Source organism: Rhamphochromis longiceps, linkage group LG10, assembly GCF_057381845.1.
Source record: "Rhamphochromis longiceps isolate RC_006_pf linkage group LG10, R_longiceps_female_GT1.1, whole genome shotgun sequence".
NCBI classification, from domain to species: Eukaryota; Metazoa; Chordata; class Actinopteri; order Cichliformes; family Cichlidae; genus Rhamphochromis; species Rhamphochromis longiceps.
The window spans coordinates 19671184-19815362 of NC_140566.1; the positions used below are offsets into that span (position 1 = coordinate 19671184).

At 39.7% G+C, this 144179-nt stretch overlaps 2 protein-coding genes and 1 long non-coding RNA gene across 9 annotated transcripts; 1 reads left to right on the top strand and 2 right to left on the bottom strand.

Annotated features, from left to right (window-relative positions):
- Positions 1-739: 739 nt before the first annotated feature.
- fryb (furry homolog b (Drosophila)) lies at positions 740-54202 on the bottom strand. 7 transcript variants are annotated; one of them, XM_085420800.1, is made up of 66 exons: positions 54065-54202; positions 34161-34354; positions 33018-33071; positions 32753-32892; positions 32277-32367; positions 32039-32118; positions 31829-31909; positions 30251-30419; positions 29842-29934; positions 29517-29615; positions 28100-28201; positions 27549-27652; positions 27188-27296; positions 26258-26344; positions 25594-25765; positions 25381-25513; positions 25177-25284; positions 24656-24782; positions 24245-24358; positions 23869-24033; positions 23521-23607; positions 23156-23415; positions 22843-23032; positions 22254-22378; positions 21541-21598; positions 20560-20651; positions 20222-20394; positions 19893-20053; positions 19692-19802; positions 19392-19546; positions 19125-19224; positions 18870-19041; positions 18404-18660; positions 18175-18321; positions 17892-18060; positions 17665-17755; positions 17363-17436; positions 16354-16504; positions 15830-15933; positions 15038-15129; positions 14814-14907; positions 14393-14612; positions 14095-14246; positions 13794-13981; positions 13599-13693; positions 13247-13445; positions 12942-13163; positions 12395-12593; positions 12190-12287; positions 11772-11942; positions 11338-11478; positions 11058-11243; positions 10722-10886; positions 10388-10462; positions 10021-10191; positions 9180-9374; positions 8936-9073; positions 8634-8848; positions 7996-8200; positions 7676-7825; positions 7442-7540; positions 7244-7327; positions 6860-6877; positions 6559-6669; positions 2729-2964; positions 740-1099 (listed from the first exon to the last, which is right to left on the bottom strand). In XM_085420800.1, exons 2-66 carry the CDS (start codon positions 34278-34280, stop codon positions 841-843), a joined length of 9003 nt encoding a protein of 3000 aa, XP_085276926.1. In that variant the 5' UTR covers positions 34281-34354; positions 54065-54202; the 3' UTR covers positions 740-840. The 7 variants fall into 7 exon arrangements, with proteins under 7 accessions (XP_085276926.1, XP_085276924.1, XP_085276922.1 ...); XM_085420798.1 differs by lacking the exon at positions 54065-54202 and adding an exon at positions 45621-46694 and having other exon boundaries at positions 14095-14216; XM_085420796.1 differs by lacking the exon at positions 54065-54202 and adding an exon at positions 45621-46694.
- Positions 54203-56899: 2697 nt separating this feature from the next.
- On the bottom strand, positions 56900-101979 carry rxfp2a (relaxin family peptide receptor 2a). The gene is made up of 20 exons (XM_085419620.1): positions 101925-101979; positions 90002-90145; positions 84569-84652; positions 83964-84069; positions 83073-83144; positions 82523-82594; positions 81988-82059; positions 81387-81458; positions 73844-73918; positions 73412-73483; positions 70593-70664; positions 70177-70251; positions 67752-67823; positions 67380-67451; positions 67039-67268; positions 62365-62510; positions 61695-61790; positions 60801-60969; positions 60125-60343; positions 56900-57769 (listed from the first exon to the last, which is right to left on the bottom strand). The coding sequence occupies exons 1-20, from the start codon at positions 101977-101979 to the stop codon at positions 57636-57638; spliced, it is 2109 nt and encodes a 702-aa protein (XP_085275746.1). The 3' UTR covers positions 56900-57635.
- A 5253-nt stretch (positions 101980-107232) lies between these two features.
- On the top strand, positions 107233-110973 carry LOC146660746 (uncharacterized). Its single transcript, XR_014913458.1, has 3 exons — positions 107233-107308; positions 108667-108728; positions 108942-110973. It is a non-coding gene; the product is annotated as an uncharacterized LOC146660746 (long non-coding RNA).
- The last annotated feature ends 33206 nt before the right edge of the window (positions 110974-144179 follow it).

A 144179-nucleotide genomic window follows, 5' to 3' on the forward strand; every position in this document is an offset into this window, starting at 1 on the left:
CTACTGTCAGTAAGGGCAGGGCAGCTTGTCCCACCTTCCCCAGGTAGCGAGTCAAAGGCGTAGCAGCACCGCCGAAGGAGCAACAACAACCCCAAGCTGCAGCCTCTCCTGGGCCGGTGGGACAGGGAGGGGGTGGTGGGGGAGGGGGAAGAGATGAACTCGATGAAGGGCTGTGAGTTAAGACCGTGTCACGGCCCGGGTGCAGAAACGAGGACGGGCTTGAGTGTTTGTACGGAGAGCATGGGAAATGGGGAAGATGAGAGCCCCGGGAAGAAATGGGCGATGGGTTCGTGTAAGAGTGTGTGAGCAAGGTGGGCGCTGAGGCCACAGTTGGGAGAGAGCTGGATGTGAGAGATGATATCGGGTGTTTGCTGCAGTGGAAATGTGATTGCGGTAAACTGCATGATGGATGTACTCTGATAGGATAATAAAGGCTTGCGTTCTCATCTAGATAACGTCTCTTTGGCTCTTGTGTGAGCGGCAGTGTAAAATGTGATTGGCCTGGCGTGTTGGAGCTATGAGCAGAGAACAGGTCGGGGGGTTTGGGAAAATTAAGTAAAGAGGTCTCAGAGTTTGCAGTGGATGAGGATGAAGAGTGGAATGAAAGGTTTAATTCAGGTTCTAGTGCTGGGCAGGGTGGTAAGTGGGTATCTGCCTGGAGCTGTGAATCTGGGGCAGCAGACACATAGGAGGCGGCAGGGGCCAGGTATGTGGGTGCTGGGCCCCCTCTGTAAGAGCAGGCTGAGAGGATTGCAGAGGTTGTCTTGGAAGGGTCAATGGCTGCAGTGATGGAGGGAGTAAAGGTGGAGAAGGAGGGGGTGGGGGGCTCCTGAAGTCCTGTCAGAGACTGGTCGCGGAGGCACTTGAATCGGGGAGGTAAGTTGTGACGACCCGGTAACCCTGGGCGTGGCGGATCATGTCGCAGATTTCCCCGTTGAGCTCCAGCAGCTTGGAGCAGATCAGACTGAGGTCCTGCCGGGAGCCGACCAGGGCGATTGTGCCCGTCTGGCCCAACGTTTGGTGACGGAAGTAGACGTTGAGCAGCGTCTGAACCTCACTCTCTGAGCTTCCGCCAAACACTCCGTTGGGCCACTGCCTCCTGAAATGGACACAAAAAGTATTATAATTATTACAGGTAGATATAAAGAGACATACTTTCTATATTCAATATTCAATGTAGCTTGATTCATTGGATCAAGCTACAAAGTATAAATACACAATTAATATATTCAACTTGATAAAATGTGTCCATAAGTACAGGAATGCCACTAGACCCACATCTATACCTTGCCAAATAACACCATATAGAATAAACTACGCAAGTAATTTTTCAGTTCGAACTCTTGCCTAAATATTCTGTAATTTATACAGATGCTATTGTTAAACATATCAGGTCTATCAATTTTGCCTCAGGTTTGGATATTCTCATCTTAACAGCTGCTTTTATATAGCGGTCATTCACCACTCCGGTATATCCCCATAAATAAGAAAATCCCGTATAATCAAATATTTGTTTTAACTTCCCTAACCGTAACTTCAAAACACCTTTATCATATTGATTCTTTGGAAAAATAGACATTAAAAGTACAATTTATTCCTATTTCCATTCGATAATCTAAACCTAAAACCAATCATCCTACATTTAACTTTATCTTTATCAACTTAAATCTCCCCACTTCTTGATCTCAATAAGTCAAATGATAGGGTGAGGCAAGGTCTAAAAATGGTTTCACCCGAAGCTTACGCTGATAATGGACCACACCCTTTTTTTCACACCTTGGATCATGTGATGAGCCACATGAGCAATAGTGGGTCAACGACCCTCTTACGGGGCAATCCCCTCTAGGGCTTAAAATCTGGAAGTCTTCATCATTTGGTCTTAGAACTGAAGAAGCTTCTTGGATGAGAGGTGAAACATCTTCAAGACATTTAAAGAAGTTCAGTTGCTTTTCATTCCAAGCTCCTTAGAACAGGGGTGTCAAACTCAAATACACAGTGGGCCAAAATTCAAAACTGGAACAAAGTCGCGGGCTAACATTAATATTTACTGAAAAAAAAATCTTCCTCCAGATTTAAGAATGAATCTCTTCTTATGGACTCAAACAAGTTTTGCTGGAAAACTGAATATGGAACAAGCAAAGCTTAATACTAAACAATATATATATTAGCTGTATAATACCAGTAGGCCAGGTCTAATAATAATTTGGTATGGCTTCGCAGGCCAAATGTAATTAGGCTGTGGGCCAAATTTGGCCCGCGGGCCAGAGTTTGACACCTATGCCTTAGATCCTCCTCTACTTGTATTACAGGATTTCCAAATTTAAAGCCACAGAACTGTCCTACTTTACCTCATGCAAACATTACAATTTTACTTTCATTAGGATTTACACTTTCCTGTCTACACAACATCTTTCTACTCCATCTAAAGCCATCTGAAGCTCTGATTCTGTCAATACTACAATATCATCTGCGTACAGAAGCACAAGAGAGATAGATAGACCTCAACATCTCCCAAGCTTAAGTTTCTCAGCCAGGAATGACAGCCCTTTATAATGTCTACTTATTATATACTTCAAAATCATTTGTAAAGATTGGAGAAAGTGATGGGGACACAGTGTGTTCACATGGTCATTTTTTGGATCATTTGTTCTTTTACGTTGAGACAAAATAATAAAATCATTAAATCCCAGGATACACTCATGTATGCTGATGGCCTCGTGCTGCTCACCTGCATTCCTGGATGTAGCGCACGGCTTTGGTGAACTCATGGTTCCTAAGGCACTCCAGTATGGCCTGCACCGCTGCCTCTGAGGTGGGGAAGCTGGGCACAACCATGGCTGCCACCTGGGTGGCGTGTGAGTGAGTGTGGGCCAAGTGTTTGTGTTCCAAGTCGCTGGCTACGGCTGCCTCTGCTGCCTGCAGGCTGCTCTTCAGATCAGTAAGCTCTCGAGACATGTTCAGCAGCTAAGAGGTGGAGGGACAACAGATGGTGGTGGGTGAGTGTGTATGTGAAATTTATGTCTATATTAAAAGATTAAATGCTCAAGATCAAGTCTGCAGTGTAGCAGGGTTTTTCTAAGGGTCAACATCATTTTAATTTAACTAGTAAACCATACATATACTTATAAAAGCATATGTCTATTTAATAGGGGTGCAATGATACTCGTATCGATATTGAACCGTTCGATACAGTGCTTTCGGTTCGGTACGCATATGTATGAACAGTACAAAATTTGTAATTTATTTTATCAACTTTCCTTCTGACGATGCTGTCTGTGTTGAGCGCTCAGTGAATCTGCGTTCGACTACTTCGCCTAGGCTGCACTGTCGAGCGCAGATCCACTGAGAGTTCAACACAGACAGCATCTCAGAAGGAAGAGCGCAGGGCAAGCTAGCGAGACAGAAGCTCTCCTTGCAACATGGCAAATTGAACCTCCCCCACCCTCATTCAGATCTGGCGTTTGGAATTATTTTGGTTTTCATGTGACGTATGACCCTGAAGGTAAGTGCGTCATGGACTAAAGTAAAACAGTATGTTGGATGTGCCACGCAATGCTCAATTACATGGGTGGGAACTAGTGTGTTAGCGCAGTTAGCTCGTTAACGTGTTGGCCGTCTAGCCCCATGCATGCGGCGATCAGGGGTAGCTCGTTAACGGAGATTTGCCGTGTTGTGGCGTTAACGCTAACAGCACTAGTGGGAACACAACGAATATGACTGCACATTTACGCCAACGTCATCCTAGTGCAAAGACAAAAACAACAAGCATGCATGCTACAAACTTTACCCGAGTCATTTAGACAGCCGTTAGCACATGATTCTCCTTATGGGGACCTGATATGTTTAATATTGTGGCGAGCTCAGACAAGGTGGAGACGGAGGTGTCGTTTGGTCTTACTTCCCGTGAGCTAGCCAGGGAGCACAGCCGTTTATTGACATCTGCAGAAGAACACTGCCGCTAGCTAACTGCTCAGCGCGGCAACCGCACAGCAACAACACACAGAGCGCCCTCTGACCCCGGAAGGACACACCGTCGCAGCGAGAAGGCGTCACCCGTCACTATGGCAACATAAACAAAACATAACTGTATAAACAGACCCCCGAACAGCCCTGACCCGCTACATAGCCCCCACCTAAGGGGTCAGTCGTCCCCGACGACCCCATTACCCCACACAAAGTCCTGCAAATGTCCAGGTGCCTTCTTTTGGCGCACCGGCCGGTCACGACCGGTGGGGGAAAAGTCACTCGGGTCAGAACATGGGGTGCCACCATCATCCCACTTCTGACAGCAATGTGGCGAGCTCAGACAAGGAGGAGACGGAGGTGTCGTTGGGTCTTGCTTCCCGTGAGCTAGCCAGGGAGCATAGCCGTTTATTGACATCTGCAGAAGAACACTGCCGCTAGCTAACGGCTCAGCGCGGCTACCGCACAGCAACAACAACACACAGGGCGCCCTCTGACCCCGGAAGGACACACCGTCGCAGCGAGAGGGCGTCACCCGTCACTATGGCAACATAAACAAAACATAACTGTACAAACAGAACCCCGAACAGCCCTGACCCGCTACAATATGCTGCTGAGAATATAACCCAGAAGAAGCGTATAGTATAGCTTTTATTTTGGAAAGAGACATTTCTCTGTAATAAACTCTCTTTTCCAAAGATGAGTGATTCCTCAATCAGATACAGGGCTTGCAAAATCGCTAGCCCGACGTCCCGGGGCTAGCGATCTTTTCCAGTCGGGCTACCAAAATCTATCTCTGCCCTGCCCCTCGGGCTATTGTAGGAAGGAAAAATATATGTCAATGCTTTTGCATTCTTTCGGAAATGTAGCTGGGTAATTATGTCATTGGCATCGGTGAGCCACTGTCAATATGTGACATTGAAATCGCGTTTGAATTTGCGCTTGTGTTTTGCTTTCACTTTGCAAATGTCCAGGTGCCTTCTTTTGGCGCACCGGCCGGTCACGACCGGCGGGGGAAAAGTCACTCGGGTCAGAACATGGGGTGCCACCATCATCCCACTTCTGACAACAATGTGGCGAGCTCAGACAAGGGGGAGACGGAGGTGTCGTTTGGTCTTGCTTCCCGTGAGCTAGCCAGGGAGCACAGCCGTTTATTGACATCTGCAGAAGAACACTGCCGCTAGCTAACTGCTCAGCGTGGCAACCGCACAGCAACAACAACACACAGGGCGCCCTCTGACCCCGGAAGGACACACCGTTGCAGCGAGAGGGCGTCACCCGTCACTATGGCAACATAAACAAAACATAACTGTACAAACAGAACCATGAACAGCCCTGACCCGCTACAATATGCTGCTGAGAATATAGCCCAGAAGAAGCGGATAGTATAGCTTTTATTTTGGAAAGAGCCATTTCTCTGTAATAAACTCTCTTTTCCAAAGATGAGTGATTCCTCAATCAGATACAGGGCTCGCAAAATCGCTAGCCCGACGTCCCGGGGCTAGCGATTTTTCCAGTCGGGCTACCAAAATCTATCTCTGCCCTGCCCCTCGGGCTATTGTAGGAAGGAAAAATATATGTCAATGCTTTTGCATTCTTTCGGAAATGTAGCTGGGCTGTAGCTGGAAATGTAGCTGGCCATTTGCTTCAAAAAGCAAATGGCCTAGATCTTGGTTCCACTTGTCTCTTACCCGTGACTTCAGTGGAAATTTCAAATTCAGGATCTGACACAGACTGATTCATGTCCTACACAGTTCTTACAAGTTCATAGAAATTTCTGTTCAATTAGAACCAAGTATTTGAGTTGATGATTGTAATTTTTATACAATGTTGTAATTTGTTTTTCAACAATTTTTTGATTAATGTTTTGTTTCCTTTACAATATTATACATTAAAGTATAATATTGTAAAGGAAACAAAACAGGAAACAAAACATCAATCAAAAAATTGCTCTCTTTTTTATTCGGGCTACTTACATTTATTTTGGGTTACCAAAAACTGAAGAGTCCCTGCCCGAAGGGCTACCAGGGATTTTGAAATTTTGAGAACCCTGAGATATATTTATTTTTTTAATTACTTTTGTTTCAGCAACATTAAATTTAAAAACTGTACTTTTGAGTTAAAATATATATTTATAATTTTAATAAATGACAAATTAAAAAGGCATGAACATTTTTTTTGTATCGAAAAAATATCGAACCGTGACACCAAAGTATCGAACTGAACCGAACCGTGAATTTTGTGTATCGTTGCACCCCTACTATTTAAATAAAAATAATGTGGCTCTATATATCATAGACATTTTTCTTAGAATGTTCCTTATCATACAGCTGGATGATACAAGGAAAGACCAAGTCACAAGGGGAAATTGCCCTAGTTGATATCAATCACACTGACCTAGAAAACCTCAAATTTGATGGACATTTAATGTTTAACTAATACATTTAGAACAACAACAGTCATGCAGATCTTGGTATTTAATGTGTTTGATTGTGAATTACTTGGACTCTGAATCCTCTCACATAGACATAAGGGAACCAGCATGTTCCTCTGTTAGCCTGCAAGTCACACTTAATGAAGAATGATTTGACTCACCTCAGGCACAGAGCTTATTGCATGAACTTGACCAATGAGCGAGCAGTAGGACTGGAACAGAAGGAGGAGCTGAAAGTGAAGCTTGTAAAGCCTCTGACAAAGCTCCAGTTGCTGGAAGACACAAGTGACAAAAAAAAGCTAAGATTTATCAGAAGCAGAGATCACAAACAATCACAATCACAAATTGTTGTAAGCACATGCAAAGGAATACAAACACGTGACAACAAAACTGACTGATTCAGTTGTGCAAAGTTAATTAAGCAGTTTAAGAGGAATCTAGAGTGAAGTGAAGAGAACTTACTGCAAGAGACTCCATTTGCTAGACAGCGAGAGAGCATGTTAGGGCATCAAGAGTGAAGTGAGAGGAAGACAAAGTATCAATCAAACACATGCACAGCAAGTTAAAAATCCTGACTGTTTACAGCCAGGCTGCCAAGAATTAATCAACACTGTAGAGAAAAAACAGCAACTTTAAACTTAACGACTCCGGCACGGAAAAGAAATTTCAGGAGGATATAACGATATAGAGACAGAGCCAGCGTGCAAAGAGGGCAAACATTTCAATCCACAGAGAAAGAAAGCCATTAATACAACACAAAGATTAAGCTACATAGACTGAATCAATTTGCCAGTAAAAATCTGTGCTTTCATTGGTACAGTAAATAATAAATAAAGTTGTTTGTACCTTCTCCTCTGAATCTCCAGGTTGGCAGGTAACCACACTGTCACCAGGACATCTGGGAAATGTGTCCTTACAGTTCCTGAGCCACTGAAAGACAATAAACGGAAAACTTCATTGGAAAGAGGAGTGGACAGAAGAAAAGGTGGTAAATATTTTATCTGGCACACATTTGAAGGAGGAAATAAGTAAACGTGCACTTACCAATACAGCAGCCTCCTCTTTGGTGTTGTAAGTATCCAGGTACTCTTGCAGCTCCAGTGCACTGAACTTCATCTTTTCGAGGAGGCCGTAGGACATGATCTATACAGACCAACAAGAAGAAAGGAGCAGTAAAAATGAGCTCAGTATTAGATTTGTCTTTGGGGTTTTTAGACTCCCATAGACTGAAGCAGCTACAATACTGTGATCAGCAAGAAGCCTGCCAACTGTACTCACCGTGTCAGCATCAATGTAAATGGTAGGACAATCTGAGCATGTGGTGAGCATCTGTGAGGACCTGAGAAACTTTGATCCAATGCCTCTTAATCCCTCGCCAAGATAAGTGGCAACATCTTTTGTTAAGGTGCAGAATTTTCCCTGGATGTTCTGGAAAAAGACACTGTACTGTAATTCATGCTAATGGAAGAGATATAATATATTATTATACATAATATGAGTGATAGCTTGAAAAAAATGGGTGTACAAAAAACAAGAAATACAAACATAAAAAACAAAACAAAAAAAACCCCCTAAAGGTAATCCTTCATGTGATGTACCTTAAAGAGTGATGAGAAGACCTGAAATGTGTAGACAGCACATGACCCATCTGAGTCTGTTACAAGCTGGTTGATGTGGCAGCGCCATGCCTCCTCGGCATCGTCACACACCGTGGGTTGGAACGCTGCCAAGATGGCGGAAAAAAATGGAGAGGGGGGAGGAGGAAACCCAAGGTCCTCCAAATCATCAACATCATCACGCAAGCTTTAACAACAGAGATGAGAAAGAAGTGAGTCTGTGCTGTTTGCACCCAGTACGATAAGTATTTGAAAAATGTATCTAACAGGGTTTAATAATATCTCAAAAATGTTAAAAATAGGACAAAATAGGCAAAACATCCATGAATAATGTCCCATTAGGTTTTTTCTGGCTTAGTAGTTACGCTTTGGGAGTCATTTTCTGTTGCACTATTAAACAAAATCTACATTTTCTGCCATTTTTGGTCATTATCAGAGTTTCTATTGTTGATCAAACGCAACAAAACTGGTGATTTTCCTTTGGCTTGAGCGAAAACTTCTTTCCGTGTGCCACCAAAAGTTTTTACGGTAGGAAAAACCCTGACAGAGACTCTGGCAACAATCCAGCAGTGTATTCAGCATGCAGGGATTAATATTTAAATCCTGTCTTTCAAACTTACCTGGGCAGACAGTTTGGGTCTAGAAAATCCAGTGGAGGCTGGCAATAGTCTGGGTTAAGACCACGGTCCAGATTTGGCAGCTGATTTTGAGGTTGCCCCGGCAAATCCAGAGTGAAGCTCTCTCCACAGTCGGAGCCGGGGGGGAGCTCGTTGACACTCAGCGACAGTTCATCATCCTGGGCCTGAGTGTCCTCGTCCTCACCACACACCCTCACCTGAGAAAACAAAAGCATTACATTTTTGATGTTTCAAAATGTATCTAGGCAAACAACACATCCACGTCCAAGTCTATTATTTCTCACATGTAGACCAATGTGATCGTCATGGAGAGCTCCCTGGCTCGGGGTGGTGGCGTTGAGGGACTGGGGGTCAGCAGATGTGTCGTATGAAGTAGACAGAGAATCGGTGTGATTGGTTTCCTCTGATGGAGACGGGTTGGTCTGGAACAGGGAGGCAAATCATGAATGTTGACTCAGGAAAAATAATAAGCCTTTTAAGGCTTCAGAGGATTTTTAATGTGTTGATTCAGCAGCTAAGGCTACACACAAGCTGAGAATGGGAGAGGCTCTGGCTAGTTGAAGACTCCTCTTCCTCTGATGACTCGTCTGAATCGTGAGGGTCTTCGTGACCCAGACTGGGGGTACTGCCTGAGTGCTGGCTCTCCTCCAGCAGGTCGCGCAGCTCTGTGCTGTCCAGAGATCGCCGGCGCACACCCCAGTTAAAGTTATCGACAGTCTCACCCTAGATTTAAAAAAACACAACAACAACAAACACACACATACATGTTGGAAGACATGGACACAATGAACGGTAGAAGTAAAATCCCTGCGATGAAGGGAACATTTTTACTTTAATCTCTCAAAACACAAAATAATTGCTTTAGTTACAAGAACAAGATGCAAGATGGACTGTTATTCATGGCATGAATATATGATTATATGTTGGAAAGGTTGTTTTCAGCCTGTAAAATTATCTTTTATAATAACTATAACATATTTATCTCTATTTAAAAAATAGCAGTGCTGTCATAAATGTCGTTCTGCAATCAAGCCGTGAGAGCAAAATGAAGCACAAAGAGGATTTTGTTTTTACGTTCCAGATCAAAACAAAAGAGGCAGGAACACCAAAGAGCTGATGAAGGCTAATGTTAAGTACTCAATGTGAGGGACTTACCTGGAGCTCCTAGGCAGCGAGGGGAAGAAAGAGAGAGACAGAGTTAGAGAGAAAGAGATGAGGTGGGAGGACAGAGAAATACTTTTCAAATATGTTGAAGAAAGACAGGTGGATAAGTTGAAAGACACAGTAAAGGTAAAATGAAAGAAAGGACCACTGTGTCAGCATAAATCAAATGAACACAGGTGAAATACAGTATTATTGTGACTCTCACCTCTCCATCCTCCAGCTCCACATCCAGGAAGTCAAAGTCTCTGAAAACCCTAAACTGCTGCTCACTGGCGGTGTCATCTAATGTGTCCTCTCTGGTACCACCGTCCTCAGATGACACGCCGCTCTCCCGCACCTCCATCATGTCCAAGTCACCACAGGATGAGAAGATCACCTGACAAGAAGACAGAAACAGGTTTTTAGACTTGTCAGAGGCAATTAGTGAAGCCATCTTAATAACAGAAACATCCCCAGAAAACTTTAGAGGTTTTACTCCCTCTACAAAATAGAAACAAAAAAAACAGAAATACAAGCTTGAATTTTGTTGACTGTGTACATAAAGAACAAGTACAACAAGGAAGTTAGCTTACAGATGGGTTCTTGGTAAGTCCAACTTCTTGTCCACATAGAGACAAAACGCTCACCAGCTTCTCTCTGGTTCTTTTCTGCATGTAGAAGAAAAACTCATCAGTAAAGTGATGGATTTTCTTCTCGCTTCACATGCCTCATGCTTTGATGATCAAGGGATAATTTCTAAGCATGTTATAAACAGAAAGTTTTAAATCTGTTTTTCTTGGGCTATTTGAGGTCAGTATGCTAAAGAAGAATGACTTGATCAACACATTTTAATATAATATTCTTTTACAAGTCTTACAAAACCAAGCAGCACTGATGTGAAACCTTAGTTTTGGGCATTGATGCTACCTGAGATAACTGTGGTCGCCTCCAGCTGACAGGCACCAGAATGGTGTTGGAATTGGATCCAGAAGAAGTGGAGGAAGTACTGCGGGTCACAGCCATGGCTCTGGCTTTCCCCTCTCTACCCCCTGATCCTTGGAGCTCATCAAAACGGCGCCCGATCACCGGTGTCTGGGAAGATAACAAACAGAAAGACATGCAAATTTTTTGATGATTTGCATATTGCATGTGTTGAGGAAATCCTTTTCTATTTATGACCTAGCAAAACATGGGGGTGTACTGTAACTGCAAGTCAATGATGGGCATTTACAAAAAGAAGCTCAGTAGCAGCAGCTTTCTTACCTCAGAGATGTCAAATGTGAAATCCAGAGTTTTCCCAGGGAGAGCTTTAGCAGAGCCGTCCCACACTCTGCTGACCTCTAGGTTGGAAAGATCACCCTGTGTGTGGCCGTACACTGGATGAACAAGGCTGGCAGAGCGTGATACCACCAGCTTCAAGATGTTTAAGGCATCCTTCCAGTGTACTGTCTATAAAGTCACATGTCAAAGACAGAGTAAGAGAAACAGCAGTGCATGCAGTGCATTTCTCTAAAATGAAGACCGAGTACTGTCCGACACTCACCTGGACAAACTTCTCAATGGTCTTCAGGACATCAGCGTTGAACTGTTTGACCTGCACAGCAGTCAGGTCCATGTGGCTAAGCAGACAGTAGATGATTTGGAGGAGAGACTGTTGCATACTGGGAAGTCCCTTATCCAGCAGCTTGGAGAGAGAAAGTCACATTCAGTAAGCACGCAGACATAAACCCAATCTTGCTTAAGGGCAAAGTCAATATGTGTATAACCAACTTGTATAACTTGTATAACTTGACTGTAAATTATTGGATTGTCCTTTAACAACTGGCTGAACGGTGAACAGGACAGGCTTCCAACAAATAATCAGCACAAACCACTCACTCAACATTCTTGCACCAGCTTCCATAGAAACATCCAATAAATGTAAAATCCTAAAAATAGAGAAAGATAAGACATATTTTCATATATAGAAGCACTTACCTCAGCCATATAGGTGACCATGTTGAGCGTTATGTCAGAGAAAGCCTCGTGAAGGTAGCGGCAAACCACGCTGACCCAGGAGAAAGGGTCCCTCGTGTAGGAACGTGTCTTATAGAGCGTCATCACATGTGCCAGATGGGACAGCTTTGTGTTCTTTTCCACCAAACATACCTGAGAAAGTAAACAAAAAAGCAGACAGACACGTTATGTGAGAAATATTGCCTTTTTTGATCTTTTAGTTGTTCTTCTGTGTTTTGAAATGTCAGGTTTTTCCAATCCACTCTGGCTTTTTATCTTTCTCCAAATATACATCTTTACTGTTTGTCTAACAAACCTAAAAAAAAGTCAAAGGAAGTAAAGCAAAAGCAAACTAAAGCCTAGACTCAGCCCACTTGAAGAATCCATAGTATTGCAGTACCTGTGCAATCCTCTCAGCACTTTCCTTACAGAACTGATTTGGGTGGCTAAAGTGCTGGACCAGGTGAGGAAGCAGACACAGCACATTCAGAGGAAAGCCTACACAGGGAGAAGAGTTTGAACTTCAGATACAGCCAGTATAAATAAAAATAAACACGTTGCCGTACGACTACTAAACGATACAATATAAAATCCTCAGTACCTACCTATAGACTGTGAGCTGTCGACAACAGGCACGCGGGAGACTGGCGTGAGCTGGCAGAATAGCTGTAAGGTCAGGTCAGATGTAGCCTGGGAGGTAAATCCCTTCAACAAAAGCTGTTGAATCCCAGAGAACCCGCTCCACCTCAGCTGAGCCTGCAGCTTCTCCAGGCGCTCACGGTTCTCTGCTCTGTCTAAGGGCACCTGGGAAATGAGAGATTTTGGCTTAAGTGAAGCTGAAAGTTGCTTGTGGTACTTATTGTCTTCCACCTGCAAACTGAATATCTGAGATGCTAAAACAATGAATGAATCAATAGCCAGTTGCTAGGTCTGTGGTGGCCTTGAATTAATAGGTTCCAAAGCTTTCTTTCATTTTAAAATAGAAGCAGTGTGAGCGTCTTAGGATGACGTAGTCTTCATGGCATTAAGGGAAAACACAGGTTACAGGGAATGTTTGCTTTCTTCTGCTTAATCTTGGCTTTAAGTTAACTGTTGTTTTTACAGATACATACATTGTCCTCTGTAATCAGCAATTTTTTTTATCTCATCTACCTTTGACAGCAGCTTGTGAACGAGGCGAAGTGACATCTGGTATTCAAACTCGAAGTCTGACTCCATGAGCGACACCGCCACCCAGAAGACTGTGGCCAGTATCGACGAAGGATGAGACACGTGCGCGGGATCCGACAGAACGCTGGGATCAATGCGATTTGTCGATGATGTGCAGGAGCCTGAACTTCTTCCTGTTCGTGCAAGGCCGTGACTGTTGCAAGCCTGTAGACCGAAAGCGAGTACAAAATTAGCATTAAGGATTTAGCATTAAGGTGTCAGATTACACAGCAATTTTCCTTTCTTGCCTGTATGCGATCCAGAGTTGCACTGCGAGGGGGATCACTCGACTGGTTGCAACACTCGCCGAACTTCTTGGGGACAGAATAGGAGCGCTGGTGGCGCTGCGATGACAGGCCGACAAATCCTGGGCCAGGGAAGTTCAGCTGACCTGTGCTCTTTCTGTTCATCAGTTTGTCACTTGTCACAAAGTCTGGAGAGGATGTCCTACAAATCAAACACAATGAAAGCAAAATGTTGAATCTGTTGGAGTATCAAGTAGCTCTGAAACACCAGAAGGAGGCTGTTTAAATCTGTACATATGTTGTAATCTTCAAATTATTATTACTTCCAAAGATTTAACATTCAAAGCAGACTAACCTGGTAAGAGCTGCCATAAGGTCACTGTTTTTCAGACACTCTGCTAGATTCACCACTACTGACTCCAGAGTTAACAGCACCTCCATCACATAGCCCTGAAACAGGTACAGGTATGAACATCAGCAATAATGTGAATCTTCACCAAATGCATCAGGTTGAAAGCACTACATCTCTATTATATGTCTCTTCTCTCACCTGCACCTCGTCTCCATGTTCTCCCACCACCTCAACGAGGCGTGAGACCAGATCAGAGACAGCATGGTTGTTGATCGGCTGTTTGAGAGCTCTAAAGATCTGGAAAGATCTGCCGGCATAGTGACGCGAGGAGCTGCACAGAGCCGTCTGTAAGGCCACGTCACTAAGCTGCTGCTCCAGGTGGAAGTCTGTGAAGATGGACATATTTCACCCCTTGTGCAGGTCTAAAATGAGTCGATTATTGCTCCATTTGTGAAGATTGGGTGAGGTCTGCTGTAGCTGTTATTCAGTGGTTTCTCACCTGACTTGGACTCCTTGAAGACAGAGACAACGTGGCGCAGGAAGTTGCTGAGCTGCTCTGTGCTTTTGGAGTTGGGGTTCTTTGGTGTGATGTCCTCATGCACCCACAGTGGCCCAAATGATCTGTGCAATAACAACACAGTACTCCAAGCACTGTATACCCACCACCAGTAGCACCACATAAACGTTACACGAGCAGCTCACACAGTGTGGACTACAGTGAAATTTAAGCGCACGTCACACCCACACGCAGTGTCCACCTCGAGAACAGCACAAAAGATGACCAGAGTTGTGTTTACCTGGTGGAGAGAAACTCAATGAGTTTGTTCGTCTTCTCATCCGTCTCATTGGGCGCATCTTCAAGATCCTCCAGGTCATCGGGTGTTACAAGGGGCAGATTTCCAACACTGCCGGCTGTGCTGCCACCACCCAGGCTAGCAGAGGATGAGTTGGAGGTGGAGCTGAGACCAGAGTCCACCACGGGAGATGCCTGCCACTCCCGCAAAAAGTCTGGTGCGTCTATAGGAATATTATGACATGCTATAGAGAAGTATACTGCTACAGTAATATAATTTCTGGAGTCTTTAATCTGATTTTTGTGTACTACACTGTTTAGTTTCTTAGTTTTCCAATGAAAAGTGGTCCATCAGGTCATATCTTTCTAGTAAATGTCAGAGGACTGTTAAATGCTTGTATACACACTCAATATTTTCTACTTACGTGACTGCTGGTACTCTGTGTGGTAGCTGGACTTGATTGTGAGGGTCTTGTTGTCGCTGATCTCTCTCGTCAGCATCAGTACTGAGGCTATTACCTGGACCCCCAAAAAGAAGTGTTGCTCAGTGAATATGTAAAGCTTTGCAGAACTCAGTAAAGTAAGTTTCAGTCCTACTTCATGTAATAAACTGGCCGAATAATAACAAACATTAAAATGGAAATCTGACCTGAAAGTTGTTGTTGCAGGAGAGCGCAATGAGGAGGTGAAGAAGGAGACGTTTGCTGTGTTCATAGACCTCTGACCTGTAGTGGTCCAGACCTAGAAAACGAAGTACACACCGAGTAAGACAACAACAGCTTTTGTAGTATTACAAAGGCTTGTTGTGCCTCAATTTGTGCAACAGTGAATGAAAAAAGCTAAAAAAAATAAAAATAAAAATCAAATCAAATCAAACATGGATTCCTGGATAACTTCATGCAAAAAGACCAGATGATGCTGAATCTCATGAACTTGAAAGTTAGTATGTAGAATATGCTGAGCGCATAATAATACAGCTGGCATCTGGGTGGGGGTAGGTATGTGTCTACATGCTAGATTGAAAGTGTTTCATTGTGATACTTGAGAACGGCCTGTCCACTTCCACGTCTCTGTGTGATGGCGATAAAACACATCGTCACGCTATGAGCTCAGTGGACGTCACAGAAAATACCTTCAACATCTCAAGGCTATTTTTGTGTGTTTGTTTCGGTGGCAAACACCCTGACACCCGCGCTTTTTGATTTTATCTTGTTTTGGTTCAAGTTCTTTTCGATCTACCACGTGTTTCATTTGCTTTATCAGCGTGAGACTGAGGAATTTTTTATATAACCCATCAAGCACTTCCACATTCTCCAAAATGCATGTAGTACATTCTATGCAGGCGATTTTGGCTTATTTTTCTTCTTACCCCATTTTCCCCAAAATTAATCCATACAGGGTTTAACCGATTCAAGCGTGACATGAGTTCAGTTATGCTTACCTAAGAAGAGGGCATGTAGTAGTAGGGGCAGGTGTAAAGCCCAGTCTTCTCTCACACTGTGGTCTACTACCATCTCGGTCATAAAGATCACTGCAATGTTACACCTGAGGAACACACAAATTTTATGTGAGTACGATAAAATCTTGGCATGTTTGATGGAAACATTTGATGTTTGATGTTTCCTGTAATCTGTGCTAGTGCATGAACTGTACATGGATCATAGATTTCAAAGCTCTCTACAACAGTCTTCATTTTATTTATTTAGAGTATTGATCTCTGAAGTGTCAGGACAGGCAGAGAAGATTAAGTGGGAAAGCTCTTTTAATATGAACTATTTTCCTAGTAGACCCTGAGCAAGCTGGCTTGGCTTCATTCTGTGCTTGAGTTTATCCAAAAATCTGAAAGTAGGCGTAACATGTCTCTGAAACGCTGTCTGGCCCTGCTGATTGTAACATCACTCTTCTAGCTAAGATCCTGTTTTTTCAGAAGTTTACTAAAGGTCATCTGTGTTTGTTCGTGTGCACCTGTGCAGTGGTCCTCTAGGTGTGATAGTTTCTGGAAGGTAGTCAACCAGAGGTGCCCAGCAGCCTCCATTAACAGGCATGGGTAACGGCTGAGGACGGTTGGTCTCGAGAATACTCAGCAGCCATCCAGCGTAAGGTGGAAGTGGGTCATCTATGAGCACAGAAAGATTTGGTTAGTAAAATCTGAAACATATATCCCACCAAAGCAATAATTCTGAATTAAAAGTAGTGCACAATTAACCATTTCACTTAAAAAGCATAAGGACTGATCCTTTGAGAATCCTCAAAGCACAGGCCGAGGAGGGGGAGTGGCAGCAATCTTCCACTCCAGCTTATTAGTTACCACAGACCTGGAGTTTTAAATCAATTGAAAGCTTAACTTTTTGCCTTGTCCACCATAACTGGAAAACTCAATAAAAAGTGGTATTTGTTTTATTGTAGGGACCTTTACCTTTCCTTAATACTGTAGTTGTGATTCAATTTTGTTGCGACTTCATTTTATTGTGTTTGAAAAATACTACCAACTGTAGCGCATACGAGGTTGTCATTTTTACACTTTGTTTTTTGCATGAATGAAACAAAGAGTAAGCTTGAAAGATGGCGTTTGGAGTCAGTGTTCGGTCTGTAGCTGTGTAGTAGATGGTTGATGAATTGGCCTGTGTGACTGGGGCCTTAGCTAGCTGTTTAAATTATAGGAATCATCTAACCTACTTTGACAAGAATGTCAATGGCTGCTATTACAAGGTGCATGACAACACATTTAAAACATTTGCTTTTAGTCTCTGTATCTGGCCAGAAAAAAAAAAATGTGGGCTGAGAAGTTATAGCACAAGAACTGTCAGTAACAATTACCATTAAAGTCTACAGTTAAAATGGTGAAGATTTATCACTGAAAAGTCTACATCCTCAGAGTCTCTCCAAATAACAGCTGTAAGCTGTGAAAACCCCTGGGCTCTGTGTGTGTCAAAGATTGTACTTTATTCCTCATGAGAACCAAGTCAGGGCTTACTTTTTTCATCCTCATAGGAGCCTCCGGAGCTGTTGCTGTAACGAGACTCCAGTCTGTTGTGAGCCCTCGCCCGGCTGTGAAAAATCCACCACATTTAAAGTCAAACTCAGCATTTCCAGATTTGATTGACAATATCCTCATGGTATTATCATCGCTACATACAGTAACTGATACGATGCTGACATTTTTTAGCTATCTTTATGACAGCCTCTTGAGAGACTGTCTCACCCAAATAAAACACTGTATCACCATGACAACCCATGCTGCAGCTATAAGTATATAAGGTATAAAAAATGACTTACCGTTCTTCACTCTCTCTGACCATCTTGGTCTCATCTGTCTCTGGCAGGTTTTCCTGACCAGCCACTACGGTGTTACTACTGGAGGTGGTGCCTACACATTTAACAGAAACACAGCAGAGTCATCCATCTGTCACATGAAAAAAGCTGTCAAGTTCAAACCAGGGGTAAGTGTTGAGATGAAAATCTAATTTGACTCCACAGACTGTGACAGGAACACATCCCCTCACCTGTCTGGGATGTGGAGGCTTTGTTGCTGGCAGCAAAGCGATAAAATGGAGGATTATCACAGTGCAAAACCACAGGGTTGACAGGGTCGGTCTGCTGCAGCTCAAACAGGAGCTCCTCCATAGTCTGGATGGTGTTATTGCGACACATGTAAATCACCACCTTCTTAATCTACAACAGATGAGCAAGCATTAGTTAGAAATTCTGGGTTATTTGCATTACTTCTGCATATTTGTTATGATATCTTTGTGAGGATTACTGCATTTAACTAAAAAATGCTCTTACATAAGGCAGTAATGTGGTGTCACTGCTAACACCACACAGGCTGATGAGGAACTGCAGGGTGACTCGCAAGTTGTTGCTCCACCTCTCGTTCGACACTAGAGCGTTCCAGGCATTCTCAATCTCTGGTCCGGGAACCTCATCTCCATACTGTAAAGAGAAAAAAATCTAATTAGAAAGCTAGAGGTGCGTTTGGGAGTTTTCACAAGTAAGAATTAACTCGGCTTCCCACCTTAGCAGTCATGAACATGAGGTTGTTGAGCACCAATGATGTTGCCTGCAAGGAGCCCCAGCCGCTGCCTCTCAGGCTGGGGGATGCACTCAGGCCCCGAGCCTGACCTCGAGGTTCTTCCTCTGGTGTGCAGGGACTTGAAGCAGGAGGTAAGAGACCTGTGTCCACTAGCTCAATGTTACTAAGCCAGGGTAGCAGGTAGGATAGCATGATCTGTCTGCCATTAGGATGGGTGGTTGGGAAACGTTGGCTCACCTCTGCAAATACCAGGAGAATTCACTTATTCATTTTTTTTTTAACTTATGCTGCTTCCTTATTAACTTCTCTTCCACATTAAAGTGTAAGGAGATACCTTTTTCTAAAAATGCATATAGATATATTAGTTAGTTTATATTTAACTGTTCTTTTTTGTTGCATTTGTACCATTTGGAAGAATTCCACAGAAGAACAGATGAGAAGAATTTACCTGAGAAAAGAGGCAGCGTGAGCTCTGGGTACATGCTGGCAAGCTGGATGGAGAGCTGCGCAAGGCTGACACTGTACAGAGGAGGGAGGGGGCCGTGCGTCCCATACAAAATATTACCAGGCTTCTGCTCCACCATCCGCTTGGAGTATGCACACAGCTTAGATTCCAGCACCTGCAGGAAACATTTATTTTTAAATCTTTGCCAGGTTTTGGCTTTATGACTTTGTTTAATATGTGCCATGAAAGTGAGCATACCTGCATCAGCTGCATGGAGATTTCATATATTTCCCTGCTGGTGTCTGAGGCTTTGAACAGCACGAGGTTGAGCAAAGTCACAAGGTCACATGGATAATTCCTGGCATAATAAATAGAAAGAGCTATTGGTTACTGTAAGAACTCAACCAATGAGTATTAACAAGCAAGCGGGCATCGTGGTAAATAAAGTAAGCTTTATATCTACATCTGTTCCCTGATGGTAAAAACATCAGGAGTTCAGATTAGAACCAGGGTGTGATTCCCGACCTGTTACCGCACACTGTGGCGATGGCCTTGAAGCAGCCAGATGCAAGCTGGTAAGACCCGGTGAAGCAGCGGTCCACGGCCCAGTTGAACAGGTTGATCTGATCTGGATTCAGTTCTAAAAGCAGAATGACCACCTCACACCCCAGACGATGCACCTAAAGGACGACATGTTATTCTGTTGTGGTGCATGTATTAAAAACTGATTTGTAACTTCTTAGATTAAACTAAAATGCCAAAATACATGTCATAGAGAGCTAACTGTACAACAAGTTAAACCAAGAAATCCTTGAGTCCACCTACCCGTAAGTCATGACAGGCCAAGATGTTGTCAAGCCATTTGTAGAGATAACCATCAGTAGAGAGACCCACGTTGTCAAAAACTGGACCACAGCACAGAACTGCTGACATGGCCTGGGAGACAAAAGCAAAGCAATGCTTATATTTCTGTAAAATATCCTGAATTACTGCAAAAAGAAGTTTGGTGATTTGGGACCTGCTTACCTTGAGAGCACTATACTGGTAGCGAGTGATCTGGTGGTTGCGGTCACTGTACCGGTCAAGAGGCGTAAACATAACACTGAAGGGCCCGGCCCACTGGCTGAAGAGAATGAAGAGATGGTGCCTCAGAGACTGCTGAGGGAAGAGGAAGCGCCTGTGGTGGACTGCACAGACGTGAGAGAAAGAAAGAGAGACACTGAGGGTGAGAACAAGAGACAAAATGACTCCGAAAAGGCCAGTATGTTGCCTGATACTGAAAAATGGACGTGTAGTAGTCAAACTAGAAAATTACTATAAAATTAAAAGGGTAAGAAGTAAAATAATAATCTTACCAGGCACACACTGGATGAGATTGGCTACCATCCCACTGAAATGAGCTCGTATGTCTTTGAGCACGTCCAGTTCTTTCTCATTCTCAGCCTCTAGAAGCATCCGGGTTAAGTCCACGTACTCGAGGAATAAAGCACCCAAGGCCAGGGAATCACGCTCCAGAGCTCCATTAGTGCTACAGGAAAACAAGGAGGAAAATATGACCTTGGTAAACTAAACGAGACTAGAGTTACAGACAGGAGGAGATGAGAGATGAATATAGTCTAACTTTTTGTGTGCATAAGGATCAAAGCCCAGTAAACAAAACGAGATGACAGTGCATGATACATATATGTGCTACCTGTCACTGATGACTCCTGCGTTAGCCAGTAGTTCAAATATCCTCAGCAGCTGCAGCCTGAGAAGATCCCTCCTCTCTCTACGCTTCTTGTTCTGGAAGCACAGACAGGTTGTTAGTTTCCTGCCACAAAGCAGATCCAGGATGTCAAAGTCATTTTACTTCCTGGGCCACAATCCACCAACTCTGACCTTAAGTAGGTCAGACCAGTGAATCTCCCCTTTTTGTCAGTGTAAAAAACTTGAACTACACACTGAATCCCTCAGATATCTTCAGCTAAGAAAAAAGAAGTGCAGTATTTCTGTTTTTCTACAGGATAATGGAATACTGCTGTAGTAAATGGAAGAAATTAGCAATTAACTCTTTCTTTCTATTGTAGATTTTGGACAAAATTGAACTTTTCTGTCATTTAAATGTTCATCTATTACTCCTTTACTTTGGTGTAGTATATATGGCCATGGTCATTTGTCAGTAGGAAAAGCTTTAAAATGTTAAGGAAAAAAAATTACAGTGAAAGTCCAAAATCGAGATTAACCTCCTAGGACCCGGGGTCCACATATGTGGACATCACATTTTGGGTTATTTAGACCAAAATACTCAGTTTTGCTTTACAAGGGCCTGATATCCACTTACAAGGACATTATACTGTTACTGTTCTATTGAAATTTTAAATGAATATCCTTATATGTGGCTCTCATTTGTCTTAGAAACAAAAATTAGGTAAAACAAAATCTGGTAATTCTTTGTTTTTACATTCATCATGTCCCAATCAGCCCAAAGCATCAGTACAACATGCAGTACTTCTGATTATAGTGGACTGTGGACAAAACCTATATTCCATTTTCATAAACAAAACATTATTAATCTATGGAAAACATCAGCTACAACCCTGATTTTATAGTAATCTAGTTTTATACTTAATCTAGAAAATATTCTCAATTTTGCACAGTCAGTTTTCTCTCACAACCTCGGTGTGTGTTTTACCTCAGGCCTACGTTCCAGTGCTTCTTTCATCAACGGATGGAGTTCTTCGACAAGCTCCCTGTTTGAGGGAGAAAAAAAATCAATCAATCAATGACCTGATTGCCAAAATGCTAAATGAGATATCCTCCCCTGTATATAAATAGTTATTATTCATGGGAACAATGAAGATGTGTGACATAAATCTATGCAGTGCAACCCAAATGTCATGTTCCCTAAAACCACTAATCCTCAGACGCCGTAATGACGGAACAAATTTGTCTGGGCAGACCTTAATCTTTTTAATAACAATGAGAGCCTTTTCAGAAAATACTCTAGGTTAAAAATAGCTGATCTCCTTTAGAATGAAAATGCCATCCTGTCACAATGGAACCTCTGTGCTTTGAAAAAATGTGATATGTCTCTGCCCCTCCAAGAATTTCTCTTCTACATCACTGACTCATTTTCTTCTCTCAGTGTCAGGTATGCAGCTCATAAACAGACAGGTGAGAGTAGGTAAGATAAAACCCACTGAAGAATCGTGTCTTTCTCATGGAAGAGATTCAGATCAAATCTGGCATATCATCTACTTAGAACTGTATTTGTTCTGTCTATTCAGCCTTTTTCAGTTCATTCTCTGCCAAAGGCAAGAATAACATTAGCACTGAAACCAAGGCTAACATCATCAAAGCAGGATTTGTGTTTTATTACTGTTGTGTAGGTTATTATTCCAGTACCTGAAGACCAGAGCATTTGTGCATCCGAATCCCAGCACTAGGGACTCTGTGATTTCCAGACTCTCAGCTCTCATCAGTGGGACGAGCTGCTTTAAAAGCCAGGCCACAGAGGGCGTGCCTATAACCTATGAAACGTAAATAAATAAGTAAAACACACGCACACAGAGATCAATCTTTACATTTTAAAATATCACACTTTAAGTCCATTTTGCTCTTTGTTTCCAGATCCAATCATTTAAGCTTTTCATTAGTTGGAAATCAATAAATAATAAGATAAGATAGAACTTTATTAATCCCTCGGGTGGGTTCCTCTGGGAAATTCGATTTCCAAAAAGCACAGCACCGACAGAAGTTACAGAATATTATATACACACACACACACACACACACACACACACACACACACACACACACACACACACACACACACACACACACACACACACACACACACACACATATATAAATACAGAGACAAATATAAATAAAATATATGAAGGGGATAAATAGAATAAATAGGAATAAAAAAAAAATTGTGCACATTTCTAAACTCTACGTCTCTGCTATCAACTGAAGGACAAATGCGCACCTTGTTGTCGTAGGTGACGCTGCCATCAGGTGTGGTGGCAGTGATCTCAGGTGTAGACGCTCTGAGATGGCCAGGTGACATGATGCTTGGCTTAGCCACTCCGAGACAGAGGATTAGGTAATTGCGCCACAGTGAGATGTAGCTGTCGCTGGCGCCTGCCGTGCTCGTCTTCTTAGCGTTCACTGGGCTGCTGCATGAAGACAGGTGAAAATGCATTAGTTTAATCTTTCATACACAAGTTGCTATCATTGCATGTCATTTTATTTAGAGTGAAATCCTTAAAGTGTAATGTAATAAATGTGAATTCATGTACTTGGGATCAACCAGAGGCAGCAGCAGCTGTAGCCGTGTGAAAACGTAGGGCCAGGCGTATCCTAGAGCAACGGGGCAGTGCTTAGGCAGATGCTCTTGCCGCAAAAAGATGTGCAAACAGAGCACCCATGGGTCCTTCACACACTGGGCAAAAATCCAGACATGGCTGGGGCTCTTCACGTCGTACGAACTGCTCACCAGTCGAGCCGTCCACTCCACTAGCCACTGGAGGTCAACGTGGTGGCTGAGAGGCAAGGTGGACTGAGAGAGGCAACAGGAGCAAATAAGTCATTTGTAAAATCACTTATCACATCGATACACTTTTGTTACTGATCACTCTCACATTCTAAGCACAAATATACATACTGAGTCAGAAACAGCCACGTGAACAAAGCTGTCCATTACAGCAGGGCTCAGCTGGTCCATGACCTCTATCATGGGTTTGTCATCGTCCTTTAGGGAAAGACATTTATAGAATCAGCTATTTTTATAACAGCGTCACACAATGCATGTCTAATCACAGCAAGTCAGATGGCTCTCCTTCAATCCTATTTCCATACCCTTTCTCCCTCTTTAATCACAGTTTGTCACAAGATTGCTGTTGCATTTGTTACCGAACTGTTTTTGTATTTTTCTTCACTGCTTTGTTACCGTCTATAAAGTGAGACAAGCTGGTGAGCTGGTAGGAGAAGATGTGAGTTTTCTGTGCTTTACCTCAGCATGTCCCAGTGCCGTGAAGAGACAGCGTATTTCTCTTAACACGCCGACTGCCAGCTTCCTTGTGCTGATCTGACACGAACAGAGGAGCAGCAGAGCAAGGCCCTCCACCGCATGGAGTACTGAACAATGAGGGCTTCGCTCTGGCAGTCTAGGGCTGGCCTGATGGAAAGTTAGGAGGGTTAGTAAAAAGTAATTAAGCATGCATTTTCAGACCGACAAACCCAGAAGACCTCAACAACCTTTCAAGCTCAGTGGCTTCTCTAAATGTTTTTAATATAATTTTAAATACACTGAACATCATGTCTCCTAAAGGAAAGGAAATAGTTGGCTTAAGTGTGACTGTCATAATGATAAAGTACTCTATACAAACCTCAACTCCCCCTCGCATCTTCCCCTGGAGCTGCAGAGCTAACCTCCACTGTGTGAGCAGCTGGAGAAGAAGCTTGACGGATGCATCCTGCAGACACTGATGGGTGTCTTGGACCTGGAAGTATTTAGCATACGACACTCCTGTTGTGAAGTGAACCCCCTTCGGTCATAACTGGTAACAATGTTTTATGGCTAACACTTTGAAATTATGAATAAGCATATAATAAAGAGGTCCTATTGTAAGAAGCTACTATGATGGTTCTAAATGTTCACCTTTCAGTTTAAGGACCACATCACTCTGTGAGAATCTAAATTAGTTCTGGGGAAATGTTTCTAATATGTCACTATGTAGGTAGTATGATTTTAACACTTTAGAAGAGCAGCATGAAAACATCCGAAGGTTGTGCTATACCTCACGTAAAAGGAAATGTGTGTAACCAAAAAGGACGTCTTCCCTCCAGTCTGAGAAATCAAGTAACAGGCTCTGCAGGGAATTCTGGGAAATAAGACGAAGCTCATCGTCCATGTGCACTGTGAGTCTGAGGGACAGACAGACAAAAAATAAGCAAGATTTGTGTTACAAAGCTTGTATTTCACCAAAATTAAACTAAAATTGCAACTGAGTGAAAAGAAATTTGAATCAAAAAAAAGGATAAAACAATAATAAAAATATAAGGAAGCAGGAAATCTGGTTAGTTTTTGTGTATTGTTTGCACTGAATGCCTGTTGTGAAATTCCTACATGTTTCCCCTGAAAATATGCAACCACATTAAGACAAAAAAGCCTTAAAGTAACACAGAAACTAAAAAAACTAAACTGAAACCAAGAACTTGTACTGATATAGTTTGACTTATAATTTAATGTATTCTATTCTTTTAATGATTCAGTTTTTTATTGTATTTGTGAGGAACTTGAGCTAGACCTGAAACTTACCTTGATAGCAAGTCTATGAGCTCAGGCTTGGACATGCCATCAGGAAGGATACGAGGAATGGCAGCCACACATGTCCTGAACAGGTCGATTTTAGGCTTCCTTTCACCACTAAAGATGGAAAACGGAGGAGTACATTGGACACTTATTTTCGATCACGTTTGCAAAATTTCAAACGGAATGAAACTCCACTTTGCAGTTACATACGTGATCATATCCTCTGGCTCTTTGTTGAGCATCTGGACGCTTGTGAGCATCATGCAACGACCCACCTCCTTATCCAAGTGCCTCAGGATGTTGTCCAGAGCTTTTCGCACCTGGGAGTAGTACAAGGACATGCCTGTGGGGAACCAGACAGAAACAGAGACGATGAAGGGGGAGACATTCAAATTACAGCAGCCTCCAGACACCCACACAGACCTATTAGCTTGGCTTCCTCTTCAGTGAGTGTCTTGCTGAGATATGTTTTCTTCTTCTTCAGAGAGTTTCCAGAGGGCAGAGTGGCTCCTGTGTTGGGCATAGGAGGCTCTCCATCCTTCTGTTGGAGAGCATCTGCTATCACCAGGAACGCCCGCAGACCAATGTTCATACGCTGGAAGACAGATACAGCGCCAGTTTTTATGCCAGTTTTTCAAGAGCAATGGAAGATATAAAGCAGAATTCAATGTAGATCAACATTATTACATTGTTTCCCAGTAAGACACAGATCCTGCAGTGAATGTAGCTGAGCGGGATCTATTTATATAACTGTTGATATACTGTCAAAAAGCCTCACTGTGACTGTAAACATCCTTAAACTGTGCAAAGCATACTGCACTGTCAGATTACACCAATCGATAGTTTAGCACATAATGTCCAACACAGGATACGCTCACTGCCAAGTCCATCTCTCCTAACTATTATTAGGTAAAGTGAATATCCTCCGTTTCAGGCTAATTACGTTGAAGCTTCCAGCAGACCACATACTGTTCTTTACATTCCTTTGATAGAAATCAAAGTTGGAATGCTTAGATCTATAAAATGTCCCGGGGAGATCCACTGTTGATCTTTGTGCAACTGAATGCCTGTGTCCGCTCCTTTTTACCTCTGGGTTGAGACTGAAGGCTTTGGCAGGCTTCCCAACACTCAGCAGGTCAAATATGATCTCCTTCATAGCAAAATCGAGTCTCTCCTGAAGAAAGGACAAACATGCTGGAGTTACAGGATTTTAGAGGCAACATGGTGTGAGGCAGCAGGTGTATCTGCTGTCAGCAGTGGGACATTTTAATAAAAACTATTTATAAAAAAAAAAATCAAAGAAAAACAACAAACAAAACAGGACACTGAAGGTCTTATTTATACTTCTTATTTTGTCGGAGTCACAGAAACTCATGTCATGTAGCAACTGGGGTTTTACACGGTTGCTACATGACAGCAGCAAATGCAAGAGCAAAGAGTGCGCTGCACTTAAACAGCATTAGAGCAGGTTTCAAAACCCTCTGCCGCTAATTCAGACATCAGATAGAATGTAATCAATTTTGATAATGGATTCTAGTGAAATGTAAAAAAACATCTCATGTCCTACATTGTTGGTCAGCCTCTACTTTTCATTACTGTTTAGCTTTTGAGTAGTTACTGGAACCGTGTCAGCTCAGAATTTTGGATTAATCATTGCATTGGTCTGTTTTTCAGTAACAGTACAGAAAAAAACACTATGCTATGCACACAAATGTGACTTTATTTCTCTGAGCAAGAACAACACTTTATGTGGTTTGGTCACTCATGCCATTTATCAAGGTATTCATTTTTTACAGATAATGAAGGTTATAATCTTGGTTGTTTCTGTGTTTTATTTTTTTCCTCTTTGACTATATTTAACTGGTTTATGGATTTTTATGTGTGTGTGCTATTAATTTATGCAACTTATGAGCGTACCACTTTTCTTCTTGTCCCCGGACACTCTTGAAAAAGAGATTTTTAATCTTAAGAGTTTATTTTTTTCATGGTTAAATAATAATAATAATAATAATAATACCTGGGCAATAAACTGGATAATCTTGACAAAAATATTCAGAGGCATGTCTCTGGGCACGACGCTACGACTCCCTTTGGGGAAGAGAGTGGTGGTGATGGACGTCAGGCGACTGAGGGACAAAGAGATGTAAATAATCTTAGCATTGTAATTCCTGATGCATTTGACTATATTTACAAGTGTACCATGTTTAAGGGAAATTCCACTAAATAACTTAATCATACAAGTTATGGCACAATTTTAAAAAAAAGAAGAAGAAGATTATTTCTGGAAAGATAACTAATGATTGCTTAACATGATGACACCGAGCTTCCGATTACATCTTACATGCTATTTTATAGAAAAGTAACAGATGTAGCATTACCTTTGTGTAGCAGTGTTGCTTTCACACTTTATCCGGATCATGTACACCCACAGCAGGCGGTAGAGTGATTCCAGAGCCACTCGTGCCATCTTGGGGTCTTTATTCTGCATTCACACGCATGCAGACAAAAAAACAATTAGACTTAAAACAGGTAGAGTTTGTTACACATTGGTAACAGAAATGTTTTCTCTCAAAACAAACCCTAAGGGGCATTTCTTTCTGTTATTGTACAGGCACAGTATAAATTGTTGCTGTGTGCCCAACATACACTGGATTCTAAAGATTTAAAGTGTAATCATAAACTTTACGAGGCTTTATGAGCCCCGGTCAGTCAGTCTCTAAGCTGCAGTGCTTCACTTGAAGCAATAAACACTGACGGGTGATTTTAAAGCTGAAGGGCTAGCGGGTAGAGCAAATATTTTGTAGTGTTTTGTGCATGTACAGTTCACTTTTCACACATAATTTATTTTTATGAGTATACTGTTTTGGGAAACAAACAGCCCTTTCTACAGTAATTTGTGGATTTGCATCGTACAGACGAAGCAGCTGACCTTGAGGTTCGAGAGGCAGTTGTTGAGAAAAATGTGCCAGCGGCTGAGGAAGAACTGCTTCTGACTGACACACAGCAGGCAGGTCACCAGAGGATACAGGGCCTGGTGCAGGGAGGGAAGACAGATGGGAGAAAATTAAATGAGGCGCATGACAAATTTGGGAGGGATGAACCGACCTGTCAGCCAAACATTGATGTTGATAAACAGCACTTCTCTGATTTGTTACAATTTTACTCTGGATGAAAGCTCAAAGGTAGTGCGATGATGGCACATCAATTCCAATTCCATCACTCATTCTTTCTCCCCAACTACACAAGAGACAGAGACAGTCTGACTAGCTGCAAACTTTAACCCAGGTATTGAAATCCATCTTTGTCCTTTAAAAACAAAAATGTATATCAAACCATCAACAGTGTGAGTTTTCAGAAGTGACTCATATTTACGGATTTTTAACAGAAATTTCATGTCCAGCAGGCTCAGACCTGACATCTCCTCTACACAGTCATTCGTAAAGGTTATGTAAGTCAGAATGCAGATCATTCTTTAAAACAAATTCTTTGCTAATGATCAGCGCGGGTCGAGAGAGGCGTCGCGACTGGTTTTGGAACCTCTAACCTTGAGAAGCGCACCTGTCACTCCTTATCAAAGTGAGCACTCTTTATCTGATTCTCGCCCATTTCTTTCTTTCACTCAGACACCCAGAATGCAAATGAATAACAATTATGGAAAAGCACCACATTGCTATCATTCCTGTCATGTTTGTCAATTATGATCTCCCTGACATGGCAGATGACTGCTTGTTAGTGTGCATGCCTCTGTGTAATTCACTTGGAAAAAGTGAACCCCCCCCCCAAACAAGAACTTTTGTTTGGAGAGAGGTGTGTCAGGTCTTGGCTGCATATGGGTGGCTTGGAGTATGCAGAGAATCTGCAAAAATAATGCAGCACAGCGGCCTGATGGCATGTCTTGTTATCAAATGTGCCCGTCAAATAACCGCAGGACACATCCCAAAGGTGGGGCTACATCTTAGAGAATGCACCACCTCAGCGAGCGTTGTCATGCATCTAAGAAATTTCTGAGAAGTTGTGTCTATATTTTAAGGAAGTTATAGCACTGAAAATCACATACAGTTCAGTAACCTTGTAATCAAAGCCTAGCCTTAGTGCACTGTTTTAATGAGTCAGATGAACTGCTGATTTCCCTGCCTACCTCCATGCTGTAGGCAAAAACTCTCCATCTGGCGCAGCTTCAAAAAATAGCCAGTGCGCTGTACACTACACTCTTATCTCGTTCCCACGAAGAGATAAAAGCCCACATGTTGGGAGAGTTACAGTAAGTGCTTTCACCAACTGCTAGTAATGGAGAGGAAATGAAGAGAGATTACCAGTGGTGAAACCGAATACGGGGAAAAAGTTACCAGAGAGTGTTTCTTCCTAGAGGACAGGTCCAGTGTGGTGTCGTACAAACTTTCGACAAAATTTCGTAGACACGGCACGTTCACCTCATTCTTCACGGTCTGGAGGAGGAGAGATAATGCAGAAGTTATGTCGATATACATTGGATTTCATTTTTCCCCCCACCAGAACAATTTCTGTTAACCTGATCGAGACAAACGGAGCATTATATACTGATGATCCTAAGACATCAGACTTATCATATAAATGGAGAGCAGTAATTTCAATCTGGGCCTGTCCTAATGTCTACTCTTTTTTGTTCTGAGGAGTAAGATTAAATGCACTTACAGCAGCTACAGGTACGAGTATTTCCACAAAGAGTCCAGCTAATGAGTGCTTAATGTCTTTATCTTTCACTTCCAGGAAATACTGTGCACACTCCTGCAGACAGAGAGAAGGAAAGAAAGAAAGAGAGAGAAAGTGATAAAAAAAAATCTCTGTATGTGTCCATTGCTTTGTTTTGCAATGGATCATGGGAATTCTTGCAACTACGACTCACATCAGAGGCGTGAAAAACAAGGCAATTAACCCAGATTACTTTGTAGAACTTGGTTAGAAAGCCATATGATGACACTTAAGAGCTTCCAGGTACAAATATTCCAACCAAAAAAAAACAAAAAATCTACATCATTCCTTTAAGCTTTCTAAATATAGCCCACTTTGGCAAGGAAGCTATTACAGTAGTAGCTCAGTCTACCTGCATGAACTGGAAGGAAGCTTCAAAGTCTTCCACTGGGTACATTTTGATGCGGAAAAACTTGAGTCCCATGATGAGGCTGATGGTGGACTGGATGACGTACGGGCTCTGCTCTTTCTGCCTCAGCTCCTTGAGCTCGGAGATGAACTTCTTCCTCACTGCTGGGAACCTGCCGAGGAAATGGTGACCAGATATGAGCAAGTCTCGTGAGTTTTAGTAAATACCATTATATCTATGTCTAAGTGGGGGGGGGGGGTTACATTTGAAGAATAACTAAAACAAAGCATCAAGAGTCTTCTAATCTCTGTTCATTTGCATAGATTGAGCACATTTAGTCTGCCCCCCCCGCTCTTTTAAAAACACATGCACATGGGTATATGCTTTTTTGCATATGTACCAACCAGCCAGATAGATTCTACCAACAGTACAACAGTGCTCTACAAGCCTATATTTAGAAAGGCGCTGGAGGGGCAATGTGCAGGGAATATGTACGTGTGTTACTGCAGCAGTTTAGTAAGTGAAATCGTTATTAGCCTTGTTCTACGTGCAGAGAGTTTAAATAAAGCACATATAAACACTGTTATCATTAACTAAACTGAAAAGAGTATGTACTCAAATTTGTCATAGTCCTGTGTGTGCAGAATGCAGTGCAAATAAATAACAGAAAGGTGATTCAGAATGCTACTTGATTAGTGTAAGAACACAAGACAGTTTTTCTCCCTTTGCTCAATTAGATCTCATACTTGGTCGATAACTTTGTTCCATTAAGTTTGTGGATTTTTGGGGTTATTATCTTTGTGTGTGTGTGTTTGTGTGTGACAGTTTGTGAGCTGCCATGTGTAACTGTATTACATAGTAATAACTCAGTAAAATTAGATTTTTTTATTTCTTTTTTTATCCTTCATCGCACATGACATTACGTGACACAGTTGGAGGACCCTTATCATTACCCTTATGCACACAAACACACATTCAGACTTGAGGAACACAGCTATTACTACACTATGTTCTTTACTTGTGCTGAAGTCGGAGAGACGGCATTTGTAATCTCAGATTTCACTGAAAATTGGGTCAAAAAGAGGGCAGATAGCAACTGTTGCCACATATTAAATTTTTAACCCAGACAAACAGGCCCACAGCTGTAACACGACCTGGATTCTACTTCAAATTAAAGACAAAAAATACTTTTTTTTCTCTCTGTTGTATTTCTACTCTATGACCACACATCCTTAGTCAGCAGTTTTTAAAGACTGACGAGACAAGCTGGACTTTCTTTTTATTGTGAGTTCCACAACCCCACTCACTGTAGACATCTGGGAAAACAATAACACTGTGAAATATTAAGATTTCTCGTACCCACTTCAGCTGTTACATTTTGAAAACACTGGCCTCAATATCAAGCACTCGCTTTCAGTTTTCATTGAGCTTTGGCTCTGTACATGTTGGGTCTTCAGGGAGATTTATTTCTGAATAAAAAAGTACTGGCAACAGGTACAATTACATGAGAGACACAAACATTTATTGCGTGCAGCTACACAAATATGCATACAGTGTAAGCAGTAATTAATTCAACAATACCTCGACTGAGCAACGACTCCCACTACTTCAGCATAGAGGTCAGCTACTATGTGCATGTTCCCTGTGTTAGGCCCCAGATACCTAAAAATTAAACATTAACATGAATATTATCAATCAAGTGCACTAGTTAGTTTTTACGAATTTGAAAACTAAAATGCATTTAATGCATTCTATTGTATCAATATAATTTTTATAGGTCGTCTGTCTTACCCTTCCTTGTATTTGAAGTGCTTGAAGGCCAGGTTAACGACTTCTTGGATGAGTCCATCCAAAAGAGGATGGAGGGGGATCTGCAGTAAAATGTAATTTTATTACATTTACTTTGTCACTTAAACACATACGAGCTATTCTGGAAGGACAATAATAATATGCATTATTATCAGTGCTTCTCCTTTAAACATTTAAAAGACATTATGCCAAACAGATCAGACTGCAAAATGTGCCCCACCTGCTTTAAAACTTCAATAAGCACCAGTGAAAAGATGAAATCTATCGCCAGATCCCTCCGCTCCAATAAGTAGTCCTTCTGTTGCTCATCACTGAGAAAGACAGACATAAGACGATATTAGTACACTTACAATAACGGTGTCTGTTCTGTTAGGCCCAGGTGCACAGAGCTGTGAAGGTCACTTTTGACTGCGCTATGTAATGCATTAATGTTGCCGGGTCTTCAAAGTTGTCATATTTTGGTTTCTACCTCAAATTCTATGTCTATGTTATATTAATGAGTAAGCGCGACATTCACACCTATGTTTGGACAATGACTGACCATCACTCTAATCATCCTCATCTAAATTTCAGGCTGGTTTGGGAATATTTGAGCCTACATTGCTTGAAATAAATCATTTTAAAAGGAAGGTATTTCACGATCCAGTTCATGTGTTCATGTGCACAAACAGCTCCAATATTTTAATCTTCTCTCACTTTTTTGACTTGGTGTTGGCCCGGGGTCGATATTCATGGGATTCGTCCTCCAGGCCATTTTGCCTCTTGTACCAGTCGAACAGAGTCTTCAGGATGGATGGCAGGCAGTACTCAGCAAGAGAACTCATAGAGTTAATCAGCTGGACAGATGACAGGAAGAAGAGACGGAGCCAAGAGACAAAGAGAAAGGATGGCAAAAAGGTTAGTCCTGTTCAAAATATGTGACAGTGTATATAGTATGTGTCCACATGAGACACACACACACCTGGTCAAACTGTGGGTCTTCTCCTCTCTGCAGAGATTTGTTTAGTGGCTTCTCCTGCCAGATAAGAACAGACAGAGGTGGAAAACACTCATGTTAGTCTACTAGCATTAGTAAATATTTTGCTTTGAATTTCAAGGAAAAGAAATTCAGTTCAGTTTCCTGACAGAACAAAATGGTCATTGTGTCCAAAAAGAGAGTGAGTGAGACTCATAAATCACTAGGTCAGAAGGTCAAAGCTAATAGTCGCATTTATTAAATGTAACAAAAAGTGAAGAAGTTTACTTTGTCAAACAGACAAAAAGGTGAGATGAGAGGTTCAATATTCTGGCTCAGACATATTAGGGTTACTTTGTTGTTCAAAAAACTGGAAACACAGTGCGTCTCATTGTGAACCATAAACTGAAAATTATCATATAGAGACAAGCAAAAGTGTAAACATGCACAGTTCAAGTACACTAACAGGTACATGTAAGCCTGTACTATTTAGGACTGCCTGCTTTTTCAAATGATAACAGTACAGAGGAAAAAAACCTTGGGTTAAATGTGTATTTGATCACTGACTCTGGAGTGTGCGTGGGTTTCCAAGGTAAAATACAATCCACTAAACACAGCGATAAAGAGAAGGCATTCCCTGATTTACTGCTTTGTCCATTTATTGCTTGGCTGAATTTTTTTTTTTTTTTGCCTTTCCCATTTGTTTTTTTAGCCATCAGAATTGATGTCTGAACGCCAACAGAGATACCCAACGGATTTACTTTGCCAAATGGATCGTCACGGCTTTGTCGTTTTGTTCCATTTGATCGACCTTTGTTGTTATTATTTATTTTATTTTATTTTCAGTTGTTACAGACAGGACAGACATGGCTGGGGGATAGGAAAGGGAGAAATAAAGATGAAGGAACAGAAAAGGATTTCAAATTCATTTCAATTCAAAAGGATTTTCTGGATAGTTAAAAAAGGTTGGAAACTGTGGATTGCATAAAAATGTCGAGCCAATATACACTGTCATCCAAAGTTCCGATGACTAACATAATGAAATAAGAGGGCCAAAATGCGTGTTTATGATGCTGTAACACAGACAGAAGTGGACTAAGCGTCATGGAGAGAAAAAAAAAAAGAACGAATCGAAGCTCGGTCACTCACCAGTGGTTCAGCCATGATGATACGGATCTTGCGTTCAGAGAGCAAGGTGAAGTTGGCAAATAAGCTTTTTAGGACAAACTCGCCCGGCTTGCTCTCTGGGTCCACGTTGACAGGCGCCATGACGACGGGGCCCTTCCTCTCACCCAAGGGACCGCTGGCTGGTGGGATGGATGGCTTCAGCCCCACTGGAGAAGCTGATGACATATAAGACAGGCCAGTTAGTCTGAAGTACTCTGACTCTGTGGGTCACCCCTGAGTTACAGTAAATACTTCTGTGCCCCCAGCGTGCACACATTTTTTATCAGCGTTACTGCTAACTGGAGCATATTTAATGCTAAAGGTTTTTGAACTACAGATCTCATCATTTTTGGGCCTTCAGCCTGCTTTTGCTTTCTGAACCATGACAAACAGCGCTGAATATGCATTAGAAGTTCATATTTGCAATGCTCTCATGGTTGATGATTCTCACTTGTAGAGTCACGAGGAATGGGGTAGTGTAAAAATCATCTTCTTGAGCATAAATTGTATTCAAACTAATAAAAACCACATCTGTGTGTTCAAATTTCGACTGAGTTATGGCTCGGCGATGGACACCGATTCTGGCAATCCTTACACGATCCTCCCTGCTTTGCATTCACGCAGCTGAGTGCTATCTCCTGTGGTAATAAATCTCATACTTGGATAAATAAACAGAATGAAACATTTGCAGGTTTGATTCCCAGAATATGCCGGAGGAAAAAAAACGTGTAAAGTACTTCCCCAACCCCCCAAACAAAACAAAGCAATAATTACCACAACATTTCCCAGATGTGTCTAGTGTGTTTGCATTAAGAACGATGCCAGATCCTGACCTTTCATGACCATGTGACCTGACCTCACAGGAAAGGTGAGATGTAAATACTAACTCATGGACATGACAGGCCCCTTGAGTTAAACCTGAGCACTCAGGCTTTGTAAACAGGTGTTCATATGAATGCGCAAGCCTTTACGCTTACCAAGGCCCTTGATGAAGCTGATCACACTAGCCCTGCTCCATTTCGTTGGCACCTCCATGGTGCAGACAGCCTTACAAGGACACAGTGGGTGAAATGGGAAAAAAAAAAAAAAACGGTGGGATTTTACAGGCTGTGAAATACAGCAGCCATGATTAAAAACAAAAGCAATTCCTTGCAAGAGGTTAAAGTCACAGAGGACGTTTGTCTACTCCACCATTGTCAAAAATGCTACAGAAGTCCCTTTGATGTAAAGCTTTGGCACCAGGTCGGTTTAACCAAAGCTAAAAGTGTAAATCTCCATCCTTACGAAAATGAACGACAGAAAAAGCGAAACACACGAGCCTGAGGTCAAAAAGAAAACTGTCATGACAGCAGCACTACAGCTCTATCCCACATTCAGTCCAAATCAAACAGGGTGATGAGCTGCAGCCACACACTGGAGGAGCCATAGCCAGAGCAAATCCGCCCAAGTGAAGATGCCTCGATGCTTCAGAGCCAAGAGAGCTCCAGTTGAAAGTTGAAGAGGAGGTGCAGAAGTGTCTTCTTAAAATAAAAGTAGACAACCAACAACCATTTATTCTGTCATAAGGGCAATCTACGAACAGGGATCAAAAAACCTTTCCAGTGTCCTGCTCCAGGAGAGGTTTGAGTAGATTAGAGGCTGCGTAGGGCCTCGTGCTCGAGAGCTATATGAGCCTACAGGTCAGCTATCAGTTTCTACTTTTGCTTCTGCTCCGCCTCCGACCTGCCAACACTGCTCTGCACAACAATTCCTGTGACCTTGAATTCTTTGAAGCCCTTTGGAAAGAAGTATTGAAATTAAGTGCTTCTTTGAAAATGGTTAAGGGCTGTCCTTAAGTAGCCAATAGCAGTTAAGTAAAGTCTGCCCTTTGTGGAGATCTGACCAGAAGAGTTAGGCTGGAATTTCAACACTGCTCCGAGAGCGAGCCGAGGGGCGGAGGGAGGTGCTATATATAGACTGCTGGCGGTCACTCTCTTACATACCCACCACTCCCACTGACCCCTACTCATACACAATTGCAGACACATGAGCATAAAGACATAATATACAGAAACACACACACTCACACACAATAGAAGGTGGTCTCAAACTGAGATAATCTATTACAACTGCTCAGTGAAACACAGTGGTGTACAAGCTTGTGTTTGAGAGTCGAAAGTCGTGGCGGCCCAGGAAAGCTGCGGTGGAGCACTTCCTGTGATCATCTGTAGACCATTTGTATGACTCAGCAATGAAGGGAGTAATTCAGCAGAATTCTACCATGTCCAGTCAATACAAGCCTGCCTTGGTTTAATTACATTTACAATAAATTTCAAATTTTAATTGAGAAAAATGTATTTAAAAATGTGCGAGTGAGAACGAGACAAAGGACGAAAGGGACTGAAATGGCAAAGAGACGAAGAGGAAGAGGAATAAAAAGCAGAATTGACAATAACAACACTGTTTTTCCTTGAGCCACAATTCCACTGAAGGAAATTCCACTGCCGTTTTGATGCTGGATGGAGACAGCAACACATTTTAAAACCCTGACTTGGACTGTGGGCATCAAGTCTTAAAAATAATCAGCAGATTATCTGATAAAAATAGACCAAGTGGAGAGAATTTACATCTGGTGTTTACCTCCAACCATCATGTCATACTAGCAGACAAGCACCCTGGTGGGATGAGTCATGAATAACACGCATTATGAGACAGGGTGACTGCATACACATCTTGATGCATCAACAATGCAGCTGTCACACAGAAATCCTAATATGGACGTTTAAATTAAGGTTAGCATTTAATACCTTTACGTTTTTATGGGCTTGTGAAAAGACATCAGTTGTGCACATGCTTGCACAGTCTGAGGGCAGTTTAATATGGACTGTGATGAATCACTTGTAAAAGCACAGACAACAACACAAACACACACTGACTCAACTCACCAAGACCAAGAAGAGCTAAACCTGTATGCTGGTAGAGAAGGTACCTGATAGATAAAGGTATTCTGGAGTTTTTATTGTGTTATTCTTGGTCATTTTTGAACTAACCCATAGTTGTGTAGTTATGAGAGGTTTAAATTTGAATGAATATCAACAGCAGTGCAAATCTTAGCCACTGTAATCCAAAATACTGCCGTGTTGTTGTGAACATTACAGGTGAAAGAATTTAGAAATGTTTTTAAGGATGTAATTTTAAAAAAGGATTAAAACTAAAGCCGAAGTAGTTGACATTACGCGCATGAATATTTCAAAGCGATGGCAGGAGATGATGAGGTCAGCTATTTGTCTAGTGATTTCACTCCACAGCAACTTAAAAGTTAAAACACCAACCTAAGTTGGAGCTAAAAGCCTGATTCTTGGCTTTTAAGTCTTCTGATTGCTATCGATATCATGACCTTGAGCCAAACAAAACCAACATGTCTGCGTCTGGTCTACAGCTGTGACAAGTGAGGAAACACGTCTGTTTCTGCAGTGATTTCATTTTTTATTACATCACCAATAGCTCAAGGGGAACCATCGACACGGCCCATGAAATTCCTCCTTAACCACTGCACCGACGTAACCCCTGCTGTCAGTAACCTTCAAAGCACACCTGACACATGAGCTGTGTGGAATCTAGAGACTTCTCAAAGAGGCACACATAAACAAACTGAAGACTGCCACAAGAAGTGATCAGCCAGTACAGGAAAATCACTGCAGCACAACAACAACAAAGCCTTATTTTTGCATTCTCTACAAGGTAAACTACAGGCTGCACGCAGATGAGTCCAAATGGGGCGATAATACAGCGATGTGTTCTGACTACTGTAATGTCTCAGATTTGTAAAGTACAGTATGTCCCAGTTAAAACAGTCGAGAGAGATGCTGCCGGTGACGGACTGCCTCACAGCGACCTACGGTGGCTTTACCTTCTGTTTTGTAAACAGATATTTTGAGTCTTCTGGACCGCACATAATAATATCACATGTAAACAGACAGCTTTGTTTTGTTTTTATTTATTGACAAATTCTGATTGACTTTAGAATTTCTGTAAAAGGCTCAAAGTCAAATAGTGACACTTTTTTTCTGTTAAGTAATGTTATGTATAGAAAACTGCTGAGAAGCCAGATTTACCCTCATTCTCTGGAGCTCTTGCTCAACTACTTGTCTTCCATTATTACGTTACGTAATATTGCCAAATGTTGACAGTGTCGATCACATTGTGTGCCGTCCGTTTGTCCCTGAACTCCAAACGTAAACACAAATAAGCATAGTCTGCACACTGCAGGATCCATTAATGATGAGTTGAGGGCAGACTGTATCACACATTTGTTGGGCACAGCAGCAAGCAACAACAACAGTGATCTGTTAGCTGTACTCACTGCCTCCAAAGGACTTCAGCAGAGACTTGAGGCTGATGTCAAAGAAGCCCGAATCCTGCTGGCTGGTCGCCATGGCTGCAGAGGCTATGTCGCCACGGTGACAGACAGCAGAGCGGGGACAGGACGGCAGGATGAGGCGTTGCAGACGGAGCAAGTAAGAGAAAGAGGAGAGCGCTCCGACAGGAATAAGGCTCGGAGAAAGGGGGAGAAGGATGCGGGTGGGCAGCGAGCAATGCGGATGTTGCGGCTGTCTACTGCTGAGTGTGTGTGTTTGTTTGCATGTGTGCACGAGGAAGAGTGTGTGTATGCCAGAGAGAAAGAGAAATAGTGTCTCTCAGGCTTGCCTGAGCTCTGTGTTGCTATCTTGCTGGCTAACACCCCCCATCCCCTCTCTGTTTTGCTCTCTCAGGACAGTGATACACAGATGTTGGTAGACGCAAGCAGCCAATCCTCTTAGAGGGAAGACAGAGAAAGAGTGCGGGGGGGGGGGGGGGGGGGGGGGGGCAAACACACACACACACACACACACACCAGCTAGTGCTACATAGAGGGTATGTTGAAAATAGAGGGCGATAAACTGGGATGGTGAAAACTAGTGAGTGAGTGACAATGAAAAGGCAGTTTTCATACCGCTGTAGCTATAATGGAGCAGACTAACAGCACTAATGTTTCTATTGTTTTCCTGCTCTGTTTCATATTGTGCTGAGTGAGCATGCCGTCAGCCTGCACTGACCAATAAGAGCCAAGAGTAGCAGTGATAGGCAGGCTGAACCAGCAAATTGCCAGAAACAACTGGTCAGTGCAGCACCACCTCAGGTATCACACACAGATTTTAACTGGCTTCTGACTTTGTGTGGTGTGGAGCATGCTAGATTTTATATAAATATGGATGGAGATCAGCTGGGGATGAAAAAAAATCTCCTTCAGCAACTATTATGTATCCAGAAGGGGCCAGACAGCCAATATATTAATTCAGCGTTCCTACAGAACAGACTGTAAATCATTCCCAACACCAAAAGTCAATAAAAATAGTTTAGCAGCTGATTTCTGTACTTAAACCCCCCAGAACATTTATTATAGCTCTATTATGTAGAAAAAACCCCACTTTTTTTCCCCCTCAATCTTTTCACTCAAATATTAAGTTAATTTTGAAAAGGGTTTTAAAACAATATTCCCATTCTAAAATGCCATGTCACAATCTCATTGGCAAGGAATCTTAAGTCCTTTGATTATTGATTTTCCATAAATACAAGTGAAAAGCAGCAATTTTTAGTCAGTTTGTTCACAGTCTTCAAACGTTCGACCAGATACATTTGGAAATATTTGGAAACCTTTTCAGAGTAACTGTGCACAGATTCCAACATGTATCCAAGAAAATACCAACAAAGAAAAAAGGATTACGCCGCCTCTCCTTCCTGGTGTGGCCAGCCAATTTCCCCAGATGGCGCCTTATTCATTCAAAGGGCATTAGAGGAAAGAAGGAAAGGAAAGGAGAACTACAACCTACCAAACAAAATTAAACACCTTGAAGAAGAGAAGCTTCAACTCCAGGAGAAGTGAACACAAATAGAAGCACAAAATAGACACCTTGAAGAAAGACAACAACGCCAGCCTGACATAAACATTATTAATGAGGGCTGGGGAATAATGTTTGGTCAAGCACGAGAGCAGATTGCGTTCCTGATTAAAGAGAACAAGAAAAAGAGCGCCGAAGTAAAAGAGATATCTGCCCAGCTTCAAGACAGGAACGCTACTATTGAGGTGATGCAGTGGGATCTCCGAGACATGAGCCAAAAAAATCAGGAGCGCCAAGCAAAACTTGATGAAGCACTGGAAAAATTTAAAGAAATCCTCCAAGAAAAGGAGGAAGAAGACAAAAAGCAGAGAGAAATGCAGTGCAAACTCAAAGGCATGGAGGAACAATACCAAATGCTCAAGGTAAAGCTTGATGAAACAGAATTCAAAAATAAAATGCTTCTTCAGGTAGAAGAGGAACAGAAAGAACAACAGAAACAAGAAAAACTTATTCTCCAGGACGTTGAGAGGAAAAATGTACAACTGCAAGAATTTTGTAATGAAATGAAGGAAAAATCAACTGAACTGGAAGGAGAAAATGAAAAAGTGGAAAAGCTATGCTCGGAGATGCAGCGTAGTATCAGTGGAATTGCAAGAAATAATCAGAGCTCATTAATGGGATCTTGTTGAACTTCAACAACTTGAGGCGCCAGAACAGTGAAATGCAGGCGGAAAAGCAACAACAAGAGAAAATACATGACGACCTGCAGCGTACACTTAAAGAAATCCAGAGAAGAAATGAGCACTTCGAACACCTGCACAACAACGCACAAGAGAGAAATAGAGACATGCTTAAGGCAAATCTAACACAGGAGGCATCAGCTAAAGAACTGAAAGAAAAGCTTGGAGAAACACAAGCAACATTAGAAGGAGTGAAGCAAAGATGCCAGAAACTGGAGAAGCAAAATGCAGAAACAATTGATGAGTTGACGGCCCTCATCCTGGCCCTCCCGACCCTGTGTTCTCAAATGAACACAGGGTAGAGAGATGATAATAAAATGATAACAATAAACACAATTGGCTACATTTTACATGTGTCAGATCAATGTCTTCATTTAAGAATAATTCATCTTAAGTATAAAAACAAGAAATGGGCAATAGTGTGTTTTTGTGTATAGTATGCATACTTTTCTTGTTGTATCCAAATCCCAGAAGGAAGAAGAAGACAAAAAATAAACAAAAATAAAACTAAAATATATTTCTCTTTCTTTAAATGGATATTTTTAACACCATTCAATACATGTGCAAGTTACATCGGGTGCAGACATTCATGTTCCCTCCATGATTCATCATCATCTTTGTCACTAGTTTGCTTGCAGTGATTTTTTATTCATTAAATCAAGCAAAAGAGTTATTTTTTAACCTTTTTGTTACACCCTTCAGATGAATAGAGATTTTTTTTTTAATTAAATGTGTTGTTGTTGTCAGCCAGCCTAGACATTGACACTGATAATGAAGTCTGACTTATTCCTGACTTATCAGCTGGTACAACTGCTTCACACCTCTGGCAGAATTGAAATGATTCATGTGGCACATGGGAAATTAACCTGTCAATAATTTAGATGCAATGTTCATGCTTTACAAATTTGATCACGTAATTAACAGCGCGACATTTGAGTGAATGTTTTTGTGATCATTTCAGGTGCCTTGGTGCTGCTGGATATCATTTCCAGACGATAAATATTTAATGTGGCGAATGTGAGCTTGATTCTTTGTTTTTTTTGCAAACGAGGTATCTCTGCTGTCTTGAGTGTGTAGTGAGAAGATACAGAGTCATGGTGTGAAAAGTCAAATCGAAGCAAAGAGTTGGCTCCCTTTGCTTATCACAGCTTAAGAGATTTGAATCTGCTTTGCTTGATGAAGCATCCCTTACCTCAGCAGTGCAGCTGATATTTAATTTTGTCTTCCTTTAAGTAGATACACAGGCCAATACCAACACACTGTATGTCAGGACTCTGCTAGCATCTCATAATAACCTGCCACATCTCATAGCTTTAGTTCAACTTCTAACTGAGTCTTTGGTGTACCTAAGTACAAACTAAATTCTTTCTACCTTAAAAAGCCTTTGAAAATGTCTGCCTAAGCATAAAGTTGTGGCAGTGATGTTACGGTTGGCTGAAAAAGCTTGGAAGTACAAGTGGATAATTAGGGTCATTGTGCAATTCCCTGGATGAACAGCGGAAGTGCCACAGGACATGTGAGCGGCCGAGGGAGGGAGAGCAAAAAAATGAGAGTGAGAGGAAGAGTAAAGAGTGTATAGGATACAGTATTATGCAAAGCTTGGCAGCTCACAGGAGAGCTGCCAAGCATGGATGGCCTGGTTCATATTAACAGACAATTACAGTTTAATCCCACAGGAGGAGAAATATATCAAAGAAGCACTGAAAGCCTATTCCTGTCTGCAACGTCTGTTGTCCCATCACAGTGCTGGGCCTGACAGAATAAGCAAATCACAATTTTGTCTGTTAACCTGCATACAAGACAATCAAGCCCAACTGACAATCATTAGATATGAAGCAATTTTCAAAATGTTCTCCTGAAACTTTCAAAACATCCTGTGTATAACAACCACTTGACTTCTGGTGCACCAAGTGCTGTACTGATGAGATGACAGCTAAATATTTAAAAGTCTGCACTCTTATCTTTCTCATCCAGTCTTGCTCGTGAGACTGCATGAAAATGTTTGCATGTTTGCTTGTTGACCCACATTAGGTTAAACAGTTACATGTGCCGGCTGGTGGTGGTGGTGGGGCTATATATGGGAAATTTGAATTGTTATGTACTGCCGTTTGACTCTTTCTGCTCTGACTGATGTAAATGAAGCCTGCAGAGTGTTCGCCGGAGCACAGCGCAGATGCACAATAGGACAATCAATAAAATTTCAGGACTTACAACGGGGAAAGGGGGCATATTTCCCATTGGGTTACAATGACACACATATGGAGCCTATAAGAAAGAGAGAGAGAAAAAAATCATGGACATAGAGATGAACACACCCCTATGGAGCGGCTGAGATTCCTCACATTCTGAGCAGGGGCCCGGGCATGCCAGCTGTTGGAATGTGACTCCTTTACTCACACAGGCAAACACACATGAACACACACATATATACAGTGTACTTATACATGTGAAGCGTAAATTAAGATTTCATTTATACTTGGTCTACAAGTATAATGGGTCACCAATTCATTTTTATTGTATTTATACGTCTGTTTATAAGTCTAACATAATAACCTGACCTTTTGTGGTGCAATGAATGAGTGATACAATCAATAAGCATGAGGCTGCTCAGCATCAGATAATGCAAACCTGTTGTTCTGAAAATGTGGCAGTTATAAGATGGTTATAAAACAATACATTAGCGAGGAGGTGTGAGGACGTTATCCACATCAAGGTATGCTACCTTTGAGCCTCGGAAACATCGAGCCACTGCACACTTCTACAAAGCTTAGCCCAAAAGACTCCACTGCTAATGATGGTTACTAACTAGGGGGCCACTCCATCTAAACAATCAAAGTCTTCTAGACTGGAAAGATCAGAGCTGTTCATGCCAATATTTGCCATGTGTCAACTATCTAATATGACAGTGAAAATGTTTCAACCAGAAAAGTTGAGTGGCTGTCACAGGGAGGGTGGAGACAGTCTTACACTACATGAATATAACACTTCCCACTTGCTGAGTGGCACAGAATGGGTACAGAGGTGTAAATAGCTGCCCTCCACATCAGCACAAACACAGAGAGTGATGCAGAAAGAGGCGATTTCTCACTTTCAGCATGAGGAGAAAGTTTATAACAGGCACAGAGTCACAGTCATAGTTAACCATGTGATCGTCACCGTACCTCAAAACTGAATCACTTTTTAAAAAACTTTTTTAGTATCACACTAATTTGCCAACTTTTGAGATAAATCAAGAATTTATTGTTTCTCTTAAATTAAAATTAACAGTTGTGACTTTAACAATTTACAATAACAATAGAGGGAGCGAATGGTATGTCCTTTAAACAACATCTTTGAATCAAAGACACACACTTGAAATGTAATCCCAGTGAGATTACACAATTTCATCAGTCAAACAGAGACTGTTTGATACATTGTGTCTAGCACAGACAGACATCGTTTCACTGGAGCATTATCATTCACGACCTAATGATGGAGATGTTGGAGCTGTGGATGTTTAATATTACATTTCAATCAAGGAATGAACTCCTAGCATAAATGTCTATTCATCTGTGATTGTATTACTCATTTCAGCTTCATAAATCAAATTGACACAATCACAAAAACCATAGTAAACAAGTCAACATGTGTCAGACATCTGTTAATGTGATGTGTTTTTGTCATGCTAACCGAACCAGCATAACACAGCACATGAGCACACTCTCACGCATAAACACAGATTGCAAATAAATTGCTTCAAACGACCACAGAGAGGCTGTTTGAGGCTCGGGGCTCACACAGTAGTGTGTCCTTGACACAGCTGGGTCAGATAACTCTAGTGAGAACACATTTGTGTACCATCAAAGACTAACACATGTACATTATCTCAGCAGCAGAGGCTTCTATAATCTTACATTTCACCGCATTTCTTTGACATTTGCACTCTACAAGCTCATTTATTGAGAAGTCTCAATAAAGGCATGTTTGTGCAGGTGCTGCTTTGTTGCACAGACACTACCTCACACCAGAATTCCCCCTTTTCACTCTTCAACATGCACCTATGTTTCCATCTTTTTTCAAGTCCAATCAGAGACACAAAATAAGCATTCTGCTTTTCTTATCCTAAAGTGCCTTCAATTGGATCTTCCTTCAAATGCCATTCAGTATTACTTGACTTAATAAATCTAAAAACTGATACATTATTACAAAATTTAAACAATACTCTGATCCGAAGTGTACCTGTAAAGACTCCCTAAAATGTTGGAAGTGTATAGACATACAATTCACAGAGTTTAAGGTAAGCTGAGAGAGAACAAGTGGTTTGAGGAAAACAACAATCCTGAGGCCAGAAATGGCATGCCTCTTTCTGGATTCATGATCAGTGGAGTAACCTTGTGGCATTTTCTAAAGACACAGAGGGTATCAGTTTTCACAGGGTCTTCAAAACCCACAACAAATACACCTGTCGAGTCTAGTTTCCAAGTGACAACAAAGACGAGCTTTGCAGTGGTGTACATAAAGAGGCAGACGGGGTCTAAACAGGTAGCAGAAGATCTGAGTTATTTAAAATCTCAAAGCGGCTAAAAACCGCACACACCCACATTCCAGCTGGCGAGCGGAGGATCATTTTTTCAGCTGGATGTTCGACCTGTCTTTCTGCCATTTCCACCCTTAAACTTAACTCCTCAGGTCATGACAAATAAGCAATCACATTCAAACTTCCTGGGAATATTACAAAACATGTATCTCATTGCCTCCTCTCTGTGTTGACTCATCTTGTGTTCATTCACATTTGTGCTCTTCAGAAGAAGAAAACAAAAAAAAACCCAAAACACACAACATTTGTAGAGCCAGTCTCCACATACCTCTATTAATGATCCCTCTCCTCTTTCTGGACCTCAACTGGATCTTTGAAAACCTCCCTGTGAAGTCACTGGGATCAAACTTATCCACTGACAGAGAGGCAATACGGTCCAGAACGATCTCATCCTGGCCTTCACTTTGGTTCACCCCGTGATCCTGATGTTGGTTCAGACAGTGGCCATTGCAATGATCTGAAGCACTGCTTTCAGCCCCAAGGCTGGTGGTGCTTTTGACATCTTCTAGAGACATGTCTCCCCTATTTGCTCATTAGCCAGTCTCCACAGGAGCTCACCGACACCTCGTAGAATATTGTCAAAATGTGGCCCTCCTCAGAGGAAGAAAGACAACTTTACATTGTTCCACAGAAGACTCAAAAAAAAAAAAAAATCCTTGTCCCAGAGGAAGGAAAAATACTTAAAAAGGCCATTCAGTCCATTTTCACTCTTCACCTTTTTCCCCACATTTTGGTATCCAGTTTCCTTTCAGGGTTTATTCGCTTTATGTTGTGTTCATTCAATCCCGAGACAGTGAGCTCATCGCTTTGTTGTTACACAGTTCTCCTGAGAGTTCAGGTCTTCCTCTCGAGGCTTTCTCACAGTTGTTTAAGATTTTGAAAACATTTTTTTTGCAAAAAAAATCTTATTTTATTTGAAAGCAGATTTTCTGTAAAACCTTTCTTCTCTTTGCGTGCCCCACTTCAACTCTCACCTGCTCTCAGAGTGTTTCTCCTTCTGTCTTTTTCAGCCCTCTGAGGCACAGCTGTGTTTCTTCACTCTCAGGTGGTGAAAAAAGGGGAGGGAGCCAATTCCAAGAACGCAGCTTGATTGGGTGGTTTGTTAAATCTGGGTGGTTCTTTTACCCCTCCACTCCGTCGCATTTTCTTCCTCTCTTTTTCCTCTCTCCTACTCACCTTCCCTCACAGAGGCATTTTTGGCAATGAGAAAAATGATTTCTTTCTTGCGTCCTCTCTCACACACCTGCTTCCTGACTCTTGTTTCATCCTTTTTCCCCTCTCGCGTAGCAGTAGAGCATTAAAGAATGGCATCTGTTTACTGCTTTGGATAGCCGGAACACTGCGTGTTGGTGTGTCAGATACCCTGCGCTCACTGGTCGAAGCTGTTTAGCCAGTTACAGTAACCTCAATTGTTAATGGTGTAGGATTCCTGAGGACAGACACACCCATTAACAAAGCTTGGAGGGGTGGGGGGTAGGGTGTTTGGGTGGGTGAAAACACAAACAGGAAGCACAGTAGCCTAAAATTATGTTTGTAACAATCAGCTGCTGATTAGTACACACATTTCAGAGACAACTGTGGGGTGTGATTGTCATGTGGTTTTAAATCTGTCAAATAAAGTCTGGCAAATGCATATTTATGTACACTCATGAAAAAAAAGAAAACAATGACAGCTATACACGGAAGTGTTACAACATTATGATATAAGTAGGCTACTGTTACTGTTGAAGGTAAAACTTCCTTGATCTAATTCTGGAAAGGGACCAGGAATTACGCCAAATGTCAAAACGCAAATGACATCCCAGCCCCTTATCCAAAAACAAATCTCACGGGGAATACACTGCACTGTTTTAGTTTAACCCTAATTATGTGTTTCTTTAATGCTAATCCTTTAATCCTAACTCACATTACTAAAAGTCTTCCTCAATATGTAAATGGAAATTTTTAAAGTCAAAGCCTCGCAAATAATGTGCAGGGTCTTTTTTCAAACACTTACACTACATGAATTATTCAAGTAAATGTTCTTTATTAAAAAAGTGTAATCTTTCTTTACTCCTCACTCAATCTTCTCTCTGCAGGTAAGGTGGTAAACATCTCTTGGGAGCTCCATATCCTCCGGTGACTTCCTGCTGTGTATGCCATCGTCATGACATCAGCTTCACTTGGTGAATCATCCCGGGATTTTGCGCATGTAGGTGTGAAAACAAAACTTTCACGCCCTCCATGTAAAGACTGCAACACAGGTTTAATTAGGATGATTAAAACTCTCTCGTATGGGAAAACACTAAACCCACTTTACACATTAAACACTGTTTGCAGGTTCAGTGGAGTGGGAAACCACATTGTGAAAAATGCTGGATAAAGCGAGATGATGTTGTGCAGAGGGTGATGCTTTTTATACACAGGAAGTGATGTCTTTGTTGAAAATGAAAAAATATATACGTAAGGCATGTGGCTTTAGAAAGAATTGACGTTACCACAACTCTGTAGCCCTCTTCTCATCCCTGCTTCAGGCCATCTGCTTGAAGCTACACCGGCCACTGGCTGCTAACAGGAAATGAGAATTTTCCTTCCTTGAATTTTGTAATCTGTCTTTCTTGAATCTCCACAATCACCACAAACAAAGGAGACTTCAAATGCCATCAAGGTCAAAGGTCAAATAAATACATCACACAAGCTAGTGTCTGGAGACAAAACAAAGAGCAAGGAAATAGCTAACGGCTGGCAAACAGGCACAGTGAGGCTCGGTGCCAAAGTCAGTTAGAGAGGCGTGCCGTCCCCTAAGGCAGTACAACAGCCAACTATTAAAAACAGACTCATTCACTCTTCCTCACATGAACACACACAAACAGGAGACTTTTATTCTGTATTTAATCTTTAATTCTGACCAACCAATCAAAGAAACCCCACAGATAAAAGTATCTGTCTTTTCTGCATTTTCATTTTATCTGCATTAAGATATGTATTAGAAACAACCTGACCTGACTATTAGTATAATATTAGTTTTTTAGTCATAATTTCTGAGTTACTTAACAGCCTGCACACAAATCAGCCTGAATATGAATTATGAGATAAGCACCAGCTTCTGCCCGCAGTACAGACATGGTTTGGTGTTATGGGACAACCAAATAGACCCAAAGAGACACACACACAAACCACAGGGTCATAGGCTAAAATAAACAGCTGCCATTCCTTAACTGTGATTCCTCCCCTGAGTGTCCCTCTGTTTTTGTTCAGTTTTATGTAGACTGTGCAGCTTTTCAACTTTAGTTATCAGCCACAACACTGCCAACAAAGAAAGAAATGTGTCCCTGCAAGTCAGAGGTGAAAGTTGAGCTGAGAAGACAAAGCGGAGCCATCCAGTCTCACATTCAACATTCAGTCTGAAATGTAGAAACTACTTCCTCCCACACAGTCTAGGTCAAAGGAGACTGTGCCACAACCATTTTTTGTGGGATCTTTTATTTTAAAAATCAAAAATTGCAATTTTGCTGCTTTTTCCATGTGTTCACATCCCAGATTAACAAGATTCATAGAATTAATTATTAATCTGAGAATGATGGTCATTTTAAACCCAATTTTTTTCCACCTTTTTCTGCTTTGTACCTCTTAGTTTAACCTCAGCAGCCCAAAGCAACCCCTTGTATTTCTTCTCTGATCATCCCTCCACCTACTATTTAAATTGCACCATCTGGGACCTCTGTGACAGGGGACTTTTATCTCTCTTGTCAGTCAAATACGTTGTCTTGTTAACAGTTTCCAGACTCCCCCGTACACTCAGCAAGCCGGTCGAACAAGAGAAGATAAACAAGTTTACTTCTGGTCTTAAGCAACAAATCAAGACTAATTCAGTTCACAGTTAATGACACCCGCGCCTCACCACAAGCATCAGTCCAGATCACAGGGGACATTTGCTCCCGCAAGAGCGTATGACTGAGTGCATATTTTGAGTTAACACTTATAATAAAGGAGAGTGATTTTACTTTGTGGTTAAATCAAGCACCAAATACCTTTCAGCCTTACTAAATCATTATCATCATTGATGCGTGTGACAATAAAGAAAATGAAGGTTAGTAAATTGTTATTGTTTAAGTAAAAGTTACATGTAAGAATCCTACATTCAAATTTTCCTTGTGAACAGTACAAAGGAATTAACATTTAATTAAAAGTAAGGGAATCCTTCATGATGTCACTAAATGTTAGAATTGGCTGGTTGGTGTGTGATGAACAAAGCTGATTAAGTACAACACCTACTTTATACATGCATGCCTTCATAAAACTGGTTTAAACAGGCAAAGTAACTGACATGTTTATATTTACTGCATGTTTGGGCAGGGTTTAAGCTGAGAGTGACTTCTCGGAGTGAAAATGAAACTTTCACTTTTAGCGGCTGCATTTTCCGCATGCTTTCAAAACTACTTTGATTTTTGTTTTATAGTGTAAAGTATGAACACCACATTGTACACTGCGTACAAGGTTGTACGCAAAAGAATTGCATTCCATAAAGGTGTGTAATTATTTTTAGCCAGTGCTGGGGAAGAATGGAAGGCTTGATTATCAGACTAATAATTCATTTTTGTTGACTTAAACTCAAACATCAAACAGATTCAATTGATTAAAACAGCCTATACAAGTGAAAAGATGTGTCACGAGTTTAAAATTGATCACGTTTAAAAGTTTGCAATGCACCACTACAATTACTGTACTGTCTGCCACCCTATTGTGATATTTTGCCTCAGGCTCTCTGCAGGTCTTTTAAAATACCTTTTTCAATCACTTTCAGTCCGGTCCTTGTCTCTGACCATTTTCAGAGGATTGTCTTTCAATTGTTAAGCAACTTAACACTAATCTAAGAACCATTCAACCATAACATAAGACAGCCTGTCACAAAAAACAAAAAAATAAAACAAAACATAATATGACCCCATTTCTTTAGTTGAATCAATGAAAATTACCGACATGAAGGCAGATGTGAAGGAGCTATTATCTCAAAATGTCTCATATCTTACAAAAAGAAGTGGCGGTATATAAAAATGTATTAATAGCAGATGAACAGTATCTGAAAGTCATGTCTTTAAGGAATAGAAAACAAGCCAGATCCAGACAGGACCTGAGAGATGCATCTGGCCTTTCAGTTGACCCATCTACTGTTTGCTGTGGTCTCATCAGAAATGATCTCAGTGGAAGGGAAACAGGGAGAAATAGCCAAGGTATGTCAAACTGCACAAGAACTTGACTAACTAAAAATCAAAAACAGATCTTAACTACTTGGTTTGAACCAAGAGATCAGGAGAGCGGTACAACAGTCTACAGGTATCAGTAAAACATAGTGGAGTCTTCTTTTTTTAGCATGACAATGATTTCAAACACACTTCTAATGCAGTAAAGGCATACCTGGAGAGAAAAACACACAAAGCAACACTATCAGCCATGGATTCGTCTCTCTACAGAGTCCAGACCTCAACATTACTGAAGCAGTGTGGGATCTTGGCAGAGAGCAGAATAAAAGGCAGCAACATCCAAAGAAGAGCTTTGAATGTGCTTCAAGAAGCCTCAAGAACTATTCCTGAAGACTACTTAGAGATATAACAAGACAGCTTGTCAAAGAGATTTCAGGCTGTGTTGAATAATAAAGGTGGTCACACCAAATATTGACTTTCAAGTTTGTTAGAAGTGTAAAAACTCTGTTTTTGCATTATATAATGTATTTGCATTATTTTTGCATGCTTCAACAAATCACTGCACCTATTTTTCATTTTCCCGATAAAATATAAAGAAATGAGGAGTGACTCAGCACTTTTTCTCAGTATTGTAGCTGTATTGTCCACATTGGTAGTTTAACAACTGATTATCTTCCATCTTTTTTTTCTCCTGCCATTATCATGCCCAAACACCGGCTCTACAATGGTGCCCTCTTGAGCCCATTACAGAAACAAAAGCTCTGCTTACCAATAGCGTTTCTTTCTGAGGAGGTCAGGTTTGTTAGTTTGTATGTTGACAAGATTGTTTTAAACACAATTAGCTTTGCCTGCAGCGCAGAAAAGATAAAAGCAAGGACTGATGGCTTGATTTTAAAAACAAAATGAGACATCAAAACATCAATTACAAAAAAATGCATCACGGCATTACATCACACTAGCCATTGAAGTGTACGTGTAAACAGACACACACACAGCAATATGTCTTTCCATATAGAGCTGTGTTATATAACAGTATCTCTGGAGTCTCCAATGTGCGGGCTAATGCATAATCAAACAGCCTCAGAGCTCCATTAAATCTACAGGCGTGAAACAACGCTCCCTCAACAATTTCCTAAAATCTTAAAACAAACACACACACACACAAAACACACACAAGCAAATTCAATTAATTCTTTGTTAAATCAATACATCGACACGCCGCTCAAACAGGCTTAACAGGCCATGTAAGACAAAAACTATTTAGCTGCTCTCTGAATAATATTCGGAGAACAGCACACCCATAAAATGAGCACCTGGGGCAAAACAAACAGGGAGCGTGATGGTAAGGACTGTGTGATGATGTCTTCTGTGTGTGAGTCAACTGGTGTGTCTCTGGCAGAAGAACCACGTTATGTAAGGCAGTGGGAGTGAGGTGTCTAGTGGTATCTATGGGAACAAAGAGGGTGAGGAAAGACAGAGAGCTCAGCTGACTGAGGTTCACCAGTCCAGAGTGTGAGGTCGCACTTTCTGTTGTTCACACATACGCGCGTGTGTGTGTGGAGATGGCTGAGCAGTTACTTTCTGGCAGATTTACTTAAACAAATAAAGGGTGGCCATGCTCATCCACACCGTACAACCTTAATTAAGCTTCCAAAAATATATTTTGGAAACTTACAGCAGCATTATACCAGATTAGTCTCTGCCACTCATGTTAAAAGTTGTCTGGAAAAAATAAAAAAAAAAGTTGTCATGAGCTCCTTAGATCTGATCTCTGTGACCTGTGAGCGGGATTGAAGGGCCTGTCGACAAATAGACGGTAAAGCTTAAAAGAACTCAGCCATTTACACTAACGTGCCAAAAAACAGAGTCTCAAGTATCATAAAAGGGGTGAAAGAAGGCTTCTCTACAAAACTTGAGAAACCCGATAATAGAGGGCCAAAAATTTTAAAATGATACTCTCACATGGATAGTGGCTGATAGCAAACTCTTTGTTTGAATAGCCAATATTCTCTACAACTAAATGCACAGAAACAAATGCCAATTCTAATTTTAAATAATAAAGTTTCTCTCAAAATGAATTTTTAATGTGGTTTGATGATGCTAAAAGGTAATAAATGCAGGGCTTTTTGCTCCACTACAGTGGTGCTGATATATAAATCAGTCATGCTACAAAGGCAATTGAAGCCCGAGTGGGGCAGCGCATTATAAAGCACCTCCACGTATTAAACAGCAAGTACAAGAAAATTTAAATCTTAAAAAAAGTTTCAGATTCAAACAATTAAAGAAGGACTTCCTTAAATAAGCTTTGAATCTGTAAGAATAATCACTATCTGTGCAAATGCATTATGCTTATTTAAAAATGAAATCAAACTAGACTGGTGTAGAGGAAACTTATTCCAAAAACACCAGTCTGGATTTCAGGAATTGTACATCTTGAAATCCAGATTGGGAACAAACTTAAAGGGATCGAAGGAACCTCAGAGAAGCACAATACTCTGACACACATGTCAAACTGTGTGTGTGTGTGTGTGTGTGTGTGTGTGTGTGTTACTTGTAGCGTAAATCCATACCCAAAACAATAGAGTTAACTGGGTCACTCCTACTGCTGCTGCTGACTGGCTGTGCCAAAAAAGCTGGAGTGATGAAGAGGACTATGATTCATGAGAAAGAAAGGGAGTAAGCCTGAGATGTGTGAACAGTGTGAGCAGCACACTTCACCACAGCACAGCACAGTACAACACAACACAACAGAAGAGCACAAAACCCCTATTAAATATCAATCAGATTTCAAAACATTTAAAACAGTCAGCAGGGTACTGCTGCCTGCAATGATACATCCTCAAACACTGGCTTCCTCTCACAAAACATCCAAGCTGACTGCTTCTGGACATCTCAGCAATGGGATAATAACAACGGGAGACCACCCGACCTGGACTACACATTGATCCACAGCCCACAACTCTATACGTCTTCTCAATGACGAAAAACACCTCATCGGTGAGGGGTCCAAAAGGCCCAGACAGGGTATCAGACGGGCACCGGAACTGAGAGACGTGCGTGTTTTCTCTTCCAGACGTGACACACTTTTTTTTTTAATGCTCCCAGATTGTAATCACTGGCAAGTAGCACTGCTGGTATTTACATTAGCTCCCTCGCTGATAGCTAAAGTGTAGCGTAGCCATCATAAAGTGTGATTTACTATGATAGTCGCTGTTTTAGATAAACACTGTTGCTTTAGCTAACTTGCCTCACAAAGCCGCTCGGCATTGTTCGCTGTGTTGGTGGCACCGAGGCAACTAAAGAAGCGAGTTTAGGTTAAGTCACATTCTCCTTTTCTTTCTTTTAATGGCCGACCACTGTAACCGGCTAAGCCTATGGCTAACTCAGCTGCTAAAGAGCTAGTAGAAGCCCCCCGTGGTAGTTAGAGCTATCGATGTTGTATTAAGAAATTGCTCGGTTCCCTTTGTGGTTGACACAGAGCCGTTAAACAGCACCGGGCATAGCACTGGCGAATCATTTAGATTAACTGTACCTTTTCTGCGTCGACCTCGGCCACTACAGGATCATTTCCTAGCACCAGTTCTTTGTTTATGTGATTCGGTGGCTTGTTTTCATCAATCCTCCTCGTCTCTCTCCTCCAGGAGTCGTGCCGCCTCAGCTGACAGCGCTACTGCTCGGGATGTGAGTGCCCCGCCCTTAGCAACCAATCGAACGCCAAGAAGCCGGTAACTGAGGCAAGACAAGCTTCCTATTGGTTAGCAGCTGTGTCCATAAACGTGTCGCTAGGGGCGCACCTTGGACCAAGGGCAGGACACCTGCTATGAAAGGATGCTGAGAACCGCAGGTGAGACCAAATCAAGAGAAGTAAAAGCCGTGGAAAACAAGTCCAAAGACACGTTGTAGCAGGATAACAGGCACGTGTATGATACGTAGCTGCACAAACTAATATGGAGGTGAAACAGCTTCATTTTTGTATTGTGATTATCATTACCTTTTTTTTTTTTTTTTTTTTTTTACCAAGAACTCCCACTGAGAACAGCATCTCGTTTACAAAAGAAACCTGGCTAAACTAGAGACCATACAACCTAACACATCTAAAAAAAAAGAAAAAGAAAAAGCTAGAAATACAACAAAATGTGCACAATCCTACACATAATAATATGAATATAAAATATGAGTGCTATTGTTATGGCTAAAAATAGTCATAACATAGAAGATTAAAGCATTAAATGACTTCTCAAAAGAAACACCCACAAGTGTCCTTCACTACATTACTTATTATGCTTTTAAATTGAATATATAAATATTACTTCATTTTTCATTTAAATTGATTAGAAATGTTATTTTTTGTATTAAAAATTTATAATTCTTTATTAATATTTATTAATACAAAAAAATCAGCAAGGAGGACAATTTGTATTACCGATAGCAAGTACCAATTCAGTTATAAGAAGTATTTTAGATGGTGCTTTAAGGAATAGAATTTGGTGCCACTGCAGATAGAGAGAAACACTTTTGACTACAGTTAGAAACTGTTAACATGAGCCTGGATCTGTAAAAGTTATATCAGGTATAATTTGTGCTGTGAGAAGCTGTTTTTTGTTGTTTGTTTGTGTGTGTGTGTGTGTGTGTGTGTGTGTGTGTGTGTGTGTGTGTGTGTGTGTGTGTGTGTGTGTGTGTGTGTGTATGTTTAACAGCAAACTATTAAAATGTAAGGATTTGTGACCCCAGGAATAAAGGTGCTGCACTGCTTCAGCTAATAGGAATCTTGAGAAAATAAACTGAAGATAGAAGGATGTTTAAATGTAGGTCTGTTTTGTAAATTATCCCATGTCCAAAGTGACAAAGTAACCATTTAGAGAAGTGTAGCTGGTAGCTATTGGTATGTGGACAGAGAGGGATACAGAGCTAAACTGGAAGTTTAGCTAGAATGGTTTTATAGAGGAAAACAATGCCAGCACTGTTTTTTGGTAATCAAGGTTTTCAGTCATGTTCATTTTATAATAGGGAAATATTCATCTCCGTGTGTATGTAAATAAACATACATAAAGTACACCACTGCTTATTTTTGTTTGCGCTGTCTTCCTTTCAGGTTACAGAAAGCCTTAAAGAATGACCTACTACTGCTCATACAAAAAAGCCAAAAATATATGAATGTGCTTCATGTTAGTTCATGTCTTTTTATTGTTATTTAATTTAAGAAAAACCAATATAGAGCCTGACACCAACAAACACCATCAAAAAGCACACAACTCACACCGAGAGGATGCGTACCGAATTTTATACACTAAACAAACATATGCAGATCAATACAGCATAACAGGAAATAAGGGCCTTGTTAGGATTCCATTGCTTGGCATATTAATGAGAAATGTATGCAAGTATTAAACAGCCATTTTTATTTATCTGTCCAGCTTTCCTTTTCATGTCATCAGTGTCTAAACTCCTCCACGTTTAATGATTGTCACTAAGTTAAAGGAGCTTTTAAAGGTCCATTGGTGCACTGATAAAAAAAAATAAAAAAATCAATCATCAAAACATGAAAGAAATCTGGAAAAGTCCAGCTCCAAAGTCTCATGTGCAGATGTTGAGAGTGTCGCAATTCAGTCTCCTCATTTGTCAGTTTGTTAATTACATGTAATATGACATACGTGTACAAAATGCTTTCATCCAAGTTGTCAGTCAAATGAAGAGTTCAGAACAGTTCTCTTAAACAGCATGACTATGGCACAAAGGGCCAGCACCATATTGGTTCAGTTTCAACATTAGTTCAGTCAAAGCAGATACAGTACATGTAAATGGAAGAATATGACATGAAACCAAGAATTATGAGGATAGTTAAACAAGCTGATAAAAACCCAAAAAGTGATGGGCATGGAGGAATTAAAGGGCAAGACAAAAAAGAAACCAGTAGGTAAGCAGAGATTAACTGGATAGCTCTGTATATAAAATATGTTCTTCATTAATATTATGCCACTGGTATTTGTCAGTCTCTCTGTGTTTGTCCCACAGCTTCTAAATTTCATAAAAAGTTCACCATAGGGACTGTTTAGGATCTATGTGTGTATTTTACAAGAGTCATCTAAACACTTTTCTTGATAGACTTAAGGAATTTTAAGGCAGGGATGTCAAACTCATTTTACATGAGCCACATAAAGCTCATTTTCATCTTAACTGAAATGCGCTTTTCTATCGTTTTAAAGAAGTTAACTGCACAGTTAATCCCTCCTATATCTTAACAGATTAATGAAAAGTGCAATTTAAATTGGGCATCTCCTTTTACGTGATAAAGAAATGCTGCTGTAAGTAAATAAAAAGAAATCTGTCAGAATGACTTTTGGGCTTTGACAGTAAGAAATAAATGTGTAAAATTACATAAAAAGTTTTGGTAGCTCATTGCCCAGAGTGTCCTATCATTAAAAAAGTTCTGTTTTCACTGGGAGGAAGTGGGGAGCGTGGTTTTTATCAGTAGAAAAAAAGCTGTAAAACTTATGAGAGTACGGTAAAAAGTCCAAGATTTATGAGCTCCTTCAATTTCCCCAAAGCAGCCCAATGGGACTAGAGTTTTTGCCTGGCCAATTCTAGCCCCTGGGCCCTATGTTTGACACCCATTTTATGGTCTGCGCCATCCTCAGGATGGCTTGACATTAACAGTATATTTTATAAATTATGACTGGACCAGTTGTAAGATCTTGAATTTTTATATTATGTTCATTATATTTTATTAATTCAAGTGGTGAAGTGCAACAGTGGTTAGGTCTTTTGCCTCAAAGCAAAAAGGTCTGGCCTGCATGGGCTCTCTTTGGGTACTATTTGTATTTGGGTCCAAATATGTTCATGTTAGGATATTTGGTGATTCTATCCTGGATGTGGGTGTGAATGTGAACGTAAAACAATAAAAAAGGACTAGTAGCTTACAAAATGCTGTATCTTTACAAATACATCATCAGGCATAGAGAGGATCTGCGCTTATAAGTGACACCTGCTGGAGGTAAACGGGTGGCTGGTAGCACAGACCCCGTGACGTCTCCATAAAGATTGTGGACGAGGTAAGGCTTTTGCGGTCTTTCTTCAGACATAATACTCCTCCTGGCAGAAGAGTATTAGGAGTATTGCCAGTGACAGAGTAAAACTTCCACCTGCTCTCTGAAGAAGCTGGTGGTCAAGGTGTACAGGATGGGGTTCAAGGCACTGTTGATGGGAAGGATGAAGATGACAACCCAGCTGGAGATAGTGCCTAAGGAAGGAAACATTTCACAAGTGATTGAAATCTAGAGAAATATAATTGTGTTGATGCTTGTTAGCAAACTATTCAATAAAGTAACACAGTGACCTATACATACACACACACATGTATACACACACACACACACACATATATATATACATATACACACACATGTATATATATACAGTGGGGCAAAAAAGTATTTAGTCAGCCACCGATTGTGCAAGTTCCCCCACTTAAAATGATGACAGAGGTCAGTAATTTGCACCAGAGGTACACTTCAACTGTGAGAGACAGAATGTGAAAAAAAATCCATGAATCCACATGGTAGGATTTGTAAAGAATTTATTCGTAAATCAGGGTGGAAAATAAGTATTTGGTCAATAACAAAAATACAACTCAATACTTTGTAACATAACCTTTGTTGGCAATAACAGAGGTCAAACGTTTACTATAGGTCTTTACCAGGTTTGCACACACAGTAGCTGGTATTTTGGCCCATTCCTCCATGCAGATCTTCTCGAGAGCAGTGATGTTTTGGGGCTGTCGCCGAGCAACACGGACTTTCAACTCCCGCCACAGATTTTCTATGGGGTTGAGGTCTGGAGACTGGCTAGGCCACTCCAGGACTTTCAAATACTTCTTACGGAGCCACTCCTTTGTTGCCCGGGCGGTGTGTTTTGGATCATTGTCATGTTGGAAGACCCAGCCTCGTTTCATCTTCAAAGTTCTCACTGATGGAAGGAGGTTTTGGCTCAAAATCTCACGATACATGGCCCCATTCATTCTGTCCTTAACACGGATCAGTCGTCCTGTCCCCTTGGCAGAAAAACAGCCCCATAGCATGATGTTTCCACCCCCATGCTTCACAGTAGGTATGGTGTTCTTGGGATGCAACTCAGTATTCTTCGTCCTCCAAACACGACGAGTTGAGTTTATACCAAAAAGTTCCACTTTGGTTTCATCTGACCACATGACATTCTCCCAATCCTCTGCTGTATCATCCATGTGCTCTCTGGCAAACTTCAGACGGGCCTGGACATGCACTGGCTTCAGCAGCGGAACACGTCTGGCACTGCAGGATTTGATTCCCTGCCGTTGTAGTGTGTTACTGATGGTGACCTTTGTTACTTTGGTCCCAGCTCTCTGCAGGTCATTCACCAGGTCCCCCCGTGTGGTTCTGGGATCTTTGCTCACCGTTCTCATGATCATTTTGACTCCACGGGATGAGATCTTGCGTGGAGCCCCAGATCGTGGGAGATTATCAGTGGTCTTGTATGTCTTCCATTTTCTGATGATTGCTCCCACAGTTGATTTTTCCACACCAAGCTGCTTGCCTATTGTAGATTCACTCTTCCCAGTCTGGTGCAGGTCTACAATACTTTTCCTGGTGTCCTTCGAAAGCTCTTTGGTCTTGGCCATGGCGGAGTTTGGAGTCTGACTGTTTGAGGCTGTGGACAGGTGTCTTTTATACAGATGATGAGTTCAAACAGGTGCCATTCATACAGGTAACGAGTGGGGGACAGAAAAGCTTCTTACAGAAGACGTTACAGGTCTGTGAGAGCCAGAGATTTTCCATGTTTGAGGTGACCAAATACTTATTTTCCACCCTGATTTACGGATAAATTCTTTACAAATCCTACCATGTGGATTCATGGATTTTTTTTTTCACATTCTGTCTCTCACAGTTGAAGTGTACCTCTGGTGCAAATTACTGACCTCTGTCATCATTTTAAGTGGGGGAACTTGCACAATCGGTGGCTGACTAAATACTTTTTTGCCCCACTGTATATATATATATATATATCCATAGGTCCCTCATCCTATTCATGTAGCCCCTTCCGCCGGGGTTACTTGCGTAGTAGCATTCCAACAACGCCCCTTTTTTTGTCTCTTGCCCACCGATGCCTTCCTGTTCCAGTAGCCCACTTTTCGTCAGGGTACCCTGGTTCCTCAACACCTGACGCGGACCTCGTTGATCCGGGCGACGTCCGAGCCGGCATGCCTTCATATTTATCCGTCTCGCTCATGTCTGCGGTAGGCTTGCTTAATATAGGGGGTCTAGCCTTAGGACCCTTACTGGATACAGACGCCCCAGGCAGGAATCGAACTCGCAATCCTGTGTTCCAAAGGCGTGTAGTCTAACCACTACGCATTCGTAAGAAGGGACTGCTATATATATATATATATATATATATATATATATATATATATATATATATATATATATATATATATATATATATATATACACACACACACACACACATATATCTATACATACACATATATCTATACATACACATATACACACATATATCTATACATACACATATACACACATATATATGTTTCACTTCTTACCAGGGATCTCCACCTCCAGCAGCGAGAGGACTTTCACCAAAAATATAGGAATCCAGCAGAGGGCATTAGAGAACACGATGAAGAAAAACCTGTTGGCCACAGCCACATCTCTGTGCAGTCCGCTCCTCAGGTCGGTGGCATTGATGCCGGTTTTATAGATGGAGCAGAACATACTGGAGTAGGAGAATACAATCACCAGGAAAGCCACCAGGTTTAGACCTAAAGAGATACAAATGCTTTTCATGCTGGCTGGGACTATATCAAACACCGTTATGCAGTTCATACAGTATTAAATACAGTATTTAAGTGGTTTTGAACACAGGACAGTTCTGCTTCACAGATTTGTACTGCGTAGTTTTTTTTACTTTACACTTTGTATATTCTGTGATAATGAACAATTTCGCATTTCTTTGGGTGTTTAAAGTTTAAATGGAAGATTGTCTTTCTTTTCTGAAAAAGACAATTAAAAAAAAAGATTTTACTGAACTCCAATTCAATTCAATTTCATTTATACATCACCAAATCACAGCAACAGTTGCCTCAAGGTGTTTTATGTTGTAAGGTAAAGACCCTACAATAATACAAAGAATTATTCCCACTTCTGAGTGCTGTCTCTTACTTATGTAAGTAGAAAATATGGAATGAAAATTCATGAAAAACAAAATCTTCTATTCACCCAGAAAAATCCCTGTGGAATATCCTTTGGCAGTAGGTTTTTCTTGCCTGTCAGAGTGCAGGGGAAAGCAGACCCCATTACATCCGTAGTAGTTCCCAAAGACGTCCTCATTCATTAGGGGCACGGCTGCAATAATAAACCCCAGCAGCCAGATCGAGGCCAGGACCACCTTAAAGCAGGACAACATACATGCTGTCAGGATTTCACACAAAGTACTCTTCAAATTCCCCAAATAAGAAAAGTTATGACTGCCTGGGTTTCCAAACTCTAGTTGACATTTATTTAATCAGATTTCAAGCATTTGCTTCAATCAAGTTGCCTCCTGCTGACTGACGAGTCACTTCATGTTCTGCCTCTGTGTGGACAATCTGGGAGAACAAGCAGTAGGTCTTTTAATTCTTTACTGGTGGATGTGAGGTGGGTGGAGGCATATTTACAGTAAATGGCTGACTCTTAGACTTGGTTCAAAGCAGTAAAATGAATAGTAGACTGTAGTAAATCTGGAAATGGTCAATATTTTGGGGATGGTGATGTTCAGGGGTTACTTTATACTTCATACCAAACCAGTAGAACAAAGGATATCTCTCTTTTGTTCTTCACACAAACTGTTTTCCCTTACAGCTAAGATTACTAGTGGACTAAAATGAGCTAACTGCACTTTACACCTACTGAAGGCATGAAGCTCCCAGCAAACAGTTTTTGTGCTGATGTTAATGCCAGAGGAGGTTTGGAGCTCTGCAGTTACTGAGTCAGTGAGCGTTGAGGACTTTTGTGCAGTGTGTTCTTCAGCAGTTTTTCTTCAAAATAAGAGTGACGATTACTTTGTAGACAAAGACAACAGTTGGATGACATTCATCAGGCACATTGTTCCCCATTTTGAAAAGTGCAACTTACCCCTGTCTGAAATTTGCCTGGGTGCAAATTTCTAAAAGGGAAAACAATGACAAGGAACTTCTCCAGAGTCAGGTAGGTCAGGAGGAGAACAGACACCTGAGGAGAAACATGCACCGCAAATGAAAACAACATGTTTTTAACTTATAAACTGAACACTGCTTTGAATATTGGCTGCACTGTTATTAGTAGAACCTCTATTATGACAGAGGAATCAACATGCAGAGGATGGAACTTGGGTTCACATCATTTATAAAGTCAGTCTAATGATGATTTATCCTGGAAAGTGCATAAAGTTCTGAGACAGGTTGTTAAACTCCAGCTGAGGCTTGTTATGTCTCCATCTGCAACAGCTAAAAGCAATGAGTGAGAGTGAATTATAAACATGTTTTTAAAGTAAAAGAGAGCATAATATGAGTACCTTAGTCTGCAAACATGATATTTATATAATGCAGAGCCAAAACAAGCTGATACAGCCAGTGAGCGGAACAAAAGATGATTTTAATCTTGAAGCTACTTTAGCTGAAAACAGCAGGGCAAAAGTACAAGCAAAAAGCGAAGGATGTGTAAGTGCAACTCCTTGTGATGTGTCAGTTTTACAGTACAGATCAGTTTGTCTCAATCTGCATGCATATTTGCGTGTGTTGAAGTGTGATATATACATGGGCAGTACCTCTGAGGAGAGCATGGCCAGGAATCCAATGGTCCGACACTCCGCACTTTCCATCCACAGCAGGGCGTTACGGTTGTACTGACCGCGGAATTTTACATCAGATACGCCAACAAAAAACAGGTACACGCCCATGAGGCAGTCAGCACCTGGATGATAAGGATGACATCTATGAGTCTATTTACAGGCAGATGTGCCCTGTGTGATTATAAGCCCATCTGTCAGCTACATCCTTCCCAAAAACAGTATCATAATATTTTTTAAGTCACCACAACAGGCAAGATTAATGGAACCACAAGCATGGATGGATCTTGCTATATGCAGATACACTCAACAAAAATATAAACGCAACACTTTTGTTTTTGCTCCCATTCCCCATGGGATGGACGTAGAGACCTAAAATTCATTCCAGATACACAATATAACCATCCCTCCCAAACAGTGGTCACAAATCAGTCCAAATGTGTGGTAGTGGGCACATCTGCTATATTGAGATAATCCATCCCACCTCACAGGTGTGCCACATCAGGATGCTGATCTGACATCATGAGTAGTGCACAGGTGTACCTCAGACTGCCCACAACAAAAGGCCACCCTGGAATGTGCAGTTTTGTCTCACAGCAAAATGCCACAGATGCCACAAGCAATGAGGGAGCGTGCAATTGGCATGCTGACAGCAGGAATGTCAACCAGATCTGTCGCCCGTGCATTGAATGTTCATTTCTCAACCATAAGCCGTCTCCACAGGCGTTTCAGAGAATATGGCAGCACATCCAACCGGCCTCACAACCGCAGACCTCGTGTAACCACACCAGCCCAGGACCTCCACATCCAGCAGGTTCACCTCCAAGATCGTCTGAGACCAGCCACCCAGACAGCTGCTGGAACAATTGGTTTGCACAACCAAACAATTTCTGCACAAACTGTCAGAAACCGTCTCAGGGATGCTCAACTGCATGCCCGTCGTCCTCATCGGGGTCTTGACCTGACTCCAGCTCGTCGCCGTAACAGACTTGTGTGGGCAAATGCTCACATTCGATGGCGTCTGGCACGTTGGAGAGGTGTGCGCTTCACGGATGAATCATGGTTCACATTGTTCAGGGCAGATGGCAGCTGAGAAGGTCCCAGTTCTTGCATGGCCAGCATACTCACCGGACATGTCACCCATTGAGCATGTTCGGGATGTGCTTGACCGGCGTATACGACAGCGTGTACCAGTTTCCACGAATATCCAACAACCTCGCACAGCCATTGAAGTGGAGTGGACCAACATTCCACAGGCCACAATTGACAATCTGATAGACTCCATGCGACGATGTGTTGCACTGCATGAGGCAAATGGTGGTCACACCAGATACTGACCGGTTCTGGGTCCCCAGACCCCCAATAGCGCAAAAAACTGCACATTCCAGGGTGGCCTTTTGTTGTGGGCAGTCTGAGGTACACCTGTGCACTACTCATGATGTCAGATCAGCATCCTGATGTGGCACACCTGTGAGGTGGGATGGATTATCTCAATATAGCAAATGTGCCCACTACCACACATTTGGACTGATTTGTGACCACTGTTTGGGAGGGATGGTTATATTGTGTATCTGGAATGAATTTTAGGTCTCTACGTCCATCCCATGGGGAATGGGAGCAGTAACAAAGGTGTTGCGTTTATATTTTTGTTCAGTGTAGGTGGGCTGGAAAGAAATTAGGTAAGTGTTGACTAAAACTGTGTGTAAAATCTCACCACTAGATCTAGATGCACTAGATTGCAGTCAACTGTTTTCTTACCCCTCCCAATTCAAGTGCATAATCTTAGGTATGGTGGCCACTCTAGGACAAACAGCTCTGGTGTCTGTTCATCTGTAGGGAGTGTAGGCTGTCAGTCTGCTGTCAGTTTGTTTGGTGTCTATTAGGAGGCTGTAAAACTTTGTGAAAGGAGTCCGATATGAGTCGATGAGACAGTGAAGCTCACGTCTGATGACAGTGATACTGAAGTGATTGTTGTTTGAGATATGCTAAACTTTTCTGTTGGGAAATGCTGTTGTTAGCTGCTGTTAGTCATTAACATTAACATTAGTGAAACTTCCTTTATAGTGGCTCTAACGGACACCTCATGAAAAAACGCTACCCTATGGTTCAAGAATATAAACAAACTGTTTATGAGAAGGAAACTGTGATTTTTTGGATACATGATGTTAGCTTATAACCAGCTGTTGTTGTTGGTGGCTTCCACAAACCGATGCATGCTCCTTTGTATTTTTAATGGATAAAATCAGAATTTTTGAGAACAGATCAATTTGTTGGAAGATGTAATCACACACTAATCAAAGTATATTTATGAGTACCACATGAACCCTCTGTGTCCTGTGTAATTACTTATTAGAATATTAGAAATTAAACGTAAAGCATATTTTCAGTCGTTGTGGCTAGCATCTTAATTTTAAGAAGACTATGGCAATCTAAATTTATACTTACTAATAGCTGCACAATAATCTCTTCTTCACTAAGTTATTACCGCTGTAAAAACATGATTCCCTGTAACCAAAGACACCCCTGGATTAAAAATGCAATTTTAGTGAGATGTTAAATGCATTATAGCTGCTAAAGTTTCACAACTAGCTACAAATTTTGATATATTTATTGTTAAACCTCTCAACCCGAGGTTTGGGGGGTGGGGGTCTGCTCAAACAATCTCTGAGTGACTGTGAATTTCTTTAATGATCTGACAGGACCTCAACTGCATTTTAAGAGGCATTTCTCACAGATTCAAAATTGACCTCCATTTATTAATCAAGGATCTGAACTCAAGCCCACTTGCTTCTCACGTCTAATCTATTATATCAAATTTTTAATGTTCCTAGAAAGCCCGTCCTTGAGTTAGATGATTATGTTTCTTTACTTATTCATTAATGACAGAGTAAATAAACAAAAAAACAAAAACAAAAGAACAATCTGCTCCTCACATTAAAGAAGCAACTATCTGCAATCTCCAAAGAAAAGGTGCTCCATAAATAATGTACAAATAAGACAAAGTAAACAATTTAAGAAGTACAGCAGAACAAAAAACCAAAAACCTGCATGGTTTGCAGCAAACATCTTCATTTCCTTTTCCCTCCATCTCAGAGTCTTAGTGAGTTAGTCTCTTGTTTTTGTTTTCTCTAACACAATGCTGTTAGATTTCTGACATTAAATTTAAAAAAAAATTAAACATGTTTTTACTTCTGGAAACAAACCAAGTGGAAACAATTTTGCCTCCAGACAGTCTAATATAGCCACAATCCCATGGTTTGATTGGACAATCCCATATGAGCGAGCCATAGACAACAGAGTGGTGAAAGAACTCCCTCTAAAGAGGAAGCAACCTCAAGTAGAAACAGACTCAGGGAGGGAAGCTTTTTACCATGAGGGGAGACGCAAACTACAAATCCAAATCCAGAAAAAGTTGGGATCCTGTGTAAACACAAATACCAATCTCATAAACCCATAGTGACGTGCTATTCACAACAGAACACAGAAAACAAAAGTAAGTGATACTAAAAAGAAACAGCTGCAGAGACTTTTTGCAACTCATTGGGATCACTGGCAGCAAATCAGAAACATGAGTGGGTATAAAAAGAGCATCTCTGAGAGGCAGAGTTTCTAAGAAGTAAAGATGCGCAGAGGTTCACAAATCTGTAAAAAAAAAAAAAAAAACACAAATTGAAGAATTTTAGAACAGTTTTCCTCACTGCAAATTTATGAAGACTTTGGATACCTCACCAGTTACAGTACATAATATCATCAAAAGATGCATCTGGAAAAAAATATCAGTCCTGGATGCCCATAATCTGCAGGTCCTTAGACTTCACTGCAATAAAAACAGACTTGATTTTGTCATGGAAATCCCTGCATGGGCTCAGTAACACTTCCAGATTTCACTGTCTGTGAACACAGTTCATTGTGCCATCCAAGAAGGTTTAAAGCTCTATGATGCAAAGAACAAGCCATATGTGAACATGATCCAGAAATGCTACCATCTTCTCTGGGTCAAAGGTCATTTAAAGTGGATTGAGGCACAGCGGAAAACTATTCTGTGGTCAGACAAATTGAAATTTAAAATTCATTTTGGAAAACATGGATGCCTGGCTCTCTAATGGTATGAGGGTGCATTAGACCCAGGATTGCCGAGTAGCTAGAGTCCTCTGTCAGACAAGAATGGGAAAAGGCTACACTTCTAAAGGTCCAGCTGCTGGTTTCCTCAGGTCCCAGACTTTTATGGACTGATGTTAAATGAAGGCAGGATGCTATACACTGGTAAATTTTGCTATCATCGATTTCAAAATGAGCTGATAGTTTATCTGGAACTTTTTCCTTATTTCATTTCTGCATTCTGTTTTTATTTCCACTTTACAAAACATCCCAGTTTTTGCATTTTTGGAGTAGGCTTTGCAACAGTGGCATAGAAAGGCACAGGGAATGTGAAAGAGGAGAATGAAGGAGAAGTGTGTAGATTGGGAAGTCTCCAAGCAGTTTGATCCCATCCCAGTATAACAAACTTCTTCATCCTGTTTCATTGGATAGAAGCAAGGCTAAGCTGACTTATTCACTTTCCAAAAGAACAGCTTGACATTTAGATTTATTGCTGCTTTTACAAGTACTTTTATTTTGCGAGACTGTCTCACCCGGTGCTACGTTGTTACTCACAGCAGAGAACTTTGATGCAGGCAGCATGCAGGTTGTTCTCAGCACGAATCAGCGACCTCATGCCGATGACAAACAGATTACCAAAGCAGGTGATGAGGGCCATGACCCAGACAGACACCCGCAGCACCATGTTAGCCAGGAGGTCCTCAAAAGAAGAGATGCCATCTGTGTTGGGTTTACAGGACCTCACATGAGGTGCATAGGAACAGTACTGAAACTTCTTGAAATAGCTTGTAGAGAAAAGAGAAAAATTGTAAAAAACAAACAAAAACACAACCGACAAAGAAGAGATGACAAAACATGCTGGTTCTTCTGAAGTGACGGCTGTGTGTTACACATACATGTGGGAGAGGTTCTTCATGGGAAGGAACACCTTAGTCTGAATATCTGCGATCTCAATTCCCTCCAGCGCTCTGTAGGAAATAACAGATTTCACCACCGCACTAGACTACAGCAAACTCTGAAGACCAATTTCAGCATTAAGACATCAAAGTGAAGAAGCCATTAATGCATTAGAAAGATATTCTGGAGAGTCCCAGATGACTTCAAAGAAGTGTTTGAAGATTTAAACTAGTATTCATGATTGAGGTTAGAATAACATTTAGAGGAAAGTTATTAAAATTAAGCATGTAGTTGTGATGTTTGAGGCTCAGGGCAATAAAGGTCCTCACATGTATAAAAACAGGCAAACGTGTATATGTCAGAGTACTTACAGAGACTGAAGATGTGTCAGGTGGTGGAAATGGCTTGGATGAATACGGAGGAGAGGATTATGGGAGATATTTCTGAAACAAGAAACAGATGATAAACACAACAAAGCCTGTCAACATGAAATATAACAAATGGCCAAATGACAGTACATTCCTGACATCCTTGATTGTTTAAAACAAGTAAAAAAAACAGGTCTGTGTCCAATTACACCTGACATTAGATACAGAATGCTTTCTGCACTTTTCCCCCTGCTCAGATTACATAGTTTAGAGTAGATTTAAAGTCTTCTTTAGAGGGCCTGAATAACTACAAGCCAGAAATGTTGCAATGAGCAATGGCAGGATAGATCTGTGCAATAGCATATTTTGATACTTTGACATAATAAATTTTTTCCTGCTTTGTAAGTCACTTCACGATGGACAGCTTTTGAAGTGACAGCAGTGATCTGTGAGATCAGCCTGCACTTCCAAGAAAAAAAAAAAAGGCAAGCGTAGGGATTTCAGCGAGTTTGACGAGGGCCAAACTGTAATGGGTTGACGACTGGGTCAGAGCAGCTTTTTTGAGGTGTGCCCAGTCTGTAGTGGTCACTATCTATCCCAAGTGGTTCAACGAAAGAACAGTGGTGAACCAGCAGCAGGGTCATTGATGCACGTGGGAATCGAAGGCTGGCTTGTGTGGTCCGATCCAACATATGAGCTGTTGTACTGCAAACTGATGAAAACATGTCAGAATATACTGTGCATCACAGTTTGTTGTGTATTGTGCTGCATTTTCACAGATCATTCATGGTACCCATGTTGACCATGCTGCTTTTTGGACCCAGTGTGTCCACTGCAGGGCACCAAAAAGCAAAAAGTAGCACAACGATGAGTTTGAGGTGTTCACATGGCCTCCAAATTCCTAAGATCTCAATCCAATCGAGCACCTGTAGGATGTGCTGGAGAAATAAGTCTGATCCATGGAAGCGCCACCTCACAGTTTACACGATGGAAGGATCTGTTGCTAACATCTTGGTGCCAGATACCACAGCACACCTTCCGGGGTCTAGTCGAGTCCAACCCTTGATGGGCCAGGCCCGTTTTGTCACTGAAAGGGGGATGCACTCCATTGGATGTGTTACTGTATGTGCATTATGTGACATCGAATGAGGGCAGCAGATTGTCCCAAAAGTCTCAATAAACAGCAATTCTTCTGTGATGCGAGTGATTCAAATAGCAGACCCCTAATCCGCCTTTTCCGCCTGTCTCTTTCCTGTGAGGTGTGGGATCAACAAGACTCAAAAGCATTTCCATGGATAGCTCGTGCTGTGGAAAATAGCCTAATCTCATTGTTCTAGTTAAGTCTTAGCTAGTGATCGTTAGGGAGTCACACACACACACACACACACACACACACACACACACACACACACACACACACACACACACACACACACACACACACGGAGCCAGCGGACCAACTGGAGCGCAATAGTTTTATGAAAGCAATTATTCATGCGCTGTTACTCTGACTGACAGCATCTCCAGTCCTGGCCCCTCCTTTCCCAAAAAAAGGTCTTCAGCTGCTGCTCATAAACAGGTTTGTCTCAAAGTTCATTCATTTTGATACATTTTTTCCCTTCAGCACTAAGAGGCAAAAGTACAGAAATGTTGTTTTTACGTAATAAGTGGAAGATTTGAGTATGCATAGAAAAGGCTGAGACATTTTATACATACAATTAACACTACAAAATCAAAACAGTCCATATGCCTTAATGCACGACACAATGCATACGAGGAGCAGCTCTAAAACTGTGAGTTACACGGACGATCAGAGTTAACCTTGTAACGCTGAGTGTATCATATTTGATTTGATGAGCCTTTGAAACCGCTACATCAGAGAAGTCAAAGTCATCATACATTGTGGGTCACATACAGTGAAGTAATACTTAAATATCAAGTACAAAAAAACCCTACTACATACTGCAGTTTGATGCAGGATTTTACTGCCTGTCTTCAGTTTGTAAATATTTCTTATGTTACATTACTATATATCATTTTCCTCTCACACAGTGGAAAAGAAGCTCAAAATACCACTAAATGAAAATGAAGTAAGAGGATTAATGGAGGATTATATAGAATTGGCACATAAATAAACTCAGTTTATCTAAAAATATGATGCTTGCACTTATTATTTTAACTCAATGCAACAGTTTCGTGATTGATTTTTCTTTTACATTATAAATTCTTTCTTTCAGAGCTTCCAACAAAAATAGTTTTATTCTGCATCTGATTACAGCCACCATGTATCCCACTAAGAATAAGTCACATTCTCAGAAACCTTCACAAAGTTATTTTTTCTTAATCCTACTTTAGACCTTGTCCTAATTCAGTCCTGTTACAAAACCCACATAATGACGAATGATTTTCCACACTATCATTTACTCACAGTTTAAGGAGGGAATTGGAGAGACTCTTGAAGGTGTTTTTTGGCAGCTCCCTAATCCTGTTCCTAGACAGATCCCTAAAGAGGATGAAAGAGAAACAAGGGAAAAATTAAACCTCCTGACTCATTTTATAGCACATTTACATTTTTCTCATTCAATTCCAAACATGGACAGCGTAAACATGCATAGAAAACAGCAAAGGCTTTAAATAAATGTGCAGATACATAATGTTTGCATGAAATTCTACACAGGTTTCTTTTCTTACTCATCCCTGACACTTCATATCTCATCAGAACAAAACCTCTCTAACACCAGCCTCACCAGAATCTCTTTGAGTGAACTTGAAGACAGTGGTGTATATTTATTTATTTATTTTGACATGGTTTTACTGGCTTTCTGTGAATATGCTCTTACTCACAGTTCGACCAGCTTCCACAGAGACTGGAAGGTGTTTTCGGGAATTGTCCTAATCCTGTTGTCTATCAGTAACCTGAAGAAGGCAGAGCTGCTGTCAGAAACCATGCAGAGAGCTGCAAAGTGCTGTTGGAAAACTGGTATAAATGGATACAATCTCATTTACTTTAGTCAGTCTTAACCATGTCCTCAAAGTTTGCATGACCCTGCTTAGGCCTCCGTACTCACTGAACTTCGTGTGAATCCTTTCCTCTAATTCAGCTCATTTCACTGCCAAACCTCATGGCTCATCTCCTCTCAGCCCTATGTTGTGTTTTTATTTGTGGAGTTTAAAAATGCCGCACATGCATTCATTTGAAACAAACCTTGATTGCACTTCTGTCTAGATCTCAGTTTAACCTCCTCTGAGGCACATGAGCTGCTCTGATAGGTCCTAAAAACAACAGGCTTTACTGTTGGGCTTTGCAGGGCCATTTGTGAAACAGCAAGTCGGCAGCCTTGGTGAGGTCAGGGATGCAGCATCCACCAAGGAGATTGCGACTTGGCTCACCGAAGTGGAAGAGCTTAACCCTTGTATGGTGTTCGGGTCTGTGAGACCCGTGTTCAGTTTTTTTCAAAAGAAAAATTAAACAATTAATTATTTTTTCACGTGTAAATGTGTTGTGTCTTTCCACTCACTCCACTTGATTATAACTGATTTATTTATAACATGTTATATAAAAGAAAAACGAGAAGCACATTAATTCATAAATGTGATCTAACAAAGGTAAAGGGAAAAAATTAACCATGTTTGCTGTTCATATGTCTTGTAATTGGGATGAAGTAAACATCTGTTGAGTAATTTAACATAAAATTGTTTGATAGTGTTAATTTGGAAAGCCAAAACTCTAGCGGGTCCACCAGACCCATGAACACTGGCTGAGTAACAAAAATACGAACACCACACAAGGGTTCAATTTAAGTGTATGGCATTTGTCTGGCTTCTGTTGGTGTATGAGGTGATCGTGTTGACAGTGGGAAGCAAAAGATCCATATACACAATCCACTGACCCTATAGTTGAATCAACAGACATGGTGTTCTGGCAGATGTGGTGACAAGTGAATGAATAGGTGCCATCCCACAAGCTCACTATCACATGGTAGTGACGGACCTGGAATAATAACCTGGCAGACTAAAACCCAGAGCATTAATTTCTGTTTATGTCCTATTTAACCCAGTGGCCCTCCACATCTGGGATAAAAATAAATGAAGAGCACAATGTGCCCAGGAAAAGCTTTACTTAAGCATATTCTCCAGAGCTATTGGGTCTAGTGACATGATTGCATGCCGAGGCCAACTCCAAGTATGACTGCAGGAAAAGAGCTGGTGAGAAGCCTAATTAAGCCAAGATCAGCAGGCCTGCCTACCACAGTGTAATTTTTGGCCTGAGCCAAGTTTCCAAGCAAGTTTAGGCCAGGCCTGATAGTCACATTTAGTTGCGCCAATTTCTATTTCTATGCTTGTTTGACCAATTTCTTAAAGATCTGATTGCACAGCAGAATTTGTTTTGTTAATTAATGAAATAAATAAAAAGAAAACAAGTGTGTCTGAGGGTGGGCGCGCCAAGGGGAGAGAACAGGAGATAAACTTAGATGAACAGATAAAATAAAATGAATAAAACATAATTAAAGGATTAAAGTGGGAGATTTTCTAAAAACTTAAGCCACTTAAGTCCCTTAAGGATGATTAACTAACTGCATTGATATATGAAAAGTCCATCATTTCTAATGTATTTCCTGTAAACACAACATTAACTGCGTTTAGGCACAACTGAGACCTCAGAGATATATTAAACATGCACAAACACATCCTCATTACACTTAACTAACACTTGCTGTAGACTAACAATGCAACAGCTGTAATATTGTATCTATATCACATTCTGTTATAGTTCTGACACGAGCAACATTTCAACAAGTGATTCTTTTTACTGTGGACACTTTGTAAAATGCAAAAAAATGAAAGACACAAACTTTTTATTTAATTGTTTATCTACTAATTTGAATGGCTGTGGGGGGGGGGGGGGGGGGGGGGGTCTTGTCTTATGCATAGTTTTGTCTTTGTTGGGCCATTGTGTTTGAAACACCTGCTCTACTGGGTTGAGATGTTGAGAGGCCATGTCCAAGAAACCAGTTCGAAGTGATCTGAGCCATGAGAAGATGGGTGCACTGTGGTCATGGTCAGCAACAATACTCAGGTAGGCTGTTGTGTTTAAACAATGCTCCACTGGTCTGAAGGGACACAACGTGTGCCAAGAAAATATCCCCAACACTATTCCACCACTAACCCGAGCTTTGACACAAGGCAGGATGGATCCATGCTTTCTTGTTGTTAATGCCAAATGCTAACATCCAGATGTTGCAACAGAAATCATGACTCATGAGACCAGACAACATTTTTACAGTCTTCTTTAGACATCCTAAAAACTTGATTATGTTCATCTGGGCATAGTGTTTTCAGTGGGAGAAACGTTTTGTCACTCATTCAAGTGACTTCTTCAGCCTCGTGACATTCATTTGAACTTCAGCAGGTCGTCTTGACCATGTTTTCATGCCTACATGCACAGAGTTGCGGCTATTTGTTTGGCCGATTAGATATTTGTGTTATTGAGTAGTTCAACAAGTGTACCTAACAAAGTAGCTGCTGAGTATATATGCAGCATCTGAAGATCAAACAACACCTCTCGTTACCTTATCTTTTGGGAAACTTTCTGTGTGGTGCGCAGATTTAAACCCTGAGCTTTCAGCATTCTTATTGAACTTTTAATAAAGCAGGATACTCACAAAACTTCAAGCTTGCTGCATGTCTTTAAGATAGAGTAGTTAAGAGTTTGAATCTGGTTTCCCTCAAGATCCCTGAGAGTAGTGAAAACAGGAGGAGAGGGAAAATAAAAATGTACATTTACTAAACATACAAATATAAGGGTGTAATTTTCATAGATCTTTGGTAAAAGTTATGAAAGAAAAAATAAATGGAATATTTTTTCTTGCACTTAATCTGCTCAGAAAAAAATAAAGCAAATCTGAGCAACCCCAGAGATATCGGCTGACTCAAACCGTCATGCAACTCAGTATCACCTCTATAATACCAGTTTAATTTGTTATTTATATATGCAAACAAGGACAAACACACATCAGCATAACTGCTACACTTTTTAGTGCACTAACATCACATGCACTACACACCTGCATGCACACAAGTACACTCTCACTCACAGCCAGTCCAAGGCAGGCATGTGTTGACAGAAGCTTGGATGAGGAAGCTGCTGCAGTGAAGTGTTCACCATGGACCTGAAGGGGGGAGGAAGACATTTAATCGCAAAACTAAATAGGACTGAACAGAGTTGTAGAGTGACTACTAAATAGATGTAAGGCTTAGACTGTGACTTTTAAGGGCCAATTTACTCCTGGACTTCTTGTCATCCATATATAAATGTGCTGATCCTCAGAGTGTAGGATCGGGGGTCAGTCAAGCAAAAGTGAGTCAAAAGTCAGACAGACAGCATGAAGCAGCAACATGTTTGCATGGAAAAATGTTCACATGTCATATACTTGACTCATAACTTTATTATCTTTGTTTATGTACAGGCTGTTATTTCACCAGCAAGGCAGGCTGTAAATTCTAAAAAGAAAAGTTAGTGTATACACGACATTATCACACAGTTTATATGACTTTGGGATGTTATTAAATTATGTCCCAGGAACTTTTATATACATTTTGAAAGGTAAGTATTAGAGATGGCACGATAGCACTTTATGTCCGATACCGATATCATAAATTTGGATATCGGCCGATACCAATATGAATCCGACATAATGTGTTTTTTAATCAATAAAACGTTTTTTTAATATCTTGCTGCTTTTTGTATAAGTTCATACTTAAGTTAAAAAAAACAAAAAAACAAACAAACACTAAAGCTATTCTGTTATATCTGTATGCAAAAAATGCACTGCACCCAAAATATTTCATAGTTCAGCAATACTGATCAATCTAATAAACTTAAACCTACTCCATCCTCCCTATTCTGGTATTTTAAAGAGTAAGCAACCTAACTAATAGGGCTCTAAAACTCCCAGCAAAAAAACAAAACAAAAAAAACAAACAAAAAAAATAAGGAACCACCCTCCACCTCATGATGCTTAATCGACGTAATCAACCTTAATTTGATGCAGTGTGAAAGAAAATGCACAGAAATAAATTATTTTTCAAGAATTATTAAATAGATTCAACATCTTTCTTTAACAGAACTGCAGACTGCACAGATGGTACCTCCCCAAAGGAAAAAGTAATATAGCTTACTAGGGTATATTAGACTTAATAGTTACTATATACAGTAATGGACTTATTTACATTTTACATCAAATTAAAACTTTGGGTGTAAGATTCAGATAATTATTTAATAAAAGCTAGACATTTTAAATGAGAATAAGAAAGAAAAGTATGTCTTTGTGCCCCCTTCTCCCTGTTCATGTCCTATCGGCCCCCCTGGCTAAACTTTGCTAGATCCGCCCCTGCACAGTTACCAGCCATCAGCTGCATAGAAAAGGATCCTGGTCTAGAAAGTAATATTAAATAAATTCTAACAACAGATTATCAAGCTTAAACGTGCTTCTGTTATTCAGCCGCTGGTTTCCTCTTTCTGGTGCAAAGTGGGAGATAAACAAACAAGAGAGACGGACTCGCGACAGAAAAGCCGATCAGCTGATCATTAAGCAGTTTCATGATTGAAGTAGCAGCAGGAGAGGGAGGGGGAGAGAAGAGGCAGTCGCTCCATATATGGGTTGTTAAGCTTAACGCGGGAATGCTTTACAAACATTCAGAGATGAACTTACACACTTGCTTTACTTCTCTCTGGATCACTTCCTCGGAGATGAAATGCTGGTTTGGTAGCGAAGCTACAAATACACAAAGCCGCTCTATCACGTGAGCACACTGCTCCAACGTGGTACGGTTATGAGGAGAGTTACGCCGTGTCGAAAGTTTTGTGTGGTGCTTTTTTGATATTTAATGGATCGGATTACATTTTTTATTTCTCTCCGATATCCGATCCAGTAATTTACGTCAGTATCGGACCGATACCGATATGTAATATCGGATCAGTCCATCTCTAGTAAGTATATTTGCATGTACAAAAGAATGTCCACCCACGAACCTTTCAAAATAAAGTTACAGGTACATCTTTGCTGAGAAAATCAGAAATTCTGAGTATTTTTTTTCTCTCCATGAAGTTGAAGCTTGATTGTTTTGCACGGACCTGTTTTATCTAAAAGCTTACAGTTCCTTGAGTTGTATCTTTTGTTCATATCACACAGGTGGATGTATTACATTTATTAGAGGCTAATTAACTAAATGATCTTGCAGCCATTGTTCACCTGCTATAAAACAAGGGGTTGAAACTGGAGCATTTTTATCCAAAGCATGGCCGGAGAGACCAAAATGCTATGACCTCAAAGAAGATACACATCAAGCTTCTCATCAGTGATAGAAAAAGGTCTCTTCTAAATCACTTCTCGGGAAAGGAACACATGTCCAGATGCTTTGGGTGGGCTTAGACCAGGGGTGCCCAATCCCGGTCCTCGAGAGCTACCGTCCTGCAGCTTTTAGATGCATCCTTGTTCCCACACACCCAAATCAAATGAATGGCTTGTTATCAGGCCTTTGCCAAACACGATGGCATGCTGAAGAGGTAATCAAACCATTTGATTCAGCTGTGTTGGAGTTGGGATGCATCTAAAAGCTGCAGGATAGTAGCTCTCGAGGACTGGGATTGGGCAGCCCTGGCTTAGACATATCCGCATTTCACCACGGATGACTGGAAAACTCAGTTTTCTGATGAAACCAAGTTTTTGGTTTCTGCCAGTAATAGAAGTCTGAGATGTACAAGACAGAGAATGATATGGCAGCGCATCAAGCCCACACTGAAATGAGGTGGTAGGAATCAGAAGCAGAATCAGAATCAGAATACTTTATTGATCCCTGGGGGAAATTATTTTTTGTTACAGTGCTCCATTTTAAACCAACATTAAGACAAGACAGACAATACGCTAACTAAGAATAGTACAATATATACATATATATACATACATACATACATAAGTCACTTATAAATAAATATTTGGAAAAGAAACATGTGTAGTTGTAGCAGCAAACAGTGTGTTAAGTGGATGCGTTGTACAGGGAGATGGCCACAGGCAGGAATGATTTCCTGTGTCGTTCAGTGGTGCTTTTCGGTAATCTCAGTCTCTCACTGAACGAGCTCCTGTGACTGACCAACATGTCATGGAGTGGGTGGGAGGTGTTATCCAACATTGTCTTTATCTTGGACAGCATCCGCCTCTCCGACACCACCTTGAGGGAGTCCAGCTCCATCCCCACAACATTGCTGGCCTTACGGATCAGTTTATTAAGTCTGTTGGCATCTGCGACCCTCAGCCTGCTCCCCCAGCATGCAACAGCATAGAGGATCGCACTGGCCACCACAGACTCATAGAAAATCCTCAGCATTTTCTGGCAGATGTTGAAGGACCTCAGTCGCCTCAAAAAATAGAGACGACTCTGGCCCTTCCTGTAAAGTGCTGTGGTGTTTTTAGCCCAGTCCAGTTTATTGTCAATGTGTACTCCAAGGTATTTATAGTCCTCCACAATGTCAACACTGACCCCCTGGATTGAAACAGGGGTCAAGTGTTTCCTGGTCTTCCTGAAGTCCACGATCAGTTCCTTGGTCTTTGCCACGTTGAGCTGCAGATGATTCTGCTCACACCACGTGACAAAGGAGTCGACCACAGCCCGGTACTCTGTCTCATCATCCCTGCTGATGCATCCAACCACCGCAGAGTCATCAGAAAACTTCTGAAGATGGCAGGTCTCTGTGCAGTGGCTGAAGTCTGTGGTGTAGAGGGTGAAGAGGAAGGGGGAGAGGACAGTCCCCTGTGGTGCCCCTGTGTTGCTAATCACCTTGTCAGACACACACTGTGGGAGACGTACATATTGTGGTCTTCCTGTCAGGTAATCAACAATCCAGGACACCAGAGAAGCATCCACCTGCATCGCTGCTAACTTATCACCCAGGAGGGTCGGCCTGATGGTGTTGAAAGCACTGGAAAAGTCAAAAAACATGACCCTCACAGTGCTCGCCGGCTGGTCCAGATGGGTGTAGACACGATTGAGCAGGTAGATGATGGCGTCCTCTGTTCCGAGACGAGGCTGATAAGCGAACTGAAGGGGATCCAGATGTGGTCTTACTATGGGTCGCAGCTGGTCCAGGATGAGCCTTTCCAGGGTCTTCATGATGTGGGAGGTCAGTGCCACGGGCCTGTAATCCTGGGGGCCACTGGGACGAGGCGTCTTTGGTACAGGGACGAGGCATGATGTCTTCCACATCACCGGGACCCTCTGCAGACTCAGACTCAGCATAAACAGTTTATGAAAGACTCCACACAGCTGGGGGGCACAGGCCTTGAGGACAAGGGGACTCACTCCGTCTGGTCCAGCAGACTTGCCTGAGTGAAGTCTCCTCATTTGCATCTCAACCTGGTATTGAGTGAAGGTGATGGGTGGGGGAGGGGTGTCAGGAATCTCACAGGAGGCAACATGTGAAGAGAGAGGCTGGCACAGTGGTGTGGCTCTGGATTCCAGGCTGACTGCAGGTGAGGTTGTGGGGGTGGGAGCAGACACTGTGGTGTCGAATCTATTGAAAAACAGATTCAACTCGTCGGCTCTATTCTCACCTCCCTCAGCTCCCCTGCTGTTGGTTGGCCTGAATCCAGTGATGGTCTTCATGCCCCTCCACACCTCTCTCATGCTGTTCTGCTGGAGTTTCCACTCCAGCTTCCTCCTGTAATTGTCCTTAGCCTCTCTGATCTTGTCCTTTAGTAACACCAATATTCAAGTGTAGGGATGTTTTGCCAGTTCTGGACTTGGACAGTTGTGTCAAACTGACTTCCCTCTAACCAATGAGAAGCGGGCTTCATTCCTCAAGAAATATGCTAGATACATAAGTTCTTCCAAGGCAGGAATGACATATGCTTACAACTGCACTGCCAAACAATAACAGAATGGATGTACCAAACTGTTCACTGTAATTTTCTTTCTTCAAATCTCTGCTGATGCTGAGATGAACAAAAGAAAAAAAAATCAGACATTGAGCCAGCTATATAAATGGTAGCTGATGGGGTTTTAACTATGTGGAGTAAAAAAATCCCTATTTGCTTAAGAATTATGGCACAGGCAGACCTCAACTCTGAAACAGTTTCCATATCAAAACAATGTTTAATATTTTGGGTGGCAACACTTCAGCGGGCAGTAAGGACAAGGGACTCTGATTCCAAAGATGAATGGGGAATCAAATGAGAGACATATGGTCATCCCCGTCTAACAGTCCCTCCGTGGAAGTGCAAACACTCTTTGAGGAGGCAGGTGGAGTGAGAACACATTTTATGTCTGAAACATAAACATTAAAAGGGTTATTTCGTGAGACGGATACCTGTTGTGGTTGGATTTAAGAAAACATGCAGAGAATGAGCCAAGCAGATGCAGCTCAGGGTGACGGGTCTGAAGTTGATTTCCAAGAAATTGTATTGTGAGAACCAAAATCACGTTCTCATGTCGTGGAAAGAGCAGCAGCTAGGGTTGAGCTAGGCCAGGTCTATGAGTCAGAGTGGACAGAGTAGAAGGAATTAATCTAAAGGGAACGATGGGCGGAAAATAGGTAAAGAGAGATTGAGCATTACCTAGTGTAAATTAATCCAGGGCTTTAGGACCTGACCTCCTGAGACCCTGCGTCATATGGGTACATAACGTTTTGGCTTTTCTGCACCTTATACGTCATCCTGCTCAGTAAAGTGTTTAATACTTTGTTGATATTAAGCCATTGTCCCCATAAGATGACTTAATATCTGTTAAAAGATTATGATTTTTTTATTTTTTACATTATCTGATCCAACTAAACCCAAACAGCTGGGAGAAATTAAAAATACTTCCCAAACGACAGCTCAGGTTTCAGAAAGTATATTAAAATATGATTAAAGTAGTCTGTGAGTCATGAATAACGAAGTTAAGCGTGTTACTTGTCATCACTTTACTCCAGTATTCACATTTCTACCACTATATCTCTGTGTTGAGTTCAAGGGGTTAAGTGAAAGTAGGTAAAACGGTTGTTCAAAGGAATATGACAAAACTTCCTGTCACAGTCTTTCTTCCCTCCCTTAAATGGCTGGTTTCACAGACTAAGCTCAAATTAAGCCAGGCCTCAATGTGGATTAGTTAGCCTACTATCAGCTGCCCTAAATTCAGCTTAGTTAATCAGAAGTGTGTCATGGCCCAGGATATTGGACTCTTTGGAATATTTGGCCTTGTTTACTAAAATCTTCGATCATCAGTTCTTAGTTTGGTTATAGCGTTTATTTTGTTTTGCTCTTAACTCTCATTTTGGTTTGTATTAGAGGTTGTTTTTTAATCCTTTAGTGTTTCATGTCAAGTGTATTTATTTGTCTGCATTTCTCTGTTTAGTTATTGTTTCTAACTTTCCATTTTGTTTGGGCAGTTATTTGTCCCGTGTCTTGAGTTTAGTTTTACTTCCTTCCTCTTGTCTCGCTGACTTCATTGTCTTCAAACTGTGTCTTGTTTACCTTCTGCTTTCACTTACCCTGATGACCTTAGAGTATGCGTATGTGTATAAATAGACTCGTCTTTCCTTGAAGTCTTTCTCACTGTGTCTGTTGAATCATCGCTGTGTCACTGCTCGTTTGAAGAATTTGGATTTCATTTTTGTCCCAATGTGCCCTGCCACCACCTTCAATAAGAAGTTTGCCTTTTGTTTGATGATTTTATCTCCCGAGTCTGCATTTAGGTCCTTGAACCAGCATTATGTGACAAAATCAATGCCTGTTGTAAGACATTCATAAAAACCCAAAATAAAAGATGAAACATCATCGTTGGTACAAGTCTTGAGAGAAACCAGTGGCAGAGGCAAACATTCAAAAATATTTTAGTGAGCATGAAAAAAATAAAAGGAAACAAAAAAATTCTGTTAATCCATGAAATTGTTGTTGATAATCAAAAACATGTAACTGCTACTGAGCAAAATAAAAAGAGAGGCTGAATCCACTTTGCTGTGACTTCAGTGGAAATGAAACCACAAGAACAATAGTTATCTCATATTTCTTATATTCATAACATCAATTATTTTGAAAGTTCTCTACTCTTAGAGACAAACCTTGTTCTGCATCACTTAAAGCCAGGCCGGTTTTTGACTAATGAATAAAATGAGTGGGCGTAGAAACCAAGAATATGGAAGATATTACACAACTATCAAAGTGAAAGATTCCAGATGATGAAAACCTCAAAGTGATCTGAAGTGCACTGGAATTAGCGGCTTCATTTTTGTCCTGACAGGCCTCCGTACTGCATGCTAGCTCCCTCATAAGCAACAGTAATATGAAGTTAAACATGCATTAAACTTAATTCTTAACATTAATCATAGATTTACTCTCACCTTTCCTCTTGCAAATAGCTTGCATTGTAGCATATTTAAAGATAAGTAAAGTTCAGTGCAATGCACGATATTACTTTTGTAAGATGATAAACACTTTTTTTTTTACATGTGCTGCAAAGTAAGGTTTATTTTCCTACTGAGTGCTTTCAGGTTTGCAAGAGTTTAAGACTTTTGATTTTGTAAGTGAAGACCTCAGAGTAGACCTAGACTAGAAACAAATCCAAGTCAAAATTATTACATAATATTAAAAGAAAAATGCAACTCACAAATACATGAGAGACTGGAGCCCAGTGAAGGTGTCCTGGGACAAGCTGCTTAGCGGGTTATGGTCCAACATCCTGACACACAAAACAAGATTACCCAGTTTGACTGCTTAATTGCATTAAATAAGTCATTGGTGATTACAATTTCTTTAGATAAGTGTTACAAATGTGACCCAATATGATTTTTAAACAAATGTGATTTTCAGTATTTCACAATAGCAGCATACAGTACAACATTAGCTCTTGTGTTTTACAGAAGAATTTAGAAAGAAGGGAAAAAACTACTTGAGTCAAGTAAGATTTCACGGGTAGAAAAAAAGCTCAATCCACACATCTGTGCACCGTTTAAACTTGTTATTTTTGCACCATTTCCACTTCTCCACTCTGCTGCTTAAATAAATAATTTTATATCCAGCTAGTGGATTTGTTTCCAACCTGTGGATCAAATGGACAACTTTTGCATCTCAACCTTTAAAATTAAAAGCAAAATTAACAAAATGTTGCAGTCTTTGGATAACTTTTTTTTAACACAGTCTCCTTGCTACCATGTATTCGTATTTGTGACTATTGAAAGTGCACATCTGTATGCTTTTGAGTTACTTACAGCCACTCCAATTGATTTAGATCCCCGAACACACCGGGACTGAGGAAGGAGATTAAGTTCTCACTGAGAAACCTGAGAGAAAGCATGAAAAGCACAAGAAGTTTGGTCATAAAAAAAGGCAACTATAATGACTACATTTGAAAGTAACAAAATACAGCAAAGGTATAATCATAGGACATACCCGTAGTTTTGGGTATGATTCTTGGTCAGACAAAAATTGAAGTCATCTTTAGACAGTTTAAATAAATGATGGCATTTTTTCCACAGTTTTATTTGTTGACATTTCATAAACTAAATCTCTCTCTCTCTCTCTCTTTTTTTTTTTTTTTTTAAATGCACAGCTTTGCTCATTCCCACAGACTCCACAGAAAAGCCTGGAGTCAAAACACAAATTACAACTGCTTTTCTCCATGTAAGAAATAAGTACTACTCAGGTTAAAAAAAATTAATTGAAGTTGACCTGTAACACAAAAGAGAACTGAAGGAAAACAAAATTAATACACTTGCTTCAGGGGAAATGAGGCAGGATACTTACAACCTCTTTAGATTGTGCAGACTGCTGAATGTATGCTTAGATATGAAGTGGAGGCTGTTGTTCTGCAGAAACCTGAAAACAGAACAGAATAAAAATAACAAATGCTCTTTTATTTCAAACTATGTTTGAGACAATAGGAAAAACAGAAAACTTTCATATGCTCTTAAAATCCTATTTTCACCTGTAAGAGAAATATTATTGTTACCCTTTATTACATAATTATTAAGAAATAACACAGAAAATGTATCTTCTTGTCAACAGACAAGTAGATGGAACAGTCATTTACTGGAAAAACTGGATGCTCAGGTCCAGTATGTCACACTATAAGGCCGCTGTACCAAACTACTAAATGAAAACGTGTATTAAAAGTGTAGAAATCAATACACTCCTTGAGCCGTTGTCATTTCTGAGCTACTATTACTACAGATTCTAAAGGAAGGATAAAATCAAATAAAAGTGATTTGACATTTGCCATTACTAAAAACTAAATTGCCCAGAAACAGACAGCGAAAAAACAAAAACACAAGGATGGCAGCATAAAAATACTCACAGTCTCTCCAGGGCAGAGTATTCTGAGAAAACAAAATCGGACAACACTCGGATCTCATTGCTCCTCAGGGACCTGTAACACAACCCATCAAATGTGGCTGTAAGAAAAACACAAACATACGTTTTGCACAAAGAGGAAAAAACGGAGAGAAAGCGATGAAATGTCTGACACGTTATGTGCAATAAACCATCACACAAACTACAGGCATGCAGAAATATGTATAATATATATAAATTTAATTTGGCACTGACTAATAAAAATAAGTGAATGCGATTTTTGAAAGAACTGTAGCTGCAATTCACACAAGGCTCAGTATAACTTTTGTAATTAGTCTGCTGACAATCATACCCTATTTTTCCCCCCAGGATATTAAACTGTGCTTCAATATTTTAATATAGATCTAAAATATAAATAAAAATCTTTTCAACTTTTCAATCTCAATTTTTTAAACTTTTATCTTCAGTATTCAAATCAATGGATCAATAAATTATTACAGTAACAAGCAATTGAGCTGATGGAATGAGAAAAGCAAGATTAATGAGATATATATATATATATATTTTTTTTTTCTTTTCTTTAGAGACATGCAGAGAGGTTTTTCTCCATTTAGTCAGTATCCATGGGCTCTCCAAACCTGTAAACCTTTGTGGCTGTACCATGTATGGTTGTGGGACTGTGACAGACAGAGAAACACCTTTGAGTACTCAAAACTACCTCTTTTGTTGTTCTTGGCGTATAGCTGTCTTCAAGGCCATATTTTGCCACGGTGACACACCCACAATGACATGGGCTGTTGTTACCTGCCAAGCCGTTACAGCTTGTAATAACCTAACCTACAAAATAACAAATCACTTGAAGAGGACAGAGTGCTTGGAGTCAAAGGACACTTACAGCCAGGTAACATTTGGCGAGAGCGACGGAACATCCTGCAGGCTGACCTCCACACACTCAACATCTGTCTGTATGCAGTCACAGCTCTCTGGAAACTCCTGCAATACTACACACACACATTGTTTTTTATTTAGAGGCTCATTGAAAATTATTTGTCGAATGAAAACATGGCATTTGTTTTTCTCCAGAGCCCAACACAGTTCTCCCTCAGTGTCAACATAACAGTCAATTCTGTGAGTCGTGTGCTGTCGTATCCAGCTGTCAGAATTTGCTAATTGCTGTCCATTAATCTTTGGTGGGGCAACTTTTTCTTTTCTAGGTCACATCATTTGTATTATTTGCTAGCTGATGTCAAAAACTGATCATATTTTCCTTCTTTGATCATTTGTATCATGTCTCTCTGTGGTCTACATGTATTAATGTATCTGTGAAGGTTCTCAGTCATCCAGGTCATCGTAGTCTAAGGAGCTTGCAAAGAAAAGCGTCTGGACTTCTTTAGGTTGGTTTCACCTCTCATCCGAGAAGCTTTTTCAGTTCTAGGGTCAAATGGTGGAGAGTCCCATATTTCTACCCCGGGGTGTATTAATGTGCACACACACACTTACAACACTCATTGAGGAAGTACTGGTCCACAGGGTTAGTCTTCTGTAGTGTGCGGGCAAATAAATCTGCCCATCCGATGTTGTCCCCTGCCAAAGCAAAGAACAAAGAGTTAAATTCACTTGACTGGATAGTAATGATAGTTTATCAAGGTTTTCCTACACTGGCATCACCAGCACATGAGCATTATGGGTACTTTCAGCTGCTCCCTTCTTTTCAAACGAATCACCACAGTACATGGATCCAAACCGGATGCCATTCCCGATGCAACTCTCCCATTTTTCCTGGCTTGGGAACGGCGCTAGGAGTACATTAGCTCGTGACCGCCTGACGCTGGGTTTGTCTACTCCCAGTCGCAAATCAGGAATCTGTTGCATGTTAGGCGTATGTGTTGACCCACCTCACCACGAAGTCACCACCAGAGTATAAGCATTATACTGTGTCAAATGACCTGACATATCCTTGGAACATTATAAGCATTTTAAACGCATCCCTAATGCTATACTGGGAGCTATAAGTGCCCACAAATCAGAAACAGCTTTGACAAATCAGTACCGATGAGGAACAGCAATGATGGAGCAATATTTTCTGTTTTATGGGACTGAGCTACTTTTTTGAAACGATTTTATCCCAGTTTTTTCACAAAATGAACTCTAAAGCCTCATCTACCATAGCTACATCTTTCTAAAGCTACTAACAAAAAACCCTAATCTGTTATCAAGCTTCTCTTTAAGAAACATACAAAATATGCCAATCATTATCACAGTGCTGTGTAAAAATGTTCCAAGGAGACAGATTTCTTGTTTTTTTTTTGTTTTTTTTTAACGGTCTTTCAAAGTTTCTCTTTGGACATTGTCTGCTTTTTCAATCGTTTTCAGTCCAGTCCTTGTATATGACCATTTTCAGAGAAATATTTGTTTGTTAAGCCACCCATAAATCATTCAATCATATAAAAAGCACCTGACTCAAGGGATGAACCACTTCTGTGTCTACAGGTAACATACAACTTAGCACAAAAAACCTGAATTAGATCTTCAGGTAATTTCTTACTAGAAGCTGGTCACAATGTGCATGAAAGTGATTTGAGCCTAGTGTAAATAACGGGGAACAAAAACACAGAAATCTTATGGGTGCAATCATTACCAGGGATTATCGCATAAAAAGGAAATGAAAAAGAGCTTCATAGTACTTTTGTCATGGGGGCAGAACGATCTGGAACTGGTGCAGATGTCCTTCTGTCTTCTAGTTGCAGTACTTCTTCAGTACTTACAGAAGCAGAGCGAACAAAAAAAGGGATAAACATTTTTTAACTGGCAGGTAATTTTTGAAAGTTTTCTGAAACGATCTGCAAAACAAACAGTGTGCAGGATAAACTGGTTAGATTTATGATGTCCTTCAACAAAGTACTTACTTTCCTTCTTTGAGTACATTTCAGAGCAGATTGAACTTGTATAAAGTAAAGAAGTAAAAGCACTTCAGTACTTTTTAACTTCTACTTAAATAAAGAATACCTATACTTTTGTGCAAATTACACAAGAACTGGACTGAAAATTAGTGGGAACAGGTCTTATGGAGTGATGAATATGAATTTGATATCTTTAATTGGTCTGGTCTGGTCTGTGCATGGAGGAGGTCAGGAGAGAGGTACAACTCCTGTCAAAATTGATGGAATTCACGTATCATCAGTACCATCAGATTCTGATCCAGCCTGAATACCAACTGGTCTGTGTCAAGTGTCTGATTGGCAGTAGCTTCACTTTTGAGCATGATAATGGTAAAAACGCACCATGGAGCACGATTCCTGAAGAAATTACAATAGAGCTTGTCTAAGAGAGTTCAGGCTGTATTGAAGAACAAAGGTGTTCATACCAAATATTCACTTTCAAGCTTGTTAACATTGTACAGACTCCATTTTTGGCTTATATACTGTACTTTTGCTGTTCCAATTTTCCTAAGAAAATTAAAAAAAAAAGAAGATTGATAAAGTGCACAAAGTGAACTTCTTTACTGCTGTGCTTGTCATCGTTATGGCAGTGTTGCATAGTGTGGTGGTGAGGCAGATGACAAGAATGGAGAAGTAATATAACACAGAGTGGATTTCTGATAACTAGCATGCCCTCGCAGACAGACTGAAACTAATTTGCGCTCCTTCTTGACCTGGGTGATGAGAAAACTATGCTCTGCAGAAATGAAAACGTTTCATAAAAAGGGCTTAAATGATTAAAACAAAAAAAAACAAAAAAATACTAACTCATGTTTACCGTGGGACTAATGCTAAAACAAGCATCCTAGGGAGTGTTTACGAAATAGTTACAAACACATTGGCATTTTAATTGACAATGACTGATGAATATTTGAATGGCGTAGCGACTCTCGACTGTTAATTAAAAGAAATAGATTATTCTCGGATGTCATGGTAACATTTATAGTATTCTTTTACACAATAGAGGTAATATCCAACAGATGATGACCCTGGTCTTGAATGGTAATTTGAAACAGATTAGTTCTCTAAAACTGGCAAAAACGGGATGTTTCTTTTGGAAAATTACTCTTGGCTCTTGGCTTCAGTCTTTTTCTGAGGCTTTGGAGATTGTCAGGATTACAGTCTTCGTGCCCATGCTCAGCTGGTTGATTTGCAGTTGCAGGAAGACTGTCATGAGAGTTTGATCCAGTGGCTAATACTCCGAGGCCCAAGAGAGGTTGTAGGAAAGTGAGGCTTGATTTGGTCTGTAGTCCCACCAAAGAAAAGAAGGGTTCTTTTGTTTAAGGCGCATGTCACTCCTAATTATCGATGTATAACAAACAGAAGTTCCTTCACTGCTTTATTTATGACACTCAATGGCAGGGGGTAAGTGAAGGTCTGGAGAGGTATATCTCTAGTGAATGAGAACTGAAATGCATAATGCTGGGCTGCGGCAACAGGCCAGAATAAAGGAAGTCAGGACCCGTTGCCATCCTCATGGACTCTGTTTCTGACAGTTTAGTCAGAAATATGCACATGAGTATCCCATCTGAGGTCATTTTGTGTGACTCTGGCATTGGTAGTCCTGGTCCTCCTCCCACAAAGGAGTACACACCAGACCTGATGCTTGATCGACGCCCTTCTACAGTACTTCTTGTGTAACAGCTTTTCTCCTGTTTCAAGTAGTCTTGCTGCAAGACTACCATGCTGTCTGTACCTCAAAATTTTGAATGAAAACTAAGGTATTCAAGATCAGCTTTATTGATTGAAAACTGACCAAAAGCTTATAACCTAGAAACTACGATTCTTACAAGTGTGGTGTGAATTCTCAACAATAATATTGTATGAAGTTTTAAAATATTTCATATTTGATCACTGACTCTCTTTTTAGGGGCAATAGATTGATCTGAAGGTCAAAGTGTTAAGAAGAAGCACTACAAGAGTGCAAACTCCAACTATATAAGGTTTTGCACTCTTTTAGTGCTTCTTAACACTTTAAGAAGAAGCAGTATTTACCTTAAAGGGAATCTGCCTGTTAAATATGACATCATTAGCTATTTCCAGGTCCAAAAGCCCTTCAGTTCTCAAACAAACGCTACAGCATGACTGAGAGTTAAAAGCCGTCAAAATTCTTTCATCTTTAATAAAATGATCAGCATGTCTGCCTAACCAGGTGTAACTATCAAATTTAACATCCAGGCATCCATGAAAAACAGGATTATGAAGTTTAACAGAGTTAGAAGTTAGTGGGGAGTTAGCTTGCTAGTTTTTATTTAAGATGATATACCATGTTCTGACTGAGAAAAATTAAAACATATAGCTCTGCATTCACTTCGGATATAAATGAAGAAGGAAAACTAAACAGCAGTGACATTTTTAGGGTTACCGATGGTGGGCTAGCTAGCATATGGTGGTGTGCTACGTGGTTGCTAGTGTTGGGATTAAATAATTTGTAGTGCCTCAATAATGCTATGCTTCTTATTAATAATAACTGTTATAAAGTTATATAGTGTAGTATTAAGTGGACACAACCCTGAAAAATAAAGGCATGAGACCACGTGTCCTTGGGGAGTAGAAAGCTGTAGCCTCTCGCTCACGCTTCCCTGGGAAAATGTAGATAAGAGGGGACCATCTCTAGAGGAAAGTTACTGAGACACTGTTGTTTAGACTAGAATGAGAGAGCTTCTGTAATAAAACTGTTAGTGGCACACCACCATTTTGAGATCCGTGGCAGAGTGTCATGCAGGACGCATCTCCCTTCTAGAAGTAATAAAGTGTTAAACATTCTACTGAGCAGTGTTTTGTCTTCCATTAGATGCCTCTGAGGAATCAAAAGAACTTGGTGAAGTGTTGATATTTATAATTGGGGGCTCGTCCGGGATTTGAACCCAGAATCTCTCTACACAGCTATGGTTAGGATAACATAAACACATTAGCACAGCGACACTGGAGTATAACTGCTAACTTTTTCCCATAGATTTTATTTCCAATAAAAGTTAACGTGAGAGTTCCCGATAGGTGGAAACAAATGCAATCGCACGTCAGGAAGAAGCTTCCAAACTTCAGTCAGGTCAACATCTGAGATACATCGACAGCACAGGGTTAGCCATTAATATACTGCTGCACGTTTTAGATTACTCGCTATGAAAAAGTCCTGATCCTCACATTCATGTACTCACTCAAATCTTTGTTAGCCTCAAAGTGATTCTTTTCTGACCCATTCAAATATTTGGTGTCAGGCAAACCGCGAACAGCTGTAGTTACATCGTTAGGTTTTAAAAACTGAGCTTTAAAATGTGCTGCAGATGAACAGGGGTAATAAAAACCCAGAGAAGCCCATGGTGATCACTGACTATTTTTAGACAGTTGTTTATATTAAATAGAACAAGATCCAACACAATAAAACACAAAAGAGAAGACAAGATCCTTAATGAATGCAGTGTAGTTTCGACCAGGAAGCAGGGATTGTACATGATCACTAAACAACCTGCTAGTCGTTAATGCTACTATTGAATGCTGTTTATATTATTTATTCCTTTGTTTTGAAATGTACAAAAAAAAAAAGTAGGAGTAGGTAATGGACAACAGGCACTGATTTATAAATAACTAAACATGAATACCTTAAACTTATTGTATAATATTATACTACAGGATATTTCTGACTGGGCTTGTCGTTCTCTTTGTCTTGCTAAAACTTTTAGTGTCACCTTGAAAGAAAGACAGTTATGAAGTGAAATCACAGGTTAAAATGTGAATTTTCGACTCATGTAAGGTTAAATAAGGCCAAATCTTCATTTCATTAGTTCAGCGTTTCATAAAATGCGAGCTACAAACATCTAAAGTTTATTTAAAAATTCTAACTTATATTAAAAAATAAGAAAATATAATAAAGTCAATATAAACAACATACTATTCCCTTAAAAGTAAATACTGCCTTTGGTCATTTATAACCACTGTTACACTGGCTCACACTTACCACACTGTCTCTCATCAGCTCCATTGGGACAGTCTTTGTGTCCATTACACTGCAAAACTTGAGGGAGGCACTCACTCGTGTTTCCACATGGGAATTGGCCAAGAGGGCATCTAACCCCTTCTTCCACCCAGCTGGTCTCCAGAGCTGAGAAAGGGAGAGGAAAATATAAGAAGAAGGTGCAAATTTATCCAGATAAGAATTAAAATACACAACAAAAATGAAAATAATGCAAAAACATATTTAAAAGAAATGAAAATGGGCTGATAATATTGCACTGATACCTGTGAGTTAGGAGAGATCAACTCGTGCAGCTCTAGGCAACAAAAACGTCAGGTGCAGACCAAATTTAATCATGAAATTCATAAAGAATTCATCAATCTGAGGGTTTTCTGTGTATTTTTAAAAACTATTTCAAAAACACCCCTAATAAATCCATCAAAGGTATCATTAAATCTTTGACTAGACTGCTTTTTTTCTTTTGCATCTGTGTCCCACACATAACGACTTGTAAACCATCGTGTCTGATCAGAGAATTCATTTATTTTAAGGTCTTTCACAGTGAGTCAGACACATGACTCTTTAGTTAGCATGATGTACTTTAAAACAAACCAGAAAGAAATTCCTCATTATTTTTATTTATTTTTTGCCTGTTGTAAAGAAACATGAATAACTGAATGCAGACCTTTTCCTGACATAAAAAAAAAAAAATCACAAAATGTTCCGTCTTTTACATGTTTTTTTCCCCGTCCACTAGATTTACCAGTAATCAAACCTAAATATACATTGGCTTTTTAGTGCTTTTTTCCATCTTCTGTCTTGAAGTATTTCTTTCAGACGGGGTTATTAGCTGCAGATTTTTGGCTGCACATTCTTGATGCTCTGTTGAGCTGAGATCTGGGGGGCTGTGGAGGTCATTTGGGTACAGTGAACTCATCGCCATGTTCAAGAAACCCGTTTGAGATGATTTGACATGGTGCATTATCCTGCTGCCATCAGCTGATGGATACACATGAAGGGACAGCAACAACACTCAGGAGCTGTTGAGTTTAAACAACGTTCAGTTGGCACTGATGGGGCCAAAGCGTGCCAAGAAAATAACCATCAAACTATTATACCATTAGCAGCAGCCTGGAGCATGAATTCTGACCGTACATTCAAATGTTTCAGCAGAAACTGAGACCTATCAGCCTATAATAATAATAATGGATTGGATTTATATACCGCTTTTCAAGGCACCCAAAGCGCTTTACAATGCCGCTATTCATTCACTCTCACATTCACACACTGATGGAGGCAAGCTACAGCTGTAGCCACAGCTGCCGTGGGGCAGACTGACAGAAGCGATCGGCCCCTCTGGCCAACACCAGTAAACGGTAGGGTAAAGTGTCTTGCCCAAGGACACAACGACCAGGACAGAGAGCCCGGGGATCGAACCGGCGACCTTCCGGTTACAGATGCGAGACTCAAAAATCCCAACCCCCTGAGCCACGGGGCGACCAGGGGGTTGGGATTTTTGAGTCTCGGTGAGCCTGTGCAAATTAGAGCCTAATTTTCTGTTCTTAGCTGTGTGGTCCCTGTTTTCTTTTTTCAAAAACCACTCTGTATTACATTTGCTTTCCTATCAGCTCACAGCAGTCTAGCCATTCTCCTCTGACCTCTGACATTTACAAGACCCTAGAGCACTGCCGCTCACAGGATTTTTTTATTCCTCTTTTTTGGAACATCCTCCGTAAACCCTAAAGATGGTTGTGTGGGAAAATTCTGAGACCAACACGAACAACTGTGCCACATTCAAAGTCCCTCAAATCACCTTTATTCCCACATTCTGCTGCTCAGTTTGAGCTTCAGCAGTTTGTATTAATTTTTTTTTCATACCAAAGAGGTATACTGGAAACCAAGAGTGACAAACCCACAGGCTTTCTTAGCGTTAGCTGGTTCAACAAACACAGAAATCTCTCTGGGCTATCCCAGTGACAGATATCAGCTTTTTCTGCATTTGTCACTTTGTCTCTTCTTCTACACAAAATAGATCAAGTGTTACCTGCTTTGATTAAGAGGAACAGGGATGGGGAAAATAAAGCAAAACAGCACTGCTGGGGCTTAATTTACCATTTATCATTACTTATCATCTGTTATTACCATTGTTTAATCATGGCAGCTGCTCACTAGAGCCTCATTCTGTTTGCTTGATCATGATACTGAAGAAAAATATTAAGGTCGGAAACTCACACTGTTAAAATGCTTAACCAATATTAACAGCAGGGCAGAAATGAATCAATCTGCAGAAACATGTAAAATAGTTTTTATCTAATGAACAATGAACCTGATGTTCTGTGGGCTTGAAACAATTACCGGGATTATTCAAACAGGCCAAAGTCTCATCTTGTTCATGCTGATGATAAACAAGAATCAGAGTGCAGAGATAAACCGTTAAAGTCCCAAAACCCAGAGTGTTCTTGTCTCCTAATGTAATTTCCTAACGTAACATTATTACCTCATAAAACATGTGCAGCATTTCAACCTTAAAATACATGATTTTATTGCCTTTTTTGGATGTAAAACACAGTCCTGAGAAACACATTTGGGTCCTTAAGCTGTTCAATGCTCCGGTATGTACACACGTTATACTAAATGCTAAAGGAATATCAGTGATAGCTGTTTAGCAGAACTCTGTGTAAAAACAAACACGTGAATATTTCAAAATACTTTTTTTGTTAATCAAAGCAGTTCTCAAAGTTTCAGCAAGAAAACAGGCACATTTGTGACCCATCTTTCTTTCCTCAGAAACTCCCTATCAATTATCTAAAAACTTTTATTGTTCTTGTCATATTCACTTAGTACTATTGCAAAAAAGGTAATAAGCGTTACTTCGTTACTTAAACCATGATTTTTTTGTGAGTGTCTCATGACAATGATGTAAGCAAGTGCGACGTTCGTGACAACAGCTCAAGAATGGATAATATGTCACACTGCTTACGAGCAGAGATGGGCGTGTTACTGTAATCTGATTACTTTTTTCAAGTAACGAGTAAAGTAAGGGATTACTATTGCAAAAACGGTAATTAGATTACCGTTACTTTCCCGTGGGAACGCTGCGTTACTGCGTTACTAAAACCGTGATTTTTTGCGAGAATGTCTCATGACAGTGACGTAGTGACAACAGCTGTGTGCAGATCAACAATGGATCATATATCGAGTGCAGGAGAGAGTATGAGCGTGCAGTGTTTAAAGCTTGGAAGTACTGACCTTACTTTGAGTTTGATTCCATAAAAAGTGACAAAAACATTAGCGTCCATCGTGCCTGGGAAGAAAACTTCTTTTTACAGCGAAAAAAAACGCTAAACTTCCGAGCAAGCACCTAGTGCGCTATGACGTAATGGGAAACTCGCAGAGAAACTCACGGATTCTTCCATTGACCGCGGCACACCTGCACCAGGGTAAAGGTCCTGCTTTACAGGTGAAAATAGAGCAACAGGACCTCTGAGTCTTTGACTTTATTTATTTTCTGCTGTGTTTTACTTGCATCTATTTGAAAGACTGAGTGCAAACACAAAAAATATTTTATTTTATGTGCTGGAATGTGTAGAAAATAGGTTTAAATGTTAAACTAATTTATTCAAGTCAGAGAATGTTGCATATAATTAAATTTTTACTTGATGCATAAAGTTAAAAGATTAAAACTGATAAAACAAGTTTAAAAAAAGAGACTTTTCCATTTGATTACATTTTGTATGATGGATTATGTAGAAAAAGTAGAATTGGGCTGAAAGATCTATCGCTTTATCACCTATAGGGGCAGGGATAGCTCAGTAGGTAAAGTGGTCGCCCCATGATCGGAAGGTCGGCGGTTCGAATCCACTTAACGGCTACCCTGAGGTACCCCTGAGCAAGGTACCGTCCCTACACACTGCTCCCCGGGCACCTGCTTAGTGGGCTGCCCACTGCTTCACTGAGTGAATGGGTCAAATGCAGAGTAATTAGTTACTGATTACTTTTTTCAAGTAACTTGACCAACACTGCTTACGAGTTATGAAATTATTCTTGAAAACTGACAAGATATTTTTTTTTGCTGATCCCTTATTTCTCCAGGGGTCTCCACAGCACATGTATCTGCATGTTTGAATTGGCACTGAGTTTACACCGTATGCCCCTCCTGAAGCAACTCTCCCATTTTTCTAGGCTTGAGCCCAGCACTAGTAGTTCTCTAAGTCATGACCTCTGAGGTTGGGTTTGTCTCTGCTCACAGTCTCAAACTGTGGGTGTTTTGTATGTATAGTAAATCTGTTAACCAGCTACAGATTAGCACTCACAGTGTGTCATGGCTCTGGAGCCAGCGTTTATGTGTTTGGGCTCTTGATTTTGGGTTATTTAATATTCTGAGGCTTTGCTTCTTACTATAGTTGTAATTCCTCTGTTTAATATTTGTTCTCGGGTCTTCTTATTTTTTTTTGTAGTCTTTGTGTATCCGTTATCATGCCTCCCCTGTGTTCCACGTACCATGTTTAGTCAGTGGTGAATCCATGTTTATTTTCCCTTTTGTGAAGTTTGTGTGCCTCAGTTTCAGTTTCTGTCTGTTGTCCTGTGTTCATCGTGTTCTGTTTTGTGACATTAAGTGTATTCAGTTTAGCTGTGTGCCCATGTGTCTCCTCTTCCTCTAATCACCTGCCTCTACATTTACTTTCTGAGTCTCTCTTTGTCCCTTGACAGAGCATTAGTCACCATCCCCTCCTAGTGTTTCTAGTTTTCCAGAGTTTGTTGCCTTTTATTAGAGATGGCACAATACCACTTTTTTACGTCCGATACCGATATCATAAATTTGGATATCTGCTGATACAGATATGAATCCGATATAGTGACAAGACAAGAACTAACAGACTTAAAAACTCCTTTGTCCCACACGCCATCAAACTGTTTAACTCCTCTCTGGAGGGGAGAGGGAGGGGAAACAGGAGGACAAAGGAGGGGGGAACAACTAAGCTGTAGTGCCTCTTCACCTCACTGTGCAATACCTTTTGTGCAATACTTTTGTAAATAGTCAACAGTGCAATAGACCTCAATACTTGAAATGTGCAATTCACTTGTATTTTTATTTTTATTTTTTATTCCTATTTATTCTATTTATCCCCTTCGTATATTTTATTTATATTGTCTCTGTATTATATATGTGTGTGTGTGTGTGTGTGTGTATATATATATATAATATTCTGTAACTCTGTAACTTCTGTCGGTGCTGTGCTTTTTTGGAAATCGAATTTCCCAGAGGAACCCACCCGAGGGATTAATAAAGTTCTATCTTATCTTATCTTATCTTATCTTATCTTATCTTATCTTATCTTATCTTATCTTATCTTATCTTATCTTATCTTAGTGTATTTTATAATCAATACAACTGTTTTTTTTTAAATATCTTGCTACATTTTGTATACGTTCATACTCAAGTTTTAAAAAATAAAACATTAAAGCTATTCTGTTATACCTGTATGCAAAAAATACACTGCACCCAAAATATTTCATAGTTCAGCAATACTGATCAATCTAATAAACCTACTCCATCCTCCCTATTCTGGTATTTTAAAGAGTACTTAGCAGAAATATGTGTTTGTAAGCATTCCCACGTTAAGCTTAACAACCGATATATAGAGCGACTGCCTCTTCTTCTCTCCCTCTCCTGTTGCTACTTGAAATCATGAAACTGATCAATGATCAGTTGATCGGCTTTTCTGTTGCGAGTCCGCCTCTCTTGTTTGTTCATCGCCCACTTCGCACCAGAAAGAGGAAACCAGCGGCTGAATAACAGAAGCACGTTTAAGCTTGATAATCTGTTGTTAGAATTTATTTAATATTACTTTCTACGTGTAGCTGATGGCTGGTAACTGTGCAGGGGCGGGTCTAGCAAAGTTTTGCCGGGGGGGCAGGTAGGGCATCAACAGGGGAAAGGGGGCACAAAGACATACTTTTCTTTCTTATTCTCATTTAAAATGTTGAGCTTTTAATAAATAATTATCTGAATCTTACAACCAAAGTTTTCATGTGATGTAAAATGTAAATAAGTCCATTACTGTATATAGTAACTGTTAAGTCTAATAGTTAGTAGGATATGTACTCTTTTTTCCTTTGGGAAGGTACCATCTGTGCAGTCTGCAATTCTGTTGAAGAAAGGTGTTGAATCTATTTAATTACTGTAGAAAAATTATTGATTTCTGTGCATTTGTTTTACACATGCATTAAATTAAAGTTGATTACGATGAGGCAGAGGGTGGTGGGTAGTTCCTTATGTTTTTTTGCTGGAAGTTGATTGTTGTTTAATATTTCCCCCAAGTACTCTTTAAAATATCAGAATAGGGAGGATGGTGTAGGTTTATTAGATTGATCAGTATTGCTGAACTTTGGGTGCAGTGTATTTTTTTGCATACAGGTATAACAGAATAGCTTTAGTGTTTTGTTTTTTAAAACTTGAGTATGAACTTATACAAAATGCAGCAAGATATTTAAAAAAAAACAGTTGCATTGATTATAAAATACAAATGCTCAACCAGACCGCCGACATGTCTCGCACGCCACAGCTGCTCTATCACGTGACGCATACCGCTCCGACGTGAGGTCACGAGTTGGGCTACGCCATGTCGCAAGTTTTGTGAAATATTTTTGTGATATTTAATGGATCGGATTACATTGACTGATACGTAATATCAGGTTGGTCCATCCCTACCTTTTATATTTTGTTGAATTTTTGTATTTACTTGTGAGTCTGCATTTTGGGTCCAAACTCGTCACTTCACAACATGACACAGTGAGGAAAAAATGCTGACATTCACTTTGAATGTCCTCGCTCTCATCAGAATACAGATGTAAACAACGAGTCAAGGTTTTACTTCAAACCCACTGTGCCAGAGAACAGGGCCAGTGCACACGTGGTTTATTAATCATTTATTATTAATGTGTAATGATTAGCTAGATCCACCAGCTTTTATTGTTGTTTTTTTGCACATTAAGCATAAAAAACGAAAACACATTCAATGGAATGCAAGTGAATGTGACTGACCAGGGAATAAAGAAAAGACGTCACAGTTTTTAAAGCCCTCTGCCGATCAGATCCACAATATGTTATGGATATTTTAATTCCCCAATTTCCCTTCAGTTCATTGAGGTCATCCTCCCGAAAACTTCTCTCAGTGGTCTCCTCTCTCCTAAAAAACGTGCCGAGGCAAGCTTTCTCTGCTGTTGCTTCTGGGCTCTGGAATAATCTGTCTTCCCACATAAGAACCGGTCCAGTGATTCGCAATTTTAAATCAAACGCAAACACAAGTCAAGCCTGAGATGCTTCGTGGTTTTGTCAAACCATGTTTCCATTACATTGGATTTTATTTGTGCATTTAATTTTCTAATTGATTTTTTTATTTAAGCCCTTTTATAAATTTAACCCAGGGCGTTTATACAATTTTATTTTGTTATCTCATTTAAATGGTTACTGTCATGTTTTTTTTTAATCTTTGTTTATGTGATCTTGTTGCTATGTACACTTACAGTGTAAGTAAAGTTACCTGACTTAATGAGTGAGCTCTCCAAATAGGGAATTTTAAGGCTCATAGTGTTGGTATGTTAAACCGAATCCCCGTTTTCTTTGTGTCATGTCAGAAAATGTGGGCCCTGATCCACAGTTTTAATAATAGTGATTAACAGTACTGTAAAAATTTGCGATAGAAAACATGCAATTTAAACAATGCAACGATTTACTTTCAACATAAATATTAAGAAAAACAATGCACTTAAAGTTTTTTCCATGCTTTATGTAATATGTAGAACAGCGATGCTGAACTCATCTTAAATTGAGGGCCACATACAGCTCACATTGATCCAATTTTCCAAATGGGCCAGATTTGAGTCTTTGAGGATCAATTCAGGCCCCTGAACCTTATGATTGACACCACTCATGTAGAAACAACAAAAATTCCCTGACCACTTTTATGTGGTTTTTCAGGTTCCTGGCAGTTGCTGTGAAATCAATTTCTAAAGCCCTGGTCATAGAGACCCGTCAGTAACGCCCTAGTAACCACTGGTTGCTAAGGAAAATAGATAATTCTCTATTCAGTTGACAATAATAAAAAAAAATAATAGAAAAAAGAAAAAAATTGTCTAATATACAATAAATAAACGATATAGTTAAAATAAAGGTGTGACAGGCGCATAGTGAGGGCTTACGGAAAGTTTCAGGCTTTTTAAGATTTACTACTGCTTGCTGATGTTTAGTCAGTGGGTGTTTGGAGGCAAATTGCCATCTTCAGTGCAAACTACAGGCAGCCCTAGCAATCTGACACCAACCAAAGCAGTCTTAGGGAAGTTTGTAGCGTGGAACCCTCTTTGACGCCAATCGAGGAATACTCACTTTTCCCTAGTGACCGAAGGTCCTGCAGGCTGCCAGGACTGTGAGACTGAAGCTAAAAGCAGCAACTAATAAAAGAGAAAGTGAAATGTGGCTGTGACATCTTCTTTTTGTGAATGCCTGTTTCAGTACTTCGAAACCAGAGGTGTCAGTCGTTTTATATCACGGGCCACATACAGCCTGCTTTAAACATAAGTGGGCAAACTGGTGAAACTCTGCTTCCTGTGTAAAGAAGTCAAATTTTTTAACTGTTTTTCTACATGTTAAAGAAAAAGCTGCTGTTACAAAAACGGAAATCTGTCAGCGTGACTCTGCAAAATTACAGAATAAGTTCTGGCAGCTCATTGCTCAGACTGTCCAGTTTTCTATTTTTATTTTTGTTTATTTTTTTAACAGTAGTCATAAAACAGGATTGGAGAAGTTTGAAACCTTTTGTCCTCCACAATAGAAAATAGCTGAAAATAAAAAAAGGTATCACTGTAGCCAGCCCCTAATTCTATAAATTCTGCACTCAGCTTTGCATTGAAATGCAGCCAGACACTGCTCAGTTTGCTTCACTTTTTCCCAACACGCTTGCATTTGAATCCAGTGTTTTGCCAAAAATTGATTGTCCGCCAAAAATCGCTATAAAAGCTATAAATCACTCGTTGGTCCATAACATGTGAAATTATGGTCCCTCGTGAACAGTATAATTCATATAATTCATCTTGAGCTACAAACATTCCTGTCAGCATGTAGTTTTTGGCACTTTTCATATATCCTTTATTTATCCAGTTAAAGGGTCTGGCCAAGTGGGCGGCAGAAATTGCAAAAATATAGCAATAGTTCTACAAAGATATTTTAATTGGTTATAATGTAGGTAAAATGATGAGGTCCTTAAGATACTTGCAAACATTATATTTCATATATAACCCCTTTGTCCTGTCCACTAGTCTATTTACCAATACGAGTAAGGACATTACAGATAAAAAAGGTTTTGGCAGTTCTGCCATCTCTCTGTGTACTTGACCTGCAGCACTACACTTGCTGTCTTGGAACGTCTGCCCCGTTCCTTCCTTCACACAATGGCCGATTGATTGGCTGAATGGTGTGCCAGTCCCATCCCTGCCTGCAAGGATTTTCAGCAGGGTTTAAAGTTAGTCTCCCACTTACTAACGGGCCAATAATAACTGACACATAAAATTATCTACTGGGGTGGATATAATTGTATTGGACACCACATCCTGCCCACGGGCTGTACATTTGACACCCCTGGTATAAACTGTTGCTGCTGTTATGTCTATGACTGTGAAAGAAAACCCTCTCATGGGCACAAAATATGGCTCAAGGGTCAGAACAACTCCGTGAAACAGCTGTAAAACCCAAGTGCTCTCGAGCTTCTGGACACTCTTGTTCAGGGTTTTCTGCTGGAGAGACGAATTCGTGGTTCCATCAATTACAACAAGTCTTCCAGCAGCAAAGCAACCCCAGACCGTCACACTATAGTGGTATACCACCACCATGTTTGATTGTTGGTATCATATTCTTTTTACGTAATGCCTTGTAATGACTTTTTCACACACGGTCAGGTCGACTTTTTCCCCTTAATAAATAAAATCAGCATTTGAACACTGCATTTCGTATTTGCACTGCATGTTTTTGTCCAATATTAAAATTTGTTTGATAATCTGAAAAACCTAAGTGCAAGAAATATAAAAAAAGATGAAATCAGGATGATGGAAATGTTATTTTCACAGCACGATTCTTTTAAGTTTGTGATCTCACTCTTTGATTTTAAAGCCAGAACTTACTCGTGCAAAATTTGTGGAGTTTAGTATAATCCCGCACTGCATGCATCATGTTTTAATTCATGTTCAAATTGTTGGTGACTGAGTTGTTTGTTGGATGAATTACAGGCCACTTCCATCAAAGGATCAACACTCTGTTCTGTTTTTGTGTATGATGAACATAGAAAGAGAGATACAGCCTGCTTTACTTGAAATATGACCACATTTGAGAGAACTCAGGCAGTCATGGAAGAAAACAGTATACCGGTGTCTCGAGAGTCTTCCAATAACCATAAAGATAGACTTAATTTCACACCTTTGTCTGAGGCAGAGGGAACATTCACACATAAAGAGAGCAGTGGAGAAAGAACACAAAGTGACATCATGTCTGCCTCTGTGCTGCCTGTTCACCTCGAGTGTTTCTATTCAGTCACCAACGGGTCAAATATCAGGTGATCAACGCCAATACATACTCAAATGATGATTTTATGCATATCTGTAAATATATTAAATATATTAATAAAATCAAAACTTCTTCAATTTGCAGATTTTTTTTCTCCAAATTTTAAAAATAAGCATGATTTTGAGATAAGCTGAGGAGCCTCTGATTCACATCACTGTAACTTCAAAACCTAAATTAGCCCAAAACACTGAATTGTAAAAACAGTAATGGGTTTCACTACTGGCTGAATTATTGCTCTTGCTTCACTGTATTTTCTGCAGTTGAACCTCCCTGGCTGCACAACTGGAAACATCTGTAGTGCAGGTGAGCTGAACACAGAAAATAATCCTGACCAGAAAGAGGGAAGGACTGGCGCAACCTGTGCTGTCAGCTGCTTGTTGATCCATGACTCATAGATTAAATCAGTAAACTCAAGAGCGTCCTGGACACTGAATTAAAATGTAAAAAATGGGGTCCGTTCTGTAAACATGTATTAAATAAACTCTTGTAAGTGATGCAGCTGATAATTTCCTGAAGTGTGAATGTTGTGTGGTCTCTTGTTTGCCGCCTGACTCACACATGCCTCCGTCATGATGTTAGCACTGCTCATTATTAATGTCCCCCTTTTGTTTTTTTTAAAAAAACAAAGCCTACAGTATTAAACACATATAATTTATTGATCTTCATATTAGGAAGTGGTGATTTTCTTAAGAGTTAATTAGGCGCTTATAGACAACATCACACAGTCAAACTTTTCTAATGCTGTGGGAGATGAGATGAGTCTCAGGGTGGCAAGTTGTGGAAGAAATGTTCATTCATGTTGCAGTGGATGAAAAAAAAATCAGAAAAACGTAAAATAATATCATTCATACTTTAATTCGTCACAATGGTTGATACAGTTTCGTCCCGTTGAGCAATTTAGCGCTTACACAAATTCTCGGCAATGCAAATTCAAGCCTATCAGAGCGTCCGTATCGCATCCTGAATTTTAGGGTCTGTGTTCGTTTTGTTTCTCTCAGATCATTCTGCTCACGCTGAAATGAGCACTCGCAGTGTGTTTGAGACTTTTCCACCCTCTGCGGCAGGAATAACACCTCAGTCCGTCTCAGATCACTGCAGGACAGACGAGACTCTTTGAAAGGGGAGCGCATGGTTTCAATCCTGCAGTTAACAGTGTAAATAATGCTGCGCAGATTTTTTGCCCCTTCGTGTTTCTCGATATTCGTGTCCATCAAACATGCTGGCACATGAACAAAAAATAAAAAAAAAATTGAATCTGTTTAAAGTACGAAGAATAATTGAAATAACCTATTGAATGCATTAAAGTGTCTTTACCTTTCAAATGAATGTGGGTCAAGTGGATGAGCAACATGACGGCAGGTACATTCATCCTGAGGCTGTGAGGCTGTCCTGCTCCCGCTGCGCTCCGGCACTGGTGTCAAGCCAGCCTCCAATTCGAGACTTGCAGTCAAGCCAGCCTCCAGTTTGTTTTACGTTCCCTGTGTATTCAAAGTATTACGGGAATGGATGTGGAAACCGGATTTCAAAATAAAAGCCAACTTCGAGTGAATTAACAGATATGTTAAGAACATAATAACATATAATTTAGGCTTTTTTTTTTTTTTTTACAAACTCTAATGTTAGATCTATATGACACAGCCTTGTACCCTAATTGTGCCCTGTCACTATCAAGGCCATCTTATTTTGGATTTCAAAGTAAAAGCCCTGTGAATCTTCATTTTTGAACTACTCTTTCAATGACTTAATAATGCTCTTAAAAGCAAAAGTCGTATTTCCAAATACTATTTGAACTTTATATCAACACTTTCCAACCACAGTCTTTTTACAGTGATACCATATCAATATCAAGTCAGTCTGATTTTGCCTTTCATAGTAATGGCCCTTTGAAATTGTCCATAATTGACTTAATCTTCTAACGATTCAAAATGCTCTAAAATGAAAAATTCTTGTTTCCACAGGGTAATTCCACCTTAGATCAACAGTATACAGCCCCACAGTGATACCATATCAATATCAAGTCATTCTGATTATGCCTTCCAAAATAAAAGCCTTTTTAAATTGTCCATAATTGACCTAACTTTCAGTGATTTCAAAATGTTTTAAAATGGAAATTTCCTGTTTCCACAGGGTAATTCCACTCCAGATCAACAGTATACAACCTCACGATGTTACCATATCAATATCAAGACATTCTGATATTGCTTTAAAAAATAAAAGCATTTTCAAACTGCCCATATCTGAGTTGCTCCTGGAACAATTTCAAAATGCTCTAAAATGGCACATTCCTGTTTCCACAGGGTAATTCCACTTTAGATCAACAGTATACAGCCCCACAGTGATACCATATCAATATCAAGTCATTCTGATTATGCCTTCCAAAATAAATGCCCTTTCAAATTGAGCATATATACGACCTACTTTTTTAACGATTTCAAAATGTTCTTAAAAAGAATTTTGCTGTTTCCACAGGATAATTTCACTTTAGGTCAACAGTATACAACCTCACGATGTTACCATATCAATATCAAGTCATTCTGATTATGCCTTCCAAAATAAAAGACTTTTCAAATTGCCAAGATACGACCTACTCTTTTAAAGATTTCAAAATGCTCTAAAAGTGAAAATTGCTGTTTCCACAGGATAATTTCACTTTAGGTCAACAGTATACAACCTCACGATGTTACCACATCAATATCAAGTCATTCTGATTTTGCTTTCAAAAATAAAAGCATTTTCAAAATGCCCATATCTGACTTGATCCTGGAACAATTTCAAAATGCTCTAAAATGGAAAATTCCTGTTTCCACAGGGTAATTCCACCTTAGATCAACAGTATACAGCCCCACAGTGATACCATATTAATATCAAGTCATTCTGATTATGCCTTCCAAAATAAAAGACTTTTCAAATTGCCAAGATACGACCTACTCTTTTAACGATTTCAAAATGCTCTTAAATTGAAAGATGCTGTTTCCACAGGATAATTCCACTTTAGATCAACAGTATCCAACCCGACAGTAAAACCATGTAAATTTCATGTTGGTCTGATTTCGCCTTTCAAATTAATGGCCCGTCGAATTTGTCCATATGTGATATACTCTTTCAATTATTTCAGAATGTTTTAAAAATGAAAATTGCTGTTTCAACACATATTGGGTTTTCATTTTGAAAAGCAAAATCAGACTCAATTGATTATGACAGAATTGAATCATAAAGATGATGTAAAAGGAAGCTGAAATTGCCACTAGGTTGTAATTGATAGTACGTTTATATTTTAAGTCTGTGGAAAGATGTCATGGTTGGTTTGCAAGCTGTTTTGTAATTTCTTTATTTAGAATGACATCTTTCCACAGACTTAAAATATAAAGAGCAATTTAAGAGCATTTTGAAATCGTTAAACGAGTAGGTCGTCTACGGGCAATTTGAAAATACTTTTATTTTGGAAGGCAAAATCAGAGTGACTTGATCTTAACATCGTATCTCTGTGGGGTTGTATACTGTTGATTTAAAGTGAAATTATTCTGTGGAAACAGAAAATTTCCTTTTTAGAGCATTCCGAAATCACTGAAAGTTAGGTAAGTTATCGGCATTTTCAACAGGCCATTATTTTGGAAGGCAAAATCAGAATGACTTGAAATTGAAGTAGTACCATGGTGTGGATGTACACTTTTGATCTAACATGGATTCATCCTGTGGAAAGAGCAAGTTTCATTTTTAGAGCGTTCTGAATTCTTTAAAAGAGTAGGTCGTATATCGGCAATTTGAAAAGTCTTTTATTTTGGAAGGCAACATCAGACTGATTTGATATTGATATGGTATCACTGTGGGGTTGGATACTATTGATCTAAAGTGGAATTATGCTGTGGAAACAGCAATTTTCCATCTTAGAGCATTTTGAATTCGCTCCAAGAGTAAGTCATATATGGGCAAATTGAAAAAGCTTTTATTTTGAAAAGCAAAATCAGACTGACTTGAAATTGACATGGTAACATCGTGAGGTTGTATACTGTTGATCTAAAGTGGAATTACCCTGTGGAAACTGAAATCTTCCTTTTTAGAGCATTCTGAAATCACTGAAAGTTAGGTAAATTATGGGCATTTTCAACAGGCCATTATTTTGGAAGGCATAATCAGAATTACTTGAAATTGATATGGTAACATCGTGAGGTTGTATACTGTTGACCTAAAGTGAAATTATCCTGTGGAAACAGCAATTTTCACTTTTAGAGCATTTTGAAATCTTTAAAAGAGTAGGTCGTATCTTGGCAATTTGAAAAGTCTTTTATTTTGGAAGGCATAATCAGAATGACTTGATATTGATATGGTAACATCGTGAGGTTGTATACTGTTGACCTAAAGTGAAATTATCCTGTGGAAACAGCAAAATTCTTCTTAAGAACATTTTGAAATCGTTAAAAAAGTAGGTCGTATATATGCTCAATTTGAAAGGGCATTTATTTTGGAAGGCATAATCAGAATGACTTGATATTGATATGGTATCACTGTGGGGCTGTATACTGTTGATCTAAGGTGGAATTACCCTGTGGAAACAGGAATTTTCCATTTTAGAGCATTTTGAAATTGTTCCAGGATCAAGTCAGATATGGGCAGTTTGAAAATGCTTTTATTTTTGAAAGCAAAATCAGAATGACTTGATATTGATATGGTAACATCGTGAGGTTGTATACTGTTGAACTAAAGTGAAATTATCCTGTGGAAACAGCAAAATTCTGTTTAAGAACATTTTGAAATCGTCAAAAAAGTAGGCCGTATATGCTCAATTTGAAAGGGCATTTATTTTGGAAGGCATAATCAGAATGACTTGATATTGATATGGTATCACTGTGGGGCTGTATACTGTTGATCTGGAGTGGAATTACCCTGTGGAAACAGGAAATTTCCATTTTAAAACATTTTGAAATCACTGAAAGTTAGGTCAATTATGGACAATTTAAAAAGGCTTTTATTTTGGAAGGCATAATCAGAATGACTTGATATTGATATGGTATCACTGTGGGGCTGTATACTGTTGATCTAAGGTGGAATTACCCTGTGGAAACAAGAATTTTTCATTTTAGAGCATTTTGAATCGTTAGAAGATTAAGTCAATTATGGACAATTTCAAAGGGCCATTACTATGAAAGGCAAAATCAGACTGACTTGATATTGATATGGTATCACTGTAAAAAGACTGTGGTTGGAAAGTGTTGATATAAAGTTCAAATAGTATTTGGAAATACGACTTTTGCTTTTAAGAGCATTATTAAGTCATTGAAAGAGTAGTTCAAAAATGAAGATTCACAGGGCTTTTACTTTGAAATCCAAAATAAGATGGCCTTGATAGTGACAGGGCACAATTAGGGTACAAGGCTGTGTCATATAGATCTAACATTAGAGTTTGTAAAAAAAAAAAGCCTAAATTATATGTTATTATGTTCTTAACATATCTGTTAATTCACTCGAAGTTGGCTTTTATTTTGAAATCCGGTTTCCACATCCATTCCCGTAATACTTTGAATACACAGGGAACGTAAAACAAACTGGAGGCTGGCTTGACTGCAAGTCTCGAATTGGAGGCTGGCTTGACACAAGTGCTCCGGCGGCGATGCTCAGACCAAATAAAATAACCTGCAGGTCGCCAAATAAAATAGGCCTACAGGAGTGAAGTCCGAGTCCGACCAGTGTCTCAGAGCATGTCCGACATGTGGAATTCAGAAAAAAAAAACCCTCAAAATGTAGGATTACTATCGAGTTAAGCATGTACCGTGCAAAGTTAAACTGAGATGGTGCTTAAATACATCCCGATAACACTGTGGACTTCCAGGAGCTCAGTGGATCTCTCTCTCTCTCAGTGGGTTGGCTTTATTGGAATGTAGGTTAAGAGCCTCCCCAGAAAATAACATATTCATCCACCTCTTGCCACCTTTGCCTTGTTTACGGCTGCAAATTAACCCCACCCCATCATGCAGCTTTCCCTCACTTAGTTTTAACTCGATACCTCGATACCTGTTCAAATGCCTCTCGTGTTAAATATATAAAATTTATAAAATATATAAAAACGTATATAAAATGTATTACAGAACTGAATCTGATAAATGCTCCCCACAGCTAAATTCACAGAGGAGGTGCATTACTGCTTTAGCCTCACCTGCTGACCAGGTTATAAGACAAAATAAAATAAGATAAGATGCTACATCTGAAGGTGCATTAATACTGAAAAAAACACAATGAAATACAGACATGTAACAGAAAAGTCATGAAAGCAGACATCAAAAAGTAACAAACACAAGTAAACAGGCATGTTGCTTAAATCACACACAACCAAATTATTGGATCTGAGAGTTATACTGTCCAAATCCAAATCCAATTCATTTATATAGCACATTTAAAAACAGAAAGTTTGCCCAAAGTGCTGTACAGAAACAAAGGGGTAAGACAAAAACAATGACACTCACATAAACACATAATAAACATATCAACTCACACCAGTCTATAGAAAAAAGGTGTGTTTTCAAAAGTGACTTAAAAACAGGAAACAAAGATGCCTATCTAATATTGAAAGGCAGCGTATTCCAAAGTTTGGGAGCCATAATTGAAAACGCTCGTTCTCCTCTATGTTTTAGCCTAGATTTCGGGACAACCAAAAGCAGCTGGTCGGCTGATCTAAGGGCCTGCGAAGGAATATAAGGCTTGGAAAGGTATGCAGGACCAAGACCATTTAGGCATTTATAAACCAGCGTTAGGACTTTGAAATAGATTCTGTCATGAACAGGAAACCATTGAAGAGAGGACAGGATAGGTGTTATATGTTTGTGCCTGCGGGTATCAGTCAAGAGGCGGGCAGCAGCATTTTGAATGAGCTGAAGATGTGCAAAAGATCCTTGGGCTGACTCCAGCATAAAGTAACACTGTGTGTTATCAGTGTTAGGAGTGTGTATTTAGTGTCCTTACCGCCCATGTGGAGAAGCTATTTCTTAATCAACTTGTTCTCCCATATGGAAAAGAAATAGTAAAAACTTATATGTGATTACTCATGAAAGTGGCCACTTTCTCATTACTTTCATACATTTTTTTAGTAAGTATCCAAAACATACAAGTTTCATTATATAATTTTTCAAGGGATCTTATATCTGTTTTCACTCTTATATGCTTTTCATACAAGTTTCACACAAGACAGATACAAACTTTATAAGATATATCTTTTCCATATGGGCTACTTTTGATGCTTCTGCACTTCCTTCTTGAGGGCGGTATGGCTGAACGTTTCTCTGAAGTTATGTTATAATAACAATACTACTACTACTACTAATAATAATAATAATAATAATATTACAGCACAAGTAAATCAGTAAAGCAAACACATGAACCCAGTTCATTCATTTCTACCTGCATTTAAAAACTATTTAAAAACGTATTTTTTAATATTTTTCTTCGCTCAGAAATGTAATTCATTTGATTTAATTACTTCTTGCTCATTTTTGGATCATTTTATAATGTTCGTCTTGTCGCCCGGTAGTCTGTTCGTGTCTGTCTGCACTGAAAATTACACGTTTAATGGAAAAATTAAGTTAGTTTTTATGACATTAATATTTCTGATGAATACAAGCAATGAATACAGTATTTGTGTGTTATAGGAGATGGTGTTTGTTCTGTAATTTTACTAGAGAGAAATGTATTTGTGCCACAGTTACACAATCAGTCAGTTGTAGACACATCACATATTGTAACTGAACTACATATACTTCACATTTTGCATTTTTTCATATGCAAATGAAAATGATGATATGCATATTTTCACTTTAGAAATATCACCTCCCTTCTTAACCACTAATTTGGTGCCATCTTTCATCTGAGATCATTTAATAAGATTATAACCAAGAGCTTGATGTTCTCGCATGACGCAAAAGGTTTTTTTGTGTTTTTCTCTCTCTCTATGCTGGCATCTCTCTGTGCTGTTCTACTGTCTATACATCAGAGAAATACATCACATGAGTCACACAAACTTAAACGTGGGCTTGGATAATAACTAATTCTCTGTGTGTTTTTGTTTGTTTAGAGAGGAGGCTCCTGGCATTGCCACCATTCAACTTGTGACAAGATCTGCTGATTAATTCACTGGTAACGTCTCACACTCCTGGTAGCGTTTTACTTATCTGCATTAGTTTCTGTTTTAGATTTCAGTCTGTGTTTCTGTGCAGAAGTCCTCATGCTTTCTTGGTGATGGTGTGTGTTTGTGCGCCCACATACCCCCAGCATTATCTCTACCATCTTCTCTATAATTCACAGCAACTTCCTCTGTCTCTAATAATTTGTGAATAATCTTTTTCACAGTGTTCTGTGTGGGTCTATCATTCTGTTGGTCTTATGACAGACCGATCTGACCACCATGGAGCCATCACCTCAGGACACAATCACATCCCTAGGAGAAGAGCTGAATGAACAAGAAGATGTCTTTTATCACGTTACTTTGAATCGAGACATCCTGCTCCAAAACATAGGAGAATTTGGTGGAATGATGCAATTCACGTGTGCACAAACCCAACCCTTACATCTGCATCTGCCCCTCACACCTCTGCTCCATCTCCTCCATCCGCTCTACTGGAGCCTTCTAAGAGAGCACTGCACTCACCTGAACCAGTTCGCCCATGAGTTGTAAAAAGCCACTGATTTGACTAAATTGGCACAGATGGTCATTAATCCAAATGATGTGGCATCATATGCTGAATTTGTTAACAATTTTAAAAGTGTGTTTACTGTGATACTGGCTAAAAGACCAAGTGGGAGGAAAAAGCACCTCATGGTGCTTTCCTTCATGACCTGATAAAGCTGACGAAATGTGAGTTGGTTCCAAAAGACTTGCCAGTCACCTTTGACCAACTTGTGTCTATAACTTTAGTCACCATCCTGTCAAAGTTAGATCTCCAGAACATACGTGATGTGGACACTGAACTCCCACCAAGAAAAGTGGTCATTACTCTTTGCACGATTCAGTTCTCTCTCTTACCAGTTTGCAGTCTCAGATTCCCCCACAGGAGATGAATCAATCCTCCCAGCGTTTTATTGCTGGGCCTCAGCCAGAGCCAGACTCCGGCATCTGTCAGATCTCAGGTACTGCATTGGGTAAACAAAGTTAAATTCACCTGTCACCCTGGAGTTCAAAAAACAGTAAGCTTTCATCAAAGACTGTGCATCAGTTGCTATTTTGAATTTTAACCTGTGTTTCTGTGCAAATCCAGCAACAATTCCCTGTGTGTGTGCTCACTGATCGCCAGAATGATCTACACCACCTTCCACAGAGCAACTTTCTCTGTTTCTAACAATCTGTAAATAAAACCTCCTGCACTTTTCACAGCGTTCTGCACGCGGGTTTATCATTCTCTTGTCTCATGACAAGAACACTAACTATGCGCTGTTCTGTGATTAATTTAAAAACCATTTAAATTACCAAACGGGTTTTCTACGGTGGCCCTGAGAGGATAATGGGCTGCAACTTAAAAAAACAACAACAAAAAAACAGCAATAAGAAAAATGCTGCAAAAGCACACAAAACACAACGGAAATAGGAAAAACGACAGCAGAAACAGGAAAAAAAAACAGATTTTCAAAAGCACAAGGGAAGTGTTTTTGGAGAGACAATGGCTGTGTCCCAATTAAGAGACTGCACGCTTGAAGTACGCATTTAAAGTGCGGTTACGTCACTGCCACGCGACGACGGCTGTCCCAATTCGAAGTGTGCTTCAAATGCATACTCCAAATGCTCCGTCGATTTCCCCAAATATCAAGCGTGCTCCGGTGCACGCTTCGTGGTCCCATATATCCCACAATTCATAGCGCGGCGGTGGGTGTGGATAATTTTGCCGCAAAATACGGCAGAAGGGAGCGGCTGAAGAGGTTGTTTTTTGGTTATTTTTCCAAACTTTATTGAAATCATAAAGCGAACAGTCAGTCATTCCAGTTCAGTTTGTACAGTAGACATACAAGGCAAATAAGAGTAACAATATACAGTACAATGAAATAAGAAGGATAAATAAATAAAGGATAAAAAAAGAAAAAAGGGGGGAATGTGACAGACTTCATAACAACTTTGTATTTGAAAGTTGTGACAGCTCATTCGTTAAACATTTCTGACTGAATTTCAATCAATGATAAACCTTTTTTATTGGAAGTTAATTTAAGAGAGTTTAAGTAATATTCAATCAAAAACAAATTAAATGATGGGGTTGAGTTTTGAAATTTACATTTATGTATGTGGAATTTCCCTAATAAGATGGAGCGGCCGAAGAGTGAACTGTCAAAAGTACTGAATATGACGTCACTTATTTATGTGCCAATGTGTAATAATTAAAGTCAGTCATATATCCACAAACACAACAAGCTGAAAGTCAGTGATATATATATATATATATATATATATATATATATATATATATATATATATATATGTGTGTGTGTGTGTGTGTGTGTGTGTGTGTGTGTGTGTGTGTGTGTGTGTGTGTGTGTGTGTGTATGATAATAAAAACAAAAGATTTTCTCCTTCATTTCTGTCAAACAAAGCTGTATGACACGTTTCCAGTGGTTAGTATCATGGTTGCTAGGCAACCTGAACAGCGCGACGAAGCGTATACAGTCCCATTTCACAAGCCTCTCACTTCCGCACTTCTCGTACTTATCCGGTTGTTCAGTGATGACGCGACGAATCCTACTTCCGGGTCTAAAGTAGTCTGCGTTTAATATGGCTTTTGTGTTGTTAACATGTTTAATGTTATGTATTTTCTTCTATTTGATCTCAAAAAGCTCCTAAAACAGTCAGTGATCCCTGTTGACCTCCCTCGGCTTTTATTACCGCTAATCATTTATTTAAGCTCAGTTTTTAAAACCTTAGGATGTAACTACAGCCCAGCCCATGCAGCAGTATATGAATGACTAACCTCGTATTGTGGATGGATTATCTCAGTTGTTCTCCTGGCTGAAGTTTGGTCCTTTTACAGCATCCTGCCATGCGATTACATTTGTTCCTGACCACCGAGAACACTCACGGTAACTTTTATCGAGTGGAAAAAAAGTTAGCTTGTTTATATTATGCTAACATAGCTGTGTCGCTAGCGGTCACGTAGCACATCATTATATACCAGCTAGCCCAACTTCAGTAACCCTACAAACGTCACTGCTGTTTAGTTTTCTGTCTTCATTTATGCTGGAAGTGATAACAGAGCTGTACGTTTTAATTTGTTTCCAAAACCCAGCAGTCAGGACATGCTATATTGTATTTAGATAGAAGCTAGCGAGCTAACTTCATGCTAACTTCTAACTCCGTTAAATGTCATAAATTCCGTTTTCATGGATGCCTGGATGTTAAACTCAATTGTTACACCTGGTAGAGCAGAACGCTGATCATTTTATTAAAGATGAAAGACTTTAGACAGTTTTTCAACTCTCAGTAATGCCACAGTGATCGTTTGATATATGGACCTGCAGCGGAGTTTAGACCCAGACACGGCTAGTGACGTCAGACTGAACAACCGGATAGTACGCACCGTACGTGGTACGCGTAGTGCGCGTACTTCAAGCGTGCAGTCTCTTAATTGGGACACAGCCAATAACCCGACGGACCAGTTGCAGGAACCAAAATATGCTAAGAATTGCGCTGGGAGACACTTAAAAGAAGTGGAGGATCTATCGGTTTTGTGAGAAAAGAAAAGATGAGCGTGTTAACCTAATTAGGTTAACACGCCTAAAAACTATTAGCCTAAAAACCCTGATAAAACAGGAACACCACCCCAAAAACAGTTGTTTTTTCTGCAACTGGTCCGTCGGGATATTGTCTCCCCAGGAACACTTCCCTTGTTCTTTTGGAAATCAATTTTTTCCTATTTCTGTTTTCTTTTTTTCTTATTTCCGTTGTGTTTTGTGTACTTTTGCAGAGTTTTTCTTATTGGTGGTGTTTTCTTCAGTTGCAAGGGAGGTTGAAATTACAGTGAGAATTATTATTACTGCAAACAGGCATGAGGAGCAACAGACGAAGCCATACATCGCAAACACAACCATCAATGAATATTATTTTAATTTGTTAAGGCACTGCATAAGCACCAAGAAACCCTTTTTCATAGATGTATTAAAAACAGCTTAAAAAAAAAAGTTTAACTTTTACAAATATTTTGACAGCAAAGATTAAAAATGGTCTAAATCAGCGCCACGGACCGGTTTGTTCCTGACAATATTTTTACGGACCGGTGTTGTGCCAAAAAGTGATTGTCTGCCAGAAACTGATTGCCGTCCGCGGGAGCGCGCGCAGCTGCTTAAAGCTGTAGCGCCCGGATTACTTGCGTTGCCAGCTACTTCCGTACAACTGATATAACGGGGGGGGGGGGGCAAACAAACACATTTATGCCTTTGTTATTAGGCAAAGGTATGCATATATGAAACTTCAACGTTTCTTGTAACTGAATTATGACGCTTTTCAGAACGTTGCTTTCGGTGTGTAGAGCAGTCACGAATGACTACACGCATCACGATGGAATAATTAATGCCTACAGGTTTAGTATGTCTACTCTCGTTGTTCATATTTGTTATAAGACTGTCGAATAGTAGTTAAAACAATAAAGACCATTTGTGCCAGTATCACCATGACTCTTTCTTGTTTGTTCAGAATAACGACTGAGAACATGGCATTTTAGCGCTACCAAAAAGTGATTGTGGCCTATAACTTGTCACTGAAACAATATTTCTGCTTCAAACTTGGCGGATGTCATTCAGAAGGGTCATATGCCAAATATTACATCTCAAACAGTCCCTTAGAACTGCTGGATAACCTGTAAAGGAACATTAACATTGATAATATGCCATTTTCAGCCTGCCAAAAAGTGATTGTGGCCTATATCCTGTCACTGAAGCAATGTTTCTGCTTCAAACTTGGTGGATGTCATTCAGAAGGGTCCTATGTGACATATTATATCTCAAACACTCTCCAAGAACTGCTGAAAAACTTTTAAAATAACATTAATACCGATAATATCTCATTTTCAACCTGCCAAAAAGTGATTGTGGCCTATATCTTGTCACTGAAACAATGTTTCTGCTTCAAACTTGGCGGATGTCATTTAGAAGGGTTACATGTGACACATTATATCTCAAACAGTCTCTAAGGACTGTTGAATAACTATTAAAGGACCATTAATACCCATAACATGCCATTTTCGACCTGCCAAAAAGTGATTGTGGACTATAACTTGTCACTGAGATACTATTTCTGCTTCAAACTTGGTGGATGTCATTCAGAAGGGTCATATGTCAAATATTACATCTCAAACAGTCCCTCAGAACTGCTAAATTACCATTAAGGGAACAATAAAACTGACAATATGCAATTTTCAGCCTGCCAAAAAGTGATTGTGGCCTATATCCTGTCACTGAAGCAATGTTTCTGCTTCAAACTTGTTGGGTATCATCCAAAAGGATGATATGTGGCACATCATATCTCAAACAGTCTCTAAGAAATGCTGAATAACCTTTAAAGGATCATTAATACCCATAATATGCCATTTTCGGCCTGCCAAAAAGTGATTGCCACCTATATCTTGTCACTGAAACAATGTTTCTGCTTCAAAATTGTTGGATATCATCCAGAAGGGTTACATGTGACACATTATATCTCAAACAGTCTCTAAGGATTGTTGAATAACTATTAAAGGACCATTAATACCCATAACATGCCATTTTCGACCTGCCAAAAAGTGATTGTGGACTATAACTTGTCACTGAGATACTATTTCTGCTTCAAACTTGGTGGATGTCATTCAGAAGGGTCATATGTCAAATATTACATCTCAAACAGTCCCTCAGAACTGCTAAATTACCATTAAGGGAACAATAAAACTGACAATATGCAATTTTCAGCCTGCCAAAAAGTGATTGTGGCCTATATCCTGTCACTGAAGCAATGTTTCTGCTTCAAACTTGTTGGGTATCATCCAAAAGGATGATATGTGGCACATCATATCCCAAACAATCTCTAAGAAATGTTGAATAACCTTTAAAGGATCATTAATACCCATAATATGCCATTTTCGGCCTGCCAAAAAGTGATTGCCACCTATATCTTGTCACTGAAACAATGTTTCTGCTTCAAAATTGTTGGATATCATCCAGAAGGGTTACATGTGACACATTATATCTCAAACAGTCTCTAAGGACTGTTGAATAACTATTAAAGGACCATTAATACCCATAACATGCCATTTTCGACCTGCCAAAAAGTGATTGTGGACTATAACTTGTCACTGAGATACTATTTCTGCTTCAAACTTGGTGGATGTCATTCAGAAGGGTCATATGTCAAATATTACATCTCAAACAGTCCCTCAGAACTGCTAAATTACCATTAAGGGAACAATAAAACTGACAATATGCAATTTTCAGCCTGCCAAAAAGTGATTGTGGCCTATATCCTGTCACTGAAGCAATGTTTCTGCTTCAAACTTGTTGGGTATCATCCAAAAGGATGATATGTGGCACATCATATCCCAAACATTCTCTAAGAAATGCTGAATAACCTTTAAAGGATCATTAATACCCATAATATGCCATTTTCGGCCTGCCAAAAAGTGATTGCCACCTATATCTTGTCACTGAAACAATGTTTCTGCTTCAAAATTGTTGGATATCATCCAGAAGGGTTACATGTGACACATTATATCTCAAACAGTCTCTAAGGATTGTTGAATAACTATTAAAGGACCATTAATACCCATAACATGCCATTTTCGACCTGCCAAAAAGTGATTGTGGACTATAACTTGTCACTGAGATACTATTTCTGCTTCAAACTTGGTGGATGTCATTCAGAAGGGTCATATGTCAAATATTACATCTCAAACAGTCCCTCAGAACTGCTAAATTACCATTAAGGGAACAATAAAACTGACAATATGCAATTTTCAGCCTGCCAAAAAGTGATTGTGGCCTATATCCTGTCACTGAAGCAATGTTTCTGCTTCAAACTTGTTGGGTATCATCCAAAAGGATGATATGTGGCACATCATATCCCAAACATTCTCTAAGAAATGCTGAATAACCTTTAAAGGATCATTAATACCCATAATATGCCATTTTCGGCCTGCCAAAAAGTGATTGCCACCTATATCTTGTCACTGAAACAATGTTTCTGCTTCAAAATTGTTGGATATCATCCAGAAGGGTTACATGTGACACATTATATCTCAAACAGTCTCTAAGGATTGTTGAATAACTATTAAAGGACCATTAATACCCATAACATGCCATTTTCGACCTGCCAAAAAGTGATTGTGGACTATAACTTGTCACTGAGATACTATTTCTGCTTCAAACTTGGTGGATGTCATTCAGAAGGGTCATATGTCAAATATTACATCTCAAACAGTCCCTCAGAACTGCTAAATTACCATTAAGGGAACAATAAAACTGACAATATGCAATTTTCAGCCTGCCAAAAAGTGATTGCCACCTATATCTTGTCACTGAAACAATGTTTCTGCTTCAAAATTGTTGGATATCATCCAGAAGGGTTACATGTGACATATTATATCCCAAACACTCTCCAAGAACTGCTGAATAACTTTTAAAAGAACATTAATACCCATAATATGCCATTTTCGACCTGCCAAAAAGTGATTGTGGACTATATCTTGTCACTGAGATACTATTTCTGCTTCAAACTTGGTGGATGTCATTCAGATGGGTCATATGTCAAATATTATATCTCCACCAGTCCCTTAGAACTGCTGAATAACTTTTAAAGGGACAATAATACCTATAATATGCCATTTTCAGCCTGCCAAAAAGTGATTGTGGACCATAACTTGTCACTGAAACAATATTTCGGCTTCAAACTTGTTGGATATATTCCAGAAGGGTTACATGTGATATATTATATCCCAAAAACTCTCCAAGAACTGCTGAATAACTTGTACAGGAACAATAAAACTGACAATATGCCATTTTCAAGCTGCCAAAAAGTGATTGTGGCCTATAACTTGTCACTGAAACAATGTTTCTGCTTCAAACTTGGTGGATGTCATTCAGAAGGCTCCTATGTGACATATTATATCTCAAACACTCTCCAAGAACTGCTGAAAAACTTTTAAAATAACATTAATACCGATAATATCTCATTTTCAACCTGCCAAAAAGTGATTGTGGCCTATATCTTGTCACTGAAACAATGTTTCTGCTTCAAACTTGGCGGATGTCATTCAGAAGGCTCCTATGTGACATATTATATCTCAAACACTCTCCAAGAACTGCTGAAAAACTTTTAAAATAACATTAATACCGATAATATCTCATTTTCAACCTGCCAAAAAATGATTGTGGCCTATATCTTGTCACTGAAACAATGTTTCTGCTTCAAACTTGGTGGATGTCATTCAGAAGGCTCCTATGTGACATATTATATCTCAAACACTCTCCAAGAACTGCTGAAAAACTTTTAAAATAACATTAATACCGATAATATCTCATTTTCAACCTGCCAAAAAGTGATTGTGGCCTATATCTTGTCACTGAAACAATGTTTCTGCTTCAAACTTGGTGGATGTCATTCAGAAGGCTCCTATGTGACATATTATATCGCAAACACTCTCCAAGAACTGCTGAAAAACTTTTAAAATAACATTAATACCGATAATATCTCATTTTCAACCTGCCAAAAAGTGATTGTGGCCTATATCTTGTCACTGAAACAATGTTTCTGCTTCAAACTTGGCGGATGTCATTTAGAAGGGTCATATGTCAAATATTGCATCTCAAACAGTCCCCTAGAACTGCTGGATAACCTGTAAAGGAACATTAACATTGATAATATGCCATTTTCGGCCTGCCAAAAAGTGATTGCCGCCTATATCTTGTCACTGAAACAATGTTTCTGCTTCAAACTTGGTGGATGTCATTCAAAAGGCTCCTATGTGACATATTATATCTCAAACACTCTCCAAGAACTGCTGAAAAACTTTTAAAATAACATTAATACCGATAATATCTCATTTTCAACCTGCCAAAAAGTGATTGCCACCTAAATCTTGTCACTGAAACAATATTTCTGCTTCATAATTTTTGGATATCCTCCAGAAGGATTACATGTGATATGTTATATCCCAAACACTCTCCAAGAACTGCTGAATAACTTTTAAAAGAACATTAATACCGATAATATGTCATTTTCAACCTGCCAAAAAGTGATTGTGGACTATATCTTGTCACTGAAACAATATTTCGGCTTCAAACTTGGTTGTGTCATTCAGAAGGGTCATATGTCAAATATTACATCTCAAACAGTCCCTTAGAACTGCTGGATAACCTGTAAAGGAACATTAACATTGATAATATGCCATTTCAGCCTGCCAAAAAGTGATTGTGGACTATATGTTGTCACTGAAATAATATTTATTACGCACATAATGACCTGACATTTCTTTTTAAAAATTAAAATAAACAAATTTTAGATTGTAAACATTGTCTTATCTAAATATAAGGATAATTTGACGTTTTGGAAGGTTTTCGTTCATTCTGTCATAAAATATTTCTTTTTTTAGAATATTACTTTGTCTTTTCCCTTTAAAAAAATGTTTTTCCGATTTAAATTTACTCAACATCCTGTTGCTTAGAGCTCAATTGGTAGGCCTAAAGTGCTTCAATTAGCCGAGTGTAAGAAAAGCGTTACAGAGTCATGGACCCCACTCTTTATTCCGATATCCTGTCGTTTAAAACCAATGGAACCTTGCCTAGTGGCTTTTCCACCACACAAAAGTGCAATTTTCGTCGAAAGGCAAAGAACTTTGAGGTTCAAGGTGAGTTTGTCGAATGTTTTACGTATTTTTTTAGCTTTCCACTGTTTGCCAAATTTGAGTTTAATTAACAGCTGCGCACAACAGCGAGCAAAAGTAGGGCATCCTAGTTACGTCTCTTGAGGAATACATAATAATTGTCCTAAAACATGTATAGTGTGTGTTCTAATTCCCAAGTGAACAACATCATCGCCATCACCGCCATTACTAGGTGTGACGGTGTTGTAACTACTACTGACTAGCTTTGGAAGTTCGTAGTGTTTACAACTTAATTCTGTTTGAAAAATTTAAATGGGGATTTTTTTAATGACACCAGCCACATATTATAGTTGTCTTGTAATATTTCTAAAATGAAAGACATAATTTGACAAAAAGGAATAATTTAGAAAAAAGAGAATTTATATCGTGAGATCACGTGGTCTGTTCGTGTGTTGTTTTTTATTTTGCTGTGCTAATCAATACACGTGTCAGCAGTCGCTCACCCTTAATGAGGTTTTTTTTTATTTCAAGTAAACAGCAAAATGCCCTGCTTTTGATTTTTCAATGCGTGCACTGGCTCATAACTGTAATTCACAATGAACTATGGTGTGTTATTTAGTAAATATTTATAATTAAACATTAACTCTTTGGTGTGGTACATTGCTATTGTGGAAATAATTCTATTTACAAATACATATCATGTGTTTTTCACCATGTTACATTACTGTAATAATTCAGCATTTATGACTATATTATAGCTGATTAAAACTACTCATGTATTTCTTTTATTTCTTACAGATGGCGAGTTGTACTACATAAGGCACAAAGGCACAAATCACTGCATTAAGGCAAAAGTGCTGTGTGGGCCCAACAAAGCCAATGAAGTTTTCCTTGATTTTCATGCCAGCAGTGGTGGTTTGCACTGTGGCCAGAAAAAAACAAGAGAAGCAATCGCAAAAAGATTTTATTGGCCTGGAATGTCAGAGGACATACATTTATGGGTCTGTATACAACTTGATTATACATGCATATTGTTTGTCTCGCAAAATGTCCTTTATTGTCTTAAATTTCAAGTTAACAAGTGTACTAGTTAGCTGTTGATGTCTTATACGTGTTTTTATTGAGATTTTTATGATTTAAATTATTATAATGATTAGATTATAATAATATTATTTAAATTATTTTGCCCTTCTTTCAGGTGACTCAGTGTGTGGCATGCCAGGCCAGCAGTGTCATCATTAAAAAGGAGGTGGAGTACACACCGATACAGGTAAACATTTTAGGTGTATTTTTTCCTGTAAATGGTTTGTGACATAATACATAAAATAAAAAACATTGATTAAAATTAAAATTACTATATTGAAAATAACGCATTGCTAATGATTTCTGTGTTTAATAGGTCAGCCAGCCATTTGAGCTTATTGGAATGGATTTAATTGGTCCACTAAAAATGACTTCAAATAACAACCAGTACATATGTGTACTTATTGACTACTTAACAAAATGGCCCCAGGCATATCCTTTGAAGTCCAAAAGTGCAGAAGAGGTAGCAAAATGCATTCTGAAGTTCTTTTACCAGTTTGAAGCACCGAAGCGCATTCTAACGGACCAGGGGAAGGAGTTTGTGAATGAAGTAAGTAAGAAACACCTAAAATCCATTACTCAGTTAGAATTAAATTAACTGTCTAACAAAGTGTTATCTTGTTTTACTAGTGTAATGTGGTTATTTCTTTCTGAATTCAGATCAACCGAAATGTTTGCAAAATACTAAACATTGAAAGGAGTCTCTGTGCCCCATACCACCCGCAGACAAATGGGTTGGTAGAAAGGATGAATGGGACCATACAGAGGTATAATGTTATTTACGCATCTCATATGTTCATATTTTTAATTTGGTTTTACTTCATATCCCAATAACTGCTTTGTTATTTAATTTTGTAGAGCACTTTCCAAGTTGGTCAATGAAAAGCCAGAGGAATGGGACAAACATTTGGATCCTGTCATGTTCGGCCTGAGAACCAAGCGCCATATGACCACGAAGTACTCACCCTTTTTTTTAATGTTTGGTAGAGAGGCAAGGTACCCTACTCAAATCCCAGATGAATACAGAGTAAGTTATTTTAAATAACATTGTTGGATTAAATACATAAGACTTTACATGTCTTTTATGGAATTTTTTTTGATTGTCATATAATAACACATCCCTTTTCTACATCTTACAGGTGGACAGCAGTGTGGAGGACATTTTGTCTGTTGAAGAGGCAACAGAAGAAATTCTCAAGCTGGATGAAGTCCTTCAGACTGCTATTTCCAATAGCAAAAAAACACAGGCAAAATATCAAAACAAAAATAAAGGCAGACCTAGTCCGAGTTTTACAGTCGGCATGAAAGTGTGGAGGATGAACACGAGGAGCCAGCAGAGGAAAGGGGGCAAGTTAGACCGCAATTACCTCGGCCCCTACACAATTGCTGCAATAGCAGGAAAAAGTGTGGATCTTTTGGACAGCAAAGGTGTGACAATACCAAAAATTAACATCGATCATTTAATGGTGTTCACAGAGGAACAGCCAAGAATTCCACATAAGTTGTCAAATGCTTCTTCTTCTTCTGAGCCATCCACCACTACCACATCCACAGTCGGGCCCCCAACCACCACGTCACCCTCTGAACCATCGACCACCACATCCACCTCTGTACCATCCACCACCACGTCCACCTCTGTACCATCGACCACCACATCCACCTCTGTACCATCCACCACCACGTCCACCTCTGAACCATCGACCACCACATCCACCTCTGTACCATCCACCACCACGTCCACCTCTGTACCATCCACTACCACGTCCACCTCTGAACCATCGACCACCACATCCACCTCTGTACCATCCACCACCACGTCCACCTCTGTACCATCCACTACCACGTCCACCTCTGAACCATCGACCACCACATCCACCTCTGTACCATCCACTACCACGTCCACCTCTGAACCATCGACCACCACATCCACCTCTGTACCATCCACCACCACGTCCACCTCTGTACCATCCACTACCACGTCCACCTCTGAACCATCGACCACCACATCCACCTCTGTACCATCCACTACCACGTCCACCTCTGAACCATCCACCACCACGTCCACCTCTGAACCATCTAACACCACATCCACACCTGAAATTTCCACCACCATGTCCACACCTGGGTCAGACACCAACGCATTGTCCAGTGCTGCTCTGGGCACGATGCATGCCTCCACTGCCTCTGTAATATCTACAGTAGACCCCTCGATCATCAAGAGTATGTTTATTCGTTTTAAGAAGTGCTAAAATTATTGTTGTTTTTGGAATAGCATTTACTGACTACGTAGTCTTTAACTGTTGATCCAGAATGGTTATGAGTTGCGGGCTCATGTTTTCAAAAGTTCTGTCTATCTTTTAGTCGTAAAGAAAGATTAATGAACAGTAACATACAGCTGAATAGCCCTGAGGATGTGTTCCTTAAACCTGGAACACTAATTTGCAGTTAGGTAATACTGTCACTGTCACTTTTGCATTAGTCTTAATCACAAAGCATTCTGAATTATTCATAAAATATTTAACTTAATGTGCAAACTGACATGTAATAACCTAAGGAACACTAAAACTCATCTAATATCATCTTCTTATCATGTCTAAAAGTAGTCAGCTGAATTATTTTACAACCATTTATAGTTGTTGATGTTGTTGTTGTTGTTTTTTTGTGTTGTATTTTAGTTTGTTGTGTTTTTTTTTTTGGGGGGGGGGGGGGTTCTTTTTTTCTACGGTCCATCCAGATACTACATTAATTTTTGTAAACACTTTACAGATGTGACAGATGCGTGGGAGGGAAATAAGACGTATGTACTCATGTCAAAAATCGGACCATACAAGATTTTCTTTAATGACATTTACAATACAGCTCCCCAAAGGGAACTAGAAAGTGAGGTAAACTGACATTTCTTTATTATTGTTTTTATGCTTACTGTTTCCTACAAAAAATGTTTGTAGCATAACTAATTTTAGTTAATTTATTTAAAAATTGAAAGCAATTACTGTGAATCTCTTGTTGTAATTCCAGGTTATTAATGCTTATCTGACTGTCTTGGTAAGCAAATTCAACCAAGACAGTGCTGAAAGAGCATTTATGGTTGACACCTATGAAATGACACGGGTATGGAAGAGGAATAAGCCAAAAATTAAGGTATTAAACAATATTCTGTCATTAAGTTGTCCTTAAAAGCTTTGCAATATGTATTATCAGTGAGGTGGGTCTATTTAACTTTGTTTTTTAATGTATTACAGATTGACCCAGTCGTCTACAAGTATATTTTGGGAGTTGTCAATGAAGGTCATCACTGGATGCTGGTGGTAATATTTTTTTCATACTTCATGGTCATTTCTGTATAGACTAGTGGGTGACCAGTTAAAGGAACAATATAAATACATTTTAAAACATTCTCCAAATTGGACAATTTGGGAATCATTTGCAATTAAGAAGAGACACAATATATAAGAGCATATTACTAAGACATTGTATGTCTTTTTAAAATTCATTTCTCACCCATCTTGATCTTATGTTCAAGCATAAATTAAGTAGTGCATTCATTGTGCCTTGCGAGACACAAGTACATAGTCAATTTTATTTATTTGTAACTCTAGTGCTTCAACATTTAGGTGATCAAACCTGCAGAAAAGAGAAGCGTGTTTCTCGATCCACTTGGTGAAAGCGTAAGGAGAGTCAGACAATGCCAGGACATTTCAAGGTAAATTTGTCTCTGCATATATGTTAACACAATGTAAATCCAGTAGATGAAAAAAAATCTAAAACTCAGCAAGTGACATTATAAATTACCTTGAAATTGTAGTAGTTGCAATGATCTTTAAAATAATCTGTCTAATGCATTCTCATCTCACATTTTGGAGCTGCTGGATGTTGCCAAATATACACAAGCTGACACATTCCGTTCATTTTTAAGTCTTTGATGTCAAAGGTATACGCTCAAAGACAATCATTTTTTCAAATATATTTTAAAAAGTATGAATTCCAAGCATAGTACTTTATTGTATTTAACAATCTTGTTGAAGTATCACAAATCTCTCAATTAGAAAAATCAACTTATTCTTTTTCTGAGGACTGCACCTTTTGTGTATACAGTATTTTAAAATGAGTTACGTAATTACATTTGTAAGTTATGCCTCATTTAATCAAAAACAAATTTTGTTGGGATCCTGGGTCTATCGACCAAGGGTTTTGAGTTGTCTAGTGTCCCTGTGATTTTGTATTATGGCTTATGTTCAAAGCTGACTTTGTAACCCTGAGTTTATTCTATAGAGAAAAGTGTCATATTTTTGGGTTGTTGGATTATGTTTGGTTCCCAGATTATTTAGTAATTTCCTCCTGTATAGCTGTCCTCTGTGTATCCCACTGTATGACTGTTCATGTAGTTAGGTAACTTCTTGTGCCTTGTTTATCGAACTGTAGCACAGTTTCCACCTTTCGGTCAACAGCACTGGTGTTTTGTTTTCCTAATTTGGCCAAGATGTCCGCTGGATGTCCTTCCTCTGGCTTGTACCAGTACCCCACACGCGCCTTACATGTCTAGGTTTAACATGCAAATTGTTTATACATAACAACTTATTAATCCCTACATATGTCTTTCAGGTTTTTCATGAGACACAGAGGGCTTAATGCATCAAGATGGGCATGTGACACACTGCCTCATCCTATTCAACAGGATGCAACTTCATGTGGTGCCTACGTATTGAAGGTATGTGTAAGAGCATGACTGAAATAAACATAATGAATAAAAGGCATGCAGAATCTGCAGCAATAAAGACCAGCTCTTGGACCACAAATTAGGATAAATTATATGATCAAATATACATATTTTTCACAATTACTTAGATTAATTTCCATATGTTAGTGGCAATGACGTTAACTTCATAACTACTTAAATGGTGTAAGAGTAAACGTTGATAAGATTTCAGCTTTCAATATTTTATGTTCTGAGTATGTAACCGTCCATGGACTTATAAATTTTTTCTGAAATTCCGCAATTCTTGGAGCAAGATGCTCTATTGCCATCCCTGGTTGTAAATGGTCAGTTATGTTGTGTTTTTATGTAGTCCCCCTACCAGCTGTAGCAGTCAATGCATTCTCTGGTATGCATCAGCTAGACAATTTTTCCAGGAGAACTGCCACTCACTAAATTAATTGTTTTTTTGCAACCATTCTGTTGTGAGATGTTTGTGTGAAAATCTCACTAGATCATTAGTTCCACAAATGCTCAGCCCAGCCTATCTGCAAGTAACAACAATGCAACGCTCTAATTCAATTCAGTATACTTTTTTCCCATGCTGATGCTCAATGACAACCTCCGAAGTTTTACCTTGTGTACATGCCGCAATGCATGTCTGCCATGTGATTGGCACGTGATTAGGTATTTCTCTTTACGAGCAGCCTTTTAGGTGTAACTAATAAATTGTCCAGTAAGTGTATATGCATATGTCAGCTACGATGTCTGAACATTTAGCAAAAAGCTTTGAGTTTTAGTGTTCTGGTTTTCTGTCTGTGTTCCTTTGTTGCTGTCTTCCCTGTCTGCTGTATCCCCACATCCAGTCAGTGTTTGTGTCTGCCCTGGTCCCACGTCTCTGTTCCCTTTGTAGTGCCTGCATGTGAGTCTGTGTCTTTGTTCAGTCTGTGTTATGTGCTTCCTGTTTTACTTTGAAGGTCTCTGTCTTATCTCAGTGTGTTCAATTTACGCTTCTTTGGTCTCGGCAGTTCTGATTTGTCCCAGCTGTGTTTCCCTCCTTTTACTCATTCCCTGATCGCTCCCTATGTGTATTTAAGCCCTGTGTTTCTCTGTGTCGCGATTTACCGTTTATTTTGCTGTGTGTGTTGCCCATCCACCGGTGTTAGTTTATTTAGAGTTTTTTCCCAGTTATGTTATGTTTGCGTTCAGCATTAAAGCTGTTTTGGTTTAAGTTCAGCCTCCGGAGTCTGCACCTTGGGTCCTATTCCTGTCTGCACACAGCCGTCACCTAACAGATTCTGATTCTGATTATAGTCTCTGCTCTGTCTCCTACAGTGTCTCCATTTGTGTCCTCTTTCTTGTTCAACACAAGCACTTACTATGATTTTCTAAAAATAAATATGATTCCAATTTTTGGAATAGCAAATGTTACTTCAAATAATGACTGCATTGTTATATATTTTATTCACAGTTTGCAGAGTGCATCTTAAAAGATGTTCCAGTAGAGTTTGAGAACTCTGCTTCAAGTATTGCCAGTCTGAGACAACAGATTGCAATAGGTCTTCTTGAAAATACAGGTATCATTACCAATATAAATTAAATAGTAAACTACAAAGTCTTATATTGAACGTGTTTTTAACATTGTTCTTTTATTGCTATATTGTTATTATGTAGTCATGCAAACAGAGTCCATTATTATTAAAATTAAAGTAATTGCTTTTTGTTGTTTAAGATGACCTGACTGACCTATGCCACTATTGTGGGAACCACGATGGTGACACCAAATGGGTAAATGCTTATGTTTTACATGTCCATAGCCCTTTCAGTCTAAAAAGATGAAAAAAAAAAATCACAAAACAAAAATATAATTTTAAAAATGTTACAAACTATGTGGATACATCATCTGACTTATTGTAGTTGTAATGAATGGTGGACTGCTTTATGATCTGAGTATTTTGCAAAACTGTTATTTAAATACTTCTTTGTATACCACTATTAACATAATACTTGTGTTTCCTTGTTTTGTCTAATTCAGATTGGCTGTGACATTTGCCCACGGTGGTACCACAGGGGCTGTGCAAAGAAGCCCCGCAAGAGCACAGAAAAAAAATTTGTCTGTGAAGCATGCTGGTCAGACAGTTAGGATCTCTGGCAATTTTTCTAAGTCTTTGAAATGTTTGTTTTGTATCGTTGTCTTCAATAATATTAATTCGTTGTTTATTTATTTATTTTTTCATTCATTCATTTATGTTTGTGTTGCTGTGTGTGCTTCTGTATTGTTAACTACATTAAAATTCAGATTTGATTTGAATTACTTTCTAGGATTATTCAATTATTTCCTGTTTCCTAACATGTTAGCACTATAGTTACTGTGGTAAAAGAATTAATATATATGTTGTTTAATGGTTTACTGGTGTTCAGCTTCCCCCTTTTTCTGGTATATTTGTTAGTTTATTTAAATTGGTGGTTTCTTCTTTAATTGGATGTTATTGTTATTGTTTTTTTATTTTCGTTTAAATTAATAAATGCTGTGTTGGAATTACATGTTTTTACCTTTTGTTTTCTCTTTCCTATTACTTATTGTTCCTAATTTATTTATGCGGGTCTCCTCCCAGCTGTTTCCATTTGGAATATGTCACATGTAACCCTTCTGAATGACATCCACCAAGTTTGAAGCAGAAATAGTATCTCAGTGACAAGTTATAGTCCACAATCACTTTTTGGCAGGTCGAAAATGGCATATTATGGGTATTAATGGTCCTTTAATAGTTACTCAAAAGTCCTTAGAGACTGTTTGAGATATAATGTGTCACATGTAACCCTTTTGGAGGATATCCAACAAGTTTGAAGCCGAAATATTGTTTCAGTGACAAGATATAGTCCACAATCACTTTTTGGCAGGTTGAAAATGACATATTATCGGTATTAATGTTCTTTTAAAAGTTATTCAGCAGTTCTTGGAGAGTGTTTGGGATATAATATATCACATGTAACCCTTCTGGAGGATATCCAACAATTTTGAAGCAGAAATATTGTTTCAGTGACAAGATATAGGCGGCAATCACTTTTTGGCAGGTTGGAAATTGCATATTATCAGTTTTATCGTTCCCTTAATGGTTATTCAGGAGTTCTAAGGGGCTGTTTGAGATATACTATGTCACATAGGACCCTTCAGAATGACATGCAGCAAGTTTGAAGCAGAAATAGTATTTCATTAACAAGATATAGGCCACAATCACTTTTTGGCAGGTTGAAAATGACATATTATCGGTATTAATGTTATTTTAAAAGTTTTTCAGCAGTTCTTGGAGAGTGTTTGGGATATAATATATCACATGTAACCCTTCTGGAGGATATCCAACAATTTTGAAGCAGAAATATTGTTTCAGTGACAAGATATAGGCGGCAATCACTTTTTGGCAGGCCGAAAATGGCATATTATCAATGTTAATGTTCCTTTACAGGTTATCCAGCAGTTCTAAGGGACTGTTTGAGATGTAATATTTGACATATGACCCTTCTAAATGACATCCGCCAAGTTTGAAGCAGAAACATTGCTTCAGTGACAGGATATAGGCCACAATCACTTTTTGGCAGGCTGAAAATTGCATATTGTCAGTTTTATTGTTCCCTTAATGGTAATTTAGCAGTTCTGAGGGACTGTTTGAGATGTAATATTTGACATATGACCCTTCTGAATGACATCCACCAAGTTTGAAGCAGAAATAGTATCTCAGTGACAAGTTATAGTCCACAATCACTTTTTGGCAGGTCGAAAATGGCATGTTATGGGTATTAATGGTCCTTTAATAGTTATTCAACAATCCTTAGAGACTGTTTGAGATATAATGTGTCACATGTAACCCTTCTGGATGATATCCAACAATTTTGAAGCAGAAACATTGTTTCAGTGACAAGATATAGGTGGCAATCACTTTTTGGCAGGCCGAAAATGGCATATTATGGGTATTAATGATCCTTTAAAGGTTATTCAGCATTTCTTAGAGACTGTTTGGGATATGATGAGCCACATATCATCCTTTTGGATGATACCCAACACGTTTGAAGCAGAAATATTGTTTCAGTGACAAGATATAGGCCACAATCACTTTTTGGCAGGTTGAAAATTGCATATTGTCAGTTTTATTGTTCCCTTAATGGTAATTTAGCAGTTCTGAGGGACTGTTTGCGATGTAATATTTGACATATGACCCTTCTAAATGACATCCGCCAAGTTTGAAGCAGAAACATTGTTTCAGTGACAAGATATAGGCCACAATCACTTTTTGGCAGGTTGAAAATGAGATATTATCGGTATTAATGTTATTTTAAAAGTTTTTCAGCAGTTCTTGGAGAGTGTTTGAGATATAATATGTCACATAGGACCCTTCTGAATGACATCCACCAAGTTTGAAGCAGAAACATTGCTTCAGTGACAGGATATAGGCCACAATCACTTTTTGGCAGGCCGAAAATGGCATATTATCAATGTTAATGTTCCTTTACAGGTTATCCAGCAGTTCTAAGGGACTGTTTGAGATGTAATATTTGGCATATGACCCTTCTGAATGACATCCGCCAAGTTTGAAGCAGAAATATTGTTTCAGTGACAAGTTATAGGCCACAATCACTTTTTGGTAGCGCTAAAATGCCATGTTCTCAGTCGTTATTCTGAACAAACAAGAAAGAGTCATGGTGATACTGGCACAAATGGTCTTTATTGTTTTAACTACTATTCGACAGTCTTATAACAAATATGAACAACGAGAGTAGACATACTAAACCTGTAGGCATTAATTATTCCATCGTGATGCGTGTAGTCATTCGTGACTGCTCTACACACCGAAAGCAACGTTCTGAAAAGCGTCATAATTCAGTTACAAGAAACGTTGAAGTTTCATATATGCATACCTTTGCCTAATAACAAAGGCATAAATGTGTTTGTTTGCCCCCCCCCCCGCCCGTTATATCAGTTGTACGGAAGTAGCTGGCAACGCAAGTAATCCGGGCGCTACAGCTTTAAGCAGCTGCGCGCGCTCCCGCGGACGGCAATCAGTTTCTGGCAGACAATCACTTTTTGGCACAACACCGGCCTTTAAGGCGTCGCGGATGAATACAACAAAATAAAACTAGTACCAATACCGAAAAAAGATTTATTCATAACACACGTGAAAAGACCCAGGAAAACCAAGTTAACGACCCCCCCGCTAAAAGCCGATGAAAAAAACTGAAAACCATACATTTCGCACCCGAGTCTCAACTCTCGCGGCCCGGTACAAAATGACTCATGGGGACCGCTGATCTAAATGATCGATGACCAGAACTACAACCTGCTTACTCAATGAAGTCCATTTCTCATTACATACAGCTGCATGTTTAATCTTTAAACTCCCTCTGGAACCCCAGAAGCAAGATGTCCTTCCTCCTCCTCCTGCCAGCAAACCACCTCGTAGCTCTGTTTACTAATTCAAAAAAGCAAATAAACCTCGAGACAAACGTAAAAAACATGTCGCAGTGATGTTCATTCTAACATTTGCACTTCCTGTCATTCACTCCAGTGTTGCCAACTCCTCAGTAAGGAAAATCGCTCGGTTGTCCTAAAAGTCGCTAAAGCCGCTAAATGACGTCATCGCCTAATTTGCATAATTTGTCATGCTAATATAATTGTAACCTATGTTGTTGGAGAGAGAAATAACATCGTGGAAGAGACATAAAGTGAGTAAAAAACGTCCTAAATGCATTTAGAGTTTATTTAGAACTACAAATTAAATTTATTTTAGCAATTATTGTTTTTTTTTAATGTCACAATTCCAACCCTGCTCCTTTACCCGGGCTTGGACCGGCAAAAGTGACCCGAAATAGGCACTCTGGTGGAGTTACTTTGTGTGTGTGTTTATAAGTAGTTTTAAACCTTGTGATCCACAAAACAGCATAAGAGTAAAAGAGTAAAAGAAGAATTGACTGCGTTACAGCACCCGCTGCTTGTTGAGAGTAAAAGCGATAGGCGCTTTCACGTCTTTTTTTTTAGCGACTAAAAAAAAAAAGTCGTTAAGGGGTCTGAAAACTCGCTAAATATAGCGACAAAGTCGCTAAGTTGGCAACACTGATTCACTCTCGCATTGCTTAACATCACTCTTCCCTAGTGAAAATATTTAATGGTTTCCGTGGTTATGCTGAAGCACGTGGTCTCTGTTTTCAATCAAAGGTAGCAGCAGTAGCTTTTTTCTTTTAGGGTTTTGGCATTTTAGTAATGTCAGAATTGATGAAGATGCAATCCAGAGACAATGTACATTTCCTCTAAATTATATCTGGCAAACAAAAATGCCAGAGTACTTAATATTATAGTTATACAACAAGGCAGCATCTGTTAACAGCAAATGGGACACAAATGATGATTAAAGGCAAGAAAAATTAAACCTATTAATTGTTTTTTTGTAAACTTCAGTTGTACATCTTTGGTTTTAATTTACAGCTTCTGTTTCTTTTTAATGTGTTATAGTTGAAACCTTCAAAACTGGAGATTATTTTCTGGAGCACGGAGGTCTGTGTGTCATTTTCCTCGTTTGACAGTGCAGGATGAGAGACACAAATTTAAAAGTTTCAATATGTATATAGCTGGAGGAAGGTTTTGGAGAGTTAAGAAAGTAAGGCAGATCTTATAAATATTGAATTCATGCAGTTATTTGTTAATTACAGGTAAGAGAATAACCAGGTGATTGTTAATCCAGACTTTTAATGTTTGTCCGAATAGTCATAAAGTACGCAGGGGTTTGGAGTGGTGAATAAATAGTAGGTTTCAAAACATCTGCTAATATTCAGCCTGCTGAAGAGCCTTCAGGCATTTTTAGAAACCATTCATTTCATGTGGTCCTCTGCACTAAATTAGCTTTTGTTCCAGGGTGTGGACAACTCAATTCAACAAAAACAGAAGCAGGGCCAGCTCATCGTAGTTGAAACAATTAAAACATAAATTAATAAATAAAAATCACTAAAAACAAACAAACAGATGAAACCGTCATGGTCCTGCAGGCCTGATCGCTCTGCCTCCTCTCTCCCTTCTCTTACTTTTTCTCCTGATCTCTTTTCTCTCAGGTGAAGCAGGGGGCATCCTTTGGTTCCTGGCTTGTTCTCTGGGAATGGGGTGTTCCCAGCTTCAGTCCAGCTAGCATGCCAACCTCTCATTAGTTCATTAGGCCCTGTGGCTAAAGCCGTTTTTCTTTGTGGTGTTTTCCTCTGGTGCGTGCCTTGGCTGGACTTGAGGCGCCTGCAAAGGAAGGATTTATTACAAACCTAAGCTTCTCTGATTCACACTCTCCTGCCCACCCACTCACCAACAGACAATGCTTTATGGAACGAAAAACACTATGAATCGCCTATAGATTATAAAGGAAACACGAGTAAGGATTCAGTTCAAGTTTGATAACAACTCTGCTAAAATACTCAGCTGCAGCAGTACTTACTTGTCTTCTCCTTTCTGGTGGTTCCCTGCTGACTTCCCCCCTTTGTCCCTGTGCTGAAAGACAACTTAGCTGAGTTAAATTAACCTGTTTCTTTGGAACGAAATGAGATCCTGTCAAGACAAATGTGCATTGGTCTTTGGGGTTCTCATTTCATGTGCATTGATTCCTGTAATAATGGCAGAGATGCAAGTGCAGAGACCCACCTGAGCAGCACCAATTAGATCATGATGAGGCAGAAATGAGCGTGAACCAAATATTAACACTATCATGGTTTCGCCCACCCAAGATTTTGGCTGCTAGGATGTGAAGGGTGTGGGTCTGTGTTTCACATGCTTATTCCTCGTGCCACTGACTGTGGTCCATGTAGATCCCAGAGGTGTGTTTTTTGTTACATCGCACAGCATTTTCTTTTATCATTACAATTTTTTATGACCTAACGATGTCACTACATTAGTGCTTTTTAAAAATACAAATGTTTTAGGGTCGCAGTCAAAATCTGCAAATTCGCCTTTACATTTTCAAACATGTGAACTTTTTGTTCACTTAACACTAGGAGTCCCAGGCTTCTACCTTTCTACCTTTAAAACCCACCACCAGCCAAATGGCTGGTAGGCTTTTAGCTAGGCTTTAGCTTCAGCCAAGTGGAAGCTAAATTGGCTAGTCATTCATATGTAAATTAGGTTGTTAGCTGGGAATTCTGGAGGGAGGGGAGTGGGGGTGTGTGGATGAGGGGGTGGGGGAGCTGCTAAAAGCTGTGAACTTCCTTTTGTGTTTCATCTTGATGCATTCTCAATCATCCAGGGAAATAAATCTCCAAAAGTCACCAACTTGGAGTGTTTCAGTTTGCCATCTTAGGGAGAAATCAACACACATGGGTGTAGGTCCTTTGTTGCTGAGATTTATTGATAAAAACAGTACAAAAAACCAACCATTTGTACACATATTTACAAATAATAATAAAAAGTGAGTGAGTACATTTCAACATTTTCAGCAATCACTCACAATCCTGGCACTGCCATGGTATCTGTAGTCTGCATTTACCACATGTGTATCTGTAGCAGTGAACACATCGCACAGTGGCATGATTGTTCTTGCATTTGTGTTTGACCTGACACATGGCTCTTTTTCCAGGACTAGGTGTGGAGGGTTGTGTCCGAAGCAACTGTTCTTTTCTTGCCTTCTTCTCAGCTACATGACAGTGAGCCAACTCTCTTGCAAGCTCCACCACATTTACATATGAATGACTAGCCAATCCACTAGTGGATTGAGGAATTTCCCTGCGAATCTTGTTGACTGTGCCGAGGATGGTGGTTTTCAGTCTAAGAAGTTTTTGTGCAAGTGAAAGCGATGTGAAAAAATTGTCCGTGGTAACATTTCTGCCCTTGTCTAGGAATGGTTCCATCAGCCTCATTACTACATTTTCAGAAAGTCTCTCCCCAGTGGGACGATTGGGGTCCTTGCCAAGATATGGGAAGACATTGCAAATGTACTTGGATTTTAGGTCGCAGGCCACCCAAAACTTGATCCCAAACTTGTCCGGTTTACTTGCAATATACTGCAGGAAACAGCACCGAGTCTTTGATGGGAAAAGCTGTTCATCAACGGTGATATGTAGACCAGGGTTGTAGCACGTGATGCAGTTGGTGACCAATGATCCCCACACACTGGAAATTGCAGCGAACTTATCAGTCTTTGCTCGATTTGCTCCATTGTGGCATCAATCAGACCACTGGTATAATGTTGAAATGTACTCACTCACTTTTTATTATTATTTGTAAATATGTGTACAAATGGTTGGTTTTTTGTACTGTTTTTATCAATAAATCTCAGCAACAAAGGACCTACACCCATGTGTGTTGATTTCTCCCTAAGATGGCAAACTGAAACACTCCAAGTTGGTGACTTTTGGAGATTTATTTCCCTGGATGATTGAGAATGCATCAAGATGAAACACAAAAGGAAGTTCACAGCTTTTAGCAGCTCCCCCACCCCCTCATCCACACACCCCCACTCCCCTCCCTCCAGAATTCCCAGCTAACAACCTAATTTACATATGAATGACCAGAGGTGTGGACTTGAGTCACATGACTTGGACTCGAGTCAGACTCGAGTCATTAATTTTATGACTTTAGACTTGACTTGAAAAAATGTTCTAAGACTTGTGACTTGACTTGGACTTTTACACCAATGACTTGGGACTTGAATTGGACTTGAACCGGTTTACTTGAAAAGACTTGATATTTTACCCCAAATATAAAATTTAACATGCATATTATATAGAGATTGAAAATGTGACGTCATTCACGGGTAGAACCGCAAAGGATTCTGGGAACTCGTGGCAAGCGGTACTAGCGCACGCAGGCTTTCAATTAAAATCAGTTACACAGCGATAAAAAGAAACACAAAAATGTCAAGAAGCCGTTGTATTATTAACTGCAATAGCCGGTCGCATGACAGCCACGGGAAGCCGACGGGTAAAGAGATCGGTTGTTATCGGATTACGTCGTTGAAGAGAAATTGTTCGAGCCATGTTTCCGAAGTAACAAAGACGCGACTGGATTGCAGCCATTCTAAGACCAAATATAACGTCCCAGAACACTCCAGCTCACAGGTTAGTCTGCTCCAAGCATTTACACAAAGGTCAGTCTGCTGTTGTAGTTAATACGTCATTTTCATAACATAATTAGTGATATAGGTTACAAGCAAGTCTGGCGCTGAACAGAAATTGTCGCGCTATGCTCCTTTATTTATTGTAAATAGTGAATTGTCCTGACACAATATTGCGTTTCGCTTCTGTTATTATGGTACATTGACAAAAACATATACTTTTATTCACAGGATAAAACAGGTTTTTTGTATCACTAATTGCCCAGTACGATTACAGCATACAGTATTATTGTCACTGCTACATTTCTGTGATGGGTACCAGAAATTATTTCCACTGCTAATTAATTACCGTTGAGCTCAAAGGTCCTATTAATAAACGGTTAATGAATGTGTATTTATGATGACAATTTGTGAGACTGGTAAACTTATGATACGTACGATGGTCTTTACTTTCTACACGGTGCATTTCAAGGTCCTGTACCCATCCGTCGGTAAACTGTACCTGGGCTTGTTGCAGTGACCTGAAGTTACTAAACTTCATGAGTGTATGCACTCACTCCAAGAACCGTATGATTATAAATATGCATATAAATATGCTACAATGAGATAGCTGACTTCATCTAACTAGCAAATGTTGTCCAGGCTACGTTGGTGATACAGTTTTTTTTAATGTGTATGATATTTTTGTCATGCGATTTTAAAGCTGGTCCTACAACCGCATCCAAGAATAACATGCAGCTTATCTCAGAACTGTCGGTGAAAATTATTCTTGGAGCTAGGTTTAATTGAGCTGCATTTTAAAGAGGTGCAATTTCACAATTTGTGTATATTTTCTACGTTCACTTTTGTCATGTGTTGAGAAAAACACAGATTTAAAATTACATGGTCTAATATTTACATTTAGCATATAACTGCAACATTATTTTTTCGTTGTTTTTTTTTTTTAAAGACTCGAAAGGACTTGAAATTCAAAGTTTCAGACTTGTGACTTGACTCGGACTTTTACACCAGTGACTTGAGACTCGACTCTGACTTGCCTGACATTACTTGAGACTTGACTTGAGACTTGAGGATAAAGACTTGAGACTTACTTGAGACTTGCAAAACAATGACTTGGTCCCACCTCTGTGAATGACTAGCCAATTTAGCTTCCACTTGGCTGAAGCTAAAGCTTAGCTAAAAGCCATTTGGCTGCTCTCCGGGTTTTAAAGGTAGAAAAAGCCAAATGGCAGTCCGTGGTGATGTAAGTGTTAATATTTGCCAATCAGCCTAATTGAAAGTCTCATACAATTTCAATAGGGGGTAAGGGTATGCAAGACATTGTTATATCTACCTGAGACTGATACATGCTGTGGTCATGCAACACATGAAAAGGAAAACTGATGGTGCTACACAGCGCTAATCTGAACAACAATGAGTGACGGAAAATTTCACCTGCTGATGTGGCTGTTCAAGGCTCGGCAAGAAAATGAATTTGAAAAAGGTCCTGGAAGGCAGACAGGAAGGAAACGGCAGCTACTTATTTCTCCGGTATGATGCCAGCTTGTCCCTAGCAAAGCATGAGGGAAACTGCGTGCTATAACCGCATGGTGTGTGCGTGTGTGTGTGTGTTGTTTCCAGTCCATGTGCAGCCATAGTAAGAGCCTGTTTCCCATTGCCAGGAATAAGTTGCACACATTCCTGGTGGATACTGAGCTCCACCAGCGCTGCTCTTTGTCACTGATTTTGTTCACAATACTTTTTGACAGAATTTGGCAGCACAGCCAAAGGCTGGAGGGAAGAGGGTGTTGGGTTTGGTGATCTCATCTCTGCTGTTTGAAGATGATGTGATTCTTTTAGAATAGAATAGAATAGAATAGAATAGAATAGCCTTTATTGTCATTGTACAGAGTACAACGAAATTGGAGTGCCACTCCCTTGGTGCAAGTTTCAATAATAAATATAAATGTAAAATATAAAAAGTACAATAAAACAATCGCAAGTATTCAAACAATAGTAAGTAAGATATATACAGGATAGCAGCATCAGTCGGTGATGTCCCAATTGCACTGTAGAAGTTTGCAGCTGAATGTGAAGTGATTGACACTCCAAGTCTGCAGCTATCGTTCTCAACCAGAAAGGAGTGCAATGCCCACTCTGGGGTGTGAAGGATTGCTGCCCCAAAAAGAGGTGTATAGATATATATCTCTGGATTTGTTCACAAGGGACGGGAGAGTGCAGCAGGAGACTTACAGATGGATTGGTGCAGTGATGTGGACACTGTACCAGTTTGTTGTGGTGAAGAGAGAGCTGAGCATGTAAGAGAGGCCCCAGGGCAGACCCAGGACACGCTGGGTGGCTGGTTGTGTGTTAATTTCAGCTCTTTTATACTGGGGTTAAAATGATCCCAATTGTTTTCATCATGTAACTATAACACAAATAATGTTTACTTGAAATGACTGCACGCTAAGTGATAACTGAATCAAAAGTATACTTTGGATAAAAGTTGAATGCTAAATTGTAATGTGGTGATGATGGAGGCGACAGATAGAAAAATAGACAGGTGACACGACAATATATAGATGATTACCACATGCAGAGCGTGTAACCAGTATTATAGATGAACATCTGTTATACTTGAATTTTGTTCTTCTTGACTGACAGTACAAACCACCATCATCCCTCCTGCTCAGCGTGTAATTCATTTGGGCCTGGTGTTCATGATAGATAGATAGCCAGAGGGAGTGTTCGCCCAGGGCGCCAAACAGGCTAGGACCGCCACTGCACACGAACACGGGCAGCCCCGCGGCACTCTTAACATTAAAGCAGAAACACACTGAGTAAAACTACAAACATACTGTATACCAAGCTTTATACCAAGAGTTATAACTCCTCACCCTGTCTCTGAGGGAGAGGCCAGCCACCCTTTGGTGAATGCTCATGTCCACCGCTTGTATTAGCAATTTTGTCTTTCTGGTCACTACCCACAGCTTGTGACCATAGGTGAGGGTAGGGAAGTAAATCAACTGGCAAATTTACAGCTTTGCTTTTAGGCTCAAACAGAAAAACAGATACTTCCATGCAGCAGACTGGCATTTTATCAGGATCTCTTGGGTCTCTCTTCAGCTCACTGCATCATGGATGATTAATTCTGCTAATGTATCCTATTTAAAATGTCACGGGTCAAAAGCTCGGGAGAATCTGTCGGACACATTGGCACAGACATTTTCACTTTGAAACCTCTCATTAATTTCCAGCTTTAATGCCTTTGTGAATGCAACATCTTGACACGATATTTGTTTCATGATCGGAGTTATTCTGGTTTTATTCAGTTCCCTGGTGCACACTTGTTCAGTACTGCAGCAGGATAAGGGACTCTTCACCTCGAATCTGCTCACCATTGAAGAAAAGCTTTGATTTAAAACTTCTTTCATACGTTAATTTTTTTTTTAAAATCAATTGGATCTGATTTATTTATCTTTAAAAAATTATCTTACGTTAAACCAGATAAACTAAAAACATACTGTATACCAAACTTCCTACAAACATGCACATGAGCCAACATTTTAAAACAAAACAATACATAAATTGGACTGGCACTGTGAAACTGCAGTGATTAATCTGTTAATTAAATACTGACAAAAAGCAGATTTTTAATGCTTCGATAAAGACTCAAAGACACAAAACAGAGAATAACAAAGATGAAGAGGTGAAAAAGACAAATAAAAAAAACTCAGATGGGAAGAGCAGATATCACCTCCGATATCCCCAGCACTCAACACACAGTGACCAGCTGTATTTGCAGACACATATCTTAAAAAACGGGGGGAAAAACCCACTCATAACTCTGCAGCTACAAAAATACAAGACAGAGGGAGAAACAGAGCAATGCTAAAACAACTAAAGCTGCTGCTTTTAATAAAACTTGACACAAACCACAAGACATGATTACAAAAGTGAAACTCAGCACTAGAATATCACTAAAGCAGAAACAGGAATCAAATACTCAGTGCTAAAATCACCAGAAATAAAAGTGACACACTACTAAAATAATAAAACCCAAACCCCAAAATATTCACTGAGAATCCTGGTGTCTACAACGAGAAGAGTGGGAGGGTGAGGATCACAAATAAGGAATGTGGGACATGCTGCTCTGATGCTGTGATAATGAGTCTCTGTGGTAGCCTCCATAAGAGCAGATCCAAGCCAGCTTCTTGATGAAGAATAACACCCTGTCCCATGATGGCAATTCATGCAACACTGCACTGGGAACAGTCGGTACGACAGAAGCTAAAACACACCATACTATGTACCTCCTTATCTTAAAATGCCATGCAATCTTCTCTCCCCCTTCTGAAAATCTTAATCCTTAACAGACCTATAATTTACTCTGTGAAGAATGTTTACTTCTTATGCTAATTTTCCCTTCAGTTTTCATATCTGTGTAAAGTCATATTGGCTACAGCGACTGATGTATGTGTGGAAACAATCTGAGCTTTATTCCTCTGTATCGATGTTTCACTTGGCAGCAGCTAAATGACATCTCAATGCTGCGCTTTCAATATGCGCGGTGTGAAACTCACTGGAGCGTGTCAGCCTACATTTTCAGCCTCTGAATGTTAATAAAAGACTATCCGCCCCCTTTTCAGCCAACTCGTGTTGTTTGTACAGCATGCGTTGCACAGTTTGTGTTTCACACGGATGAAGGATGTGCGACTGCATACTCAGAGAGATCTGCTAGATCAGTTCAAGCCAGAATGAACGACTTGGAGTTTCATATCTCTACTGATAAGTCACAGTTCATATCCATGTCTTCCATAAAAGATTAGTGTCATCCAATTAGTATCTGGAAAATTACAAAAATATATATTTTTGTTTGTTGTGACTTATCATGTCACTGTGAAGTTAACTTTGGACCTTTTGGTTGAAAGACTACCACTTCCTCATCTTATTCTTTTAGACTGACTCATGAATAAAAATGATGGAGAGGAGGAAATGAACAACTTCCCTGTGTAGAGATTTGACACTGCCGTGAATGATCCAGAGCTCAGTATTTAAATTTAAAATATCAATCAAATTCACTGCAGTGGATGTGGTTTTTTTTGTGTGGTTTTTTTTGGTTAAAGTTTAAATCCTTCATAAACACAAACATGTTTTCTCACCTCTGTCCTTTTACGCCTTTATGCTCTTCTCCCCCTCAGTCTCACACTTTTTTCTGTTCTTTCTACACCTTGAATTTATGTAATATCCTTCGTTTGTTCTCATCTTTTCTTCTCTTACTGCTTTCATGGAGTAAAGGCACCCGGCCCCAAACCTTACTTAGTAAATTATTTGCTAGCTTATATAAAACAAACTGCTAGGAGACAAATTGGCAGAGTAAATATAGTCAAAATAAATATGGTCAATTATGCATGTTTTTTCTGTTAATTATTACATATTTGAAGATATGGAATTGGGTAAATGTTACTGAAATTAAACTGTTTTGTTTAAGAATTATACTTGTGAATGTACAAATATACCAGATTTTTACAAGACTTTTATTGTGAAATTACAGATGAAAACGGGAAAAGTTTTTAAAAATAATTTTCTTATAATTGATTGAACGACAGTTGATGCAGTTTTATCTGAGAAAAAAAAATTCTGAAAAACTGTTAAAGTCATAGCTCCATTCACTTCTGGGGGCCCCCGAGGCGTTCTTAGCCCAGACGAAAAATATAATCTCTCCAGCAGGTTCTGGGTCCACCCGGGGTCTCTGTGCTGTCTCTGACTAAATTAGGAGTCCAATGATAACAGGCAGCAGATGAGTTGCCTGGCATGGACTACATTTGTTCTTTAACCTTGTGTTGCAGATGACAGTCTGTCTCTACACAGCAACATACGTTTTTGTGCTGTGAAAACACTCCTGACAACCCCCCAATCCACCCCCCCCACGCCAAATACAGACATGGAGACACTGAAATCACACATTGTACACAATGTTTTAGGAATATGGTATAAAGGAACTGCAAAAAGGCAAAGAAGACATGCACCTACTGTTGATTTATAGCAGTAAACCGCTTATTCAAACTATCTATCAAAAATTACAGTTGTCAGAATAATTGTACATATCAAATATGTTTGGCCTGCCTTCCTTGTCCGTCTAATCCCTTCCTGTTTGGCATTGGTAACATAAGACTAACACTACTATGTCCAGTCCACTCATCCCGACTTCACAGCAGCAGGGTGTGGACACAGATGTTGAGAGAGGGTAAAGCGCCAAGCTGATGTCAACAAGAAACGTGCTGATTTATTCTGACAGTAAGCATCAAGCAACAAAAGCACATGATGAGTTTCGGATTTCGCACAAATGCAGGTTAATGAAAAAATAGCCTAGCGTTGAAGAGCTTGACTGGCCCACTTAAAGCCCAATCTCAACCCACAGCTGGAGACATCTGGAACATCACTTCACTTCACTGTCTGACCTCAGTAATCTCTTTTGACTTAATGGGAGCAAATCCTAATAGACAGGTTTCGAAACCTTGTAGAAAATCTTGTAGAAAAAGTTTATTATGACAGAAAATGAAAAAATTAAATCCGCTCCAACAAAAAAGCCTGATAAAGTTGCAGCAATGCTATACGCTCGAAGTCTTTCTGTGAAGATTTAACATCGAGGGTCGAAAAAAATGTCAGCATGACCTTAAGTGACAAAAAGAGTGTTTCTAATAAAGTCTTTAGTATTTATTACAAATAACTGCTGCCTAATTTAAAAATGCAATCAATCTGAGTCAGTCTGTCACAGTGAGCCCAGCTCAACGTGGAATAGAAGAGTCAAATCAGCTGGTTGTATTCTGATTATAATCCACACTAGTGTCTTTACTATTTTGTAAATGTCACTATTGGCACTAGAATTTTAGAATTACTTGTTCAGATCTGTGAGGTTGTGGCTAGATTACTGTGAAAGTAGATATGTAGGTAGATATTTTGATGATTTATCACATTTAATCACTGTATTATTGGAAAAAGATTTCACGCGATTGCCAGCTTGACCCGATTCAATCATAAACCAGTAGCAGACTGACAGGAGACTGGCTCAGTTTTATTGCATTACCACGGCGTCTTGGAGCACCAAAGTTGCGCTGAAGACAGCAATTAACTGCAAGTTGTTGCACACCCGTTCCCCGTCTTCAAAGCGACCCTTTCAAAGTCAACAAGACAGCGAGATGATTGTAAATATTTCACTGTAAATCGTTTTGGTCATGCTGTGTTTCCCAGCCACTCTTGTGTGACTGTAGCATTAGTGTAAACATGTGAAAAGAGGCAATGTGCAGGGATGCCCTGTTCTGAAGCACATTACAAAACAGTGACAACAAATTGCAAGAAAATAACCAAAAAGTTGATACGCTTTGTAGAATGAAAGTAAAAACAGAATGCAATGATTTTCAAAACTCGATAAACTCATAAATCTCATTAAAATGTTTAAACTGAGAAGATGTGCCACTGTGAGAAAAAGATGGAAGAAAAGCATCTCCAAAAAGTTTACGCCTCTGCAGCATCCTCTCCTCTTTTAACTACAGTCTGTAGTCCCCCATGCCATCAGAGATGTTTTAGAACTGCGTGCTGACAACAAGCTGGATGGTCCCTCTCCTCTCTTTTGTCCATCTTTTCTAATTCCAATTTCAAATGGTCGAACCAGAGAACAGCTTTTTCCATTTTGCCTAAGCCCATTTGAAATGAACTCTGACCCAGAGAAGAGGGGACGTTTGTGGAGCATGTTCACATGTGGCATGATAGAGAGGGTGATTTCTGGGAGCCTTCCTGAGCCCACACACTGATTTCCATCACAGAATCATGTTTTTAATGCAGTACTAACTGAGGGCCTGAACATCACAGGCATCCAACACTGAGTTTTGGCCTTGTTCCTTGCAGGCAGAGATTTCTGCAGATTCTCTGAAACTTTTGACGATATTATCTTTTGCAGATAATGAGATATTCAAAATCTTTGCAATGTTAAGCGGAGGAACATTATTCCACAATTTGCAGACACATGTTTTCTGCAGATTGGCAACCCTTTGCAAATAAATGTAATTACAAACAAAACATTTCTGCAGCTGTCTCTTTTTTGTGCCACTTACTTTTCGGTTTTTTTCCCAGCATCCCAACTTTTTTGAGACAAATTGCAGTTATCAAATTTAAAATAACTTAAAATGTTTCTTTTTCTCAGTTTAAACATTTGATGTTTTCTATCATCTACATTTTACACAGCACTCCAGCTTCATGAATTTGGGGTTTATATTGAATTAGTTTGTAATTCACTGGCACAAAACACTCAAAATACACAAGCCAAACGACAGACAAAGCTAACTGCCATTAGCAAGGCAAATATTCCTCAGAGAGGACACCACCCCAAAAGAACACGTGTAACACAACAACGTAAAATAGCTCGCAGTGTCTGCAGATCTTAAAGCAAACACAAAATGGCAAAATCCACCAGCATTAAAAGCAAAGTTTGTCATCAAGACTTGATTAGCCTTTGAAAGGGATGACAGATGACTGTCTGGCAGGCAAGCTCAGAGAAAAAATGAGTCTTTTAAGCCTTCTGAAAGCAGTTGTTGGCAGAAGAAGCACGACATGAGCATAATAACAGTGTTGCAGCTTCTAAATAAATCAGAAGCTGCATGGAAACATTTTGCAACCTTGAATAGGACGATGTGCAGAAACTGTTTTGTAAAAACTATGATGACAAACTTGTGCACTAGCTCCAACCTAATCAACTTAAATGATCCCTGTAGACCAAACAGCAGAACAGCAACTGTGTTTACATGGATCTTTCTTAAATTCACTCAATACCATCTGTTTGTTTTCTGGACCGAGCCATTCCACATGATATTCCTGGGAATCGGCTATTTGGGGGGAAAATGCCTTATAAGATTTTAAATGTTCTGGGGTGCAATTTGTTTAAGTGTAGAAATTGTAGGCAGAAGGATTCCAGATGTGTAGTTGAAGAAAATCATAGCATAGAGAATCATATCTAGTGATATAAGATTTCATGGTCATACAGCTCGATGTCCCCACTTTATTTATGATGACTTCCTCATGACAGAAAAGAAGGGGAGCATGTGTGCATTGTGTTATGCTACACTACATTAAAGGCCTAAACTGGTTAATAAAAAGCAGGATGCAGAAAATGACGTGCTTTGAAGTTCAGATGTCCCCCTTAATGCGTCACATTCATGAGTGGTGACGTTCTCTCAGTGCAAACACCCACCTCTGTCCCACCATCAGGACATTTACCTGCATAGTTTTGATGATTCTATTTGGTGTTATTCGGCAAAGTTTAGATGTGGGACAGCCAGATTTTCTTTTCTTTTCTTTTTTCTCTCTTTAGAGATTTTCTTTTATGCATACTCTGTAGTTTGTAGATGAGTATTGTTATTTATCTGGTCTTAAATTGCAAAGACAGAAATATCTGTCTGTATATTTCAGGTCGAGTCCAAATGCATATAAGATGGAGACGTTGTTTAACTCGAAAGATGTTATTATGAAGGGTAAACTTGCAAAGGTTTGCACTTTAATTTCATCTACATTTGGACTTTGGGTAACTTTTTGATACATGTATTTACTTCTTTTCCTTTCTTTTTTTCTTTTGAAAAAAAGAAGTTGCTTATTAACTGACTGCTTTATTTTCCTCAGGAGGGTCTAATGAGAATAAATGAAGTAGAAGCTATTGGCACAAACATGAGCAGTGTTCATAGGGCTTTCTTTTTTTCCATCTCTGCTACTTTTCTCTCTATGATGCCAGGTAAGACTGATACCTACTCTTTTTGTTTGGGTCTGTTGGGATCCTCAGCTCATATTAGCAACTGTTTTACTTGGCACACTAAGTGCAAAAAACACTAAGTGCAAAAAATTGTTCAAAAACAGTGAAAAGTCATAGATGGCTGGGCTGCAGGCATGGCTTCAGGGAAGCTTC

Bases quoted from the DNA above. Each gene is read 5' to 3' on its own strand.
- fryb (XM_085420796.1), bottom strand. From the start codon at position 45,867: ATGTCTCTAGAAGATGTCAAAAGCACCACCAGCCTTGGGGCTGAAAGC. The intron at 30,420-31,828 runs GTATTGTTGAAT...TTTCCTCGGCAG, and splicing joins GGAGTCGTTGCTCAGTCGAG to GTTCCCAGCAGTGAGGAAGA. The intron at 13,694-13,793 runs GTGAGAGAAGAG...TACCTGTTTCAG, and splicing joins AACATGGAGACGAGGTGCAG to GGCTATGTGATGGAGGTGCT.
- rxfp2a (XM_085419620.1), bottom strand. From the start codon at position 101,979: ATGAATGTACCTGCCGTCATGTTGCTCATCCACTTGACCCACATTCAT. The intron at 82,060-82,522 runs GTAAGTATCCTG...GCTTTCTCTCAG, and splicing joins CTGCACAATCTAAAGAGGTT to GTTTCTCAGTGAGAACTTAA. The intron at 70,665-73,411 runs GTGAGTATCCTG...TGCCTTCTTCAG, and splicing joins TGCAGCAAGCTTGAAGTTTT to GTTACTGATAGACAACAGGA.